The sequence below is a fragment of the Haliotis asinina genome, chromosome 9, assembly GCF_037392515.1.
Source record: "Haliotis asinina isolate JCU_RB_2024 chromosome 9, JCU_Hal_asi_v2, whole genome shotgun sequence".
Lineage (NCBI taxonomy): Eukaryota > Metazoa > Mollusca > Gastropoda > Lepetellida > Haliotidae > Haliotis > Haliotis asinina.
The window spans coordinates 36,272,030-36,416,208 of NC_090288.1; the positions used below are offsets into that span (position 1 = coordinate 36,272,030).

Consider the following 144,179-nt stretch of genomic DNA (forward strand, 5'->3'; position numbering starts at 1 on the left):
CTTTGCTGGTTACTTGGCGATGGGGTAGCCTAGTTTGCTGTTTGCTTGTCACACCGAAAATAAAATCACTCACTCACTCACTCACTCACTCACTCACTCACTCACTCACTCACTCACTCACCCACTCACCCACCCACCCAGGGTTTCTAAACCTGGATGTATATCATTTCAGAAGACATCTAAATGTCAATCAAAGACAAAATTCAATAACAAACATGGTATCGCTGCACATGTTTATTTAACAGTGGACGTTAACAGTAAACAAGTGATACACCATAACCAAAACAGTGTTATAATCGTGACAAGTTTAATAAAGTAAACATGACTTCATATCACATTTTCACTTTTCAACAATCAACAAACAGATTTTGTTACAAAATTAAAATCACACAAAAGAAAAGCTGTTTCATGGAAACTTTACCTTTTCTTATCACAGACAAATATAATGCCAAGAAATAAATATACAAAAAATAATGTTGATTTACAAAATACAGGAAAAAATCACAGGTTTTTCAGTTCAAACTATGAGTATTAAAATGACATTTTTAACATCTTTTCTATGAAATCCTGTTAGTCTTGAAACAAAAATGTTCAATTGTTAATGGGTTTATCAAACCATAATACTAAAAAAAAATTAAAGAACACAAGATTCTTTCACGTAACAATAATTAATCAGGTAAATAATTAAGCAGTTTTAATAACAATAAAGGGTAATATATTACCATAGTATCGTTAGTCTGACATCATCTGTTGTACAACAAATTGTCAGATTAACGAGGCGGTCAGACTATATAAATGAGACTAAATTACATTTATTCAATTTGTTATCTACAAAAGAGTCGGCTAAAGCCGATTGTCGGACAAACGGAGGTCAGATTAATGAGACTTGACAGGACAGTACTATGTTCACAAGATTCATTAATACAGAAATAAAATCAGACTGACAACTTCACAGTCTGGGTAAAGAGTGTTTTAGTATTAAGTAATATTTATTTCAGTAAAAGATCTACATCAGTATCCTGAAATGGAATACAAATGTGTGAGCATAAATGATAAAATGAAGTAAGTATATGTTTAATATTGCATTGTGAAATGAGCAGAAAATCAGCATTACACTAAAGTTATATATACATCATATCTGACAATTATTGGAAGTTGTGGATCATAAGTAATCCTCACCTCATGGAATATACACAGATTAAGAGGGATACATTGCATGTGGGAATGAAAAGTGTTAGAGCTCAGATCTTAGGGGATTGGACAATTTTACATCTAAAACAGTAGGTGTACTGATGTAATATTTTCATGGGCATGATGTAGGGTGGATGGAAAGTTGTCTTGGGTAGCATGATACCTCAAGTATTTATGAATATTATCTATTTGAGTTTTTATGATTTGGAAGCCCTCTGGGATTTGAAAATTTTGATACATAAATGTCATCAATAAAAACATATCTTCTATGGTATTGTGTTGACTGGCATACAAAGGGACTGTATATTACAACATCATGTGAAAAACATTCATTGTTGTCAGTGTCAAATATTTTAATATGTCTTTTAATATGTTATTTTTACAAGAGTTTGACACATGTCTCGCTGGTCAGCTTACAAACCAGAAAATTTTCTTTCTTGGGCCAAACATCCAATTATTTATTATTGACTTTTGTCCAGAAAACAAGTGATATTTACTACCATACTTTTGATATTACTATTTCTCACCCTGATACATAAAACTGACATTCTTAATTTTCTAGTGTATGTTTAAATAGAATAACACCAGATTTATTTATCCCTATCAAAACTTGTGTAGTATAGAGTATATCTGGCAGTTACTGGTTTTTGGATGCTTAAAAAGATCTGTTTTTTTCTCTCAAGTATCAACAGTTTCTAAATATGTCCCTGACTGACTGAAAACAATGTCATCTTAAACACAAGCTATCATCTGTGTACATACAAAAATGTGACTCATTATAGTAAGAGTAAACATTACTGTTCACACACTTATGGTGTCTTAAAATGTATAGTCTGATGATACATATATAAATATGTGAAATGAGTCCTTGTAAATATATGCTATCATTGATCTACATGATACATCTCGTAACTCTGCAACAACATCAGACACATTTTGTGTAGCGTGATGGCAGGAACAGGGACACCAGGATGTTCCTTCAAGAACAGACCTTGTCAGGATGTTCCTTCAAGAACAGACCTTGTCAGGATGTTCCTTCAAGAACAGACCATGTCAGGATGTCAGGATTTCTGTCAACAACAAGTCGTGTATGGATGTCCCTCAACAACGTTTGTCAAGATGTTCATTTAGGACAGAGCATGTCTTGATGTCCATCAAGAATAAGGTCTCCATCCAGAAAAGAGTTTGACTTTCACCATGACTTCTGATGCAGGGCTTGTGCCTTGTGTGATTATATAGTCATCTTGAATCATGTCATTAGTAAAGGTTAACATTAGAGCCACAGTAGAATCCTCCATTATTTTGTCAAGAAATGAAATGAGTTAAAGGACATTGACAGATATCAATCTGTACAGATTAAGATGTTTTTGTTTCATAAAACTTTACCTTATTCTGCTATTATGCAAAAGAGAGAAATCCTTTTGCTTAAGATTTCTTCAGTAACAGGTTTATAATCAAATACACTGTCTGTGTGACTTATAATGAAATCAGACAACAGCTGGAACTTCAACCTTGACAGAAAGCAAGGTAAAAATATTTCAACAATGATAAGAATGAAATCATACTGACTTTACTTCTTTTCCTGGTTAAACAGAGGGTGGGATGTAGTGAAGAACTCTTACAGTACAGTCAGTCACATCTTGATGAATGTACAAGGCAACACAAACATCACACATCACAGACCATGGACGGTATCACAGTAATGTTCTCCTTGACCATGAGGGAAAACAGAAATAGTCAGTTCAGCATCCTTCAAGAACAAGGAAGAAAAATGTTGCTCTTCAGAACATAAATTACGAAATAAATATCATAGTTCCTTTTGAAATGTTCACATCCAGAACATGCCTGGAAACCTTAATCGCATGAGAATACATTTGATCTTGTGAGTTTACATAATGGAACATGTTCTGGACTGTGGGGGCTTTCCTTCATTGCCTTTAGAATTGATCTGTTCCTCTGCCACCTTCAGTTTCGAGTTGGTCAGTGCAAGCTCCTTGTCCAGATAAGAAATTTTCTTATCTTTTTCTTCATTATCGTTTGCAAATGTGACAAGTTTTTTCTGAGTTTCCTTCAATTTCTCTCCATTATTCTGTCCCCACTCTTCATATACCTTCAGTGTTTCCACTTGAGTCTCCAGAAGTTTCTTCTCCTCTTGTTCCTTCTGCAGCTGTGCCTTAAGTTTCTCAATCTCCATTTCCTTCTCATCCATGGACTTTGTCAAAGTCTCCTGTGCCTCATTTGCAGAGCTAGCGTCTTGTTTTAGTTCAGCATTCTTGTCCACAAGTTCCTGGAATGCTTGTTTCTCAGCATCAGGGTTTGTCAGTGATGACTCTGTGGTTTGTTCTGTTTCTTCCTTACTGTCAGCCTCACCTGCAGATTCTGCTGGAGGTGCAGCTGCAGCATCTGCTGCAGTTTCAACTACAGCTGCTTCTACAGCTTCCTCTGCTGGCTTCTCTGCTGGCTTCTCTGTAATTTCAGTTTCAGCTGTAGCTGGTGTCTCTTCAGGTGTTTTTTCTGCAGTATCTCCTTGACTTTCAGTAGTTGTCTCACCTGATGACTCTTTTGTTTCTTCAGCTGTTGGTGTTTCCTCAGGTGCCTCTGTTGATGCTGGTGACTCTTCAGTAGCAGCAGGTGTTTCTTCTGTTGCAGTTGTTTTTTCCTCGGAAGCATCTTTTGTTTCTTCTGTAGCAGCTGGTGTTTCATCTGTAGCAGCTGGCGTTTCTTCTGATTTTTCTTCTGTTGCAGCTGGTGTTTCTTCTGTTGTAGCTGGTGCTTCCTCTGATTTTTCTTCTGTTGCAGCTGGTGTTTCTTCTGTTGTAGCTGGTGCTTCCTCTGATTTTTCTTCTGTTGCAGCTGGTGTTTCTTCTATAGCAGATGGTGTTTCCTCTGATTTTTCTTCTGTTGCAGCTGGTGTTTCTTCTGTAGCAGCTGTTGCCTCCTCTGATTTTTCTTCTGTAGCAGCTGGTGTTTCTTCTGATTTCTTTTCAGGTGCAGCTGGTGTTTCTTCTGTTTTCTCTCCATCAGTACAGTCAGGGGCTTCTTTTGTCTCCTCTTTTGTCTCTGGTGTACTGTCTGCTGGGCCAGAACTCTCCTCAGCTGGGGCAGGTGTTTCCTGAAAAATGAACAAAATCGCATACTATTAAGAAACAAACAGATATATAATTTTCTTTAAAAAATAATCATCATCGGTTAGACTTGGTTGATACATGTCATCATACTGCATTGCTAAGTACTCACAATAATATACCTGCGTCATTACTGCATTTAGCGTTAAACACCAAACAAACAATAGATTAATAATGAAGCAATTTCATCATGTGAACAGTTCAATATTCCCAACAATTAACATGGCTTACCTCAGCTTTTGTTTCTGTAGTTTCAGCAGGTGACTCTTCATCAGCTCCACCTGAATCAGCTGTCTTTTCTTCTTCTGCTGCTGTCTCATCTTTCTGAGCCTCTGCAGTTGTCTCCCCTGTGGCTGTGTCAGCAGCAGTTGTCTCCCCTGTGGCTGTGTCTTCAGTAGGTTTCTCTTCAGTCACAGGATCTGCTGTCTTGATGTCTTCACCCTCGGGGGCTGCAGCAACTTGCTCAACGACAGTTTCTTCACCTTCCTTGGTCATTTTGCCTGTCTTGTGTTTGTTTTAGAGGACAAATGCAACTTCTGAAAATAAAGAATATGCATATGTAGAATCTCAAAACACTTCAAGAAAAGCAGGAAGAATTTACATGGAACCATTAATATCAAAAAGAGTCAGTTAAATAGGTAAATTGGAAAACAAACTTTTACTGCCTCAATTTCTAAGACTAAATTGGAATCAGGAGACAGTCAGAACTCTTCTCTGACTTTGACGTTTCATATTTACACCACTGTCAGCAATGTAAGTCTCTTGAAGTCAAACCGTGGTTGATAATGTGAGCAATCTAGTGTCTTGGGTACGGAGAGACACAATATTACACAGGATAATTCCTTAAAGTCAGACCTTCCCTATTGCTGATCTTTGAGAAATAATGCACACTCAACACCCATTGTGACTGCAATTCACTATTTAAGAACGCTTTTGCATGCACCATGCATGTGGAGACATACACTCAGACATATTTTAGTTCTATAAGAACCATATTCTCTCCTGTATTTTTATTCCAAAAAGAAGTAGATGTGATCACTTGAAGGACAGTCAATTTTTAGTCTATTAGGAAAGAAAAATGATCCAATTCAAATTCCAGTTGATCCAATTCAATAATCTTTCCATCAAGTCCACAATTTAATCTATTTACGGAAATTCCTTGTACAGGAGTTATGGAAGACAATTAATGAAGTTTATAATGACCACACATTTTCTGAAATTGCCCATTATTAGTCTTAAACCTTGATGTTCCTGTTGTTCTTATGTGTCATGAAGAAAGTTTAACTGTATTCTAAGAGTGATCATTAACCGCAGACTGAATCACATCATACAACTGATCAAGTTTATACACCAACTGGTCCATAGAAACTTCAAACAAATTGCCATGGGCCTAGATGTTTTAAGCTGTCTTGGTGCGCTAAGATAGTTGTAAGTGCCATACATTAACTTACAACTATCTTAGCGCTAAGAGAGCTTAGAACATCTGGGTCCTGTTTAACATGAGGAGTAACTATGGTAATAGCATAGACACGATCTTAAAAGCACAAATTTCATAATTAGGACATGATTGTTAGCAGATACCTAAGAGACAATGACCTCAATAGATCATTAATTCCTTCATTTGTTCCCAGACCACTTATACGCCAATTTACTCAACTTCTGACCTTAGTAACAACAATGTTGCCATGGTAACATCCTCACTTATCCCAAACAGAAGTAATTTGTCATGGTTACCATCATGAAGCAAGAAGCTTTAAACCTGTATGATATCATCTCATCTATGCAATATCACAGTCATATAACTATGCATGTCCTAAAAAGGGATTAGGCCATTACAAATTAATCATTCAAATTCTAACCCTATGCTAAAAGTTTCTGTTAACCTATATATGTTAATAAAAAATAATTTAAATTTAAATTATATGGCCCTGTCAGTTTAAACTGACCATATATTTAGATTTCATTAGTTTAGATTAAACATAGTATATTCACAATGTGAATTTCAACTTATAAAAACCCTCATTCTATATTCGCTTCTCCCATTCCATAGAGTTTTTAGTTTATATTGTGTTTTGAGCTATATCGTAAAGGTATAATATTACATTTAACTTTGTCTACATCATGTAAAGACACTGATAATAATAAAACAATATTACGCATTACATGTAAGATGTGAAACATTATTTACATGAGTCAGGAAATATGTTGTACTGAGCCCGGCACACTAACATGTAAACATTATCTTGATACAAGCTTATCATTAAACCCATACAATACTTAATAACTACAGCATGGGTCCTCAGCTGATAGTGACATGGTATGTGTTTATTGATTAAATGTCCCTCAGACTGTGTAATTAACTTTCACTGGGGGACTTTCACTCTACACTGCAGGTTCCAGGTTTTACAGGACACACCTAAACATATAATTTCCCATGATCATGTTAAACAGGACATCATAGTGAGTGAGTGGTTTTATCCCACCTTTACCATCAATCCAGCAATATCAGGGGATAACAGAAATGGGTTTCAATGGGAATCAAACTGGGTCATTAGCATGACAAACAAGCACTTTAACCACTAAGCTAATCTGATGCACACAAGACATCAAAGAAAATGATATCAACAAGTGTTTAGAAAACAACTGTTACATATCAAAAACTAACCAAATCAATATGTTACATGTGTAAAAGCTGTCACCACAAACACTACAATCAACGTACTACAATACACGACCTACAAACTTACAAATTACCAAAATATATCAAAAATATGAAAAACAAAACTCCATACAAGCACAAAAAATGTACCTAAACCGCAAGGCAAAAGAAGGAATTCACAAGAAAATTTGAAGTGACCAAAATATTCAATATCATAACAAAACGTAGGCTAAACACACTGAAAAACTGCAAGTCTATGATCCCAAACAAAAGTATGATATCCATATTATACACCATTGAACAACATGGACTTGTTTAGTTTAATATTTAGCCACCCACAAACAGGGCCAGTAGGGTGGCCTAGTTGTTAAAACGTTCAATTTGTCACTCTGAAGACCTAGGTTCAATTCCCAACATGTGTACAATGCCTGAAACCCATTTCTGGTGTCATCTGCTGTAGCACTGCTGGAATATTGCTAAAAGTCTGGTAAAACCACACTCACTCACCAACAAACATGGGTGTATATTCCTTGGCCGGGGAGTTTCGTAAGATATAGCTTTTACCAGTGTATCTATTACATCAAACATACCGTACTCCAGAGAAACACACTGCTTAACCCAACTAGGCAAATGATAGCCTTGAAATCAATGCGTTCTTATTACATATAGCCTATACAGATTACACCCCAACAGACTTAGAGCCCAATCCCTGTAGGGCCATGGCTACAACCAACACCATAGCCTATGCTCAGGGATGGTTAATCACCATGGTTACTAATCCATTCCAGTGGTTTATGACTAACTTATACCTCATGGCTACAGATTGTTGATATTTTATGCTGGAACTAGAAGTATAATGGTCAGTAATGAGTTTATCATCCATGTGGAAATATAGAATGATTCACTTGGCTTCTTTCTTGAAATGGAGTAGAACTAATTATGTTTAAGTGTTGGTATGATATGATTTTCAGCAAATCTGTTGAAGATGAGGTACACTTTCTTTTGTCACCGAGTCAGACTTTTATTGAGATATCAGATATAACAGGGACGAATATCTCGATACATAGGTCTATAAATATTAATCCTCCATTTTTAGAAATGTCTTCCAAAAGCTCAGTCTGTGTTTACTGCAGTCATAACACAAAAGCATGATAGATGAAATTGTGCTTTTGTCCTGAAAAAAAGTTATCAGTATGTATATCAGCATTTTAGTCTTGTAATACCCAGTAATAAGTTCAACATTTTTTTATGTGGGCCAAATGGTCTATATTTTTCATTGTGAATTTTATGAGATTTTAACATCTCAGTCAGCCGCAGGACATGTTAATAAACTATTTTCTTCTTCTTTTTCTTCATGTTGTTGACATTTAGGAGTTTTATTATTTTATTAAGAAATATGCTGACAAGAACTTTATATATGTATAATAATGATTTGATTGCCATTTTTTTCATTCCTGAGATGTGAGCTAAAATGATGACATATTTTTCACATAATTAAATATTTAAAAAAGAAATAATATGCATGTAGATGAAAGGAGAATTTTTAAGGAGATAGTTATTTGTATTTCAACCAGTGACCAGAGATATACATGGGGAAAAGTCTGTCACCCTCCCATTACAAACACATGACATGGCAAGTCAATTGTTCACCTGAAGTTAAATGAGATTGACTGACTGAGGATAATTTTACACTGCTTTTCGTAATATTCCAGCAATATCATATCATGGAACACCAGAAATGGGCTTCACATAATGTACAAATGTGGAGAGCTGAACCTGGGTCTTTGACCTGATGAGCAAGTGCTTCAACCGCTAGGCTAAGCTATCGCCCCAGTTCAATGAGAATGTATGGCATGTGTAAAAACTGGGATTTACATCTAACATCATATTTTGTCACTGATGCATGAAATGAAGAAATGTCTTCCACTTGTAAACACAGCTCAATTCAACCTTCATCAAGTTTACAAGTGACTTACAAATACATCTGTTTTTGACAGATACTAACTACCTTCAGCTGTTTATATTTGATCAGTCATATGTATCAAAGTTTCCAAGATTGATATGTCATTATATCTACACAGATCATGATTTCTGTTTTGTTCAATCATACTACTTAATGAAAAATATTAATGGATGTGGTTATGTTTTCTCATGTGTACATTTAGGAATATGTGAATGTTCAAAATCTACATTAAATAATAAACTGTTTTCCCATTGATTGATTTTGGGCAATTATACAAGACCTATAAACATAAACAAACAACAATCTGTCAAAACCTTTATTGTCAACATTACTGAGATATGCTGCTCAAAAGATGAAGAAAAAGTGATTTGTTTATATGGCTATATTTAGTCAGTCATGACATTTACACGATTAATATTTTTCGCAGAATCAATGAGATATTTAAATAAACATATGGTGATTTAAATATGAAATAAACCCATTAGCTTTAGATTTTAAAAAATCAGGTGCATCTTAACTTCCTGTAAGTAGTATATTTACATTTTTACCTACCAGAAATTAGCAACTAAACAATAGGGTCAAACATAAAAGATCTATTTTTTTCTGAGGCTTTAAACAAATTAGGTATTATGCTGAATGTAAATATGTTGTGAGAAATATTTCAACCTGCATCGCCAAAACAAAGAAACCCATACCTTCCTCCAGAATAATAAAAAAAAATTTACCTTAAGGGTCAAGGTTTCGCATTGAGAAAACCAACTTAATTTGCATCGTTTCACGGAAATTGCGTATTCCAATATCACATTAGCTTTCTAATAATTGGTAAATGTCCTTCGTTGCTTGGCTATGATGAAAAGTCTCACTGAATTGGCACCTTGTACAATAAAGAGGGTTTTTATGTCTGTTTCCATGCCTTGGTTTTGAGAAGGCTATGTTGTGTTATTGTTGAGGGACTGAAAATTGATGTGACATTCAGACAGATGTAAGTTGTGTTTTGTTGAACCTTTCAAAGGGAAACCCCAACGAGAATGGGTAATATACTTACTTTGATGCTTCTGTTTTTCCTTATCAGAATGACTGTATGTTTACAAACAGCCATCTGTTTAAATATTATTGAACTTTTAAAATGCTTTGATCATGAGACATTTGTAGCAAATGAGCAACAACCTTTAGCTGTTCACTTCATCAGGGATTTTAAAAAAAAATAGAATAGCTAAGGGTTTCCGTGCAGTTCAAATATCTGTGCTTGAATTATGGTGCATTGTGCTCGAAACATTCTGCATGGCTAATGTCTGTGATATGGAACCTGTGTAGGTGTTCATGAACTTGTTACGGAGTATTGATACATTTTGTAAAACTACAGCTGTCTATCTCCCCTATTGTATTGCTATAGGGATCTGTCAGTGTATAAAATATAGCCCATCACACTGTCCTTTACAGTCTATTTTTTGTAAGTATTGTTGATTGAATAAGTAAGGCCATCCTTTGGTCTGAGGAAATATTTGACGGATATTTGACAGCAATCAACTTAATATGTGGATTTAATATTGTCTTAGGTTTTGGGGATGTGTTTGTTCAGGGATGGTCATTTTTTGGGGACAGCCAGTCTGTGGACAGGCCACATTTCAAAACTATTTGATACACTGTATCAATGTGGGAATCATTCATTATGTGGATTTGAGTATGATGTAAATAACATCAAAACAAAGTTCAATTACATTACACAATGTATTAAAGAAAGCATCACACAAAACATACATTCTAAATCGTAGGTAAAATGTTTAAAACAATAAACTGTGTTGAATAACATGAAAATGAAAAAATTATCTCCATGACAACTGATAAATTCTTGAACAGAGTTGATGTTTTTTCAAGCACCCATTGAGGTATTGAACTATAAATTTGAAACAGAGTATAAGCGTTGCAATAAGTCTTTAACTCATTATGTTGGCTTTCACAAACCATATCAGGCAGTTACAAATGATATCAGTGACCAAATTAATACCAGAGCTCTCAGCCATGTTGAAAGGATTATTTGACAAATCCTATAACTATCAAACTAATCTCCTTTATTCACAAGTGTTTGAGAATGCCAAGCGCACTTAATGATTGTGTAACGCTTTTAACACAGTATAGACACCTATTTAGTCTTTAGGGAAGTAGTGGTAGTGATTTACGGTAAAAATCTAATCTTCTTAAGACTGCAAATAAGCCATGGAAACATGAAACCAGAAATTAAACATTACTCTCAAGCTGAAATGGTTTACAAGATTTTAATATACATTCTACAATGTAGGGAACTCTAAAGAAACCTCTAAACTCCTTTTATGGAAAGTTTAATGATGTTTCACTTGTCAAAAAATGGACTCTTATACACTTCCCTAATGTGAAAATGAAATACACATAATATTTTAATGTTGAATATATTTTAAGTGGGACTGCGCTTATATTTTTTGTCTCCTTTATTCAATCTGCATAAGGTGAACTTTCCAATTTGTTGATTGAAAGGAAAGTATATTCTCTTAAATTTTTTTGAGAAATACTTATGAAAAATGCTTTTGATGGTTTCAAATGTTCTCATCTAGTTGTAAAAATAAGTCAATTATTTATATAACCATCCATTCTCATATCGGTGATGGACATGTTTTGCAACTCATCTGCTCCAGAAACGACAAACCCAGAGAACCCACTGTGAATCTGTTGTTTGACTGATGATTATACTGTTGTCATGACAGCTAATTATGTTCAAATTAAGGGAGGGAGGACATGTTTACAGATCATGGTCAAACAGATTATCATACCAAATTGAAGGAAGCATTGGTAATTATCCTCTATGATGGTAACCTGTGTCATTTTGAAATCAAAGAACATCTTACAACTTCACCAGGTAACCATGTAATTTTCAAACATACCTGTATGTAACAGGTGATGTCTACCTCTCAATATACTCAACTATTTTTATAGGATTTTGTTTTTGAGATTATTTTCTTTTTCGCATTGTAAAGTCAGTAAAATAGTATCTTATAATACAAAAGCAGCATCGCTTTTAATTTGTTTCGACTGAAGAATTCTTTGATTTGATGAACATGTCATTGTATCTTTATAGTCAGGAAAACTTTTACACATCACTGTATTTAGAAACATGGTTTGCTGAAAAACTGAAAAGAAATCAAAGCCAGAGATTGATCAGTCATTGTGACCTGCTGAAACCTATTCCAAAAGGTAAAATAGCGGTGACAATGGTTTGAAATGATTACTCAAAATCAGTGGTGACACCTGGTGTTCACAAGTAAGACAAAGGCTAGTAAGGTGTTATGGTGTAATACATTTTGTAGGAAGTATATGTAAAAGTTTAAGCATCTTATACAACAAAAAGGAAAGTTACTATTGTGCTAATACACACATTTTAATTTGGAAACTGAGAACAAAATTATATACAATTATATCCACAGGAAACATATTACCCAGTTTTACCTTCAAGAAATGTAAGTGAAAGAAAAAGATTACTTCTCTCAAATGAACCTGGTCTTAAAGTATTACTGAAACAATCCAACAAAAGAGATAAAATCATAAAAGACCTTATGTAGAATGGAAAAATTTGATATGGGGAACAGTACCTGTAGAATGGCAGTATTAATCCTTTCTGACCGAGACAAAACAACAACAGATGCACCAACTGCCTTGTACCGGACACATACAACCGCTTGGCTTGGCTGACAGACTTGTGTGTTGAGAACAGTCGTCTCCCACAACTTATATCCTCAAACACATTACCGACTGCCCAACCAACCAATCAGATCTTGTTAGGCTCACAGAATCCAGGGTGATATGCTGTTGATTGTACGTCATGAAAGAAACAAAATGTGATTACTAATTATTACTTAATACACTTCATTGACAACCGTAATGAACAGCCAAAAACCCAGTAGCCTTGATGACAAGGGCTTGTGATACAAAGAGGTTTATTGGGGCTTAAGGGAATGGCTACATGCTTAGTTATGCATGGTTAAGTAACAACATGAGGCAACATTGATACATTTTACTGCCTCACTATTGAATCTGACATCAATTTAGAAAGGGTATGAACATGAAACAGCCATGGCAATTTTGTGTCATTCTGTCATTTTTTGATGAGATGCAAGTGTTAAACCTCACTATTATTTCCACCATGGTTTTGCAAGTTGGAAACAAATGTCCACTCAGGTATGGGAAGAACATCTATTGTGTTAGCTGTTAATGAAGATATTTTACCTTCTTACTAGCAAAGGTTTTGTAAATCAGAACATACAGAAATGCTTGATTATACAAAGCTGTGTTACACTTTTGTTTCGGACATGCTTTATTTGTTGCAATTATTCATAACAAGGGTTGTATTACCTGAACTACAATAAACATGGAACAAGATGAAACAGTTTATAAACTAACGTATCAAGAACAGTTAATTCAGTTGACATGACTATAAATAATTAGTTACGATATTATAAAAGATTACTGTCATATTAACTCTAACACAATTTTTGTTAAAAATGACATGTCTTCTTTGTGCTATTGTAAAACAAGAAAATACATAAACATTATTATGAAAGAGGATGGAACCTGTCGTCTGAGGATCATACTTTCTTTGAATCGGACGCATGAGAAAGACATGTTTGAAACCATTTTGAACTAATTTTGTTACTTTTACGAAACATTTCCTATTTTCAAGAGAAATTTTCAGAGCTGGATTAATTTGGTCCTGCCTCCATTGAAATGAAAACTTCAAAAGTCCATTTGTTCAGTTTGTCTATCTTCAGTCTATTTCTCATGCCGAATCAAACCAAATATTACAGTACACTGAACCAGGTATTTCACTACCTCAACATTTAGGAGCTACATTGACATGTATTAGAGATTCTTGTGTCCTTTACTTCACCTATCCTTAATCCAGTAAACTCTTAATCTATACAGAGGATGTTAGAGATTCTTGTGTATTTTACTTCACCTATCCTTAATCCAGTAAACTGGTAACCTATATAAAGGATGTTAGCGATTCTTGTGTCCTTTACTTCACCTATCCTTAATCCAGTAGCCTGCTAACCTATATAAGTGATGTTAGCGATTCTTGTGTCCTTTACTTCACCTGTCCTTAATCCAGTAACCTGCTAACCTATATAAAGGATGTTAGCGATTCTTGTGTCCTTTACTTCACCTATCCGTAATCCAGTAAACTGGTAACCTACATAAAGGGTGTTAGCGATTCTTGTGTCCTTTACTTCACCTATCCTTAATCCAGTAAACTCTTAATCTATATAAAGGATGTTAAAGATTCTTGTGTATTTTACTTCACCAATCATTCATCCAGTAGCCTGCTAACCTATATAAAGGATGTTAGCAATTCTTGTGTCCTTTACTTCACCTATCCTTAATCCAGTAGCCTGCTAACATATATAAAGGATGTTAGCGATTCTTGTGTCCTTTACTTCACCTATCCTTAATCCAGTAAACTGGTAACCTACATAAAGGGTGTTAGTGATTCTTGTGTCCTTTACTTCACCTATCCTTAATCCAGTAAACTGGTAACCTATATAAAGGATGTTAGTGATTCTTGTGTCCTTTACTTCACCTATCCTTAATCCAGTAACCTGCTAACCTATATAAAGGATGTTAGCGATTCTTGTGTCCTTTACTACACCTATCCTTCATCCAGTAACCTGTTAATCTATATAAAGGATGTTAGCGATTCTTGTGTCTTTTCTTCACCTATCCTTAATACAGTAACCTGGTAACGCAATCAATGCTTATCATCAGTGAGTGAGTCTGTTTTACGCACTTGCAGCAATATTCCGTATCATCACCAGATGAAGTTTTGATAAGAGAAAGTTAACAAACTTTTCGATGGCATCATACAGAAATATAAGAACATCCCAAGCAAGATATTACATACACAAGTATGAATGAATGAATGCATGGAAATTTTGTACATAATGTAAAAGTGCAAGAAAAGTGTCACGTCTCCAGTTTACATGCCACATGACCTTGGCTAGATTTAGATGTACTTGTAATGTTGACAGTAATTGCCTGGACCAATCACCAAGGTGAGCTATGTTGGTTTGATAATGTTTACCCTGCAACTAAGGATTGCTAATTTCATGGTTATTTACATCAGGTTGTTGATGTGATCTGAACTTGCCTACCCTGCCAGTGACACCATCATCTGTGTAAGTGTGCAGGGGTTATTCACTTGCTTTCAGTGAATAAATTTAATGCATGGTTATTCAAGTATAAATATTAATTAAGCAAACTTATGTTAGACTTAACACTTTGAAAATGCACTAATGATTAAAGACTCAACATTGAATCAAAGAGCCTCAGTGTTATACAAATTAAGTGAGTGAGTAAGTTGCAAGGTGAGTAAGTGTGTTGCAGGGTGAGTGAGGTGCAGGGTGAGTGAGTGAGTTGTAGGGCGGGTGAGTGAGTTGCAGGGTGATTGAGTGAGTGAGTTGTAGGGTGAGTGAGGTGCAGGGTGAGTGAGTTGTAGGGTGAGTGAGTGAGTTGCAGGATGATTGAGTAAGTGTGTTGCAGGGTGTGTGAGTGAGTTGCAGGGTGAGTGAGTTGCAGGGTGATTGAGTGTGTTGCAGGGTGAGTGAGTGTGTGAGTGAGTTTCAGAGTGAGTGAGTGAGTGAGTGAGTGAGTGAGGGAGGGGGGTAGGGACAGTGAGTTTAGTTTATGGCACTTTCAATACTCTAGCAAATGGTATACACCAAAAACTTATGAACATCTGGCGAATCACCCTGGATGTTCATCGTGACCTTAACTGCTAAGCTGCATTACCATATTAAGCAAAGAGTGGAACCATTTACAAACTGACCAGAAACACCCTGACCCAATCTCCTAGTTTCCTTCTGGAGGTTCTAGTTACCACGGCAACTGTTGTTTGTTGTCAGGTGCAATCTAACTGGATCGGACTGGATATATACTGTTGTTTGTGTGATCTGGTTGTTTTTCGTAATGGGTTGTTTAGCATTTCCTAACAACATGGGTACCCTTTAACAACATATAGACTGAAGACAAAGAGAAACTTCATCACCTTGAAAATGAAATTCCAAAAACTCAAAAACACACCAGACACAACAATTTAAATGCAGAAAGTCCAAATCCTGAAAATGTGATACAGTTGAAATATGGATGGGTAAAATGTTAAACAACATCAAAAACTCTTTTTCAAAATTAACTCCCAGATCCAAGTTAGTTAAAAAGGGTTCTACTTGTTTGTAATTCCCATTGCAGCAACAGGTGAGATGAGCCAAAGGACACACAATGAAAACTCCTATCTTATATTGTCAAGTCGTAGCATGCATCATCTTATCTTATTCATTTTATGACAAACAAAAGCTCTAAATGAACAGGGACTCTGAAAAGGTATACCAATAAAAATATGTAAATGAAATTCTGAATGACTAAATGCATGATTATAATATTCTAGACTTTCAAATTTAATGCTCTGTAAAACACAATGGCTCAAAAATATATTTGTCTATGGTTGAGAGAATCTCAGCTGGTAGTCACTGTCCTACAGCATCATCTTATTATGTTCAGGATGCTACATCCAGACAGATCTAGTCACAACTGGTTTCAACTCACTTCAGATAAGTTTGTGATTTTGCAGACGTACATCTATTATTGTTGTTTTTATTGTTGTTGTCCTTCCATTTTATTCTTCTTATTTTCATTTACAAACTAAAGTATACTAGTGCTCAAAACAATGTATACAGTGTGTTTGACCTTACTTTGAAAGAAAAGAAAGACACATATAAATGAACATCTGTTTACTTTCAATATAATATTCTACAGCAAATGTACAGAATATCATTTCAAGCTAAGTTATTTGAATTTTTTTGTGATTTTTGGCAATTCATTAACCTGTTTAACGCTTGTTCCCAGAAAGAATGCATCTGTATGTGTGTCACATGACTCAATATGGTTTTATCCCTATATTTGTATTTATGTGAATTTTTATGTGATATTTTGCAGTGTATACTTTGTTTTCAGCACTAGTCCTTAATGGAGTGAATAAGGTTCAAGTGATCCTAACACAGTCAGACTGGTTAATCTTCTCCCTCCCTTTACACAAAGCCATGCCAGCTGATGGTTACTTATCCAGGTAGTGCTATTTGGTCAAACCCATCAAAAACTTTTTAGGGAATTTGTAGATTCTCTAAATCTGCACTTTTCTCACCAAGCGATACCAAAACAAGGGCCAAAGGTACAATGGGCAGCCTGATGACAGTGTTCTTGGGGTGCAAGACATTTCAAATGCAAGGTTCGCATATATGCCATGTTTTTCTGAATCGTGGCAATCATTCAATCTCACTGACATCAAAAGTGACAAAGAATTCAATGATAAATAAATACAGTCGCTGGATTTACAAGAAAGGTGTACCAGCCATTCCACAGAATTTTGTAATTGTCCTTTTTTCATGATGCCCCCTGTTTACTCTGCCAGTTGTACCATGGATGGAACTTTAAGTCCCTGCCACAAGCATGGTGAAAATGGTGGCAAAAGGACTAAGCAATGCCTTAATATCATTTAAGATATCCTTCTGGGCATCCACTCTCAAAGTAAAGACCAAAGGACATGCCAAAGTCATTGAAGAAGGTGGTTTGGTTGGTAGATGAATGCCACACTGTGAATAATTGAGTCTGGACCAGACAATTCAGTGATCAACAGCATGAGCATTTAGCTGTGCAACTGGGATATGATGACATGTGTCAACCAAGTCAGCAAGCCTGGCCACCTGATCCTATTAGTTGCCTCTTATGACAATCATGACCTGGTGTAGACCAATTCTAACCTGGATCCTCATGGGTCGACAGACAGATGGGAGGATAAAGGATGACATCTCATACTAACATTCAAATGAACCTAGTAAGCTGTTCACTTGATATTTCACACTTCAATGAAAAAACTTTCACAGAACTGTACAACGCTGTTCATGATGAGTCTCCAGATACAATAGGTCCACATTCCCACACTTCCACATCTTCCTTAGAAACACAGTAAATATTGACAGTGTTAATGGTTGCCCTGGCTTGGTAATCTGGACAAGAATGAGGCTCACTGACACTTTACTGGCTGAAAATACACATCATTAGATAAATATTGCAATGATTTTTACATTTCTTTCTAGCAATAGTTATTCACTAAACTACGGATATAACAAACAGCGTTTGGGTCCCAGACATATTTCAGTTAATAATATAACAATCTTTCTAAAATGTTTGCTAACTGGTAAAAAGGTGCACATCGCAGTGTCCTTATCAGGCGATGAAGTACACTTTTTGCATGTCACACTGTTTTGACGTCACTAAGCCATTCTGGTCTGCCCCCTTGTTATCAAACGTACCCTTGGTAACCGACATCACGATGCATGTCAGTTGTCATTGTCTTGTACAATCCCCTACAGTAAACTACTCGTTACTAAGCATCCCATTTCTTGGCTTCACTCATCTAAAATATTCCTGGAAAAATCACATTTAACCCTTTTCAACAGATAAATGTATCAGGAGGAATCACAATTTAACAGCTACATGACAACGTTCACAATGTTTACATGCCCACAATGCATCCATGGCAAATTTGCTGCATCTGGATGTGCTGACCTTAAATTTGGTAGTAGAAATATGATGTACATATTTCCCTATATGGTTTACGATAATCACAGTATACTAAGAATAATCAAGAGATGTTTAACCCAAATGTAAGGCATCATCAAACTGTTTATCAATTGTTCTTCTCGTAACGTGCATCAGTTAGCCCTGAATGAGGTTCGTTAATTTAGGTCAGCGACAAAGGTTTTTTTCTGACTTAGATTATTTCCTATGTGTATTTCTTAAAATTGCTAAAATAAACTAAATTTACTGGTCCCATTGTGTATAGCGACTAACAGGATCAAGTGGTCAGACTGCCTGTCTTGGTTGACACATGTCATCATATTCCAGTTGCACAAATTGATGCCCAAGCTATTGATCACTGGATTGTCAGGTCCAGACTCGATTATTTACAGACCACCACCATACAGCTGGAACACTGTTGAGTATGGTCTAAAATTAAACTCACTCACTCACTCATTCATCCTATAAAGTACATCATTCATAAAACAACCTCCCTTCATGTGTGGCACCAAAATTGTGTGTTCTAGACAATCATGTATTAGTTTAATAGGGTGGAACTAATGGTTGCATCATCACAAGATCCTCCATCTCGGGTTATCTAGTACTTGTGTACATGTGCACTGTTACAGGGATCTTTGCACTGACATGACTTCACGTGTATGGTTGTTAAGTTCACAAATATTTGTCATTCTATGTCTATAAGCTATATATTACTGATAAGACATGTAAAGTTCCCTATAAGGGGTACAGATTTAAAAAAAAGGGGAGCAGATTTATGTACCCAAGAGGTTTACAGGTCTGACTACAAAGTGTACAGACTTAAATAGTATAAGGTGTACAGATTTACCTAGTATAAGGTGTACAGACTTACCTATAAGGTGTACTTACCTAGTATAAGGTGTACAGATTTACCTGTAAGGTATACAGAGTTACCCATAAGGTGTACAGATTTACCTAGTATAAGGTGTACATATTTACCTAGGATAAGGTGTACAGATTTATCTATAAGGTGTACAGATTCACTTATAAGGCATACAGATATATCTATATGGTTACAGATTTATCCACAAGGTGTGCAGATTTACCTATATGGTGTACCGATTTACAGATAAGGTGTACAGATTCACCCTAAGGTGTACAGATTTACTTATAACATGTACAGAGTCACCTATAAGGTGTACAGATTTTCTTATAAGGTCCAGGTGGTGCCCCTTGCCATGATATTGCTGGGATGTTGCTAAAAGCGGTGTAAAACTAAAACTCAGTCACCCCTATAAGGTGTACAGATTTACCTATCAAGTGTCATGACATGTCAGACTAAATACCTTGTATTAATTACCTGCCCAAATGGCTTGGTGTGTAAACAGTTAGTTGTAATACGAAACATGACATACAGGGTTGTGCAAATATATGCATTATAAACAATCATATTAATTTGATAGGAGGAAAGAAAGGTTGCATCATTAACAGACCCTCCCATCTCTATCATGTCATCTGACCCGTGAAGGTCACGGGGTGGAATATGCCTTCAGCAACCCATGCTTGTCGTAAGAGGCAAGTAACAGGATCGATTGGTCAGGCTTGCTGACTTGGTTGACACATGTCATCGGTTCCCAATTGTGCAGATCGATGCTCATGTTGTTCATCACCAGATTGTCTGGTCCAGACTCGATTAATTACAGACCGCCGCCATATAGCTGGAATATTGCTGAGTGTGGCGTAACACTAAACTCACTCACTCACTCACTATCAGGTCATCTAGTACCACCCACATACACATGCACTTTTCTCTGCACAATAGAGAACACATCCACGACATGACTACACATCTGTTGCTAAACATTTGTCATTCTAAGTGTGTAGGGGTAATTTAAGTTTTCTATCAGGTACTAACTTACCTTTAAGGTACACAGATTTACCCATCAAGTGCACATATAGATGTACCTTTAAGGTGCATATCTATTAAATGTGCAGAGATTTATACATGAAGAGTGAAGATTTACCTGTAAGGTGAACAAACTGATATGTATGGAGTGAAGATTTACCTGTAAGGTGCAGAGATTTATATATAAGGAGTGAAGATTTACCTGTAAGGTGCACAAATTTATATATAAGGGGGTAAAGATTTACATATAGGGTGCACAGAATGGTCAGTTGAGTATTAGATGACACTTGTCAAAGAATTTGCACTGATAAGGTTCACCAAAAAGGACATGTCATGTTGACAGGATAAGCCGAAATTAAATGCTGATTGGTAATTACAATCAAACAGAACAATGGATGTCAGAAACAAAACATAAACCAACAATCATATTTCCTATTCTGTTAAATAACTAGTCTAACTATCCTTGATGATCTGGGTTTGAATCAGTCATCAGCAAGCCATGCTTGTTTTATGAGGCAACTAACACAATCTGATGGTCAGGCTTGCTGACTTGGTTGACACATGTCATCGTATCCCAACTGCTCATGATATTAATCACTGGACTGATTATTTACAGACTTGATTATTTACAGACCTCTCTCACACAGCTAGGATATTCCTAGGTATGTGGCTAAATAAGAATCAAACAAATCCCAAACTTCATGTGAATATACATCACCTGATGAATAAAAACGTAAAATTTCAGAATAGAGAAGGCTGGACATTAAGGTTGGGTATTGCCAAAACATTAGTAAATTGCGATATATTGTGATGCATGTTAGTGTGTTACAGTATATTGTGAAAGTTTAAGACTATTAAATTGCTATTTCCTTTCTTTTGAATGATCCCCACTGGCCACAGTCAAAACTCAGATGTGATTGAGTAAGAGAGCAATTGAAAATGTTTACAATTTGAAGACTTTACTCTAAAGTTTGGAGCTCGACTAAAAGTGTCTGCAGCGGTGTCTGCCATTTTGGTTTATTTATCCCGACGAGTGCCGGTACCAATATACTTTTTTGAATTCCTATGGTTTAAATATATGACCAATAACCAGTCTCCAAACTATTAATGCATAATAATATAAGGAAATACCGGCGGAAAGTGTGAAGTTCAAATTGCAATAAACCTGGCAAGGGTGGACATAATGATTTTCCATTTCATCTGTACAAGTGCACTGTAAAAACGAATGGTAGTTTAACTGATCAATTAGTAGTTGTAAAGAAAAGTGTTTCAGGTATGGTTGTGTGATTTTCACTTTAGATGCATTCTTCTTTCTGATCCACTACCAAAATGGGAATTAAGTGGGGATTCCAGCCAATCGACCAGTCAGTACCAGTGTGCTGTTTACCAGTTACTGCTTATATTTATATCTACTGTAAGCTTCACAGGCACATGGTGGTCATAAGTCGCTGCTCACAATATCAACCACTAGTTTGTATCGTCAACACGTGACTATCTACATGGCACGGACACATAAATGGAAAAATCACTATGAGCAACATCAAACAACAAGCACACACCCACACAGTATACCATAATGAATATAATAATACAGTAAATATATTGCTTACATTTGTTATCAGAAAAACACACTGTCTTTCAACGTGTCACATTGTCTTTCGGTACATACTAGTACAAGCAAATACCGTAACAATGATGAAAAGCTGAGAAAAGCTGGCATAACTTCACGAAGCTATCATTCCAAGACAATGCAAATTATCCAGCCATCACACCTGACTGCTATTATCTTGAAAAAAAAAACAGTAGCAGCGTCATGACAACTACTTCAGCATGGCCACATTCAAAACACTACAAAGATGTTATTACATTCACAGACAGCCATATTTACCTAATTAAATGAACTTGTACTTGGCAACCAGGAGTCTAAACTTCTATACATACCATGAGAGTATGTTTACCTATGAGACAAATACAAATTTGTTTAAATATGTTTAGTGTTTCTTGTTTAACACTTAGACTGCTTGTTGTGGTTATTGTTGCGAGGAAGAAGTGGGGTGGCCTAGTAGGTGAAGTGTTCACCTGTCATGTTGAAGGACTGGGTTTTATTCCTCACATGGTTCAATGTGTACGGCACACTTCTTATTAAACATAGAATCAAACTTCAGTCAGTACTGTTGTGGAAAACAGTTAAAAGTCACATTTTAGTGAAAGCAATGGTTGTTGTTTTTAACAAAAATAAAACTTTATGTAGAACTCCTCATGGGTTATATTTCAACCCCAAATCCCCATCGAGTGGCAATGAACATTTCGTGCACAGAAGAAAGAACTTCACTGGCCATCTAACCTGATGTCATGACTTCACATGGGCTACTTTAGGTCTTAAACAAACGGTTATATTTTTATTTTACATCACTGAAAGGAGTAATGAAATGCCCTTAAAATTGAAAAAAAAGAGAATTTTTTAAAAAAAGTTATTTCATTGATGCTTATACACTGTTACTATTACTGTTTCTCTGTTACTTTACACAGAAGCGGTTGTTGTGTATATTCAATCTTGTACAGATTTGTACATGCTTTGGACACCACCAGTGAATTAAGTACACTATGTTTACTGACTAAATGCATGTGGAACTAGCTTGTGTTTACACTCAACAAGCAGGTTCCAATCCTATTGTCATAACCTCCTACTTCATACAATTGTCATAGGACTAGGATGTCATAGGACGTGATAGGATGTCCTAGTCGTAGTGCTAAGGTCGCTTTGTGAAACTGTTCTGAGAGAAAACACTGCAACTTCTAGGATCTGTTTCCATAATGTATTCTTAATAACTATCGTCAACTACGTCAAAGTACAGGGTAAACGGTCACTTCCAGAATCTTAGCACAATGAGTCTCTTGTGACAAGGAAAAGTAACAACTAAGGTTACTTGTGGAACAGACTTCAGCACTAATTTGTTGGTTAAGACAGGCATGGGGTACTAAGGGCCTATCTTCGCTCCCATTCCTCATGAGGGCTTTGTTTGATGTGCAGACATTATAACAATCAAGTGCACATGGTATATGAAAGGGTGGATCGCTAGCGTGAGATTTGTATCACCTGATCCAAATGTTTTCAATGTCAGGTGGCAGAGATAGAATCACAGAAGGCAGGCAGCAGGTTATTGAGTAGTTGATGGTATCAGTATCTATTGTTTGGAACAATAGAGCAATTATGTTATTAAGACTGACAACTTTTAGAATATGTAACATGCATGAGCTATTGATACCATGTCTGATTGTGAGGAACAGAGGGAAACAATTCCTACAAATAGTGAGTGAGTGAGTGAGTGACTGACTGAGTGAGTGCAATATTCCATAAATAGCAAGGAAGTTTAGTTTTACCACACTTGAAAATAGTCTATGTGGCTGCAGTCTGTAAATAATGAAGTTTGGACCAGACAGTCCAGTGATCAACAGCATGAGCATTGATTTACACAATTGAGATACGATGACATGTGTTCACAAAGTCTGCATGCCTGACCCCCTGATCCTATTGGTCACCTATTACGACATGCATGAGTAGTTGAAAATCAATTCTAACCAAAATCTTCACGAGTAGAGGACACCAGATATGGACTTCCCACATTGTACTACCCCACCCCACCACTCCTTTCTGTGTTCACGAGTTCAAAGCATAGTTTAAACATTGTATTCTCAGTCAAGAACATCCTTGATGATGATGATGATGATGATGATGATGATGATGATGATGATGATGATGATGCCCATTTAACCTGCACCTTTCCAAGCGCAAAGAATATGTACAGGATGCAATCAAATGAGATTCTCAGCAAAAAAAGTTAAATATAGTTTTTATGTGGATTTGATCAGATCCAACCAAGACACAATTGAGATTAAAGAGATTAAAAGAAGTGATGAAGAATTGTTTCAAAATTATAATGTTATTAATAATCACAATGATAATAATGAACTTACATGTATATTATGAAGAGTGATGATATTGTGTTAGACTACACACACAAACTTAGTTGTCACATTATTGGCTGTCAAAGAATCAATTTGAAGTCCCAGCTCCCTTGGGAACATACAATCCAAGGTGCAGATACATTGTATATTGTTTAATAATCCCTCAAGCCTTGACACCACGTGGAAAAAAACAAAACATTGATGGATGAGACAACAATATGACACCTGCTAGTCATCATCTGCTAGTACAAACATTTCAAAATATTTATCAAGGCATTTTAAAATGGTGATGAATTTGGACAGAGTGATTTAAACAAACCCTCATTCATCCAGTCCAGGCAGAAAACTCAGCAAGGGAGATAACTCTTAACTAAAGTAAGTCTAGGTGCAAGTATAAAGACCAATTCTTCCCAAAGCTATGTGACATGTTCAGTTACTTTGCCAAAGTATTAATCTAATACTCCAATAACTTAACTTTGGATCTGGGTGTTACCAATATATATCTGAAACATATCTCTGTTCTCACAAACTTCAGAAACAAACGCCTCCTTTCTTCAAATATTCCAAATGCATATGTACAACACTGGTATTCATCAAAGTTACTTCATGGAAACACCTCTGAACAACACAACTCACCTGTGCACTTTAATGTTTGTCCATATATTAACACTGCTGGCATTGCGAATCACAAACTGATTGAAGAGCTGTCCAGAATCACAACGAAAGTAAATCGTTGTCTCTCTACGAATTAATAATGCATGAGAATCGATGGCAAATTCGTAAACGTACTCACTTTGTATCCGGCGTTCTACAAGTCGGGCCGGCTGGCTCTAGCGGGCCGGCGTTACAATCAACAGGTAGATTACCTCGCGTGACATATGTCTCAATTACCATAAAGTGCAGAGTTGACGATGCCACGGCACGCCACATTCTCCGCAGTACTAACTATATGTATCTTGGGCGTCAGTTGTATTGGTTTAGGATCGAAGTTACGTGTAAATATATTTGAGTTGATTTTATACTGATAGTCGGATGACTAATATGTATGTATTTGGCGGATTGGGGTGATAAATTGTACGAAAATACTGATAGGGAAAGTGTTTAAGGGATTAAGACTAAAGGTCGGTTTTAGTGTTCGTTAAGGGTTAAATTTGATTATTGTTCATGAACGAGTCGAGGTGGGGTGTAATGGTGTTTAATGGGGGTTTGAGGTTACACATATGTGCGTACGTGCGTACTACCTCGCATTGATATTACTCTCTCACTGAGATTATATGCCGCATTTATAAATGAATACGTCACCTTTTATATACCAAGCAGCATGGTAATAAAAAATGCTACTGTTTAAAGGTACATGGTGCGATATGGTTAGGTAATGTTTGGGGTTTTTTTATGTTTAACGCCACCCTCAGCAATATTCCCGCTACATGGAGGCGGTTTGGATACAATCGAGTCTGAACCAGACAATCCAGTAACCAACATCATGAGCATTGATCTACGCAATAGGAATACGGAAACACCCCTAAACACAGATCTTTCACTATCCAGACAGACGATCAACAAAGTTCATGAACGACAAATCTGCTGCGTTATAGTTTAACAATATATTCATGCACACTGAAAGTGCAATTTCACACTTCACAACTTGACATTATCTTTACGAAGCCTGAAGACTAGACTGAGTACTGGTGTGCTGTCTCATCGAAGTTTCATAGCGCAGTTAAACGTGAATGAAGACAGACACAGCCGGAAAAAATGCAAGCAGAACAGATCTTGGTTTATTCCAAAGTAGGCCAGTCAGGGTAACAACATGTAGCTGCTTTTAACGCCATATGGTACACTACGACCAGGGATCGACATCGACTCACAGTCCTTTCTCTCTGAGCAGATGGTATATACTATCCTCCATATGAAGTCAATTCATTTAATAGAGCGTAAGTTTAGTTTCGCGCCGCCTTTAGCAATATTCCTGCAATATCACGACAGGGGCACCAGAAATGGGCTTCACGCATTGTACTCATGTGGGGAATCGAACACCGGTCTTCGTGACAGTTTCGCTTTAACTACAGTGGAAGTTGTCTAAACCGGCACTCATCGGGACTGAAGAAATAGTCCGGTTAAGACAGCGTGCTGGATTGTAAAGCTGATGATAAATGTACAAGATCAATGTACAAGGTAGGCCTGAGACGTTATGCTGGTGTTGACAACTTGCCCGACTGGACAGATGCCGGTTATGGCAGCTTGCACTATCCCACCGCCCTCATGAATGACAACCCGAATGACAATTTACGATTAATCCATAAACATTCATAAACATTTGGCAGTTGACAAGGCTACATGAGCTTAATAACTTAGACTGTATGATATATGTATATAGTAAACAGTGCCTTTGAAACTTTTTAGCCAAGAAATAACTACGATTATATTTGATTTGCTCATATATGTACCAGGGTCTCGCCGTAGAGTGCCATCTTCGAACTACAGTCAGTCTAACTCCCACACCTTAACACAGACTTAATATAGTGTTAACGCCAAGGTTGTTTTGTACAACACAACTCAAGCTTATTTATTATACACAATGATATTTAAATATTCGACATTTTCCATCATTAATATGTTCCACTTTTTAGGGAAATATAAACGAAAAGAAATTACTTAATTAAAAGGCTATACATGAAATGAAGTAGAAACAGAATTAAGACAGCAATAAGAGACAGATAAAACAATGAATTAAGCTTCAATAGGACTTGCGCTTTAGAATCGGCAAAGAATCCGTTAAATAATCTAGAAGATCGTGGCATGAAACAATTAATACATCTATTACTCTTATAGTAGAATAACAGAAATATTAAATCTTATCTGGGGTGCACAAACGTTCATTTTCCCGAAGCATATTGACAGTAGAAAATGTTTTCAATATTTCAAATTACTGGCAATATTAAAAGCGCCGAGAGTTTCCATGCCATTTGGTATATTTTACGGGCGTTTCAATGAGTAGTGCTCCCTCGATGCAATTAAATAGATGCTGCGACTTTTAATCATGTTAAATCATGACAGGAAGATCGATAGCTTTAGAAATAATGTGCAAGAGCTTACAGAGTATTGTCCATAAACATGACTACAACCAGCATTTATCTGACATCTAGGTTAGATGTTGACAATCATTTGGTACGTCCCGTCTTCCAACAACAATCGTTTTCCTTCTCAAAGATGTTATGGACGCTAACATGAGTCTGTTTGGAATTTATTCAAAGGCGTGTGACGCAGACCGAAGGGTGTATTTATGTAGTACACATCTTCATCTCTTCATATTCACGTTTTTATTGATTTGTACAAACTCAGGATGTAGTATTACATGCGTTTCATTTTAGTTGCAACACGCCCACACACATCTACATCAAACTGTAGGATTTATTCTTATGTCTCAATCAATAAACAGACGCGATGTCTTATACATCTTAAACGTAGCTTACACAAGGAGTGGCGTATAAGTCACGATTAGTATGTCACATGATCATAATCAGTTTGTTTGTCTTGACTGCAGAGCTGATGTGTTTCAAAGTTTTTTTCCATCTTGACGAAAGATCAAGCCCACACACCTTGTCAGAGCGTTAAATTCAGACAAGGTTAATATTCTGTCTAGACAAATTTAAAGACATTTGGGACTCGTTACTGAAAACATTATCAACACGTTGACTTGTAAAGACGCCATTAAGAGTGTGTGTTATCATTGTGGTCTGATCCAGAGATCGGCTTGGTGAACGAGGAGTCGGACTTTTAGTTATAATGGGTAACGAAGGGACATTTTCCAATGAATCTGAAGAACATTACGCGAATTGCTATCCACAACTAAACTTGAAAAGGAAAAGAAATGTTTCTTAATATCACCATCAGACACAATGGTATAGGTAAAGTGTAAATATTTGTACAAATAACAGGTTTAGCAGCAGCAGTGGTATCAGTGGAAATATGATAAGTTGCACAACTTGTAGTTGCAGCAGTTGTATCAGTGTAGGTATGATTAGTCGTACAACTTGTAGTAGCAACAGCAGTGGTATCAGTATCAGTGGAACTATAATTAGTACAACAAACAACAGGAACGTATGATTAACTGTACAACTTGTTGCAGCAAAAGGAGCACCGACAGTAATGGAGGCAGCAAAAACAGCACCACAACAGCACTTATGGCAGTAGCTGGGAAGTATGGTTAGTCGTACAACATGTTGTAGCAGCAACAGTGGTGTCAGTAGAAGTATAAATTTGTCGCACAACACGTAGCAACTTGTAGTAGCTGTGAAAATTGTGGACGTGGTGATTTTAGCACTAGCAATTGTGGTGGCAGAGGTAAAACATGTTTTAGAAGCTGAAGCAATGGGAGTAGACATTTGACAGTGCTACCTGTGAGGACCGTGGCTTTGGAATACGCAGTAGCGTATATGACAATGCTACACGTGACAGTCCTATTGAGACAGCCATTGTAACAATGCCACATGTGACGACTCTTTGCAGTAGCCAAAGTACCAGTGCTAATGTTACGACCCTGTGTAGTAACCAAAGTAACAATGCTACATGTGACGACCCTTTGCAGTAGCCAATGTCACAATGCTACATGTGACGACTCTTTTCAGTAGCCAAAGTACCAGTGCTAATGTGACAACCCTTTGCAGCAGCCAAAGTAACAATGCTAATTGTGACGAACCTTTGCAGTAGCCAAAGTAACAATGCTAAATGTCACGACCCTTTGCAGTAGCCAAAGTAACAATGCTAAATGTCACGACCCTTTGCAGCAGCCAAAATAACAATGCTAAATCCTAACCCGTTAAAACTTTAGCCGCCAGTTTGGTGGATGTAGCAACGAAACTGTAGTAGCTCTTTTCGGAGTAGACAAGGTGTCAATGCCAACGGCGAGACTAGAGGCCGTAGGAACAATGATAAATGAGACGACCCTTACGTGGCCAAAGCATACGTGCTACACGTCTCAGGTCTTTGGTAGCCCAAACAACAACATTTGGAGAAGCCAAGGTAAACGTGACAACACGCCTTGTTAGCTACGTCTATTCTGCAGTGGACCAGTGAACATCCGGGTTAGAACTAGTCTTCAGCAATCCGTTCTTGTCGTAAGAGGCGACTAACGGGATGGGGTGGTCACGTCCGCTGACTTGATGAACAAATGTCATAGCATCCCACTTGGGTAGATCGATGCTCATGCTTTTGATCACAGGACTGTCTGGTCCAGACTCATTTACATGTATTTACAAATATTATATTTTTATAGCTGGAAAAGTGCTGTGTGTGGCGTTAAACAGTATACCAACCAACCGATTGTGTAGTGAAACTTATAACTGTAGTATATATGGAAGACTTTAGGTAGGAAGAAATTTGTTACAAAACAGAAATTCTATAGCGCTAGTGTACATAAAATTCCAAGGACGCAGTCAACGCAAGTAATGATATGAAGATAGAACAATAATGAAACCTTGACATGAATTATACAGCTGCACGCATATGGTGAGACCAAATAGACTGTATGTCGAGTGATGCCAGGTTTTGCATAAAAATGATAGTCTTGTCTCTGAAAGTGATCTGTAAAGTAATTAAGGTGATACTGACTGCGTGTCTACATCTTCCATTACATACTGCGTCGATAGCATCGGCAACGTAGGCCACAGAAGTAACAAGGGCTTCATCGGTGATAGAGGTAGTTGTTGGTGCAATAGAAGAAGTAGTGCTAGATGTTGAAGAGGCGACTAACGGGATCGGGTGGACAGGCACGCTGACTTGAATGGCACGTGTCACCGTATCCCAGTTGAGAAGATCGATCGTTATAATGTTCATCACTGAATTGTCTGGTCCAGACTCGATCATTTACTGACAGTCGAGTTTCACAAACGAACAAAACATTAGTCGAACTAGAAGATACGACGACAAGATTTACAGCATCGTCAGTGTCGAAGTAGCTCTAAGACGAACAGCTGTGGTACTGGGACTAGAAACAATAACAGTAACAGGAGAGTAGCATCATCACTTCAAGCGGTGGCACCATCACTGTACAGGTAGCACTAATGCAAACAGCTGTGGAACTGTTGGCATTGGTATAGGAATTACTGGGACTATAGTCTGGCAGAAACTGTTTCAGGACGGTGTTTGGTAACTTTACTTTAAAACTATATGTGCTATCCGTTTCCAATTTGGTATGAGGCTTTATAATTCTTCTGCCATTGAAAACCCCTCTGCCCTACACCGGTACTGACACCGTTAACATATGCAAAATGTACGTGCTTTAAGTCACGCGACATGACCTGCCGAGCATAATGCAAGAATGCTAGAACTAACGCAAACACCCGTGGAACTGTTGGCATCGGTTTAGGAATTACTGGGACTAGAAACAACAACATTAACAGTAGAGTAGCGTCATCACTTGTAGCCATAGCATCATCACTTTATAGGTAGCACTAACTGAAATACTTGTGGAAGTGTTGGCACCGTACATGAATCCAGGGACTGGAAAGAACAGCAGTAATGGAGAGTAGCGTCATCACTTGTAGCGTTAATATCATCATCTTAGAGGTAGCGCTAACGCAAACACTTCTTGTAGTCTCCGAACAAGCTGAAAGCAACGAAAACAGATAACAGATAACAGATGAGACAACTTTATCGGAACAACATCAATGACAACATCACCGGCTTAATAACATCATTAACGGAGCCTTGGCTTCAAATGACCTGTCCAACTGTGAAAAACGAAAATAATAACAAGACGGTTTGTATTTGAATTTCTATTCAAAACCCTTCCATACAGATTGAAGGGCCGTGGGTGTAGCTGGTCTTGAGCGGAAATTGAGATGAGTCACATATTGTGTTAAGTCAAGACGGCTGACAATTGCAGAAATTCTGCATACCAGTTTGGGGATTTGTCCGTGAGCCAAGATGATCTTAACTTCGACACCTTAACACTGACTTACGACTTACGTTGAGCTAAGAGCTTATAAACCAGTGGCAGTCTCCAGCTAGCCAAACACAAAACATAAGTCTGTCAAATAGATCGTGCTCAACGTGTAATGTACATGTATTCAGTTTCGATGCGAGGTAATACTTCAAGAAACATTATGCACAAACGAAACACTAAGACCCTAAGGATGTCGTTTTACATTTTCACAGCAACACTTGTACTTTCAAAACGATGCAATATTTATACACCATGATGATTTATCCATTTATATGTAGCAGGGGGTCTTTCATAAATTGCATGGTTACCAAGGAAACGCCCCTAAAAGGCCCTGTTCTCAAGTCATGCAACCTTGGATAGCTACAGGTTTCAAGATTTCCAACGTTGCCAAATTCACCGTGCTATCACGGTTGACGTGTTTGAGAGGTTGGCGTCAGCAGTCGCTGTTCTATCTATGCTACTCACCCAGCCGTAACCATGAGTCACTTCCCTTGTTGCACGGTGACCACAAACTGAATGTGACAGGATGAAATATTTGTCAATATTCTGCGTTTTATTCTTTAGTTTTAACTGAATTAAATATTCAGTTTAGCATATTTTTAAACACTGTATACTTCACTCTCCAGTTTCTCTAACCCCTTTCTCTCAGCTTACAATCACCCTGAGCAATGCCACACAATAGCCAGCCCAAGCGCGCCACTTAGCGGCCCTTTGTCATAAACTTTGTCAGCTTACTAGCTGTCCCCTGTTTAAAGTTTGCTGTCTATTAGCAGTTGAGTTTTTAACATTTCTACTGGTCACAAAGCACATTTGGATGATTTGATTTGGACATTTAGTTTATTGGAGCTGTCGGGATCATTTCCAGAGATGTAGCTGTATTGCTCGTGCAGCTGTAGTGTCTTTAAGTCAGCAGACCCAGGTCCACATACTTGGTTTTTTTCTACATGAGTATAAATAAAGGCCATATTGCGAACACCATTTCATATATTGAGACAGTTCCGGTTTCATGAACATCCTAGTCATGTGACATCGTTATTATTATGCAGCATAGTTAACAGATAGTGAGTGAGTATGGTTTTACGCCGCTTTAGCAACATTCCAGCAATATCACGGCGGGGGACACCAGAAATGGGCTTCATACTCTACCCACGTGGGGAATCCAACCCATGTCTTGGGCGTGAATGGCGGGCGCTTTAACAGTGAGGCTACCTCACCGCCCCTCACAGTTAACACTGATTCTTACAAAATTATATACATGTACATTAAACTTAAATGCAGCACAGAGGGCTTTGCGTAGATCAAGCTTATGGAATATAGCTGGATTGCGGCGTTGAACAACAATCAACAAAAACATGTATTATTCGACCGCAGTGATTGTGCCGTGAAGAGCACACACTTAAAGCCTGCCTTTTTCGCTCGTTTATATTTGGAACAGAATTCTCAAATCCATACCAAAATAGTCTGTCCCTGTCCCGTATTGCACAATCCGAGAGCTCAGTCGAGGATCTGGGATACTTTTCACAAAGCGGGCATAACTCTCCGAGGATCTTCAGTCTTTGGAAAAGTATAGACCGGTTGTAGCGTCTGAAAAAAGGGGCTCTATATAGGCTTGGATTGCTAAATAAGCGATTTCGTCCGCCTGTCTTTCAAAAACCCACTGGTTTCATTTTCCTAACGACTAGCCTGATTGTGCCAGCTAAAATGCATAACAGTCCCTTTGAAGCGTTACAGTACGACAGTAAAAGGTAAAACAACATTGACTTTAGTTTGTGTCAGGCATGTTTGGGTTTGTTTTGTTTGTTTATTATTTAAGGTCGCACTTTGCAATATTTCAGCTATGTGATGGTGGTCTGTAAATAATCGAGTCGGCGAGTCTGACCACCCGGTCCCGTTAGTCGTCTATTACGACAAACATGGGTTATTCAATACCATTTCTAACCTGCATCATCACGGACTTTGTTCCATGTCGTGGAAAAATCAGAGCTGGTGTGTTGCACACTTCATTTCTACCCGCTCTCTTTGGACTCGTGAGTGTCAATGGCCATTTGACTCGCTCTGCATATGTTACATCAGGGATACTCTATAACTCTATATAGGCTCCCTGGTTACATGTGTTATCCATGGAATATTTTCATCCTTCTTGTTCAGACTGTTTTCTAGTGGTGGTTTCCTTTTTCAAGATTTCAAAATTATCTTCGCGCTGTGATCTTAACTCCCATGCCTATAAACATGACTGCGGACTGCGATAACGATAAGGGTACTTTGTACAAAAGGATACTTTGTACAAAAGGGTACTTTGCCTCAAAACAGAAATTAAATAAAACAGATCCTTAATATTTCAGTTGATGTCGATACACCGATGGCAGTCGGTCACCTTGCTAAGTTGCGTCCCTTATGCGTACTAGGATGCTGTCACCCAGACTGAAATCGCAGATTCGACCTGTTATGATGTTTTGTCATCAATAGATCTACCAAAATGGGAGTGAACAATAAATGATATCTTACAGTGGCATCATGATCTGCACAAATAGCATACGTTGGCATGTGTTAACCAATTCGGCGGACCTGACCAAACGATCCCTTTAGTAGCCTCTTTCCAAAAGCGTGGGTTGCTGAAGACCAATAAGTCTAACTCCTATCTTCACGTGTCCGCAACAACCTATTGTGTTCACAAGAGGCAAGCAAATAGACGGTGTAGTGCGACTTGTTTGGATCAGGGAGACTCTAACAGAGTTGTAGATTATCCCTGTTTGGATCGATGTCCATGTTAGTCACCAGATTGTCTGACCGAACACATGGAATACATTAAGGATTCCATGAGAAAGCTGAAGATTATGCACCATGTGTTTTAAACACGAACCATTTCATCCGTTTACCATGTAATGGCACCGTTGGTTAAGTCATAGCCTCTACATTAACCATGGTTTCGAAAGCAAAATGACAAATGTAAACACGTCTACTGGACTGAGTCGGCAGGAGAGAGTTACACATAAATGTCGAAACTTCCTACAATTCTTTCTTTAACCTGGTGATGTTATGCATGGGAAACATACATGTGAACCCGTCGGTTCAATACTACTGCATAACTCTGCACTAAAATCGGATAGGTCGTATCCTTCCTATCCTCTTATAGTTTTCTCAACTATGATTCAATGCCACACCCCATTTGCCATAGACATTCCGTTCTTTATACAAAGGCTGGAACAAGATGCCCGAACCCCCTTAACTCAAAATCCATAAGCTGCCTTGAAACAGCTGTCTATCCACATTAGGAAGAGACCCAGCGTCGTCGTTTTCCCTTTGTTGAAATCGAATCTTCCGTAATTATTATTAAGAAGAAGTAGCAGATTTAAAAGAGTTGTCTACGGCGTTTGAGTCTTGAAATTCTAAATCAGAGAAGCAGAGTTGAGAATCAATCCTAAGCACTCAGTCGGTCGTCATTTGTGGTTAGGAAAGTAGTGCGGCTGTCAACGAATCGATATGTCTGTATCTACCGATGGCTAAGCGTCGGCTGCTAGCCTCAGTGTATCAAACCATCCCCATCCTGCGTTGGTTGGGGTAGTGGAATGGGATGCCGCCCAAGTAAGCATGCCTCAAGTAAAATCCGAGCGGCAGAGGCGATGGGAGGTGGATTTGGAGGCCATTTCGGATCGGGGAAGTTTTCTAGGAGAGTGAGACCAGGCGGTTTCCCGACACAGGTGAAAAATTCTACATCGCTGGCTGCTTGTCAACCGTCGACGGAGTTCAGTGACTTTTCAACGACAACTGCGACTTATAACTCCCCTGGGTACAAGACATCTAAAATAACTGTGAGACTGTCAAGCGATGGATCAACTTTGGAAATTGAAAAGTGTGAAATCGAGCCGAAGGTTGTCATACAGCGTTCGGAAAGTGCTCCGGTATTACCATGCGTGGACGCTTCTGGAGAGCAGACGACACCAAGCTTCCAACAGATTGTATGCGCGGATGTGTCGCCCGTACCTTATCAGTTTAGATCGGAGAAAAGTGAATTTAATGAGAGTGTGTCCTTACCGTGTTCGGAATTTCACGCCAGAATTGTCTCTTCAGGACAATTTGACAATCAGACGACACAAATACGTGCACCGAAAGCCACCATAGACGAACTGGATGATTTCACAATTACACTTCCGAAAGCAACTTTAGCAGTTCAAGAGGAGACATACTTATTTTCACCAAATACTTCGTTTGGAAAAGGGAGTTCCGAAAGCCATTCTTCACCAGGTTCTATACGTCATGATGAAATAGATAAGTCTTCATCACAGAAACAAGATGTTCAGTTAAGGAATAGAGTTGGTAATGCAGACTTATTGGCCAAAGTGGTGAAAAATCGGTCTGATTGTATTGCCCCTCCTTTAAATTGCATTGCAAGGGCAGAAAGTGCTGATGTGTTATGTATAGAAATGGATTGCAAATCTACTTCATGTTCATGTAATGAAGTTTACTTCAAAGATTCTCAGTCACCCTCAGCTGGAGCAAGTGCAATTTCAGACAGATCTCATATTGAAAGTGTTCAACGAAAGCTTGCCTTTTGTTCCTATTCTCACACAACAGATGAGTCTTGGGATCAGAGGATCTCTGGACTGGGTGACTTCACTGAAACTCATGCACATACCAGACAAGATTCAAGAGATGGGAGCGAGATTGACTTTTATGGAGACGATTTATCATCCTCCATTGACAAGGCAGGCCAGCTACCACAAATCAGCCATCAACCATACGCCGTCCGTGCCAGCAGTCTTGCGATAGTTGAACCTGGTGATAGCATCAAAGCCAAGCATAATCACACTGTCAGTGATAAAACCAGAAACATGTCCCAGTCTTGTTCCTCTTGTAAGACTCAAAGATGGATCCCTGATATCACTGGTGCCAATTTTAACCCACATAAGAGATTGGGAGAAGGAAGGAACTTGATTAAATCTGTGACAAACGAGATTACCCTTTCTGTTCCACGTGTAAGCCAGTGCTCACTTGGTTGTAATGAAAATGTAAATATGGTGACCTCTGAGACATCAGTTGGGGAGAACCAAAGTACTTCTGAGGCTGCTGACGAAACTGGAAACTGTATTCGTAGGCTGGAGGTGCCCCATGCACCTATGATGACCGCAAGTGATTGTTCTCTGACATGCAAGGAAGGCATTCCTGTTGTCATGGAAACTGAATTGAAAGCTGAAGAAGTTGAGAAGACAGATGATGTTGTTTCGGAGTGCGACATTGCATACGTGCACAGGGATTTTATCAATGGTAAGAATTGTCTGTGAAACTGTCATAAAAATAGTTCCTTACATCCTTTCATGATGTTCAAAGGAGCCATTAGTCACATCTGGGACACACTTGTAATGGTAATATGAGACTGGCTTAAGTAGTAGGTTATCCTGTGAACAGATAATATAGATCAGAGAACGTGAAAAAACATTGCTTATCCCCTCTCAAATCCCCAACCCCCTATAGGAATCATTTCCCCACAGAGTGATTACCAGACAAGTACAAATCTACACAGGGTTTTGGTTTTTTTTGTAGATATTTGCAGATAAATGTCTCCAGGCAGACCTGTGCTGGTATTTATGTAAAATTAGGGGCCTTTAACAAATGGTGTGTGGTGACTCTTCATGTTTAGGTGAACGAGTGCCGATCTCGATGGATGCTTTGTGTCATCCATAGTCTGTTCCTGTGACTATTTATTGGTTACAGGTGTAGATAGAGTTAACTTTCTGTCATTATTATGTTGGAAGTGATAGTCTCTTTAATTTTCCATTTATTTCACTGTCTGGACTTGGAAATTGTGTTGATGATCAGTTGTGTTAGTAGGAAGTGACTAATGAATATTTTGATAACTTTGCAAACAAGTGTTGGTTATTTCTCTGGTGGCTATTATTATTGGTGGTGTGAGCTGGTTAATTGTTTTTTGGCTTTATGGTTGAAAGTGTTTGTTGGTTAATTTTCTGTTTTCTCTTGGGGATGGAAGCTTAATAAGAATATATAATGTGGGTCAGAAGATATGTCTGATTAATTATGTTGACAATAGGTGGGAAGTGTAAGTGTAGAGAATCTTTTTTTTGATATTTTGTTTGAAAGCATGAAAAAAAGTTTTTTCATTATCTTGCTAATATGGTTTTAATAAAGTCATTTTTAATGGCAACAAAATTCCTAGTGAGACATAAACAATTTTCATTTCATTGAATCAAAATGAGTTTAGAAGGTTAAAGTGGTTAAAGTGTTAGCTCATCATGAAGAAGAGGCAGTTTAGATTCTCCAGATGGATGTTTGAAACCCATTTCTAGTGTCCCAATTCTAATACTGGTCAAATGGGGATAAAACATATTTCCCTCACTCACTCTTGTTTTGAATTGTGAGTGTTATTTTTCTTTTGATGATTTATTTGACTTGACGTTTCAGCCTGGTAAATGTTTCTTGGGCAGTTGTACCTTGTTGGTCTATTTGTCTGATGAGGGAATTGAAATGAATTTCTTTTAGTTGCTTATGAAGGTAAAATTGTTCTGTTACAGACTGTAAGAAAAGACAAGATTTTGGTTATAGTTTCATGACTGTGACATACATTTAATCAGTCTTAAGAAAAAAGATTAAAACGTATCAAATCTAATTGCAGTATGTATGTTTTTTAAAATATTTTAAAAAATTATTGATTGAAATGAATACATATAAATGTCATCACCAGCATACCATCAACAACATGCAGTCTTCTTGAACTGGTTCTGTAAAAAGTTAAGGTCACTGCTTCATGATGAAGTCCTTTTCAAGACGGATCAATAATCATGAGACGGTTATGATTAAAAGTTTTAAAGTCAGAAATGAAAATGGCCAATATGAGACATAATCTACTCAATGTACAGCCACCCAACGTGACAGCATTTCGATATGTTTGTGTTAAGAGAAAGCTAAGAGTATTTCTCTCTATGAAAAGTGTCCTATATTTAAGACATGTTGTACTGGCTTGAGTTGTGATTGGACTTATAGTTTTTCATTGGTATTTCTTTTAGTGAGAGATATGCCATCATTAAGACCTGTTCTATTGACAAGAGTTGCAATTGGACTTGTAGATTTCAGTAGTACTTCTTTTTATAGGAGTTGTGCTATATTTAAGACCTGTTGTTGCAACTGAAGTTGTAACTGAAATCATAGCTTTTATGTACTTCTCTTTTTTGTGTGAGGTGTGCAATATTTGATATCATATCGGGTTGCAATTGGACTTTTAGGTTTTCTGTGATTTAGTAAAATTTATATGATGGCTAAAAGTGATGATATCAAATGTGCTGCCCTGCATTTGTGAAAGTAACAAGTTTTCTGTTAGAGCAGATCATTGACATCATTTCATGTTTAAACACAATTTATGACTATTGGAATTTCATGGAACTGTATACATTTAAACCGATAAGGACATGTGATTGATGTTTGATGTCTGTTGATTTTCAAGCTGTTAGTTTTTTTTTATTGCTTTTCAAACTTTTATAAGATGTGCACCTACATGAAATGTGAATGATAAATTTTTAAAAGAAGTTTTTAAAGTAGTATATTTAGCAATACACTTTGTATTCAAGTATGTCAAAGGGCACTTGCAATGCATTTCATGTGTGCCATTCAAATCAGAATTTGCCAAGTAGGTGAATCATGACCAATCATCCTGCTTGGTGAGTGGTATTTCAGAGAGTCTGGATAGCAGTTTGTGGATCCCATCCATTGAGCTTGACAATACTTTCATGGAGTTTAAGGGTAGCTATGCCTTGTTGACCAAACGAGGGACTTTGATGGGATTTTGACATTACATGCTCATTTATTTATATGAACATCATAAATATATGTAGTTTATAAATACATGCACACACTCACTTAATATGCATACAGAGACTTCTCAGGAAGTGATCAAGGTGAACAAGAATGTTTAATTGACAATGATGATGATGATGATGATGATGATGATGATGAAAGATTGATAAATCAACCATTTTGGGGATTTACATTTGCAAGAATGTTTTTTCAAACCTTAGGCTGTACAAACTGGATGAGAATCACCTATCCATTGATTCTTGAGGCTAACCAGCAGGCATGTGTTGTCTGTTGTTTTAACCCATTAGCTGTATGTAATTAGGCACTGCCTAGGCATATTAAATAAAGAGGTAAATAGGAGGTGTAGACACTGTTATTTCAGGTTAATGTAGATTGATTGTTGAGGTTATGTCGTGTTTACGTTGGTACTTAGATGCCACAAAGTTTGTCTTAGATTGTATGGTATTTAGATCAAACGTTGCTTGGAAAGAGAATTTTTTTTAACAAAGTACATATTGTTTAGTACTTTGGTGATTTAGAATATTGTAATGAAAGCCTTAATGTATTAAAAGTGTGTGTTTTGAATAAACCATGAAATGTTATTATTTTGAGGATTATTGCAAATTTAGGTTCCCATTTAATGCCTATGATGAAACATTTTTCTATATCTGAATATTCAAATATATATTTTTGAAATCATTTGTGCATTAAAGTTTTTTTCATGTTCAAAATTGTTTGTGTGTTTGTGACTTTTGTATGTAAGGAATATTTTCAAAAAGTATTTTTGTAAAACAGGCAGTGGGGAATAATTTTTCTTTTCTGTCACTCTCATTCACTAGCTCACCCACCCACCCACCCAATCATTTACTTACTCACACACTCATACACCCACCCACCCACCCACTCAGTCACTCGTCCACACACCCACCTACTCACTCACTCACTCACCTACCCATTCTCTCACCCCCGCATCAAGCCAAAGACCTTAAGATGTGGTACTTGTTGGTCCCTGCTTGGCATTAATGGGTACAAGGACAGGTTGACTTGGAGTCGGCATAATGTGTTTGAGGGGGAAGTCATGCTTAACTGCATCATTGTCTCTCAGTCAGCTAGCACTGTGAAAACAGCTCTTAGTCTGGGCTAATACAAGCAGCCACACATGCACACACATGCATGTTGTCATCTGAGTGAAATTTTCTAAACTATGATGTTTAAACTTCATCTCACCTCACCTCATTCATTCATTACAGAACTCACTCATGAACTCATTTCATGAAAACATATGCAACAAACACCTTTTCAATCTAATATGCCTTCATTCAAGCCAAACCATCGCGACATTAAAAAAAAAATGTTCAATATCGATGTGTCATAATGTTTCTGTTCACACCAAGATGACAGGAGTTGCCGATCTATCGGGTCAATAATTCCATGAAGTGTACAATCATTTCCTCACAATCACACACTCATGCGTGCCGATCAATCATTATCGATCATCAACAATTAAACGTTAGGCTTTCAACAAGACAGACTTCTTTTTGCAAATTACAGCACAACATAATCATTACGTGAAATAACTGTAACATGTAATTATTCCGTTCTTCATCCAAAGACCTGCTTGCTTCTGCACGAGAGAATTAGTTTGAATTGACAACTTATTAATTTCAAAAATAATTTGTTGATTTGTCAGTGTTTAACATGGTTCAAGCCATTCATGTGTTTTGTACAAGAAATCATTACTTCTGAGTCGTTGTGTTTGTTTGCACCAGAGAAATGATTGTAGGTCATTGACTGTTTGGATATATTTGTTTTGGTCATCATTATGTTGCCATGACTCGTATTGAAGTATACATCATTTCAAATACTGTTTTCAGGAATGATTTAACATTGAATAACAAAGATGGCTGTTTGGTGAAGGGGCCTTTGCTCTGAGTTATGAGCTGTTTATTGATAAAAATCGGTGAGGTTTGTGGAATGAGTGAGTAATGGGTTCATAATGCCATAGAATAATTTTCGTAATCCAAAGTGTTTCCGATGCTGTCAGGTGTTTAAAGATTACTGAATGTGATACATGTACAGTGTTTCAATGCTGCAGAAAGAGAACTTGGGTATGCATTATTTCAGATTGGTATGTTTTCTGGGATAGTGATGGTAGGATAAGGACAAACTTTATGGATGAACTTCTTTATTCAGTGATGCAGCAGTTTGATACAGATTCTTGTATCATTGCTAAGCAGGTATGTTAGATAAGGACAAATTTTATGAATCAACTCCTCCAGGAGATGTTAGGTTTTGATACAGATTCTTGTATCATTGCTAAGCAGGTATGTTAGATAAGGACAAACGTTATGAATCAACTCCTCCAGGCAATGTTAGGTTTTGATACAGATTTTTGTATCATTGCTAAGCAGGTATGTTAGATAAGGACAAACGTTATGAATCAACTCCTCCAGGCAATGTTACGTTTTGATACAGATTCTTGTATCATTGCTAAGCAGGTATGTTAGATAAGGACAAACGTTATGAATCAACTCCTCCAGGCGATGTTAGGTTTTGATACAGATTCTTGTATCATTGCTAAGCAGGTATGTTAGATAAGGACAAACGTTATGAATCAACTCCTCCAGGCGATGTTAGGTTTTGATACAGATTCTTGTATCATTGCTAAGCAGGTATGTTAGATAAGGACAAACGTTATGAATCAACTCCTCCAGGCGATGTTAGGTTTTGATACAGATTCTTGTATCATTGCTAAGCAGGTATGTTAGATAAGGACAAACGTTATGAATCAACTCCTCCAGGCGATGTTAGGTTTTGATACTGATTCTTGTATCATTGCTAAGCAGGTATGTTAGATAAGGACAAACGTTATGAATCAACTCCTCCAGGCGATGTTAGGTTTTGATACAGATTCTTGTATCATTGCTAAGCAGATATGTTAGATAAGGACAAACTTTATGAATCAACTCCTCCAGGCGATGTTAGGTTTTGATACAGATTCTTGTATCATTGCTAAGCAGGTATGTTAGATAAGGACAAACGTTATGAATCAACTCCTCCAGGAGATGTTAGGTTTTGATACAGATTCTTGTATCATTGCTAAGCAGATATGTTAGATAAGGACAAACTTTATGAATCAACTCCTCCAGGCGATGTTAGGTTTTGATACAGATTCTTGTATCATTGCTAAGCAGGTATGTTAGATAAGGACAAATTTTATGAATCAACTCCTCCAGGAGATGTTAGGTTTTGGTACAGATTCTTGTATCATTGCTAAGCAGGTATGTTAGATAAGGACAAATTTTATGAATCAACTCCTCCAGGAGATGTTAGGTTTTGATACAGATTCTTGTATCATTGCTAAGCAGGTATGTTAGATAAGGACAAATTTTATGAATCAACTCCTCCAGGCGATGTTAGGTTTTGATACAGATTCTTGTATCATTAATCAAGCAGGTATGAATCTGTATATACATGTCACATCACTTGGATTGAGAAGTTGTTCATCCATAAATTTTGTCCTCGTGTGACTCTCCAGCTTCTGAAAATGCTACTCAAAGAAAATAGTGATAATTGTACAAAATATCCGAATGATACTTTTCAAATGAGGTAATGATACAAAAGAATATCATATTGAAAATGTGTGGCCCCAGCACCCCAAGAATCATTAATGGTTAGCAGTTTTAAAACAAGACAGTGCCTTCAGTGAAACTGCGAGAGCTGCCATGAGTCTTTTGTGTATTTTGTAAATCGAGTTATATCCATTCATGAATTCAGTTTTGTATTCCATTTATTGTCATCATCCATTCATGAATGTTTTAAAAAGGGGATTTTTTTTCTTGAATTTGGGTTTAATTTCTTAAGTGAGATTTGTAAAATGGAATATATCTAAGCTAAGCAAGATAACAGTCAACAGTGTTGAATATTTGATTTGACACTAATGTGGCCACTTGTCATTGTCCTGAAAAATTAAGGCTGTCAACATGGTCAAAACATCTCAAAGAAATTATCTCATTATTGTTTCATTGAATATAAGGAATAGCATGAATATTTCATCAACTGCTGATATGTTATTGTATCTATTATTCATGTTCAATACCCAATATTCATGACATGCAAATTTGCCGCATAGTAAATTTGTTGCAGCCCAAGAAATTACTACCATGTAAAATCTGTGTTTAAATTGTCAGGAGTTGCAGTCAACATGTTTTTACAAAAGGTTTTACAAAAATAGCTTCAGACACCTAGAAATACACTGCAGACCCTGTAGTGAAGCTTTGCAGATATTCCTAAACCTTCCACTGGTTACACAAGACGGCAGATAAACAATGTATAGATGAGGGGGATGTTGTAACGACTGCTTATTTCAGCAAGCTGGTAATGATTGTACTTGAAGTCAGTTAGTAAATGTTATCGAGATCGGTCTGAACCTGATCAGAGGTCAGTGTCCGGCCCCAAGTCTGTGTCAAATGTCATTCTGAAAATGGAACTGATTTTCCTAATTTATGTCAATATATACAACAAACAGCTAATTTAATGGCTTTGTGAAAATTATCTCAATTTCATTGACAAATCAAAGGGAGAGGTTGTAATTGTTAGTTATGTGTATATATTTTACCCATGAAGATCCATTGAGAATTGGTCTTCAGCAACCCATGCTTGTCGTAAGAGGTGACAAATGTGATCAGGTGGTCATCCTTGCTGACTTGGTTTACGCTTGTCATCGTATCCAAACTGCGTAGATCAATGTTCATGCTGTTGGTCACAGGATTGTGTGGACTCCATTATGTACAGACCAGCACGAAATAGGTGGAATATTGCTGAGTGCTGTGTTCAACAAGGAACAGATCATAAAGTTAGATATCATTGCACATGTTATTGCTTTGAGTGCAGTCTTATAATGAAATATATAGAGTAGTGCCTTTTGATTTCAGAAAGTAAGAGCTTCAGAAATGAAACATTAAAGTTTCCAACAATTTTCACAGCCACTCATTTTAGAATCATGGATAATTCTCTGATTATCCTTTAAGTTGGCTTTCATCAGTGTCATTTTAACACTGTGCCATTGTGTGATCATATATTTGGAACATTGTTGTAAACACGAACAGATGCCATTGATATACTTATATATAAAGACAATCCAAATTTGTTACATTGTACAACATTATAATTTACTGTTTGCCATATTTTAGCTAAGTCAGATTGAGTTAAAAACAAAACAAAACCACCTACATGTACTCTGACAAGCTTTCCTAGGGACGTTTTGTCTTGAAACTCACACTGACGATACATTTGTGTTGTCACAGAACAATACTGTGACTGGAAGGACAAAAGCATTTTGCCAAAATAATATCCATATATAGTTTAAGTTGCACACATGTATACAGTTATGAATTGTAATATTTTACCAGATCATGTCATTACTATGTGCATCTTTGCACATATCCACAGATATACGTTCTGAACAAATCAAAATCTAATATGTACTTAATCTGGTTATAATGTGTTCATTGTATATCTTGACTGATGTTTTTACCTATCTTAATAGTTGATTCCTAATTTAGTTCAATATTACATTAAATTCAGTGAAATCATGTGTAAAGTAATCAGCCATGTAACAACTCTCCTTGATTTACAGCAAGCATGTGAAGATCCAATTTAGAATCGGTCTTCAGCATGCCATGCTTGTTCTAAGGGGACAATAATGGGGTCAGGTGGTCAGACTTGCTCACTTGGTTGGCACCATATCCCAGGGGTTAGATTGATGCTAATACTGCTGATCACTGGATTGTCTGGTCCAGTCTCCATTACAGATCTTGGAAATATTGCTGGAATCTTGCTGAGTGTGATGTTAAACAAACAAACATAATTATACAGCAACCATGATCAGATGACCCTCGTTTAGTCTAATTTCATCATATCCTGCCATCTGGTGTAGTCTGTATCTGTCGATTGTACTTGGAACAACATTCCATGTTTTCATATCTCCATGTGCAACTGAAGGAAACATGTTTTTCCATTAAGAAGGGTTGATTATTTTTACTTTTTTTTGGCAAGTTTTGCAAAAGGAAATAATATTCAGGTCTTTGATATCAAACATGTTTTTAGAAGGAATGTTTAAAATTGAAAATTCCATTAGCAGACCCAGCATGCAGTCACCATCCTACGTTGATGTTTTATTACATGTTCTCTAAGTGAAAACTCCTTCCTCCGTAAGAGGAAGATATTAGTCCTGTCAATGTGGTCCATTCCATGCTTTTGCTTCCACATTACAAATTGTCAAAGGAGAAGTGATCAAAAGGTTAGATAATCGATGGCTGTAATTTAAGGACACATAAACACTAGACATCCTCCTAAAAGTGGTTATGTTATCAAGGTTTGGAGATGTGTGACATCTCTGCAGAGTTACTTTGCACAGGCTTAAAGCACAAGAAATGGGACTCAAATGACAACAATAGCTCTTGTCTGCTGAAACACTTCAAAGCTGCTTTGTGAAAGTCAAATCAGCAGATGATGTCAGCCAACTTGATGTAGATATTCTAGTGATTTGAATAAGATTCACAACTCTTCGTCTTTTTCTGTATTCTGCTAACTTTTAAGTCCTAAGTGGTTGCAGACTCTTATTTCAAAGAGTCTTCCATTACATTTGCATTCCCTTTTAGCCATGGTCTGGTTCGTTTTAGCAGAGGAGAAGGTTGTGGCCCAATCACCCTCGTCCGTCAAACCAAAGACGTTCAAGGATGGTCCGTGTTGTTTATCCTGCTCTCGGCTTTGACGGGACAAAATAAGACATATTTACACATAGTTTCATCGACTCTATAGACTCATAGTTTACTGTGTCTGATTAGGGTGTCCTCGTTAAACAGTGTTTTAGCACTACAAAACAAGCATTACTTTAGACTAGTGCAAACAGCAACATACACATATGAAGGCACAATTCATATAGTGCAATAGTACTGAACGCGACATTAAATTCTATGATATTGTTTAGTCTCATTATTGCGTTTATGTCCGCGTACTTGTATTACACCAACAAAGGTTTGCAGGATATATGTTGATCATTTAGACAGTCAATATACTTTTATCTGAATTAGCTTGTATTTCAATTTAAAAAAATGTCATGTAGCTCGGTTTAATCGTAATCAATGCAGCTGTCATTATAGTGCAAACAGTACATTCATTTCTTTGGCTGTGAACAGCACACATGTACCATGTTGTTCTATATTGAGAGTTGTTTGCTTTTATTAATGCTGTGTCAACGTTAGTGGAAGTATATCAACCTTAATTTACAAATAGATGATAATGGTGTTTTTCTTCTTGATCATTACTGATTTAAAAGGTGGGAATGGGAGCAAAGCATTCACTTAGTATGTACATTCATGCACGTACATATATAGCCAAATTCCAGGTATATGACCGTGTTGACTGTGACTGGACCAGACAATCCAGTGAATGACATCAAGAGCATCAATTCCCCTCCTCCCCAAGTATGGTCATCAGATAAATAGAGCTCAGCATTATTTCATGCCTGATTCTGCAAAATGAAAAGCAATGATGGTACAGTCCGTAGTAGGCGGGAATGGAATATGTTTGGTCAGTCACCCGCCTGTATTTTCCATGAACGTTTTCCCTTGTGTAATCAACAAATTGATTCTCAATCTTGACTAGGCAGCAGGAACACACTGTCCTCCTTTTAAACCAAGATTGGACCATTTGGCTCCAGTGGCATAGACACTGATGGTAGAAGGCAATTGTTTCCAGGATAATATGATTGTTTTACCGAAATTGCTCCGAAAATTGTTTGAATATCTTCTTATTATAAATTATTACATGATGCACTTGAGGTTGTATAAACAATGGGATATAAAAGTCTATTGGAGACAAGCTGCTTAACCTCCTGGCTGCCACATAGAAATAACCCCTGAGGACTGCTTGTGGGTTTTGGCGAGTCTTTTTGTGTTTTCAGGATCTGCATTTCAACTTTTCACCAAATTCATATTTGTTACGGCTTGTAAGTAGGAGTTGACTCAGTGGGGTTTGGGTTAGGTTGCCATGGAGCTGGTCTGTGATGGCAGTTTAGTGGTCAGTTATATGTTGCCATGGAAATGCTTTTTGACATACTTAGGTTAGTAATCGGTTGCTTGGAAATGATTGTGTTAGGAAGCAGTTCAAAGGACGGTATTAGATGGCATGGAGATTACCTATGATAGTAGTAGTAGCAAATAGAACGTTACAAAGCATTGCCATGGACATGGCCTGTGCTTGAATAGCAACATAGTTGTATTGTTTAGGAACCAATTGTTGGTATACCAAACTTCTGTCATGTAATGCAGATATGACTCCAGGGACATACCCCTGACTATTTTGCCACCAAAGTATCTTTGTAAAGAACTGTAGATACAAAAACATTTATATAAACTTCTGAACAAAGCTTACAAGACTTCCTGATTGGGAACTGGTGCTTATCTCTTTCAGAATCTACCAAATGCAATTATTAGCCTCAATACAAGTCACTACTAAATGTTGAAAAATATCTGCTTTTACCTGAAATATTGTTCTATATAATAGCCACTGAAGATTCAGATGCAACAAAATTAGACAAGCCATAGAAAGTGGATGACACTCCAATGCCCCACATGAAGAAAGATTGTGCACCTATTGTTACTTCAATAATATTCCTCTCACTTATGATGTTTTGTGACAAGTACAGGCAAGAACGACAACTCTGCCAGCCAAGAATGACAACTCTGCCAGTCAAGAACAACAACTCTGCTTCCCTTTAACGTCTGCTATCCACCCACACTGAATAAGTTCATAAACCTGATGTCTACTGAAAATAGAAATAATATCAAAGAAATCAGAAAATATCTGACAAGGTCCAACAAAAGGCATGTACGTGGTCAAAATGCACTGTTCTTTCACAGTCGATAACCTGTGCTAGAATTTGTCCTCAGCTACCCATGCTTTGAATCAAGCAGTGATATTGCTTGTATTCGACATGACTTTTCTTGTGCCACCTCATGTGCAAACATCTTAGCACTCGTGTGGATCTAAGTGGGGATGCATACATGAAGTATTGCCCTTCAGCAGCCCATGCTTGTAAGCGACAGCTAACATGATGGGAAGTCAGGCTTGCTGACTTGGTTGATGCATGTCATCATATCCCAGTTTCATTGATGCTCATAATGTCAATCACTGAACTGTCTGGTCACAACTTGATTATTTACAGACTGACAGCTGTATAGCTGGATATACCTGGACAATTGCTGAGTGAAGCATTCCCCAACAAACAAACAAACAAAATAAACTTTCTGCTTCACCCCAAAATCTTAAACCTTGAGAAGTTGTGATTAATGTAATGTCATTGACATACACGTTGGCTGAACAAATGAGCCCTCATTTCTGGATATAGTTAAAGGGCAAATGTTACTGTACTGTAACAGTAGCTTGTGAAATGGACATCAGAAAACTATTTTTAGTTTAGTCTGGGGATTAGTCTGGGACAAACTTAAATTACCACATTCTTTTAAGATGGAAAATGTCAATGATGATGGTATTGATTGTTGTTAGACAAGAGATTACTGAGTGTGATATTGTAGCTGGTCATCAACAAAGGCTAGATTGTCTAGATTGTTCTATGTGCTTGTGTTACTTAAATCCTTATTGTGCCGTTGAGCATCATAGAGTTGAAGCGACCACTTGTCATGTGTCCCCTACGCAACCCACTCACTCCCTCATTCACTTCATACTAGTCATCATATTCCAGTTGTGTACATTACTCTGCATGTTGACATGTTGAGAGATTGTGCATCTACTCACCATCTGTCTGTTAAAAGAAAAAAAGTGACTGAGTGAGTTTAGTTTTACGCTTTTAGCGTTGAAATACATATTTCAGCAATATCACTGCAGACACCAGAAATGAGCTTTGTACCAATGTTGGGATTTGAACCCGGACATTTGGTGTGTTGAGCGAATGCTATGACCATAAAACTACCCCACTTCCACTTAAGAAGCAGAAATGTGCTTCTCACATTGCTCCCAGGAGGGGAATTGAACCCAGTCTTCCCTGTGACAAGCAAACACTATAATCACTAGACTAACCCCCGCCCCTTTAAAACCATATATGGACTTCCTCCAGTGGTGTCAGCACAATGTTGTGATGAATTTAACAGTATGTTGTAATCTTAATGTGAATTACATTTTACAGTTTATGTTCATATTTGAAAAATAACATCAGTATCACAGTATGTGTCTTGAACTGCTGGCCCAAAAGTTGTGTCAAGTAAAAATCTATTCAGTCAAGTCAGCTGAGCTAATAATTCTGAGTTCATATAATGACAAATTTAATGATGTTATCCTCAGAATAGTTGACATGAATGCGTTTGCACAGGCCGATATTGAAATCGGAGCTAAAAACATCATTTTTTAGTTAACTGGACTTTTAAATATTTTTTCTTCATAATTTACTGGTTGAAGGAATTTGAAACACATGCAATTTTTTTTCCAGTGTAGCATGTAGCCAAAGGGAAACAGATTAAATTGTATACTGTCAAAAAGAAATGTAAAAATCAATTCTTCATTTTCACTTCAGAGCTTGTTTGCAGTCAGTTGGGTTTTTCTCTACAGGGTGTCAAACTGATTTGCAAAGTTTTGCCAAGGAAGAAACCAAGAAGTCGTCGCTGGATAATAGTTTTCAAATGCGCATGTCACTTCTTGATATTTCGGGTGAAGTTTGTAAAGAAAGTCATGTACGTAATTTGAAACTGACTGAGAGAAATTTCCTCAACTTGACTTTTCAGTTTGAATGTGAATACGGAAAAAACCTTGTCTACATAATCCCATTTAAACTTCAAACTTTTGAAAGAAATATTACATGTATGTATTTTTTGGCTGTTATATTGGCACAGAGGTTTCAGAAGGAAGCAAGTAAGAAGTCATTTCAGTAAATATGTAACAAAGTCACCTCACATGGAAATAAGTTTTATTAATGTATCTCTGGGAGGCTGGTCTGCAATTTGAAAAATCTGATCCTAGTTAGAAATGAAATTTCAGACTTCTTGCGAAATGAAATAGATATTGGTTATATTGTGGCTGATTTACTGTCATGGGAATGGTAACAAAGCAATCAGTTTTGCAATACGTGACATAAGCTGACATAAGCACAGATGTGTGATAAAATCAAGCGCCACTAAACTTTATACGTCTCTTACATTAAAAGTATCTTTCAGTGATTTAATGACCATTTTGCAAAACATTACTGATATATATTGAGCTTTCCACATGTTTTTGTGCAGGCTAATATAGGATTGCACTGAATCCACTGTGAGATGAATATGATATGTAACATGAATATTGTGTAGCAATGATGAGTAAGTAACGAATGCAATAAGAAGCAGTTGAGGTATTATTCATTGTTAGTGTGTTCTGTAAAATGAAAACAAACTGAGTGAGTGAGTTACTTTTATGTTGCTTTTAGCAATATTCCAGCAATGTCAAAGTGGGGAAACACCAGAAATGGGTGTCACAGATTGTAACCATGTGGGGATTGGAACCCGAGTCATCGGTGTGATGAGTGAATGCTTTAACCTCTAGGCTACCACACTGCCCAATAACTGAATCCTTTGACATGTTTTGACCTTGTTGACTTTGTTTATTTATCATGAAAATGATCAGTGACAACCACAATGCTGTCAAATTAAAGAGATAGCAGTGTTGATTATTATCCTACTGGCTGGGATGTATTAAATTTTTCCATTTATGACTTTGAAAAATGCAACCAAATTCAAGTTGAAGCACACTTTTTAAAAAAAAGTCATGGATATTTTGTTTTAGTGATTCATGAATTGACGTTGTTTAAAGCATGTGTGAATTCTAACAGCCCTGGTCTAAATGGATGGCAACACAGGACTGATAAGCAATGGCAAATAGGAGGTGTATACTGTTTTCAGTGCTGTGCAAGCCTAATACTCAGTTGGTTGTTGTCATTTGAAACCACTGATCATTCAGAATCAAGTTGGTTTTTTTTAAGTTCATGGATTTAGCTGTGAACTGGAATTCATTTTATTGTATTCGTTAAAGCATAAAGCTGGCAGCATATTTGAAATTATCTGTTAGAGTAATCTGACAGCTGTGGCATCAGCTTGTGATAATTGTACCTTGATAATTCTGTGTATCACACTCTAGTTTATATCACCTACGGCGGGGAACCACTATCAAGTTTATACCACATGATCAAGGAATGCTATTGTCTTGGTGTAACAATACAAAGGATGGTAGGGTATCCTAGCAGTTAAGGCATTTGCTCATCACGCCAAAGACCCAAGTTTTGTACTCCACATGAGTACAATATGTGAAGCCCTTTTCTGGTATCCCCTGATGTGGTATTGCTGAAATATTGTTAAAAGCAGGGTGAAAACATACTCCCTCAATTACACACTGATACTACAATACTGCGAACCAAGGCCCACTTCCATATTCTTAATTGATGTATTTGACCTAGGAATGTTGCATGTGTAAGGATTACTTCTGTGTATAAGAATGTCACAAGTAACAAGTGATGCTAGTGGTATAAATTGTAATATTCGCCCACATTCTTAACAAGACCATCTTTAATCCTTTATCAGATGGACTTAATGCGAAAAATGATTATCCCATCACATAACTCACTGGAGTTAGTGAAAGTTCAGTGATGTTTTGTTGATAATTTCATGTCAAACAAACTTCAGATAAATTTCAAGAAGTATAAGACAGCCTGGATGAAAGAGAGTGCTCAAGGTATTTCATATCCCTATGTCAAACGTACCAATTTGCTATTTGGAAATCATCCTTCTTGGCATTTCACTAATAAAGAAGCTTAATGCTTGTCAGGATTTGGCAAAGTATAACTAATGTAAATACTTTAACTGCCTCCAATGGTGATCATGTTTGCCAAAACAGTTATATTTAAAGATAAATTCTTGTAGGAGTTTGCCAAGGAATAACATTCAGTCCTTTACCTTTCATGTTTAAGCAACAGGTTTTATTGATTGCTACTTGAGAAAATAGTAATTACCATATTTATTGATGAGTTTCTTAAGCTTTCTGCAAGATTCATTATATTCATTAAGTAAGTTTATTATCTGAAATGTGTAAGAACAAAGTCGAAAATGACTTTTTTGCCCAGAGAGATATTAAGGTTGAAGGTTAATCACTAGTTATTAAAAACAGCATCATCTCGTTGGATATGAAAAACAATATTCTGTGTTATTGACGATTTCCTGTCTTAGACTTGTAATTTCTTAAGAGATGGAGAGTGGTGAAATTGATCTTCTCATCAATCATAAAGATTGATCCTGCCAATACTGACATTGGAACAGAAATGTTGCTGAGGGGAGATTGGCAGGAGAGCGATGTGGGTCCCGTGGATGAATTTTAGATCAATTTTGAAAGGATTTTAAATTGACTGTTCTGAAAATGATAAATGGCTGGTTAAAAAGGGAGAGAGTGCCATCAAAGCTAGATGATGACTTTCACCTCATGGAGGCCTCTTGTCTTTTAAATCATTTTTTAGCCCATTGAATTATCTAGTGAGGGTTTGAGTGACAGAGTTTGATATTGTTTATCTGTATTAGCATTTAGAAGGTTTTCCCCAAAAAGGAGGATATTGGTTGGTTAACCTGGAGGTTAAACTGTTTTATCATCCCAAAATAGCCCCTACAAGAGATACTGCTTGGGAGAGTGAAGTCAAGTGATTGATCTTGGAGATATCTTGCTGTAAAATTACATCACAATGTGTTGCCGGCCATTGTGATGTCATCGGTTATCATGAAGTCACCATAAAATGACATCACTACTTTCTCAGGAAACCTGAAGCAGGATAGCACTATTTTTTACGGTGCTGTTTGCATAGAGTTTTTTGTTGAAAAACTATAGAGGAATGCTGTTCAAGGAGACACTCATATTGCATTTTGTATTTGCTTATAATGGTAAAAGTATGTGGAGTCTAGTGTGCAGATGGTAGAATTGTGTTAGCCTTTTGTTGATATATCTTAATGTCACACAGATAGTGTATCAAAAGCATCAGTTTTTCATTTAATGCTGATCTGTCTTTGTTTTGTTGCTTTCTTTGTTGGTTAATGCCATACTGTTGATATACCAGTTGTGACTTATCCAGATTCTGGACAAGACAATGATTGATATCATGAGCATCTTACAATCCGCCTAGTCAGACTATGATAACCTGCTACCATATTTACTAAGAGAAGCAGTGCCTAGATTAGTGTTAAAGTGCTCACTCATGCCGAAGACCCAGGTTCGATTCCCACATGGCTACAATGTGTGAAGCGCATTTCTGGTGTCCCCTGCCGTGACATTTCAGGAGTATTGTTAAAAGTGACTTAAACCTAACTCACCAAGTCATACATCTTGGTAAATTCCTTATGAACAACATTTGTTTTGTTTGTGTGTTTAAGGTTAACAACACTTGCAGCAATACTAGTGTGGTCTGTAAATCGAATCTGGGCTCGCAATCCAGTGATTGAACATTTGTGCAAATGGGAATACGATGATATGTGCCAACCAAGGCAACAAGCCTGACCACGTGATCTCCTTCCATCAAGGAGGACCAATTAGAATCATGATCTTCATCAGTAGGACCAGCAACAGCTGATGGGGACCTCTAAAACCTGATACACAATGAGAGTTGAGCTGTCTTAGAACCACATATATATTAAAAAGAGTTAAAAAGACACCAGGAATATCTAGGTCAGACAAGCAGGCACATTGCTGGTGCCATTTGTCTATGATTTCAACAGTTAGGAGGAAATTGGACAAAAAATATTCTTTCATTATTAGTGATTGTTAGGCTTCTTGCAAGATACTGTTTTTGTTCATTTTTGTACAGTGATCAAATTGAAATTTTCATCAGTTTCAACTTTGACATATCAAAAGCAAGTTCTTTCTGAATTGTCAGGATGTCTTTTATTGTAATGACATAAACAGTTTGATGAAATTGTTTACAAGCATTTTGACATAGTAATGTTACCTTGATTGGGTGCACATACACAATACGATCTTAAATCGACTTGGGCCACTTTATCGACAAGATAATGAGGATACAAAATGACCTTCTGTGTAATACCATTTATATTAAACGAGTTTCGCTCGTTTGATACAAAATCTTTCACAAGTTTAATGAAAATGGTATTTCAAGGAAGCGAGTTTAGTATTCTGTTTATTACTTTCCATCAAAAATTGATAGAAACTGCGGTGAAATTGCCTACATTGTGAGGACTCAAGCAAGGTCTAGTACCATTGGTACAGCGGCATAAGCATTGTGACGTCATAAATGTGAAGCATTGTGACATCATGCATCTAGCGGTATCACACTAGTGTAATATTGCTATACAAATATTACACTTCAGTATCTTCCGCGGGCGAGTAATAAATATCTTTACAAAGATCACTTTCAAACAGTCAACATGCACACACAAATATTGCCTCCAAGGGACCACGAAACAGCCTTACAATTAGACCATAAACAAATTTATTATGAGACTGTTGTCAATCCCCTACTTTTTAACATAGACTACTGGTGAGATTATTCTTGTACAGCAGCCACTTGGCACAAGTTAGCCAAGCACTGTTCAAATAAAACCTCATGGCATTTGTATCATTCTATGTTTTACGGCATGAAAAGTTTTTTATTGAAATTTTATGATTCCATGTAAGAAGATTAAAAATTCTATCACAGAATTTGTGAAGCAACTATTATCATATATATTAAATGATAACATAACTATTGCACATTCATGTTTGAGCAATAATGTGTTATCACATTACGAGCATCTGCAAACACATCTGAGCTGTTTCCTGCTCCAGTCAGTCAAGTTCCATCAACATTCTGCATTCAACAGATAAAGTGCGTTTTGTACAGCTTGTGTTTATTTTATGTTCCAATAATGGGTATTCCTAGGAGCCTGTATGTAATAACACTCTGTCTCTTTGAACGTATCAACATTCATTAGCGATACATGGCATAGGCAGGGGATAAGGATTGTTTGGAATTATTGAATATATATTTCCACTGACAAGTCTCCGGTAATGTTAGTGTGTTTTTACAAGCTGGAGGGAAAACAAACACATGCAATGTCTTCTCTGTAGCTCAATATCATCACTTTTTTGTGCATGCAGTTGCAGTGGTGGAGTTAATGGAGGAAGCATATGCAAACATTTTTGTTACTATAGAAACATAAAAATCTTGATCCTGATTATAAATGCCATTTAGGTCTAGGGGTGGTGAGGTGGTCTAGTAGTTAATGTGTCTGCTCATCACCCCAACAGTCTAAGAAAACTTAGTCTCACTTCACCACCGAGTCTAACAAAACCTAGTAGAGGGTCGCGTCAGGTAACCTTTGAGTGACCAATGACCATCCAATCAAACGCGAGATGGTTATTTAGATTTAACCAATCAGACAACGGCTAATATTTAGGGATCAGAGGGACTTTCAAAATATTCAGGTCACTGACACAGATCTCTCCACAAACAATATATGACACAGTTATTTTACCTGCAGTATATATGCTTTGGGGTTTCTGTTGACATGGTTATCATTAGCTAATTTTTCAGCAAGAAAACATCCTTGAATATTGCCAAAACTGTTTACTCACCGTTGTCATGGTTGTACGCTTGTGCATCCCCCGGAAGCGAGCGTATGCTAAATTGCATTCGGAATCATTAGGGTACGAACCTTTTCGAGATAAAAAGTTCAAAAGGTATGTGCGAATGTCCACTTTCGCGATTTGGTAAGCTGTGTTCTGAAAGGTCAATCTCAAAGGTTACCTGACGCGACCTCCCATAAGGTTTTGTTAGACTCAGTAGTGGAGTGTAACGAAAAGTACTGAGGATAAGTTTACTTAGACTGGTCACCCAAAAGACCTAGATACTGGTGTCCTTCAGCCATGATGTTGATGGAATATTCCTAAAAGTTGCTTAAACTAAACTCACTCACTTAATTTCCATCTTACCTCATCTCACATTTCTTCATCTTCCCTTTCCTTCCCTTCCCCCTCCTCTCCCCTCTTCACCTCACTCTCACATCACTTCTCCCCACCTCACCTCACCTCACCTCACCTCACCTCACCTCACCTCACCTCACCTCACCTCACCTCACCTCACCTCACATTTCTTCAGGGACTATGCTCACAGAAGCAGTGCGAACACTGCATGTGTAGTCAGTATGGTTTTACACCACTTTTAGCAACATTTTAGCAATATCAGAAATTGGGGACCCCAGTCTAAGTAAACTTATCCTCAGTACTTTTCGTTACACTCCACTACTGAGTCTAACAAAACCATATGGGAGGTCGCGTCAGGTAAACTTTGAGACTGACCTATTAGAACACAGCTTACCAAATTGCGAAAGTGCACATTCGCACATACCTTTTGAACTTTTTATCTCGAAAAGGTTTGTATTTGAATAATTCCGAATGCTATATAGCGTACGCTTGCTTCCGGGTGATGCACTCAGTGTACGTACAACAATGACAACAGTGAGTAAACACTCACTGAAAATGATGTTTTTGGCAATATTCAAGGATGTCATCTTGCGGAAATATTAGCTAATAGTAACCATGTCAACAGAAACCCCAAAGCGTATATACTGCAGGTAAAATAATTGTGTTATATATAGATTTTTGTTTGTGGAGAGATCTGTGTCAGTGACCTGAATATTTTGAAAGTCCCTCCGGTCCCTAAATAGTAGCCGTTGTCTGATTGGTTAAATCTATTTAACCATCTCGCATTTGATTGGATGGTCATTGGTCGCTGAAAGGTTATCTGACGCGACCTTCAGCAAGGTTTTGTTAGACTCAGTGGTGGAGTAAAACAAAATACACTGAGTGAGTGAGTGATGTTTTACCCCGCACTCAGCAATATTCCAGCTATGTGGCGGCGGTCTGTCAATAATCAAGTCTGGACCAGACAATCCAGTGATGAACAACATGAGCATCGATCTGCGCAATTGGGAACCAATGACATGTATCAACCAAGTCAGCGAGCCTGACCACCCGATACTGTTAGTCGCCTCTTACGGCATGCATAGTCGGCTTTTATGGCAAGCATGGGTTGCTGAAGGCCTATTCTACCCCGGGAACTTCACGGGTCTGAAATACACTGAGACTAAGTTTACTTAGACTGTTGGGGACACTGGAACTGGGCTTCACATATGGTACCCATGTAGAGAATCGAACCTAAGTCTTTGGCATGATGAGGCAATGCTTTATGCACTTGGCTACCCCATCACGCTGACCAAATATAGAGCCTGTGTGGGCATGTACAATCATAGGCAATCAGAATGCACAGGCAATCACTGAATTTTCAGTTGAATTTTAGTAAACTATGCATTATGACCATGTTTTCCCAGGGTACATACATCAGGTTGAAGGACAATGAAGAAACTTTTGAAAATGACCTGTTTTGAAAAATGTGAAATACTTTACATTCATGACAACACGCATCCTTTAGGCAATGAATTATTCATATAGACATCTGGTAATATATGCTTTTTCCTCCAGTCTCAGTTTAGATGAATTCATTTTCACAAGAACGAAAAAATATAATGTTGTATGCAAAACATATCAAGTTTTCTGTAATGTGCAGCGCCGAAACAAAACCTGAATTGGAAACCAGTGTTAAGGACTGTTAATGACAGATAATGGCTTCATGTGAAGATTCCTACGGTTGGTTTTCTGTGTCCAGAGGTACCGTCCATTGCCGCCACCAGATACCATTATGGTCAATGATCTGTAGTGGTCATGTGACGGTTACTAATTTGTCATATTGACTGTCTTAAAACAGAATTAAGGTATCGGTCCAATAGTGTTATTCTTTCTGACAATTCCCTTGATCCAAAGTCTTAATTCTCCTCAGCACTTCTGCCAGTCAGTGTTTGCTATCACAAGTGAAAGCTTTGTCCAAACAAGAATTTACCGGTTTAGACTCCTCTTTGTTTGGCTGAGATGTCGAGTCAATATCTAGAAGAATGAGATGGGGGACTCTGTAGCTAAGATATAGAGATGCTGGAACTTCCTGGTGTATTTAATCCGTACTGCTTTCAGCTAATAGGGTTCAGATTTAACATGTTAGGAGAGACATGCAAATATGAAAGGATCGGTGACTCAAGATGCACGTCTCATGCTTTCACAAGATGTTCCTTATTTTCAGTGTCATTAGCCTAGGATGGACATTTCCTGAGCTTGGCTCTGAAATTGAGAGGTCATCTTGACTTCATCTCCGGATGACATTTTGAACATTAAATATACAACCTCTGCAAAGGAAGACATATTTTCCTGATGTATGGATTAGCTGACACAATCAGGAATACAAATATTAACTAGACATTACCATTTTTTTATCGTTTGTTGATAAATGATTAAGTTTAGTTAATTTTTAATCATTTCTTTTATAAAGAGCCAGTTGTTTCGGTTATAAGTTATATTGATCAAATGAAGGTAAAGAGACTTAAGTTTCTACAAACTTGGGCTAAAAAATTCATTTTGTATGTAATGAAAGACTGCTCTAATGCCTTTTAGAAAATGTAACAGATGCTATATTTTTGGATTCCACTTTCTTATTAAGTGCAGTTGATTAGGTGCCATATTCTGAAAGTGCATCTACAGGCAGTTCTTCTTTGGAACTTACTTTTAAAATATTTAAAAATATATGTGAATTTCTTTAAAATGTTTAAAAATATATGTGAATATGAACATACTGCATCATGACATATGTGTTAGGATACTTCTTCAGGGTTTTATGCGATGTTGCAAATTTACGTCCAGTATGCACAAATGTTCAAGATGTTCAAGAGTTCAGATGGACACGCAATATTAAACTTTGTACCCACAACACATCTATGACTAAGCTTATTGTTTGGTTGTTTCTTTTAGAGCAATTATATGCATAATTTCATCCATCAGTCCACATGATCAATGATTCATTCCAGGCTCCGAAGAAATCATCACGACATACACATTTTTGCATTGTAACTTTACAGGAGCCTTGTTAAATGACGTCAACTGCTAGGACCGTTGAAATTAATAACTTTGGGTCCAGGGGAGCCCTAAGTTTGTGAGTTGAGGTAAAACCCTACATATTGTATCGTGACATTATTGTATCATTTCAACCGTAAGACGTGCTTACCATTTTCATTAGCACCTGGTGTCATCACAGATTTTGAGTAATCCATGACTATAATTTTCACCTGTATTTTTCTGTACATACCTAAAGGAATTTGATTCATCAGATAATCACCACTAGTCATTCTCTGTTGTCAACATTTTTACATCTTTTGTAAGATCAAAATGATCAATGAAAGAAATCGTGAAAAAGCATATCTGGTTAACATCAGCCATAAACAACATGCTAGTGTTGCGTGATGATTATATTCTTTCATTTACCATCTAAATGGACATTTACAGAAGATCAGCATGGTATTTGATTCCCTGATATTACAGGAATCATATCCACTGAGGACAAAGGCTTCTGATGGTTTCTCTTTGCTTGTGAGATGCATCATTTGTCAGCTGATGCTGCTTGTGTGAAAACTGATTGTGTTTGCTGTGGACGTCATCACTCACAAGGATTGATTCCATTGTTGTGTAACAAATTGTGTCATGTAATCTGTCAAGATCCATCACTTTCATCCAAGTGTGTAGCCTCATCGGAAAGGAAGAACGTTAGTGCGCTCGTGATTTTGTCATTATAAATCAGTTTAGGATCTGTGCTGCATAACTGAATATTGCTAATGAGAAAATGGCTTTCAAACTGTCCTTATAGGCGGACGAGGCTAAATCAATCTGTCTGGACTATCGAAATGTTGACAAATATTGAGGATGGAAATTGTGAATAGATCGTCTAACTCACCAGTATGTTTAATAGGCATGGTATGGTTGAATGCATGTGTGGAATATTGAAAAACATCACATTCAAATCTATAATCATTATATCCGATATGTATCCAATATCTCAGTGTTGTACACGTTTGAAATCTAGTTATAAGGCAAAACGTGTTTTTGTTATGTCATCAAATTTATGTTCAGTAAACGAAATGTTTCCCATTATCTTTTGTATATCATTATCTTTCATTTATGTAGTAGTTGTTGAAATTACAGGTACAGTTTTTTTCAAAGAAATTTGATGCTAACAATTTATACTAAAAAGAGAATTTAATGTGAAGATTATAGGAAGGATAATGATAAACACTGAGTCAGTGCTGACTGAAATTAAAATATTGATATGTATACCATTTCCCAATCATTGTACATGCCCTTTGAAGCAGATACCACTTCTCATTGCAAGTTAACTTTACTGTTGTATTCCATCAAATATATCTTTGTAGTGCCAGCAGTTTTGCTCATTCAATCCTTTTATCTTACATTTGTTATTTGATATTCAGCAACAGTCAGCATCCATTTTTTAAGATTAAAAAAGTTGTTTTAACATTTCAGACATTTTTTTAAATGTTTTAATCTATTCCTCTAAGCTCATGTTACATGTCACGAATGTTGTAACCTTCTGTTATAACTTTATGTGCCTACCTAGAATCAATTATGTAAGTTTCCAGCAAAATCCTTGCAGTATGACCGTAAGTCATATACCATATATTATTGCTTTATGTGCCTACCTAGAATCAATTATGTAAGACGACAGTCTCAAACAAAATTCTTGCAGTAATGACAGTAAGTCTAATAAATGGATTTCCATTCTTGATTATTGGTAAATTAAGTACCAGAGCCCCTTTCCACAAAGCAGTCATAGCATTATATAAAGTATATCAGTTACAATCACCTCAGCTCTAAGATCACTTTGTATTATGAGACCCATGCAGGACCCAGTCCAACAATGCAGTTACGGAAATATGACAGTCATAAGTCTATGGTGAGCTTAGTCGATGATACACGCTATCATATTCCATTGCCATCATGTCCCATCAATGCTCATACTGTTGATCACTGGATGTCTGATCTTCAGCAGAGTATTTACAGACCACTGATGTAAAAGGGAATATTGCTGAATGCAGCGTTAAGCAACAGATCAACCAACCAGCCAAGAAATTGTTTTGAAAATTATGCAGACAGGTAATTGATTTAAGAAAGATAGATGACAGAATAACAAATGGATAGTGCAAAGTTTTACCAAATTACTGTCTTGGTTAGACTGGCAAAGATTAATACTATCTGGTCTTGCTAGCCCTGTCAGCGAGGTATAAAATCTGCTCTGTATTAGGACCCTCTCCTGGAGTCTAGACAATGCATTAGTCAGATGAAAGGTTATCAGATCAGGAATCCAACTGACGTTTAATGATCCTCGCTCTGTCATGTGCGCTTCGATAACTTATTCGTTAACGCTAGACTCTCCCTGAGTTGGTGTGATTTTAGGGTAAAGGTGATGGTCTTACAGAAAGATGTCCTAAGTCACAAAATCGCAATTGTAAAAATACTGTTTAATTTTAATCTCAAAATCCACAAGGCACATGGATTCTAGTAAATGGTATAAGAATTTTCAAGCTATTCAAGGACCACTCCTGTCATTCAGCTTCAACATGAGACTGTTGGAAAAAACACCCCGATACCCTGGTGTCCTATGTTTTAGTGGTGGGGTAACATAGAGGTTAAGTGTTCAAGGACCTGGGTTTGATTCCCAACATGTGTGAAGCACTGATGTGCCCTGCCATGATATTCCTTGAATATTGCTGAAAAAGTGTGAAACTAAACTCACTCACTCACCCTTTTCATTTGCACAATTTTCATAAATTGTTATTAATTTTTTGTCAACATTAATAGGTTGAAAGAGAAGCTGTTTTTCAATAATTTTCGTGAGTTTTCTGCCCCTGTATTTTAGTGTGTTGTGAAATGAACCATACATATATTAATATGCATATTAAAATCATAAACATGACATGTTTGTATTCATCAGTATCAGTGTCAGATATAAGGATGGTCCATGAGGTGCCGAGCTTCAGGAACTTAACGAGACCGATTTTTATATCTTTGTCCCTCAATTACATAGGACCCACTAACTTGTTCTGAAGATATATTATCACATTTCCAAGTATAGTATGAAACAGCAATGCCGAAGAACAGTTTTAATGGTGTTGGCATACACAATGAAACATTGGATATATGCTGTCAGAAAGAAACTGTCAGTAAATATAACTTGTTCCCCATCATAGCAGCATTTAAATGCCATTTGAAGAGGATACAGATTCCGTGAGACATCAAAGGCAAAGTGGTAGTGAAAATGTTCAGATTGCATTACTGAAAAGGGTAATCCTTTGTAGCCCCCTCTGTAGCAAACTAAACCTCTAAAATATTATACATATGTTGCAATTTATAAAACGTATTACGAAGCATCATTTGCCTTGAAAAACTATGGTATAGTATTATAATTATGCATTGTCCCCAGTAAGTTGAGATTGAAAATCCAATGTGCCATTGTGATGGACATCCAATGATTGAGGGAAAAAGAAAGCACCTTTGAGCAGTTGAACTCGGTATCTGTGTTATATGAGTGCTATTATAATAAAAATGATGATAAATAATGACAATAATATGTCTTTAGAATATGTTTGTCTGACTCAAATAGCATGTTTTTAGATGATGTCCATGAAAAAGGTTTTAGTGATAATTATGACCTCTGTCTAAACAAATTACAAGGTGAAAGCAGATTAATCAGACATTTCTGTGTATTTAGTGCAACAAATCTTGCCATATTGTGATCACAAGGCACTAAGGTATCCTGTGTGCAGTGTTAAAGAATGGGAGTTAAGTTAACCATTGTGAAGGTTGCTTTGTGAAAGGAGCACCAGGGCTTCAGACGTGACAATAAAAATCTTTTAACCACTAGGCTGCCTCAATAGAGAAACAACCCATTTACCATCCTTGGACTGGGCGCTGTTGATAATAGTGCACAAAGTTAATGCATCATTTACAATCTCAAACATAACAGATCAAAGATCCAACAACCAGAGTATGTCTGCCTCTCATATTAAACACACACCTTCTGCTTCAAATATAATATCTTCTGACATAGTCCTCCATTATCCCCCTACGATACAGATAATGGATCTTATAATCTCCAAATTGTGGTGTTTTCATAAAAGAACTGGAACTACTTTGATGTAGGTTTGTCCTGCAAGGCTACCAATGTCAGCTCAGTCGGAATTACAGTCGTATCATGGAATTCAGTCTGTATTAACAGTCCATTTTCAGGGTATTAGCTGATCAAGGCCCATTATCCCTTGGTGCCATATGTTCCCTAGGGCAATGTAGATGGTCAGGTTTGACAGCTCCGATTGCACTGTCAATAAATACAGAGAGAGAATATAACCTTGTTTGATCCCTATAGCACATCACTGTGTATTTAATATTCTAATGTTGACCTTCAGAGTGTTGATTGAGAGCTGCATAGTGTGAGATATTTATAACAGTTTCTGTGTCAGGGGACATCATGTAATGTTATTTTTCTGTATACCTCCATCAGGTCAGGCTTTTCATTATTGTGCTTCTATCATGTGTATTTTGAGTTTGATTCAATGTTCATCCTGGCAACCGTATGGCGTGATGGCATTTATGGCTCTGACTTTGGGACCATGGATACCTGATCATTATTGTCCAGAAATTCCTGACATTGCATGTTTGATCTCAATTACAGTTCTGACATGTTACTTGTTAAATCATTCAGATCTCTATGAAACATTTGAATGGTTGCACTAGTCTGATCTCCAAGAAACTACTGATATTGTACATGTGAAACTTTTGAAATCGTGTATGTGAAAGTTAAACAGAAATATCATGTGAAACTATTGACTTTGTATGTTGCATTTACTTAGACACAGATCATGTGAAGTTATTGACATTGCACATGTGAAACAGACTGATCATCGATTCATGTGAAACTTTTGAAATTGTAAATGTGAAACAGACAGACCATGTGAAGCTATTGACCTTACTCTTACAGCATAGACTCCCTAATCCATAATCCCATACTGGACTAAACTCCCAAAAGTACTAGAATCTGTCGTCTACTGAGAAAGTGTAATCTGAAATTTGAAATGTGATACTTTTACTGTATAGGTAATATTCATGATATGTTCTGCCTCAAAGTGGATTTGTAATAGCTGTTCTATTGCAAACAGTCAACTTGTTTTTGAATATTGAAATAAGTTGCAATAAACAGACCCTTACACCATCCATCTTTGGAGACAAACGTAGGTGTGGATTTTCATATATCCTGAAAAAGTTCACATGATCTCCATGTCATGTATTTTCTGAGCCTGATTTTATCCGGTTTGTATATCATGCTACTTATCGAAATGTCAAAATACAACACATGTTACATTAATTATTTTCTAAAAAGTGTTTTTGATCTTCATGTCCTCCATCATGACATCCCTTCCTAAACCCCCCACCCCACCACATATTTTCTATGATTATATTTACTTTTATTCTTTTTATTGTCTTTTAAGGCTGTTGATATAGAGTGTTCTAATGATTCTTCACCTTGGAATTTATATATACCCATGGCACCATTCACAGTTGTGATCCATTGACAATTCAATCACTCTTTATTCACTGTGACTGTTGATTTAATACCTGATATCTAGCATTCATTTAGGGTGCGACAAATGTGATGTACATCATTACCTGTTAGCTGTGAGACTATCCACACGTGTAAACAGGTGGTGTAAACATTGTTAGTGTGTTGTGTTTGAAGAATCCCAGAAACACCTGAATAGCTCCTGTGTCATGTGGTGTAAAACAATGAAGGCATGGTGTTATTACAAGATATCATCATGTTTTGCTGTAACTTTGCCACTTTATGTCTGGTTGCCATGGAGAAGTATAAGTCTCTCCCTTGAGTGTATTTATGGTACCATCTTGGCTCTCAAGATATCAAGATACAAGACAAGTGTCAGTGTTCTTTTTCAACAGAATAGCAGAAGTTTTTGTTTGAAGTTTGTTCTCTTATGGATGCATGGATCGACAAAAAGTCTCTTGTGGAAGTAGTTCAAAGGCTCTTGATTTCTTTGGAGATGAATGTGAATAGTTTTTGTGTAATAACACAGGAGTTGATGCTTTGTAAAGAAAACATGTTTTTGACCAACTAGATCTTCATAATTCAAGAAACTGGAAGAAGTAATTTCATCTATGTGAAAATTTCAAAAAGTGAATAAGAATTAGACTTTTCCTATTATTCTTTAATATAAATTTGAGATATTTCTTATCTTAGATGTGATCATTAGATTGTATTTGTAGATACTGGTGAATTTTTAACATTTTGAAATTCAAAGGCTTGTTCATAGTTTAAGGTTTTGTTGAGCTGTTTTCACTCATTTGTCTGAAATTTCTTTAGATTGAATAACACCAGTAAATGTGCTGTTGTGGCATATTAAATTCTGGTCCATTGATCACTTGATTGTCTGGTCACATACAAGAGACTTTCACATGACTGGATACTCTTTTACATTGTCAAGTACAGAACAAATTTTTATGCAAATTAGGGCATGTGTTACAAATATGTAGACAGAACATACAAACCCATTTGTCATCTTTGCCCAGTGGAATCCCGTCAAAGCAGTCTGGCTCTGAAGTCATATATTCAGTGGAGTCAAAGACTTGCAGGTGGCAGGGGAAAAATATGCCGGTTGATAATCTGTGTGTCTGATAACATTTCAGTTTCAGTGTGCTGTAATTTGACATTTGAGCAATGGAAAACTGGTACCATACATATCCTGTTTTTGTGAGTCAGGGAAAGGTTTCATTTTCTTATGAATAAGTATGTTAAGTGTTTTCTTCTATTAATATATACACTAGCTCCTGTGACAATCATAAAGTGTTTTTTTCTGGTTAGGTTTCCATACTTCCTGGAATATAATGCAAGTTGTGTTCCCCAGAGTTGGTGAATATCATATACAGAAAATGATTCTGTTTTTCGTATTTTTCTCCAAGAAAACCGCACCACTGGCATGAAAGACTGAAAATAGCTTGACAATAGACAAGTGATGAAGTAGGCTACATAGTCCTGTTGTCTCCATGTCTTGTGTTAAAAAACGTTCAGGTGATTTCTTGCTTTGAAACAAGCAAGATTTCACTTAAATGTGATTTATGGGGTGAAATGGAATGCTGCAGTAGTTGTAGAATCGCAGTATTTTGCCTTCGATTTGGTATACCGTAATACAATCCAAAAATTGGGGGGGGATTTTCTTTTCATTATGTTATTAACCATTTGAAACGACAGTTTTGTAACCAGTTATGGTTATTTTGCCTTGTTAATAAACAACATAAGGTTTGACTCTTGTCAGTTTTCTGCATTATGATCATATACGGACTGAACCAAAGGAAGTGCACTGCAATTTGTACCATACCGTGGTAAGAGGGTACCATTTCACCCAAATAATAAAGCAAACTTTTGACATCCTATGCTTTCGCAAATACCTGAAATGGGGTATGAATATTTAACAAAATAAGAAAGGTATGATGCTTAATGGATGACAGCTTCTTTATTATATTATGATTCAGGGTTTCTGTATAGATTGTGATAGTGATCCAGTAATCAATGATGATTTACTTGGTTTACTTATATATCTGTCATATTGAAATTAAAATTCATTTGATTGAAAGGTTAATGTTAAGGCTGTAAGGCTGTTCTGAGTTGTAACAGAACCAAGCTGGGTAGCAAAAGCTACAAAATGGGGTTCGAAATGACTTAAAACCACATTGAAGATTTTTTTCTTGTGTTGGCGGAGACCCGTTCAAGATTCTTGGATCCACCTATGAGATACTTGTAAATAATAGCTGTCGCTGGACTCCTTGATCCAGACTAGATTTACTCAGGGTGTTATTTTTAAAATTCTATTGAATAATGGATGGCAAAAGTATGATTCTTTATGATAGAAATACATTCTGAGTGATTTCTTAAAATCATTGTCAGTAACATAAAGAAAAATTGTGATTAAGGTTTAGTCATAGACTTAATCTATTCTTGTAGCATCTGTTCTGTTTGGGTCACATGGTAGCCTCTGTATGAGGTCTGTATCTTCATCTACCAATGTGTACTGCTGTTGTCTTTTTGATTCAACTTGAAAACTTGCCAAGCCTCTGGAAATTCTTTTAGCTCAAGGCACTGTAAGTTGGATTTAAATGTTCAAAACTTCTGTTAACACATAAAATGTGGACAATTTTTGCCCATTTAGTCCATATCTAAAACTACAATTTGTTTGTGTCTTCACAGCAATGTTCTTTTCTTGTCACAGAATATGCTTGTGTCTTCACAGCAATGTTCTTTTCTTGTCACAGAATATGCTTGTTTCTCACAGCAATGTGCATTTTTCTTCAAAATAACATGTTTGTTCTCTTCACAGCAATGTGCTAGCCTTGTCACAGACAATGGTGAAATCTGCTCTTTGATTCTAATCGTTGTTCAACTTGCAACAGTATTTATTGACTTGCTACTCACAATAGCTGGTAAGAGTGAAAGCTGACGTAAATCTGGTAGCTCGCTGAATGCCAGTTATATTTTCATCATAATAGTGTTTATAAAATGTGTGTTTACTTGATCTTTTTGTTCAGTGGGGTTTTTTGGTCTCTGAGACCACTGACATGGCCTGTTTGGTCATTGTATGCTCACATTCCAATGTACAGTAGTAAATCTCTTCGGCCATGTGTATTGATTATTCCTTTACTCTGGTCCTACTGACACTGTAACAATTTCCAGCTGCTGTCATTACGTATGTAGACTCAAATTAATTCTTTTCATTGACAATTACTTACCATTATGTTTTACTGGTAGAATTTTTATTGTGTTTGATTAGGCTGAAGTGACTATAGGGCGCTGAATGAAACATCAGGTTGAATTTCCATGGAAACCATGCTTGGAACACTTTTGACTGTTACAATTGGTAAGAAGACTATCAACTGACACTGGCATACCATTGGATCACCAAGGTGGAGGAACCTTGCATTGCTAGACATCATGAGATATTATCATGGACACTATCCATCAACAGGTGTGAAGCCCATTTTCTGGTGTCCCCTTCTGTAATATTGCTAAAAGCAGTGTAAAATCACACTCACCTACTTACTCCATCAACAGGATTCAGGGAGCATGTATTACCACAACAATTGTGTTAATATTAATTGTCATTCAGTTCATAATGATACAGGCATGAAGATCTGGGTTAGAATTGGTCTTCAGGAACCCATGCTTGTCATAAAAGATGAGTAACAGGATTCCCATGATGATGATCACTGGATTGTCTGGCATTTAAAACCTGGTAAGATGAAGAACCGGTTTTGATTGTTTTGATTCCTTACAGACCACCACCAACAAACTAAACAATCAATGAAACTTGTGCCTTATCACACCAGCCTAAAGCTGATACAGATGTCGTTGGGCATCAAAGGCAAAACAGTTGTGAAAATGTTCAGAATGCATGAATGTAAAGAATAATCCTCTGCAGCCTTCTCAGAAGTAATGAAATGTTATATTAGGGTTAAACAATCAACCCTGCTTGCCTCTTTTAGGGACACTTTAGAAGTTCTATATGTGAAGGAAAACCAAGTTCTATGGATATATATGTCAACTTCTTTATTACAATGAGTGCAACATTTTGGTGTTGAACTTGCTTTTCCTTCAACCCAGCTTGGCCTGAACCAGCCCAGAACCAGCTTCAGATAACACCTTCAGCATCACCCTCATTCAAGGAACTCACATGTATTGTATTTGCTTTTCTCAGGTACAGAAAGACATTTTTTACATCAAACATTCTATAGAATGAAGCATGTAAGGAAGAAAGTTCCCAAAAGATTCTGTTGCAATTTTGTGCTTCTTGCCAAATTACTGATGTTTGAATGGTTTCAATTCCATACATTGATTTACAGAGGCGTGTTCTCATTGGGTTGATGTCATTTCCTGTTTTTGTGGGACATGTTCAAGGAACTGCTCAAATCATCCTAATTGAGTTACAACCAAAGCCCAGATCGAGCTAGGGAACCATTAGAATATCACTGTTGCTTACTTTCAGATTTGATGAAAATCAATCATGAAACTGTTTCAGAAAAAATCAAGAAATGTCTAAAAATTACTGGCCCATTTTAAAGACATGTCATAGAGAGGTTGCCGCAGTTCTTTTACTTCGATGCCCAAGCCAGGTCAGGCTAAATCCTCAAAGTGAAAGATTGATATTTCGATTATTTTTTACGCGGAAAAGATTCGATGTGGTATTGAGTGACTACTAAATTTGCCAATTTTGCTGGAATTGTGCAGCGCATGATTCACAGAAATACATTTGGCTGGCTGGTAGGGATGGTAATCTCTTGACAAGTGGCTTCACTATTAAGCATGCTTCTAAAAATATAGAATGACCCCTGAATATCCAGGTTAGAATTTGTCTTTAGCAATCCATGTTTGTCATAAGATGTGACTAAGGTGATCGGGTGGTCAGGCTTTCTGAATCTGACTAATGGTTGACTCATGTAATCATATCCCAACTGCATAAATTTGATGCACATAATGTTGATCATTTGATCATTTCGTCAAAACTCGATTATTTACAGACAACTGCCATATTGCTCGATTAATGCTGAGTGTGGTTAAACAACCAACCAACCAATCTTAATAGAACTGTACTTGTGACCCAAGGAATCAGACTGTGGTTGGGTAATTGATAGTGTCAGGTTATCCGAACAGTAGTAACGCAGAGTTTCCGAGCCACGTGTCATGTACTTCCTGGGAGCTTAGTGGAAAAAGATATTGCTTGTAAAGCTGCATGAATTTCATGTGGGTGTGACTTGAATGAAAACATGGTCCTTGGTGTTGGAATTTATAGCATGAAAGAACATGGTGCTTTCATGTTGAGGGATTTGCTGGTGGCTGGCTCTTATTGTCTTGGTAATTAAGGCAATAAGAACACTGACATTTCCGGGTTGGAATTGGTTTTCAGGAACTGGTGCTTGTCATGACTAATGGGACTGGGTGGTCAGGATGACTCGGTTGATGCATGTCGCCATGTCCCTGTTGATCGATGTAATGATGGCCACGATGGGGTCGTCTGGTCCAGACTTTTCCTCATACATCTGGAAAATTGAATTTTTTTTTTTTAAAAAAAAAATGGCCTCTATATAACAAACAAATATATAACAAATATGTGAACATAATAAGTGGGCAAGTGAGTAGATTATCAAAGTTGAATTTACACTGATTACTTGACAGACTGCGAACAAAGCAGATGTATAATGGCAGCTCAACAACATACCATGCTCACTGCTGATTGGCTGGTTTGTTGGTTAGCGTCATGCTCAGCAACACACTATACTACACTAGCATGGAGGTTTTGTCCTCAGGAAACCAATATTCTAATGTGTGTTGTCTTACAGGCTATTGTTTGAATATCTACCGAGGAGAATTTAACCTTTGCTCAAGTTCATCGTGCTAGTACATCCATTACTTTAGCATGGCATTGATAATGAAAACTGACTCACAGATAGACACATTGTGGGGTAGCCTTGTTTAGTTAATTTATACAATGACATTTGCACTAGACTTTGATGAAGCCCATCTGTGATAGAAAACATATAACCATTGATGATTAATGACACAGCAGTACGGCCTAGTAGTTAAAGCATTCACTCTTCATGCCAAAGGCATGGGTTTGATTCCCTTCCCTAGTTACAATGTGTAAACGGCTTTCTGGTGTCCATGCCATGATAGTGCAGGAATATGGCTGACAGTGGTGAAAAATATGCTTGGACTCTGAGATAATAAGCAATGAAAACTGCTGATGTGGAAACTGAATAATGGTTATCAGGATTATGCCTGTCTAATTCCTCATAGCTATAAACGTTTGAGACCTCCATCACTTTGTGATTTTTGCCATATCAAGTTGACACACCATCATGTAATCTATCTCTCTCACTCACTCACTCACTCACTCACTCACTCACTCACTCACTCACACTCCTATAGTGGTTATCAGTGGTGTACACTGACAGACTATGTACATTCAGAATATAACAGATGAAAGCACAGTTGAAACACAATCTCTCTAGTTGTGAACAAGCCATGTAGACAAAGCTGCCTGTTTACATTGCTCCATTGTTGTGAACAAGCCGTGTAGACAAAGCTGCCTCTTTACGTTGCTCCACTGTTGTGAACAAGCCGTGTAGACAAGCCATGTAGACAAAGCTGCCTCTTTACATTGCTCCACTGTTGTGAACAAGCCATGTAGACATAGCTACCTCTTTACGTTGCTCCACTGTTGTGAACAAGCCATGTAGACAAAACTGCCTGTTTATGTTGCTCCTCTGTTGTGAAGAAGCCATGTAGACAAAGCTACCTCTTTATGTTGCTCCACTGTTGTGAACAAGCCATGTAGACATAGCTACCTCTTTACGTTGCTCCACTGTTGTGAACAAGCCATGTAGACATAGCTACCTCTTTACGTTGCTCCACTGTTGTGAACAAGCCATGTAGACAAAGCTGCCTGTTATTGATGCTGCTGTCCTGTTGTGAACAAGCCATGTAAACAAAGCTGCCTGTTTACGTTGCTCCACTGTTGTCAACAAGCCGTGTAGACAAAACTGCATCTTTATGTTGCTCCACTGTTGTGAACAAGCCTTGTAGACAAAGCTGCCTGTTTCTGCTGCTGCCCAGTTGTGAACAAGCCATGTAGACATAGGTGCCTCTTTATGCTAATCCACTGTTGTGAGCAAGCCATGTAGACAAAACTGCCTGTTTATGCTGCTCCCCAGTTGTGAACAAGCTGTGCAGACAAAGTCATCCTCTTTATGCTGCGATGCAGCATGTAGGTCATGTCGACAGGCCCTCAGAGAAGAATTAGTGAATACAAATACAAACTCAAAATCTGTATTAGTGCTTCGGCCTCTTCACGCTGTCACCTGTGTCTGTGTAATACACAAAACATGATCTTTTCATTTCCATAATAGTGCATTCCTTTCATGTACTATAAAGCATATAGTTTTCAATGAAATACTTCTTCCCTGATGACTGATAATGATTATAACAAAGTAATAACATTGATAACTTCATGAATAATAGCGTACAGCAATAACCATACTGCACGAGTCAGAAATTCTCCCAGGGTGCAATTTCATGTTGTTGTCTCAGAACGATTCTGCACATTTGTGATGCCAAACGGCAAATTAGCTGTATATCCCCAAACAGTTGTATTGTTCCCCTGTTCATGAATGCTCAATAACACATGAATATTGCATGCTATGGGAGTCAAACTATCAGTCTAGGGTTATTGTGGAATAAGTTCAGCTTGAATGGGTGCACTGTCAAGCATGTGCGTGAGCTTAGTGCAGTGTGTCTTCCACATGGGATTGCTATCATTTGTGAAGTGGTGTGTATATACCCTAGTTGTTTAGATATTCATTGGAAATGGACAAGAAGCACTTCAACATACATAGTGCTGGTCTTGGAGTTGAACCAGCAATTGACTGCATTCTGAAGGTCGTTTTATTATGTGCATGGAAAATGCAAGTTGGTAGGGGCGATTTAGTGAGTTGGATTTTGGTAGGAACCTCGTTACATGTATTATGGTGTGTTGGTTAATGTAAGAAAAAATCTTGAATTCATGAAATGATGCAAGTTTCAGTTGTTACCACTTTTGTGCAAACATGAACAACGTTATGGGACGGACAATCTTATGAACATAATGGTAGTAGTAACAGGCCGCTTATATGTTGCGCATATCCAGGGACATTGCCTGCTCATGGTACTATGTATATTACTATTCCGGGTCATAGGACACTATGATAGTTTTCGATACATTTTCAACTCCCTGAGGAGTATGTAGTCATTCTACCTGTTAGGAGCAGTGAACTAAACAATCAGCACATCATGATGGGTACCCATTTTACAGCTGGTAGAACTGAGACAATGTGGATCTATGTATCTTGTCAAAGGGTGCTGCAGATGATAGAGCGAATGAGTCTTCGAACACATGATCACAGGTTTGTGTACGCCTGATATGCAATGAATTACTGTGCCTTAGGTAGCTGAGCCACTGGTACCTAGAAAGTTGATGTTGAACAGTATCTTGGATTTTATATAAAAATGGTACTGAAGCTGTGGAGGATTTAGAAGGAAGAGGAAGTTTGATGTGACATGACAACTGAAAGTTGATTCAGATGATGTGCCTAAAAATTAACAAATCCTAGATCTAAAGCAATATTTTCATGAAAATTGAAATTTGGTACAGATGATGTACATAATAGTTAAAAATATATGTCTTGATATGAAGTAATATTTTCCTCAAAACTGAAAATTGATGCCGACAGTGTAGCTAAACAGTTCCAAATATATTTCTTGATCTGACGCAGTGTTTAGTGAAACTGTAGAATTATCTTCAGAATGGTTAGGAATAATAGGTGTCTGTATCATCAGATATTCCATTACTGTCAAGGCATAATGCCATAACTCAATGGAGATGGCTGTCTAGCATGTCTGGTCTCAATGCATGTCAACTCGATGCGCGAGAGTTGTATACTCCCCAGGGAGTTGAGACTGAAATACGATGTGCTGTTGAGATTGACATCCAGTGATCGAGGGAAAAATACCAGCACCTTAAGCATGCACTAGTGTGTGGATATGTGCGCTTTATAAATATCCTATATATATCTGGGCTGTTTATGTCAGGTTGCTAAAAGCCAGGATACACAGTCTTATGTCGCTGACAGTGCACAAGTCACTAGCTGTAAGTCTCTAGTTGCTTGGCATAAAGTATTGACAAGAGAGCTGATAATTAGTACCTGCTTGCTTTAATGAACTCAGTATGAATCGTTGAATGAAATATTTAGTTTTTTTAAGTGGGAGATTAATGTGTGTGACAGTTTGAAACAGATTTGTTTTCCAGTTTCATGGAGAATCATGACATAATTGTGATCAAGGATGATGTATTGAGCAAACTTGTTTAAAACAAATGACGTCTACAAGAATATTTAAATTTACCATGTCTGCTTGCAGTATATTTAAATCAAAATACATATATACCTTTGAAAAACAGTTGGAGATACTCCAGTTTTCAAACATACCACCAGCCTTTGACAATGCATATGAGAAATATATATATATATATATATATAATTTATATCCATACAGATGAAACATGTCCATAGGAATGGAATAAATTTTCACATTTTCCCTGAATTACATTCTCCCTTTATTTATCTTCAACATCTGTTTCCTCCTTAGCTTCAGCATTTGCATTTTATCAGTCTTGTAAATCCAATATTCCATACAGTTGTTGAACGCTGTATGACACACTGAAAGAGTCTTTGTACTTGAGCATGTCTCTTGTTTAACCAAAGTGAGTTATGCAAAAGGATATATAAACAAGTCGTACAATAACATGACTTGTGTCAATTGCCAAGACCCTTATGGTGCTGTCAACAAGAATGTAGGACAGTGAGCATCATTGTAGTAATGTGTTTCCTGCTTACTTTTCAAACAATATCACTGAAATGTTTTAACATGGTAGTTTGATTCCTTAATGTTAAACAGTATTCATTACCTAGTTAATGCCTTGCCTTGTATGGATGATGATCGAGACAGTAACTTAGCACGCCTAGTGGCTGCAAGAGTTGTATGCTCCCTGGGGAGTTGAGATTGACATACAGTTATCGAGGGGAAAAAATTACCAGCATCTCAGGCATGTACTAGTTACATGGATATGTGCTCTTTATAAATATCCTGTAATGAAAAATAATAATTTTTGTGATGTTGTGTATCATGCACTCACTCATTTTTGTTTCCCTGCCACTTGGAAGAGTATCATTGTGACAAAGAGTTACGTAACCAGATGACCAGTCGACCTCATGACCTTTGTGTATTGTATTAATGCTCAACTTTTTCACAAGCATAGTATGCACCAGTTTGCAGAAATGTGAGATTAATCAGTTATGAAGGAAATATGATACAAATCATGAATACTTGATATTTGATATGAATATTAGAGTAATCCAGGTAGTAGGTGAATTCTTACGCCTGAACTCTCCGATAACAGAATGATATTACGAGACATGGTTTATTGTACAGAACTGTACTGCAGGCAGAAAAATTTCTTTGCAAACATCAAACATTTTAACCAGATCAGTTGGCAGCAGTGTGCAAAACAGCCACTGGCCCTCTAGCCTGTGGCTAATAAAAATCCAGTTGGGTCAGTAAATCTCTACAGTCACTGGCATGACTGGCTAGTCAATTTTCATGGGGTCATTTTTTTTAATATATTGCTCTCTCCTACTTGCTAGGTTATAGGACACGTATAGATCATGCAAGATTATTGCCTAATATAAACTTTTAACATTAGCAGCTTATTGAGGAAACACGCGTCTATATTCAAATTTTGGACTAGTGAATAGTTTTGTGGGCTAGTATCTAGCCCAATTAGCTAGCAAAATCTGGAAACTATTTCACACAGTGTTTGGAAGATAAAGTCAGCCTTTCAAAACTGATCTCAAGTATCATACACATTATATCGTGTGGTATCTGTGCGTGTGGCAATCAATATCAATGGTCCAATGTATTCATAAATCTTGACATTTTAAATCTGTGATGGAATGAATTGTGCTGCAAATCTTGTGTTTTCCACGTAAATATTGAATTCCCTTTTTGCACTTGGATGAGCAGGCAAAGGTCTTTGAAGTCTCCTGATAACAAAAGAAAAGAGCTTTGTCAGGTTTCTCACTGTGATTTCTTCACTCCATTTCCAGGTCAATTGTCTCAATGATTATTGAAAGATTCTCCTCAGAATCCTTAAAAAAACCTTTTGATTTTTAAAATTGAATGAAAAACACTCCCCAATGCTGTAGATACTACTGTGGAAGGAACAGATCAAACAGCTTGGATAATTCACAATTCCCGAGATGATCGTTTCAAAGAAGCCAAAATTCTCACTGCTGATGGTGACAATGGAATCTAAGGCTCTTGATGAACAACTCAACATTTCTCCATTGCTTGTCCTTTTTCTCAAAGGCTCAATGAAGAGCAATGAATATGCAAGCGGCAGTGTCCTGTGAGTGAGATTATGTTAAATGAAGGTGGTGTGTTGATGAAGAAACATCTCCATTAGAACCCATCACTTAAGTGCAAGCCCATAGGGCGGTGATGAATAGTCGTAAGATTGTCACATTCATCCTCCAGTTGAACATTTCATTAAGATGGTATTTCTCGAGGAAATTTGCTGGAAGACATTTTCCTCCATCATCAGTAAGTACTTTTATTGCCAACTGTTATTGCGCGGCACATGTTGGTCGAACACACAATAAAGACGAATCCCTGGGCTATTGCATTTATCTGAACGATAGTGGTCAGCTTTGTAACTGGGGAGGAATATTTATGACCATCTTGACCCACAGATGGCAATAAAATGGCATTGTGGGTAAATATGTCCTGCGAGGATGGTCTGGAGTGATGTGATGATGACTGGATTCATTGATATAAAGAAATATATACATGGACTCTCAGACTAACAACAGGTGTATTTAAGGAAAATGGATGTTCAGTGATTTGTGTGTATTTTGCTTAAGGAGTGTGCCATTATGTCTTGTGAAAATAGATTGGAATCTGTCTGAAGCGTGTGTTGTGTGGATGGGGGGTAGAAAATAGTGGCAAAAGATGGGATTGGTTGATCAGACTTCTGAGTAATCAAGAAATATATATTCTGCCAATCATTTAAGGGTTTATATTAAGACTACAAGACTGATTAAATCTACACAGACTTGTTCCGTTGATAACAAATAAAGCTGATTATTAGCAGATGACATCACCATTTTGAAAATTGTTACCAAAATGATCTTTAGGTGTGAATATCTTGTTCACTATTGTAAGCTTACTGCTGTGTCGGGGAAGACCTTTATAAACAGACTGGTTATGGGTAGAATTTGTGTGGTGTTACCTTTGTCGTGATTGTTATGAAGAAGTTATCAGTCACATCAAAAAACTCGGTTGTGGAATTTTCCCCAGGTATCCATTTTATCACTAGGTGAGGAGATGATTATAAGCATGGTGTCTATGTTTAAAATGAGACTGCAGAGGTAAACAATAAGTCATCAGTGCCTATGGCATTCCCTAAAGTGATACATTTTCAATGTCTCTTTTACTCATCACACTCCGTCCAACTCGCTCACTTTTTCTCTCAGTCAGGATCACGATTCATCCAACTCACTCACTCACTCACTCAGGATCACTCCCCATCCCACTCTGGAGACAATTACACAGGAGATGTAGATGACAGCATGTCCCTACTGAACACTAAATGTGGTGAAGTCTTGCCAGTATCAGTCCTATATTCATAAAAGGAAAAGGTCACAAAACCATCTGCAGTATCAAATGTTGATAAATCTTCTTTGTCTGACAAAAAAAGAACATGGCAACTCTGCTAAACTGAAATGAAAACTGACTAATGGAAGGATTGATTTCAGGTTCAGCTTGTGTATTATGCAAATGTCTGTCACTGTGAGTTGTTATCAGGCAAATATCATGGTTGCTTGACATTCAACATTTCTTTGTTTGACGGATACATGTTTGTTAATATGACTTCTACTCTTGACAAAATGACTGTTTGCTCGACTGACACAACCTACATTATGACGGTGATTTTCTTAGAGTAATGTCAGCAGAATGAAGGGTGCAATGACACATCTGAAACTTTTTTAATCATGGTTTCTTGTATGAACTGGTATTGTATTATCTCCATGATCGATGAGCTTAAAAACTATCAATATCACTGAGATAAAATAAATTTCTTTGCTACAGGTTCATTTTGACAATTTGTTTCAGAAAAACAGCCTAGTCGGCAATATTTTATCATTAAATACCCAAACTGGAACTTTCATTAAATCACGTAGTGACGTTATTTTAGTGGTTTGTCATCAAGACGAATTCATAAGATCTTCTTGAAGACTTTAATACATTATCTCTTCTAGATATTGGACAGTGCCTCATGAAATATATTTCTTTTAGACTGTGAGAAGATCCTTGAAGGTTTCTGTAAAATCAATATTAACTTTTTTTCTTGTTGCTAATTTTTATACGCGAGTGGAATAAAACGGTGATAAATTTTGATGTGGATGTGTGTTAATGTATTGCGATGACATGCATAGCGATTTTAACCTGTCCCACACGCGTTGCTGGTCATTAATGTCACACATCCTGTTTACCTCTGCATTGTAATGAATGCCCCTTTGATTCTATAGTCTGTCTCAGGCAGAGTGATTAGTGGCTGAGAATGTGTGTTTGAATTTCCTGGCAGAGAATTCTAATTTTGAAACTGACAGCAAGCCACAGCTGGTAAAGGATGATGGGAGAGAATTTATTTGTCAGCCTCTTGACTTTTGGCAGGTGACGTCTAGAGGATATGCTCTTGTCAGCCAAACACCTATCTTATATCCTGGTAGGGAATTCATCTGTCTGATCAACGGCCTGACAGACATACATTGGAGACATTGGTCTTTGTAGAAGGAACAAAATAGCTGCTGTGAAATAATAGAGTAATTTCTTTGATATGGAAATTCATGGAAGGATCTGTAAAGATGATTGGTAATGGCTTACAAGGTTGTTACTTTTGAGGAAATAAATTTTAGTTGGACTTGATGTAATGATGGGTTCTAAATGTTACATTTAAAATGGAGAGGTTTATAGAGATATATGAACCCTGATATCAAGAGGGATTAAATGTCTCGTCTGCAACGCCTTTTAGCTTGCAGAATTTAAATTGAATTGATAAAGAGAATTCAATTGTTGAACATCTCCATACAGATGTGTTTGCTACCAAGGGCTTGGAATAAATTGAATTGGCAGATTAGCATGTGTCGGACATATTCATTGCGTGTGGATATGAATTATAACATGTTCTGGACACATGGTTCAAGCAAGTTGATAAATTGGGCTGTAAGTTATTGCCTTGTCTTGAGAGACAAAGAGTGAAAACAATCAATCCATCATTCCTGGAAGACAAACTTTCCATGTCTACTCATGCTCCTTCATGGAGTAAATCGTGCAAATTGTGAAGTGCTCTCCAGAGATATATGGGCCTAAGAGTAGTACAACCATCTAAGGTGATATCAATTGCTGAGTTTTACTCCTATGGAACACCAAAAACAGTAGCCATTCATTCGATCTCAGGGTTTGATACTGTTTATAGGCATGGCAAGTGTTGAAATTCGAAGACACCTGTGTGTGTGTGTGTGTGTGTGTGTGTGTGTGTGTGTGTGTGTGTGTGTGTGTGTGTGTGTGTGTGTGTGTGTGTGTGTGTGTGTGTGTGTGTGTCTGTGTCTGTGTCTGTGTCTGTGTCTGTGTGTGTGTGTGTCGGGGTGTCGGTGTGTCTCTGTCTCTGTGTTTGTGGATGCATATGCTTGCACTTATCTAGCCCCAACTGGTTATATGTCAGTAATCTGAGCTCAGTGAACTAAAGTACCAATTCACTTTAGCATGAATATTCCCTAAAAGACACTATAACTGACACACAACCTTGTTTTATCACCTTAAACACCAAGCTTTTGTCAGGATAAGAAAAATAAATCTTCTAGCATCGTTAGGCATGACACAGGTAGAAATTGCTGCACTGATCTTTGTTCTTCAATAACATGGCTAATCTTCATAAAGAATATTAATATACAACTGATGAATTAATCTCTCAATAGAGAAAATGACATCAAATCCTTTCAGAACCGTCAGTAATTCATCCTTAGACTGCCAAGGGAATGATTATGAACAAAATCTGTCTATTTCCTTCATTATTTGTCCAAATTCCATCATTAAGCAAGATATATGATCTGTGTTATTTTCTTGGATTAAAATGACTGCCATAATCACGTATTTAGATACCAAAAGCAATTCCCAAAGCTATTACAGCCCTTGATGGTCCGAAACCAATATCTTTGTAGTGTGTTCAATACCAAGCAATAGAAGAAATTGTCATGGAAGGGATATCACCAGGATTAAATTGTCTATTTCCCAAGATTACTTCAGATATATATGTACATATGTAATAATGGTGCCCTTCATCTACATGTGGGACATCAGTATTATCTGGAGACCACGGCTGTTCTGATTTACTGACATATTCAGTGAATTGAATCGTATCCATTCATAAATTCAGTTAGTAAATTTAGTAGTATTATTCGACATGACTAGAATCAAATATTCATGAATTTAAACAAAAAACAAGTATTTTTACTTACATTTATCAGAATGAATGTGTGATATGCAAAATGGAATATATCCTGCGAGGCAGGATAAAAATAAGAATAAAACACTCTTATATATTTATTTTGACATTAATATAGTCACCGGTCATTGTCATAATAAGACAAGACAATAATAAGGGAGACAAATGGCAGTGTTTGTCTTTGATTCTGTCTTTTGCATTTGCAAAATCTTGAACACAGTAGAAATATCCCAGATTCTATTTTTATAAGTTTGATAAATTGACCAGTTATCAATGTCAGCATGGTCAAAATATCACCCAAATATATGTTGTTAATTTTTCAACAAGTATAATAAATAAAACATCAACTGTTAGTGGTTCCAATTTATGTACCAGACTTTGATCAGTACAAAGTCAAAATGTCCAGTAATTTCAAAGACTGTTGGTCATCGTGTTCTGCAAATTTTAAAATCAATTTTCTAATTGCCTCTGCTATGCTAGAATCTATACTTACTTTCCTGAGAAAGTGTAATCCCAAATATAACGAAGTATATGCTACTGTTATTTGGAGGCGTGGGTCCTGTGCTTAGAGCTCAGGTCATGAATCAAGTTCAGCAACATCAGGCATGTATATTCCTTGGATAGGTGACTGGCAGCTTGACTCATAGGACTTTAGTCCTGTCTTACAATGAACCATAGGCAAGTTTATGTTTGTTCAAAATTGCCTCTGTTCACCCTGCAGAAAATGGGTACCTGGTAGGATAAGTGGCATCTTGGGTTATCCGGGGTAATGATAATCGGTACTTTGAGCATTCTTTGTGTACTTTTAGCTGGATATGAAGCCTGGAAAGGCCTGTTATAAATATTCTTAATCAATTATTACAGTCAAACGCTGTTGTCTCGATATTTATGGGACCAGGAAAAAATATCAACTTATCCGAATATTGGCACATCGAAGTTGAGCATATCATCACATACCAACATGAAAAGAAGTGGAAGAAAACAAAGGAAAACAGTTATCAGAAACTATTGTTTATTTATCCTCACAGAGATCACAAATACACATGGTAATCTTGTCATAGTGTTTATTTTGATATACACTGAAAGTTTACTCCATAAACAAAATGAAGAAATCAGAAAGTTTTTACTGAGGGGCATTTAGTGCTGGCATGAATGCAATACTGGCCAACAACTTGATACAAGACAAGTCCTTGTGTCATTTGTCCTCCATTTCAAGATTCCACAAATTGAGTCAGGTCATAATGTTCAAGGCGTCAGTTGCTTGTGCAAGTGAGGGCGGGGTTGGGCCAGTTCCTTACTGTAAGTCTCACTGTTGCAATAATCACTGATGTCGGCTTGCTGTCTCGAGGCGAGGACTTCGTCCATTATGTCCTCATCAGTGGCTGGAGAACAGGTGAAGAGTTTGTCATCAGCAGATGCATACTCTTTTAGAGACAGTCGTAGAGAGAAGGTGTAGGAGTGGCATATCATCCTCGGGGTCAGACTTGTCAAACTCATTGGGAGCAGCGGTACTGGTACTGGTACTGGTACTGGTACTTGTGAACACGGCCCTTCAGTTACTGATTGTTGTTCATGGTACTGTATCTCATTACATGTTTACAAATCTCCAGGCATCCAAAACAGAACACATTCATTTCGTTTTTTGATTCCAGGGAAGGTCAAATGCTTCAGTGTTACATGTTTCCTGTCATGGACTTTTGGATTTTGTATTATTATTCCATCCGAAATATGGAGGCATCCATATCAAGTTAAAGGGTTCAAATAATGATAAATAATGAATGATTTTATTGAGGCCAAGAAATTATTGACACAACTGAGATATCGACTTATCATAGTGTGACACAAGGGTGTTGGACTGTAATTACTGGATTGATAATATTTGTGATGTTTGTGCCTCATAGTATAGTAGTCAAAGCCATTCTGGAGATACTTAACCTTTTTTGAATATTTAAATAAATCATGCTAAACAGACCTTTATGCCATCTATCATGAGAGACGAAGAAAGGTATGGATTTAAGTATCACTAACAATTTCATGTGATCTCCATGGCATGTATTATCTGAACCTGATCTTATCAACATCATATACCATACTACTTATTGAAATGTCAAAATGTACAGGTTGTGCTAGTGCGGTGATCATTTATCAAGGGAATGAGAGCATGCGTCCCATTCATTATTGTGGCTCAAAATTCACAGCCAGCGGAATCTGACAGTTTTCCAATGAGTTTTAGATTTTCTTCTAATTTAGGCTTAAAATATTCACCGAAATGGAGGACAGAATTGGCTTCATATTGCTTTAGAATCGATCATATTGGAAATAAAATGGGTTCACCTTAATGACAATGAAATCCATAAATTATCGTGTATGTTTATTAGTTCATTTTACCCACAGGGTCATGCAAGCCAGAAGGGCAGGCAATAATGTCTGTTTTTATGGATGATGTTACAGAAACGTAGTATTGTTGACATTTTCATCAAAAGTGTAGGAGCTGCAAAGTTGAAACTTCTAACAAGTTGTTCAAATTTTTCAACTCCAAAATTGAGTTTGGTTTCCTTGGCAACCATTTTGAAAACAAAGTTACACAGATAATTTTATGGATTTTGGCCACTGGCTTGTCTAAGAGATCACTTCCTTGTGTTTGTCGTACTTTAATTTTATCAAGACCGACTTTTGACCAGATGGGAGTTTTGTGTAGTGATTGTTTTCATTACCGATAACCCATGAAGATCTTGGCTAAAATATGTCTTCAGCAATCCATGTTTGTGGTAAGAATTCACTCATGGCTATGGTTATATTTGCTGACTTGGTTCATACAAGTCATTGTAACCTAATTTCCTAGTTTGATGCTCATGATGTTGATCACTGGATTCTCTGGTCCAGACTCGATTATTTACATGTCACCACCATATTGCTGGAACATTTCAGAGTATGGCTTTAAACAGCAAACAAACAAACATTATCCGAAGTTGAAACCTTTTTATACGGCAAGCTTTATGTTTTCAAGTTTGAAAGAAAGACATTGGGCTTGTCAGTAATAATATGTATCTTATGACCTTCTCTTTTATCCAACTCCTTGGGGGCTGTAATATGTGTTGTGCCTCGCAAGGCATTTGAGGGGAGGGAGCAATTAAAATGACTCTGTGTTTCCATCCGTCTGTGCACATTCATTTTAAGCAGAACTTTATAACTGTTCAAAATTTCTTCACCAAATTGGACACATAGAAAGATCTAGTGGCGTACTGTGCCTTTGGGTGCCTGGTGGTAGTTTTGTATATCTGAATAAAATATGTTTGGCATTCCATGGCAACAATTTTGCTCTTTTCTGTAGCAGAACTTAAAAGCCGTTCACTGTTTCTTCAGAAACTTGGCACACGGATTGGTCTGGTGTTGAACTGGTACCTTTTAGTACATCATTGATTACATTATCTGATATTCCGTAGTAACACATTAAGATATGCAGAAAATATACAAAAAATGTGGTCGTGATAACAGAAATTAATTTAATGGTTGGGTTCAATCTGTGTTAGTAGATGCCAACTTTTTACAGGAATGCAATGAAATTTGAACATTTCTGCAGCTCAACATTTGATATGTTGAATTTCTGAGAGAAGAAACGTGTGAGGTACAAATAAACATTTTCAGTATCCCCCGATTTAATTGAAATGTTTTTTGCCATCATATCTCTGGATATTTTTTGGACAGAATCACCAGGAGAAGCTCAATCTATGGGTTAGTAATCAGGCAGCCCTTGTCCTGAGAGACGTCTCCAGTTAGATATGACCTAAAGCTTCCATTTGCTTGATTGGTACAAGGTTTTCTTCATGAAAGAGACAGTAACTGGCCAAAAAGGTACCATTGCTGCGGAGCCTGATGCGACTCATCCTGTCGTCTTGGACATCAGTAGGAGTTGCAAAGTCAAATATTGATTCAAGATCAACTTGACTTTGAAAATTGTCTTTGAAATCAACTTTCCGATACCAAAATACCACTTTGTCATTCAGTGAAGTCCAGTGAGAATAGCCAGAGACATGCTGTGATTGGGCATGCTGTTTAAAGGACTAATTAGTGCTCGGAATGTTCACACATAAAGTATCTTACGTTTGTTTGATTGATTGCAGATGGGAAAAATACCCTTGATGAAGGATGGGATGATAATTAAGAGTAAGTGGTTGTCACATTCACAAACTTCTACTTTCAACCTGGTTGTAATCTTGTGATTAATTATCTTGGTGAGTTCATCACCATATTGCCAGTTTTCTTTGTTTTATAAAGCTGCGCTCAGCAATATTCCAGCTATTCCGGCGGTCTATAAGTAATTGAGTCTGGACCAGACAATCCATTGATCAACACTATGTCCATAGCTGGGAACACAATTGGGAACCGATAACATGTCAACCAAATCGGCGAGTCTGACCACCTGATCCCGTTAGTCGTCTTTTATGACATGCATGGGTTGCTGAAGGGTTACAGTGTCTTTGTGAGTTGAGATTGTTAACTGAAGGACACCATATATGGCTGAAGAACACCATATATGATTGAAGAACACCATATATGATTGAGGCACACAATATATGACTGAAGAACACCATATATGGCTGTTCAGATATTATTTTAGACTATACATACCACTTTTATAATATATCTTAAAGATGTATTCTATGCTGGTGATGGCTACAAACATTTCCAAATGTTACAAAGCATTGTAGAACTTAAATTAAGCAATATACTTTTATAATCTGACAATTTTCATGATTGGCCTATTTCAACATTCAAACATGTATATGATTGCAAAAATGTTCATTTCATTGATATGGTTACAGTGCCTCTGCTGTTACTGTTATCCTAAAACCAGTAATTATCATGTTTATTAGATGTTTACTTATGCCTGCAGCACACTGCAAACCATCAAGTCCAGACTTATAACTGACTTATTGCACAGCCATTAATAATCTCCCCTTCATTTGCACAGTGGTATGTGTCTGCTTCATATTTTTCTCTGTTACTGTACCTCTCCATGATGTGGAATTCAGCACATTACAAGTACCCATATTATCATTACTGAGATGACTTACTAGGTCACATGGTTACGGATATTCATTGTTGCACTCAGATATTTGGTGGCGAGTTGGGTGAGCTGGCTAAGGGCGCCAGGCTAGTAATCCAGCAAGGTTGAGGTGTTGGGATCTGTGACTGTGTGTCCCAGTCCACCCTTGTTAGGATGAGGGAGCCTCAATAAACTTGGTGCGCCAAGTGGCAGCAAGATTTGTGTACTCCCCAGGGAGTTTAGATTGAAATATGATGTGCTGTTGCAATTGACATCCAGTGATCAATGGAAAAATACCAGCACCCTGAGCGTGCACTAGTGCGTGGTTATGTGTGCTATATAAATATCCTATATTCTATTTGATGGCAGTCATATGATTGACCAGACAATCCAGTGATTGATGTTGTGAAGTGATCCATGTTGCAAGGGTATGGTGACATTTAGTCAAGACACATGACCACCTCTATCCAGCCTCGTTTGCTTGTTGCTTATTCTAAGCCAGAATCCAAAATGGTACCACCATATGTTTCATACCTGAGAGTTTCCTGAGTTTGGCCCTCCATTATACTGGAGCATGTGTCTCCCTAAGCACATCTATGATTAGCCAGCAGTGAATGGGTACCTGGAAGGATGAGATTATTAATGAGACTGTATGTCCACACAGGGAACTTGGATGTATATTCCCAATTTTGCCCGCTGGTCCACTGACCGATAACAATAGTATTAGCTCTTTGAGCGTACATCAATGGATGACCTACAGTGCATTGCAAATACCCATTTATTATTTATCATTACTATTGTCTGACCTTGTAAAGACTGCATGTGTCCAGGAGATGTATGGTCATTTCATTAGGAGAGCGTAATGAACCTCATCAATGAAGCCTGTCATTGCTTCAATCAGGCAGAGAAATTGAGTGGACATCAGTCGGGGCAGATGACCAATGGTCATGATATTGCTTGATTGAATGAATTGTGTACAGTCATTCCAACCTGAGATGTACCTTCTGGCATAATACTAGTATCCATATTGCAATATATATGTGGGACATTTTGATGACGTCATGTTAACTGAGATGTACCTTCTGTCATCATATTGAAATATGTTTATTGCATATCATTTTCATGCGTAAGTGATTGAGTGAGTGAGTTTACCAGTATTTCAGAAATTCACACATTGTACCCATGTGGGGAATCAAACCTGGTGTGACAAGCGACCACTTTAACCACTAGGCTACCCCATCACCTTCATTTTAATGGTGTCTTGTTAATTGTATTGGAATACATATAACATACATCATTTTGATTTCATCATGTTAAATGAGATGTCATGTTATTTGTATTGAGATATATATATCTTTCATCATTTTGATTATGTCATGTATGTCTTTGGCGTGATGAGCAGATGGTTTAACCTTCAGCTACTCCACTACCCACGCTTATCGAAAATAAGGATTGAAATGAAACATGATTGTCTGACATGAATCATAATCCACTCACTCATTCATCACAAAGGAAAGGATCAAAACATTTACACGATGTCCAAGAACCACCTGGGATGTCATTCCCCTTTGTTCTGACAAATCCAGGATGATCCTCACCAGATCCTGCCACAAAGAACTGGCACTAGCATTACTCCAGCACAAGGCCCTCCTGGTCTGGTTGCGCTCTACACCGACATGCAGCTATAATCCAACTAAAGCAGTATTCTTGTGACAATTAGCTGTTCTGCTGCATTAGACTGTCCACTCTAATCTTCTCTGTGGCCGAGTATGATTAATCATATTGAAAATGGTAAAGAAGGAAACCTCATTATGGCAGAACCATGGTCTGCCCCGAGGAAGACCACCAAGGTCCATGATGAAGTCATGCTATCTGGATGCATTGGTACGACATGGTTGTGTTTGGACAGGATGTGGCTTGCAGTACATTGATTAGGGGCTCTTATAAGAAATGGGGAAATGATTGAATGTTTGTGTCAGTTTTTATGCCCTTTAATGGTTTTTGACATGTGTTCTTTTTCCACTGTCAAGAGCTCTGTGTTTGGAATCAGTTCCGGAATCGGTTCCCAGAAACACAAGTTGGTTGTGATTACTGATGGAACTTGGTGGTTGTTATGGACTGTTAAATTCTTTGGTTTGTCTAGCTTGATTATTCCTTGTAATATTCTGATGTAGGTTGAACATTGTTTCCTGCAGTGTAAAGTGAATTTCCCTCATTCACTGGCTCACTGGTTCACTAGTTCAAGAATATATTATTTGCTAATACATTGTGATGTATGTTGAATATAGAAAACAACACTGACTCTCTCACTGGGTCATGCATAGGGTCACTCACTCATTCAAAATCTGTTACCGGTATGAATACAGGTTTTATACACTTTTGGTAAGAGGTGACCAAAAGGATCAAGTGGGCATATTTGATAACTTTTTAAATTGCTGTCATTAGTAAAATTCCAAATGTATGCATTGATGCTGGTGTTGTGAATCACTGGATTATCTAGTCTAATGTTGAATACCAGGGAGGATAGCAAGGAATACCATCTTTTAACATCATTTTGTTCTACCAGTCTGCCAGTCTCTGGTCAAAAGCATTATCGGCTAGACTACAAGACAACTGTAAAAACATATAGATGCCTGACTGTAAAATGCTCATTTCCTCTGCTTTAATTTCTGCCGCATAGATAAACACATCAGGTCAGTATTTTGTGTTTTATTCCATCGAATTTTCATTGGAAACAAGAAAAATCAATACCTGGAGGAAAGAAATTTGTAGGTCATATCCTGTGACGATATTGTGTGAGATTTTGGTGGAAGTGATACAGAAGAGGCCGCTTCTGGCGTGAAGGTCAAAAGATGTTGACTTCCATTTAGTTGCCTAACACCTGATGCAGTTGCTAAGCTTGCTGCTCTCTGAAACCTTCATCAAATTGACCTTTTGAAGCAATTCCTTTATACTAGAATGTGAGTGATGTCATGATTAAAGAAACTGCTTCCTAAATGTTGTAATTTAGGTTGTGTCAGAAACTCTTCATGATATATAGGGATGGCCTGGGCTGTCTGGAGTGATTGCAGTGATGTTTTTCTACAGGCAGTGCCTTACAGTCCTCACGGTTGTTGTACAACCTTCAAACACCCATGTTTATTTGTTTGATATAAAAAAGTAAAAGAGTTTTTTCCCTGGTTTGAAATGTTTAAGTTGTGGCTATTTCATGCTGTTTGAACCTCAGTGGATTCAGAGAATGTTGTGTGTCAGGTAATACTTAATCAGAACAGAATCTGTTCCAGAATCACATCATGTCTGTTAGGGAAGATGACACAATCTTGTAGCATGCTGTTCAACAACATGTTTGTGATCTGCTCTTAATTACTGGTTATCAGTTCCCAGATTCCATGTGAATGAAGAACAAATCATTTGATCTTCGAAGGGGAGTTTAAATCACTATCAGACAAGATCATAAATCAATGCATCCCGTAATTTTCTACTATGCACTTGCACAGTTGCAGGGTATGTAGTTGAATGATACAATATGGATGCTCATGATATCAACCACCTCTTTGTTTAGTCCACTACAGTGGTTATCAGGATGGGCTAATAGAGCCTGCAATATAACATACATGAAGCAGTTGAGTGAGTGCCTCTTATGACAAGCATAGACACCTTATATGGAGAGCATGGATTGCTGAAGGTCTATTCAACCCTGGGACCGCCACAGGTCGGTAGTTGAATGATGCATCATGGATGAATGCTGTCGTGCATCCATTAGCTCAGTGCCAGTATTAACCAGATGAAATGATAAGGCTATAATATATGTTTCAGGTTATTAGCTGTAGATGATTACAAGGGCTGGTCAGAGTGTTCTAAGAGTGTCAGAGTGTTCTAAGAGTGTTCCAAGAGGGCTGGTCAGAGTGTTCTAGACCGACTAATCTTAGGAGTGTTGTTTGACAGTGTTCTCAGCATTTCCAGTTATTTTACTCAAATAGATCAATCGTTTGAAAGCAACAGGTCCTTGAAGCATGCTAGGGTATACATACGAGTACAGCAGATTTGAGGTCGTCATTACCAGCATAGCATTTTCCACGGACACATTTTCAGTTTTGAAAATAGATGAAAGTCGCTTGGGGCCAGGTCAGGTGAATACGGAGGATGAAGAAGTTCTTCGAAGCCACATTGATGTGCAGACTTTGCCAATCGAGAGAGGTGAGACGAAGCATTGTCATGGAAAATCCTAACTCCAGCCCTCAACTTCTCTCTCTGGGGTATTCGTATATATACCCTAGTATGCTTCAAGGACCTGTTGCTTTGGAACTAGTTGATCTATTTGAGTCAAATAAACAGAACACTGTCCAACAACACTCCCAAGATCAGTTGGTGTCACCAGTCTAGAGGTTGTGTAGGCTTAGAACCTTTCGACTAGCCCTCGTAATCAGGTCCTAGATTTTCAAAGCTCTTTTTGTCGCTGTGATGGTCTTAAGTTATGACACTTACGATTTTCTCTTACGACCAAGAGAGCTTCCAAAATGTAGGCCCTGATAACTGTATTGCTGAAATACTGGGTCGAGGCTAACTGTCCTCTAAACAACTGCCCTTGGACAACTGCCCCCTGGTTATCTGCCCTGTATCAGTTGTGCCAGGGGCCATTAGCCTGATACCGTTAATACTGCTGAGTTGACTAGAAATCTTAACTCACTCACTCTGTATCCTGACCTTGACCCCAAGAACGTTAATGGTATTCATGACTTTTATCCCGAATACTAACATCTGATGTCATCGCTTCAGCTTTAGAGAAGACTCTTGATCATGCTGCTTGTATTTAGTGGGGACTCAATCTTTACCCCTGACAGGGACTCAATGAATATGAATGCCTCAGAGGCATTGACTGTCCAGATTATCTTGACAGTACCACCATCTAATTTATCAAGTCTCGGCCGTGTCATGATGTTACGCCCATCTCAATTTACTGTTTCTGGACTGTAAAGACAGCTTCATGGAAGTTTGCCCTCACACTACAAAATGTTGATTCAAGTGTGTTCTTATTGTTTACTTCCTTTTTGTGTATATAAATGCTGATGCCATAAGAAGTAGATGTAAGAAAGGCCAGACCAATTATATTTCTTGTTTTACAGATGTTTGTCAACAGAAAACCTAAAGGTAGAAAAAAAAAATATTACCAGTCATAGCAAAAAGTCGCATTATTGTTTCGTTTAAATTTCTGAGAACAGATGCCGGTGCTTTAGTGTCCAACAAACTGCCTTTTGTGGTCAAAGTCTAAGAATGCTTCCATATATCTTAAAAAAAGGATTTTATTTTTCAAGTAGGGGAAATTTATTTATATATTTTTGTTCTTATTCTTGAAAAAATACGACCAACAGATCCGTAAAACAAGAAAAAGTTGGTCTGGCCTAATTTGTATTTTTTCATTCCTTACCCATTCCTCATGCTGGAGCACGGAAGAAATTAATAACCTTCTTTTCATCATGAATAGCAGACTCAAGGTAATAGTTTGATCCCATCTCAGGTTGGTTACTTTCCAACAGGAAAAACCAAATTTGTTTGTAACATAGTACCTAAAGAAATTACAAGCCAGACAGGCAAACAGAAAGTCTGCACCCTACGCAGTATCATTGTCACATCGTCAACACTCATGCCACTGATACATACAGAAATCAATACAATGATGGAAGAAACTGTAAAACTTTATGTAGGCCTCAGCCTGTGGTAGCAACTATCAGTGATGCTAGTGAAATCATCAGGAAATAAAAGCAACAGAAATGGCTCGAGTCGATTGTACAAATCTCACACTATCATTAGCATGCGAGTCGATCTATCATGAGCACTATCATTAGCATCTAATTAGTGACCTATAAAGTCCTCGGGTAGAATAGGCTTTCAGCAACCCATGCTTGCCACAAAAAGTGACTTTGCTTGTCGTAAGAGACGACTAATGGATTGGGTGGTCAGACTCACTGACTTGGTTGCCACATGTCATCAGTTCCCAGTTGCGCAGACCGATGCTCATGCTGTTGATCACTGGATTGTCTGGTCCAGTCTCGATTATTTACAGACTGCCGCCATACAGCTGGAATACTGCTGAGAGTGGTGTTCAACTAAAATAACTTACTCACTATCTAATTAGTGAAGATAAACTGTGTTTGCAAAATGTGAATGTACCCTTCCAAGGGTTGTACCTATTATAAACACATGCAGTGGCTAGTCAGTTGGTCACCCTATTAAAATCAGTGAATGTGTACTCCAAATAAGGAATCAGATATATTTTTTCTCACTGATTTATTAAATGCTGAGTTGACTATACAATTCTGTCTCTATTGTTAGCCTGTGGTTTTGAATTTTTATCATATCATAATAACAAGTGTTGGCAGAAATGCGAGTGTATCCTGCCCCATCAGTGCCACCAATCATAAACATATGCAAAGACTAGTCAATTGTTCAAGACCAAGTAATCAGGGAGGGTATGATCAAAATATGGAAATGTATCTGACATCATTTTTCTCACTGATACTGTAGATTTGGGAATGTCCTGGAGGCTGGGAGAAACTGATTTTTACATATCAAGATGACAAACATCCACCACTCTTAGGTTTGTTGTTGTGTGAGACCAGCATTTGGGCAGTGAGGCAGCCTAGTCGTTAAAATGTTTTTGCCATCCCCAAAACATGGGTTTAATTCCTCACATTGGTACAGTGTGTAAAGCTCATTTCCTGGTGTCCCTGATGCAATATTGCTGCAAAATTGTTAGAAGCAGGATAAAATGATATTCACTTACTCAGACCAGCATCAAACAGACAAGTTTGAAGCCACTGTTTGTCAGATGTCATGACAGCGTCACTGACAAATTACGGAAATTCTACTGTCAAAACAGCTTCATTGGAACGTTCTGCGCACTTCCTATATCCACAGACCCAATCAACGACTGCATGTACTGACAGAATGAACCATTAAGAAATTTTCTTATATCTTGCATCAAACCAATAAGTTTAGGGTTACATACCGCATCATTCATCTTTCTTAGAAAAAGGGCTGTCTGGGATGAGTTATATGAAAAACAAATATGTACTCTGGAAAAATTGGCAGGAACCATCCATATCCCATCTACAAGTTTACAATGATTTTGGTTTGTTCCTCTACTTCTCAGCGCAGACAAACAGATTCTTTCCATCAAACCCATATGGTACATTTTAATGGCCAGGAACTGTACTGCTCGGTAAACAAGGGGGCTTGGTCTAGGAGTCAGAATGTTGGCAGTTCCAATAGCAAGAGAGTGGTGGTAAGTGGAGAGTGATGGCGGATGTCAGCATCTCCTTCGCTAAATTGATTGACCAGACTGATGGGCAATTTCCCTTTGGCTACCAAGGAGAGATATGTTCGGCTTCGTTTGACACACTGTCAAAAACAAGCATGGTGGAACATATTTCCTGGGGGCCAGGGTATAAATGTGTAGCTATTCATCATGGAGTAGTAGTTTTTATTGCCAAGTTCTACAAAGAGCTCTTTGAAATTTGGGTAAGAGTTGATGCATTCTTGTCTGAGGCAGTGTGTTTCTTAGCTAGCTTCTACAGGAGGTATTGCTTGGGAGAGATGAAGCGATCTTGCTTTGAGATTTCTCAACAATGAAGTTCCACCGATGCTTTGTAGACCTTTGTGAGGTCATTGATTGCCATGACATCACAATCAAATGACATCAACAATAACCCTAATTCTGAATGTGGGTAGGGACACTTTTAAAATTCAGTCAGTTATTACTGTCTACAAAATGGAAAGTTGGCAGAACATTTTTAGTTTGTTTTTGTTTGTTTGTTATTAGAAGATCACTTCTAGCCCAGTTCTTCACAGGTGTAAGAATGAGGTTTGGTTTTAAATAGAGTCTTACCTTTAGGTTATTCAATAAATTTATGTCAACACAAGTCAATAAGGGTGGATTGGATTTGACTTGATTGTCTATTAAGTCTTTGAATTTGAAGTTTGAGTGCTTGAACTATTACATTTACACACCCTCCTTCACTCAGGTCCAGGTAAGATTTAGCTCATGTGGGTACTGTACCCATTCACTCACTCAGCCACTCAACAAGGACTCAACAACTCACTTCAACTCTGGCCCAGCACCATTCCATGTCTCCAGTATTAACACCTCTGAGATGATTGCCTGTCATTTCCTTATATGAATAACACATTCACCAAGGCTGCTAAACACCCTATCAGATACCCATAATGATGTTCAATGGAGCCACCATCACATACCAATCCTCCCACTGATACAGAGTCACATAGAACCATTATTTCTCCCCCTGGAGGCTGGCACCATGTCATCAAGCCACCAGTAGGGGAGGAAATGACCAATTTGGCGCCAATGTCTAGGGAGAGGTCATCTAGTGATAAAGCTAAAGTCATTTGTACATATTATTTCTATGATGATTTATTGTTGGTCAGTGTTGCTAGGCTGCAGAAGCTGAAGAGTGGTCATACCGATAGAGAGTTGATATTGAGCTATATATAACCTATAAATTAAGAATGGAGGGCTTCCAAGCTGATGTTTGATTCCCAAATTGATCAGAACATGTCATCATGTAGTGACTGGAATATTTGCTGCATGAAAGTCAGACACATTCTCATTCTAAATGTTAAGAAATATGTAATCTCTTCAATAATCTTAAAGAAAAAGACTAGTTGTAATGTACAGAGGTTCTGATCTGACATTTCACCTTAAACAAAATCCTCTGTGATTTGGATGAAGATTTGGTCGCTTTTGTAAACTATACTTGTCATAAGAGCTGAAGTTAAATGGGGGAAAGGCTTAGGGAGTATTTCAGTGTTATTAGGACCCTAGACATGGAGCAAACATGATGTGTCCAGGTTAGTGCTGACGCATTCACTTACTTTTTCACTTATGTACTCTCCTACACACCCAATCATCAGCTCATCTTCCTGCTTAGATATTCACCCATACACTCACTGACTCACACATACACTCACTCACTGACTCACACATACATGCATGCACTCACTAACACACCCATACACTCACTCACTCACTCATTCACTCACTCACTCACGCACTCACTCACTCACCCAGACACTGACTGACTGACTGACTGACTGACTGACGGACCCATACACTCATTCACTGATTCACACATACAAAGACTGACTGTCTGACTGACCCAGACACTCTCACATCACCAACCAAACATCCCTTCAACCACTCCTTCAAACATCCACTCTCACACCAGCAGGCCCAACCAACCACTCACTCACTCGATCACCTACACATCCAAATACACGTTCATTTCTGCACTCACCCAACCAACCTACTCCACAGTTCTATTTGGAGTTAAGAATTAATTCAACATATGGCTAACTAATCACCTGTACAGCTGACCTTGGTGTAAGAAACAGACTCCATTCCCACTCTTCTGCTACAAACCTTTGATTACTTCTCTGTGACCTTGGTTGAAGCCTCCATACACACCAAATTACTGCCAGTGCTCTGAGACATCAGTAATTGGTGCTATGTAAGCAGTCATGCAGTAGAATTGCTTCTCAACCATCATGAAAGCTACATAGTATGTTGGATACACTCATTTAACATATCGCCCTTTTCATGTATTCACCATCATGTTGTGCAGTTCACCAGTATCATTGATTCACTACTGTATTCATAGTAGTATGTAAAGGCTTGCCGACTGTACGTTGTTCAGGCTGCCATACTGTTTTATTCTGATGATATCATACAGTGACAATAAATGAGTGTGTGAGTAAGTTCACTTTTACGCTACTTTTTAATAGCAATATTTCAGCAATGGACACCAGAAATGGACTTGGCACATTGTCCCAATGTTCGGATTGAACATGGGTCTTCAGTATGACGGGCAAACACTTAATCCACTATGCTACCCCACCATTCTCAGACAGCGCAAAACAAATTTCCAAATTCTGAAAATTTGAGGTATTAACCTAGAACAACCCCTCTTTGATCTGAATGACGATCTGCATTATGAGATGGCTTCTGCTCAAAGTCCAGTTAATGGTCAGTATGTCCTGCCAACCAGTACTACAGGAAATGACCAATTGGTCCAGGAGTGGACACCTTGTTAAATGGGTATCAACCAATTTTCTACATTTGTGGTCCACTCCCTGCATAATAGCTACTGGCATGGAAACAAAATGTCCTGTGTTTTGTAGACTTAGGTTGTTTTTTTATTGATGGAAATAGCCAATTCCTGGTTGTATTCTTGCAGACACTAAGATCTGAGTTGGGGGTGTTATAATATAGATAGCCAGTATATGGGATCTATATCTGCCACTGGGCAGTCTCAGAATGTAAATCACTCAGACAGTACATCATCTAGAAGGTTAGACTGATCTATTTCTACTATACAACTTCAGCAAAATCTCAAGTTACCATTTACAAGCAAACAGACCGATTACAAAATGAAATAAAATGGATATTTATATTTTGAAATAACAAACGTTACAAAGCATTTGAAACACTCCAGAAAAAAAAAGAAAAATCTCTATATGGAAATATGAATTATTAAGTCACCAGACTGATATGCAAATGAGCTTATGACAAGGCATGCTTGTCTCTGATGTAAACATCCACTTGTCTCTGATGTAAACATCCAAAACATGGCAGCCATATGTAAAGTGTACACTTATTCTTTAAGTTTGGTGTGTCAAACAAAGTAGACACATCACATATATCCTTTGAATGTTGATCATTGTTCATTGTTTGACCTGTCATCGACATATCAGTTGAAATGCATGTTTTTCGTTGATCAGGTGGTATTTAGCAGTGAAACAGACCCTTTAAATACCTGACATTTTGTTCAAGGGTATACAGAATACAATATCATCACTACAACTATTTTGCTGCTCAAAACTTTTCATGGCTGTAGTTCCGTCTGTTTTTTCCAAGTGTTCTAAATCTCATATTCAAATATTTTGAAAATACTCTTAGATTTGCGCAAAATTAATTGGCTCTATAACCTGCTTTCAAATTATTTTTGTCCACAGTAGTTATGCCGAAAACATTTCCATTTCGATGCATCTGCAACTTTTCTTGAAGGACTGTGTTTCCTTACATGTATCTGATGACTACTTATACAGGTGAGCTACAGTACTTATTCTACAGAGACAGAATCAACCTCCAAAAATATTGCCTTTTGACATTTTTAGTTTTTGAGTGGACACTAAAACAAAATAGCAGTTATACAATGCACATGGAAAACATGATTTTACTTAGCATTTGTACCATGTTATGTACAGTGGACGGGTCATCCATGGACCCCATGACCCACAGTATGGTGATGGATGATTGTATGTGCCACTCAAAAATGCAATTTGAAGCAAACAGTAAAAATCCCTTCTCCTTTATATCCCATCCTAGGTGCAATTTCAGCACCTTGTCTATCGAGCACTAGCTTGGAATCAATTTATAGACATCCCCCCTGATCTCTGCTATTGGAGACAGGGGAACAGTGTGATCAGTTCCCTTATAATTGCCTGTCATTTGATCCTGTGTGAAGACAGGCTAGGATATGACCAATTTCTCTACCACAGGTTTAGCTCCATAGTACTAATGTTTTGGACTTAGTGTTATTACTGAGCACTGCACTGCAATTTGTTGTTGGCACAGATGGGGATTCTAATAGCCAAAGCCTGTCTCAGACTGGCTGAATTCATTTGTGGTCAGTTTAGTAACTCTATTGGCTATTGGGAAAAATATAACAATGGTATAAGACTATCTCAGACATTCTGAATAAGTTTGTGGTTGCTTTAGTTAGCTCACTTTTCCATGTTGAAAAAAGAAAGTAAGGAACTGGATATACGTGTTTGATTAGTCTGGAAACTAGGTCAGAATTTTTGAAATGATTAGCAACTTTGGTTGAAGGTGCTGTTTGGATGCTGGCAAAATGATCACGTGACCTACTGACACTCAGATATGTGTTATGTTGTTTCAGGAGAGCATAAACTGCTTGATAGGCTTTTCTTAGTTTCTTTGGAAGGGATAGTGGAACAGCCTTTTGGTTCAAGTGAAGACCTGGTTTGATTCCTCATATGGGTACATTGTGTGAAGGTGATTTCTGGTGTCATCCCCTGTTACATTGCTGGAATGTTGCTAAATGCAACTCACTTGATCACTCACTCACATGCTTGTTTGTTCACTCACTCACTCACTCACTCACTCACTCACTCCTATACTATATAACATAATTGCAACCGATGTCTTTTTCATGACATAAGCAATTTTTATAAGTTTATTCCATGCGTTTTGCACTTTTACGTTTAAACACGTAATTGGTTTGCTACAATTTTTCAGTGCATAATTGAAAATTTTCTATGCATATTTTACATGGATACACAGCTTATCTGAGCCTCTGCTTGCTTGCTCACTCACTCACTCACTCACTCACTCACTCACTCACTCACTCACTCAATCCTTGTTCAAGGGCAGGATAATGTCATCCAATATGTCCAGATAACATGCTTCTCTCTATTCATTTAAGTATTTGAAAGTGCAAGTCATATATATGCTTTGAAAAGAAATATGAAACATCAACATAGGAGACCAGTCTAAGTCAAGTCTAGTGCAGATTCCATTTAGTCTGCACAAAAGATGAAACAGCAGTGAAAACAGTGTGGACAGATGATTGAAACTCAGCGATACTGGTGAGAATGATGACACTAAATGAAAGTGAAAAGGGTCATCATGTCCTCAGTAACCACTACCACCTGCACGTAAGCAATTTGCTTAAAAATGAGAAAATTGTAGTCCAGCACTACTTGCATTCTGACAATTTGCACAAAAATACAATGCCCCATGCTACACAGCAGTATCGCAGACCCATGGCTGGCCATGTTGCTTGAACCCTGGAATCTTTGCTTCATGCTGAGGATACACACCTCATGGACTTATCCTGATTAAGCTTATCCCGAAGGTCCCAAAACATGCCGTGGATTAGATTAGATAAATTCACTGTCAATGTAAGTGGACTAGATAATTTTTAAAATTCAGGGTTTAAGATGTATTTTGCAATTTATTGTTAAAAATGTCGATAAAACTGTTACATAAGACACCTAAATGCATGGAAATCCACCTCCAGTGCCTAGCTCCAGACAGATATGTTTTGGCAATACTGTCTTAAGTCCACATAAAACATTACAACTGCAATTATGTCAGCATTGTGATTGAGTTGTTGATAATCTTGGAACACTAACTGAACAGACTGATCATATGGAGATACATATGGTGAATTTTAAAATCTAATTTAGAATTTGGGGTTGTTTTTTACATTTTCTTCAAAATCTAGGGCAAATATCCACCTTTTAGCATGTCTGTATAAGTCCCTGATTATCGCATATTCTTAAAACTATACAGTTGAGTGTTCTATGAGCCTCTTCCAATATTCATCATTAATGGTATTGAGTTTCAGCATTATCAGTCATGCCAAAAACCCCTATGGATTTTCTGAATACCAAATGGAAGAATTTCTGAATACCAAATTAAGATTAAATCAAATGAGCCTGGGCATTCTTACCGTTTGGAATACTTATAAAATTGAAATACCTTCACAGTCTAATATAGAATTGAAAAATGCATGACCCTAACAATGAAGTTCTTGAAGGTGGAAGTTGTTAATCTTGAAACCTTATGTTCCAGTTGTTTTTTGTTTAGCAGTTTTCAGGAATACTCCAGCTGTATGACAGCAGAATGTAAGTAAAAGAATATGGAACCTGACAATCTAGTGATTGATGTTAAGAATAGCAATCCAACTATATCATGGCAGAATGTAAGTAATAGAATATTGACCAGTGTTTGAAGTAAAGAACAGTGATCTATGCCATTGTGCTCAATCTGACCACCTAGTTTTGGTGACCTTATGACCTTCGCAGATGTCAACAACCTCTAGAGAATGCATCTGGGATTGTTTATGTCTAAACAAAGAGATATTTCTTTGTAGGTGTTGACCTGTCTAAAATAACAAGGCTTTTCTGTATTTAGGGTAATTCTTGATGATATCCTTATTCAAAACACATAGTCAAGTCAGTCATTGGTTGCCAGGCACCTGTTCTGCCCTGAATTCTTGCCAGAGTCATGGAGTAGAAAAGGTGACCTTCACAGTTAACATCACTGACAATTAGTTGACGTTTCCTTAAACCACAAGAGAGACTATAGTAGAGAGGTCCATGAAGGTCAGGGTTAAAATTGGTCTTTAGTAATTCATGCTTTAGTCATAAGAGGCGACTAACAGGACTTGGCCGACACATGTCATCGTATCCCAATCAATTACATAGACTGATGCTCATTCTGTTGATCATGTCATCAGACTCGATTATTTACAGACAGCCCCTATATAGCTGGCATATTGCTGAGTGCGGCATTCAACAACCAACCAACACTAATGGAGCGGTCCAAGCTTTACTTTTGGTTGCCAGGCACCAGTTCGTGAAAGGGGGTCAAGGTCATGGAGTGGGAAGAAGATGACATTCACTGTTCACATCACTGACAATTGACTGACTTCTCCTTCAGCCACAAGAGAGAGTCTCTGATGGAGAGGTCCATGCATGAGTTCGCTGTTAACACTTCATTGTACAAATCATGTGCCCAGTGTGTATCAGGACATGTATGTTTGATGGACTGGGCAGTGTAACCCGCAACTCCTCATAGTTGTAACTAATCACATTGCTCACTTGCTTTGGCTCACAAATGCTTTGAACAGTGTTTTAGTTATATCGCAGCATCATGGCTTAATGTGGGAGGAATGCCCAGAGGGAATCCGTGTGCCCTATTCTATCTGCAAGTCAGTGAGTGAGTCAGTTTAGTTTTATATGCCACACTCAACAATTTTCCAGCTACATGGTGGCAGTCTGTAAATAATTGAGCATGGTCCAGACAATCCAGTTATCAACAGCATGAGCATCAATCTGCGCAATTGGGAACCGATGTCAACCAAGTGACAGAACCTGACGACCCGATCCTGTTAGTTGTCTCTTACAACAAACACAGTTGCTTTTTATGGCAAGCATGGGTTGCTGAAGACCTGCTCTACCCTTGACCTTCATGGGTTGTAAGTCAGTGTCAAAGGATGGGAGGTGTGAGGTTCTAATGTGAAGATCAATTTGTGGAATAGGCCATTCTAGGTTTAAACTGTGAAGATCTGGGTTAGAATTGATCCTCAGTAACCCATGCTTGACGTAAGAGGTAACTAATCACGTGATCAGCCTCGCTTACTTGCTTGTTAAATCATCATATCCCAGTTGCATAGATTTATGATCCTACTGTTGATCACTGGAGTATCTGGAGCAGACTCGAATATGTACAGACTGCCACATAGCTGGAATATTTGCTGAGTGAGGCATAAGACACATACACACTCTCTCTCTCTCTCTCTCTCTCTCTCTCTCTCTCTCTCTCTTTCTTTATGTTTGCCATTGGTGATGATGCAGGTGTATGAATGGCACTGCGAAATCCAGAATCACCATCGGACCAATTGGTAACAGGACTCTGGTCTGTGTGATGGCTTTGATCACCACTCTTGCTACAAGACTGGTATAGGGACACAGTAGCAGAGAATGACACCAGCTACAAGACAGGGCTGTCTATGCTGCAACAAACTGCACGCAATGCAATCACAATAACAGAGAACTACACCAGCTCCAAGAGCGTTCAATACTGCCTATCTATTTTCAAGTCCACATCTCACTTGCTGTAACAAGAGCACATTTTGAAACACACTTAATGTGAAATCATTATGACTGCATGCAAATCTGTTCAGGAAGGCATGGAAACCTGACATTAACAGAAACTGTGAAAATAAGTAAGGCTCCCTACCTTTTAGGTTCAGGGTAGTGGTGTAGAGTAAGTGTTGGTTATGCTGAAGACCCGGGTTCAATTCCTCACATGGGTACAATGTATGAAGTCCATTGCTGGTATCCCCTGCTGCAATATTGCTGGAATATTGCTGAAATGTAAAACCCACTCACTTTTGGGGTCGTGGTATTCAGGGGTCTAGGAGGTCAATCGGGACTCAACAGTATGACATGTTGGATGACGTTACTGACAATACTGGGTACTCAGTTTCAAGCTTTCACATAAATATGGTGTTTGTTAATGGTTCATACAATACATTCATTTATCCTTTTAACTGTTTTTAGATTTGTGATCATTTGTTTTGGGGAATCGGGGAAGGTTATTGAGACTTGGGGAGAATAACTGGAGATTCGAGGGAAGAAAGGATAGAGAGCCTCTTTACACATTTTGTCTCTATATTGTTAAGTTAAACATCAAAATCCATTATCCTCTCATAGAATAATAATTTCTACAAAAATTCATAAATCCACTCCAATTAAATTAGGCAAGTGCTTGGCTATGAAACAGTAGTCTATAAGTGGCATGTAATTAAAGCTGTGTATTCAGATTGTGCTATATATTACCTAAACAAAACTTATACAGAATTACATTTATAATGTCAAGTGAAATATCACTGCCCACAGTGTATGGTAACTATGAGTTTTCAGCTTGTGCAATCAACACATGTAAGTCATCTTACCCTGGTTACTGAAATAAACAATGAAACAGTATATGCTAGTTCCATCATCAAACAGATTGGAATTAATTAAATGCTTTTGTGTGTCAGTGTGTGCAGGTGCGAATGCACTATTATGAATCATGAAGTCACTTTACTATAAATCATGCTGAAAACCATTGTCCTCGCACATAAGGAAAGGTTAGGAACCTTGGTTGCAGAGCACAGATGGAGTGTATGTTAGACAACTTCATGAGAGAATTTCTATGGCTTTGGTGCTTCCCTACCATGTTCATGGAGATACCACTTCTACAGCACTGATCACTCATCAGTGAAAGGGTACCTGGTAGGATGGGATGTCTGTTCGACAACTTGATTCACGTCTTTAGGTATTGCCCTTCCTGAAGCATGTGTTAACATATGTGATGTCTGCCTGAACAAGTGAATATTCTAAGGAAGAATGTGAATCAGTGACAGGGTACCTGATAGGATGGGATGGCATTTTGACTGCTAGGCATATTCTGTCCAGTGAATATAGAGTCTGCCCAGAGTAACTGTTTAATACTCTGGCACCCTATTGATCTCATGAGCAATACTTATAGGATCTCTCTCTCATATCCTGTTACACGTCATTATATGTTCAACTTTTTTGTGCCCTCATTCTTACACGTATGATCACCACTGATGCATCGTCAGAACATTCATGCATCTATTGAACAGAATGCCTGGATCTGTCAAATGGAATGCCAAAATCTGTGTAAAGGATCACCACAGTTCCTCTGACATGAGATGAGCTGAAAAAATTAACCAAAATGTTGCAGACTACTGTTGTAGAAATAACCAGATTTGTTCCTAAGAGGAAATATGCCAATAAACCATGACAAGGAAATTGCTTCAGCACCATCTGAAGGGTGCTACTGACCGAGAAATCTTTTTTCTGTCACCTGCCTATCAGGCTGTCACGTAGTCTTTGCTCAGCTTCGGATCTTCTTTGAAAGTCCAATGATTCTGTCATCTTGTTGCTAATGCTTGAAAACGTAACAATTCGTTTGTGCTTAATTGGACATGAGAAGTACAACATCTCCTTCATTCACTTCAGTGGCAGAATCTACTGCTTCACTGATTCAGGTCGGGGACAGAAATATGCATGGTTTTTAGTCAGTCAAAATGGCTTTATTAAATCTGTCATCAGGGAAATTGAATATTATGTGTTTTATCAAGAGTTTGATTTCACCAAAATCAATATATGGTTTATGACCATGAACATAAATTCAATTTTCGGGTGGAATTTGATAGAGAAATATCCACTTCAACCAAAGAATGAAATAGAATTATATAAATCTGGTTTGCCTTTGTAGAAGGTAACTCAACTTGTGGGTCTCTGATGTTCTCCAGCATAACGTACACAGTACAAGGTGTCAACTGGAACAAGTTATTTTTGCATAAAATAATATTTATTCAGGGGATTTGCCCAAGTAGTTTAAGTGATGGCAATGATTTCGGCCAGTTGGACCTAGTTTATATGGCTGTCAGTTGTTATTGAGGTATACATGTTCTTAGTCTGTCTGTGAAGTTGATGTGATAACTGTAAGATTATTCAAGGAATCAGTTAACTACTGAATGAACCCTGCTACAAAGAACGATCTTATGACAGATGACAGTAATAACTCCCATCTTTTCGATACAGGTGGAATAACTAAGGAAATATAACTACAAAAAATATTACTCACTTGTTAGTCTACAGACACATCTTAATAGAAATTATTCAGTATCTGTTATTCTATATTCAGTACTTTTATAGAAAGATATTGCTAATGTTTTAGTCTATACTCAATACCTAACAAAAATTACTACCTATCTCTTAATGTATAGGCAATACTGTTATGAAACATATTACCAATCTGTGAGTCCACATGCAATACCTTTATGAAAATTTTATGAATCTGTTAGAATGATAAATTTGGCCTACTTTTCATTGTTACTGCAATTTTCACAATTGTCCTGAACAAGGTGACATATATTCTGTTGATCCTTGATCACCCCACTCATGCCTGATTGGTATATTTGAAAGTGTAATTAGACTTTTGTTCTCAGGGTTTGATAGAACCTCCAGCTAGGAAATCCTCACCCATGCTAATGACTATATTGTAACTTATTTTGACTCTGGAGAGTCACTTCCATGCCCTAAACCAATCTGAAGAACATACAACTCAAGTGGCAGGTTAATTAATAATTTGTTTTAATAATAATATACATTGCTGTTTACCCTGCAGTGAATGGTTACCTATAGGATAGTCATTGTATTGTGAATGTTAGCCTAAAACTACTGACAGGTTACTTGGATTGTATACTCCCCAGGAAGTTGAGAATGAAATTGTGTGAACACTCACAGGAATGAGTGAGATAGTGAGTTGGGTTTTATGCAGCACTTAGCAACGTTCCAGCAAAACACAGCAGAGGACACCAGAAATGGGCTTCACACATTATACTCATATGGGAAATCAAACCCAGGTCTTTGGTGTGATGAGTGAATGTTTTAACCGCTATACTACCACCCCTGTGTAATGTGGACGGAAAATTGAAGTAACGCGTGTCTCTAACGTTGATGATTGTATGAAACCTCACAACCATCCAAAAAGAGCTCACAGATCTAGAAACATGATCCAGGCAAACTGGTATTTGAGCCCACAATTGTGCTCACAGATCTAGAAACATAATCCAGGCGAACTGGTATTTGAGCCCACAATGATGTTTTTTTCTGGAACGTTCAAAGGATGCATTGCTGTGAACCGCTTAGACAACTACCAACTTGTGTCTCCGCAATGACAGTAAAGAGTGCTTGTGCATCCTTCATTCACAAGTTTAGATATCCCTCAGCCCACTCAATCTCATTATCGGCTTTTAATTAGCAGATATATATGTCTAGTGAAGCAATGCTGGATCGCCATGTAATATAACAGCACCTGCGTCCATCTTAAGGACAGCGGTCAGTCTGGGGCTAATCTTCAGGTCAATAGACCATAGCTTGGAGGGGTGCGAAAGACTGAAATGATGAAGTCGTCTTAGTGGAAATGCTCAGAGGACATGCTTTAAGGATTGTCGTAAAATTAATTGAGGTTTATGGTGTTAGGAAAGGAAACGAGGCTGTATCGAAAGGATTTGGGTTAAGTTTTAGACACTTACAGGATAAATTCAGACATTAGACTCTGTTAGCGGAGAACAGAAAATGTCAAAGTGTATCTGGACTGGTCATGAAGCTTTTTCTGTTTTGTATGTGTAGATGAATTGTTTTCAAGGAAAAGTTTTTATTGGTTGACACATGGAATATTGCTGAGTGTGGCATAAAACTCACTATAATGTTTGTGTTTCTTTTTTAATTTTAGTATATAATCAAATGTTGTTTATGACACAATGCTATCTCCTTGTCAGGTCAGTTATGCATTACTTCCCATATCTCTGTAGTTGTAGAATTTAATATACACAGGGGCAGTGACGTATCCGACTTGTTAAAGTGTTTGTGTGTCACACCAAAGACCCAGGTTGGATTCCCCACATGGATACAATGTCTATGTAGTTGCAGAACTTGTTAATATACACAGGGGCAGTGACAGATCCTACTTGTTAAAGTGTTTGTGTGTCACACCAAAGACCCAGGTTGGATTCCCCACATGGATACAGTGTCTATGTAGTTGCAGAACTTGCTAATATACACAGGGGCAGTGACAGATCCTACTTGTTAAAGTGTTTGTGTGTCACACCAAAGACCCAGGTTGGATTCCCCACATGGATACAATGTCTATGTAGTTGCAGAACTTGTTAATATACACAGGGGCAGTGACAGATCCTACTTGTTAAAGTGTTTGTGTGTCACACCAAAGACCCAGGTTGGATTCCCCACATGGATACAGTGTCTATGTAGTTGCAGAACTTGCTAATATACACAGGGGCAGTGACAGATCCTACTTGTTAAAGTGTTTGTGTGTCACACCAAGGACCCAGGTTGGATTCCCCACATGGATACAATGTCTATGTAGTTGCAGAACTTGCTAATATACACAGGGGCAGTGACAGATCCTACTTGTTAAAGTGTTTGTGTGTCACACCAAAGACCCAGGTTGGATTCCCCACATGGATACAATGTCTATGTAGTTGCAGAACTTGTTAATATACACAGGGGCAGTGACAGATCCTACTTGTTAAAGTGTTTGTGTGTCACACCAAAGACCCAGGTTGGATTCCCCACATGGATACAATGTCTATGTAGTTGCAGAACTTGCTAATATACACAGGGGCAGTGACAGATCCTACTTGTTAAAGTGTTTGTGTGTCACATCGAAGACCCAGGCACGATTCCTCACATGGATACAATGTGTGAAGCCCAGTTTCCAGTATTGCAGGAATATTGCTAAAAGCGTCATACAGCTAAACTCACTCACTCACTCACTAATATACACAGCCTTGTGAGGTATTATAATCAGATCATTATTAACATTAGATCTATACATTTGGTCCGTGACTTGGCTGAGGGAAAGATATTAGATCCCTCTGCTAATGCTGCTACAATCTGCCAGAACTGACACAAGTGTGGCTATCAGTTTGTATGACAAGCTGCTGTAGGATTAGAATCATTCAACCTGTTATTTGGTGTGGAATGTGCAGAAAGGGATTTGTATATTTTTTTCAGTCAAGTTAAGATGCGCTTTGGGACTTTTGTAATTAAGTTGTTTTTTTGCGTTCTTTAATTTTGCAGCTGCTTTTCACTGATTAATGAAAATTGATTTCTTGTTTTTATAAATCTTTATTAGCAAAAGATATCCTGTATACCATTCAGTGTTGCTAAAGATGGTGGATGAAGAAGAAAGAATTCCAAGTAAGATGTATTGATTTCATGACAGGATCATAATCAAGGTTCTTGCAGGAAAAAGAACTCTGATTAGTGGACATCAGATTGTAGTGTAGCATTTCAGAGGCCCAAGTGGTGGCCCAGTCATTTAACCAGGTGTGCAGAATGCTGTCATCATGAGTTTGAATCCCAGAACTGCTTGTGTAATTATTCTTGTTTTATTAGCTCTGTACTATGTGAACTGGTTTCGCCAAAACTGTTGATTTGTTTTGTTCATTCCTCCAGTTTAAGCCAACATGTCTCCTGTGATGTGACTGGAATTGTGCTGAGATTTCACTCACTCACTCACTCACTCACTCACTCACTCACTCAGTAGTTTATTTACTCAATCACCAAGATCCATGTCTGAAACAAAAAGGGTTCCCAAAATATCCAGCTAATAGTTCCTGTTGGCTCAAATTGAGTTAACGCATGAAGATCCAGATTAGAATTGGTCTTCAGCAACCCAGATTGTCACAAGAGGCATCGGGTGGTCAGGTTCGCTGACTTTGTTGACACTAATTGACACATGTCAGCATATCTCAGTAACATAGATCAATGCTCATGCTGTTGATGATTGGACTGCTGCCATATAGCTGGAAACAAAAAAATAAAATCGTTCCGTTTTATTGGTATGTAAAGAGGAAGTGGGTGGGAAAAAAGAATAACAAAAAAAACCCATTCATATATGTCCTAAGAAATCGATGTAAATTCAATTTTTGAACTGCTTAAAACAAATGGCATGAGGATAATATAGACATGTTAATGACTCCTCAGTTTTGTAAAAATATATACAGATCATTATAAGAAGATTCAAAAAGACATTTATAGTATGGAACATCAGTTCCCTTGAACAATAATATGACCCCAGAGACAGCCTTAATCAAAAACATACTTGCAAAAACAGATAACTGAATTATCTGGTGTTTCTAGAATAAATTATCTATAGTGAGTGCATTCAGATTTTAAGAAAGCTGTATACGCTTTTGACAAGGATATTTTTTTAGGTAGCATCAAGTTAATTTATTTAGGATATTTTTTATCATGTTCATTATACTTATCGTTCATCAGATCCACTATTCAGTTTCTTATTTCACTCAGTGTTTTTCAGATTTTGAGGATATCTTTGATGATGACTGTGACGATGTCCACCCACCTAAAGTAGCATCCTTAAGCCCCGACAAGTGATCAGCTCTACAAGATGAGACAGTTACCCCCAGAATAAGCCAGAGTGGACACTTGATGAAGAACATGACACATGAAGGGATGCAAGATGGCTGCTGAGAGATGTTTACATGCAGAGATAGCGAAGACCTTCCTGTGTTGGATGTTTGTTGTGGAAGAGTAACCTGATTGGGTGAAGTAGAAACGGATCTTTGTCAGTGTGAGTGGGAAAGTATTCTGTTTGGACTGGAAAGTTGACTGATGGGGATATTTGTAGAGGGTTGGTTAGGGTGAAGAAAGTGGTTTAAATGATGTGGTGGAAATAATGTTCAGCTGAATATACGGAACAGAAGAACTGGCTGATGTTTGTTGAAGATGTGTCATGGGATGTTGAGGATAGATGAGTTGACTGATGATAAGTACAGATGTGTCACGTGATGTTAGATACAGATAAGTCATATGAAGTTGTCATGACAGACAGGTCTCATGATGTTGGATACAGAAGAATCATGTGATACTGAATATAGATGGGTCACATGATGATGGATATGGATGAGGCCCGATGTTGGTGACATATGAGCTACATGATGTTGGATACAGATGACAGACGGGTCTCTTGATATTGGATACAGAAGAATCATGTGATATTGAATATAGATGGGTCACATGATAATTGATATGAATGAGACGCAATGATGGTAACATATGAGTCACGTGATGTTGGATACAGATGAGCCACATGATGTTGAATACAGATGGGTCAAGAGCTGTTGAATACAGATGAGCCACGTCATGTTGGATACAGATGAGCCACATGACGTTGAATACAGATGGGTCAAGAGCTGTTGAATACAGAATAGTCACAAGATGTTGGATACAGATGAGTCACGTGATTTTGAATACAGAGGGGTCATGTGATGTTGACTGCGGATGAGTCACATGATACAGATGAGTCACAAGATGTTGGATACAGATGAGTCACGTGATTTTGAATACAGAGGGGTCATGTGATGTTGACTGCGGATGAGTCACATGATACAGATGAGTCACATGATGTTGGATACAGATGGGTCATGTGATGCTGGATACTGATGGGTCATGTGATGAGTGATGTAGATGAGACATGATGTTGGCGACATATGAGCACGTGATGTTTGATACAGATGAGTCATGTGATGATGGATACAGAAGGGTCAGGTGATGTTGCATACGGATGGGTAGCATTATGATGGTGACAGATCAGTCACCTGATGTTCATATTACATGAATGAGATACGGATTCATCCATTCTTCATCAAATGTAACAACTAGTTGCTCGGGCAGTGACATAACAGAAAAACCTAAAACAAAATATAGAAGTCACCAAAGTGCTCATTACCTGAAGACCTACTGGATGAAGCACAATGCATAACTCGACCTTATGTTGAACTTACAATTCTATTAAATGAGAAACACATTTAACTAATGGGATAACTGGAGAAAGGTTGAGTTAGAACCAGAATGTAGATGAACTGAATGTCAAGCTTTAGTCTTTAACTTGGATGTATGAGATGAATGAGACATTCAAGACAACCAACATTGTTGTCTTCCTATGTTGTGATATATACGGTACACTCTGCATTGGATGTTTACAAACCTATTTGACTGCATTTGGATTGGCATGGAGTATGTTTACCTGGAGACAGAAAAGGATTGATGTATGGTTGCACTGACAAATATACATTGTATCTTAACAAATGAAATGGAAAGTTCTAAGGAGGGATCAGTCTTTTCGATAAGTTTGATAAATATTTAATCCTTCTCACAAGAAAAAATACAGATATGTGTTGTGGTGATATAATGTCCTTTTATATGTATCTTGCTTTTGTTTACTAAGTCAGATTCAAATGCAAGGAAACAGGGTATTATTAGCTACACTTCTCTTTGGCAGGTAGTATTTGGGATGGTGCATCTTGACTGATTCTGTATTTCAGGGAATATGGGATATGTTTGGGTTGGACAATCCCATAACCTTAAGAATCTTAGGTGCTCTTTTTTGTTTTCGGTTTTTACCTGTTTCTCTTCTATTTCTGAATTGGTAAGGATGTAAAACATAGTTGTTACAACAAATATTATCCAAAAGGACATAGCTCCTGTACAACTAGAATTTATGTATTGAAGCAATATATATTGGGAATAGTACTACCATTTAGGTCCAGTCTATTTGCATTTCATTGATAAATAGTGCAATCTAAAATAAATGATAAAAAGATGTTTTTATGATAAGGATGAAATCGCCAAGTGAGTTATTTTTAAATGTCAAAGTTCAACACACTAAATTTAAAGCTCCAACCTATTCATGGGAACAAGATACACTGATTCAAACTACCCATGAAACTTTTGAGTCTGGTTTCATGTACACTGACACTTAAACACTCAAAAGTCATCTAATTTAACTAAAGGGTAATAAGCATAGATATATTTGATTTGAGTGTCTTGACAAATTTGTATTTATAGTTGTTTTTCTCAGGTCATTGAGGATTCATTGTCTTAATGGCAGCACTGTTTATACCTTATAGAATAAGGGCTGGTGTGGCAAGATCTGTCCTGGGTTGTTTGAAGAGCAAATATTTTGGGTAGCCTCAAACTCCTATGTTGCACTATAAGGTCTTGGATTTGGAAAAGGACAAATCATGTAGGTAGCCCTCTACTTTTACTACAGACAAAACATTCATGTGTGCAAGATGAGTTCTTGGATTTGGAAGATACATTTTTGTGGTGACGGTCTTTTTACACTTCAGACAAAACATCCTAGTGTGGCAAGATAAGTTCTTAGATGTGGAAGACAAATCTCTATTCACTACACTAAAAAAAATCTGGTGTGTCAAGATGTATTCTTGGATTTGGAGGACAGACTGTAATCATAGCTCTCCTTATACACTTCAGACAAAAGTTCCTAATGTGGGCAGATTCGTTATTGAATTCGGAAGACAGATTTTGTAGCCCTCCTCATACACTACATTGGTTCCTGGTGTGACTAGATCTGATCTTGTTTTTCTACAAAGGAAAGTTCCAGGTGTGGAAAAATCGCTTCTTGGACTTGGAAAAGTGCAAATTCTTGTATAGTCCTTGTTCTTGTATACTACACAATGAAAAGTTCCTCATGTGTTATGGGCTGTTCTTGGAGGACACATTTTAATAGTAACCCTCCACTACCAACACAAGTTCCAGGTGAGGCAAGATCAGTTTGGGGATTTGGAATAGAACAATGTTCTGGTAGTCCTCATTATACAGAGAAAAAATCTTTGATTGGTAAGATGTGTACATGGATGTTGAATTTAAAGGACAAATGCTGAAAAGGTGTCATGCTCCAGGCACCAATCTGCTGTTTCCCCTGAACGACTGCTGTGAAACCAAGGTTCTGTTGATATTGGGGCTATGCCACTGACCTTCTGATATTGAAGGGCATGACCTTATTGCCTTATTCATACCATTTGTTGGAATCTTCCTGTGTTTATTCATGTATCTCCTGGAAACATACCTTGATAACCATGTGACATCTATTCCGTTTTGAATGGTCGATCACTATATGTTTGATCAGCATTATTGAACTTAATCAGTTGATAATGAACCATACATCTTTATCTATAACAATTTCTTGTTTCCGTTTAGGACAATGTAGGTGCAGATTCTTACATGGTTATCAAAATGCTTTACAAAAATATTCCATAATGAAATAAACAAGAAGCCATAAATATTGCCTTGTAAGGATGAGAAAGCTGCAAAAACTTGGTGTGCCTAGTGGCTGCAAGACTGTGTGATCCCTGTGGAGTTGAGAATGATAACATGATGTGCTGTTGACATCAACATTCAACAATCAAGGGAAAAAAATAACAGCTATTTGAGTATGTACAAGTTGTGAGGATATGTGCACGACATAAATATCCTCTCATAATATGAAGTTGTTATCCGTAAATGAGAAGTTGTTATTACTGAAGTTGTATGCTTCATTATTGCTGATCACCAGCAAGTTTTATCTGTATCTTTTGTTTTATAATGCGCTTCTTTTTTTTTTCAGGCTCATCTGTTTTGATTGGGATTTCATTTTTAGTTGTCTGTTGTAAGTTTAATTCAACTATTTTTGAAAAGCAATCAGCAATTTAAATTTCTAATGAAAGTTCTTTCATTAGTTTTTTTTATTATTTGGCAACCTTTTGTCGATGGTAACCAATTTGAATGTCTCAATACTTCCCTAATGCTTTGAGATGAAACAAAATGCTTTCCATGTAACTATTCATGGCTGAAACTGAGCTGTTGTTGCATGGCTGTCATTTCCCGGATCATATTTCTTACCCGATAAGCAGTTCCAGCAGTTCTTACCCCATAACCAGACCAGCACATGGAACAAAAGAGCTGATATCTGCTTATAACTATATTTTGAGCTTTGACATTACTGAACTATTCAAATAGGTCATATTGAATTATTCAAAAGAATAATCGTTGAAAAAGTATCTGTAGATAAAATAAAATGCCTTCAACTTCATATTATATTCATTTCTATAAGATCATAATTACTAAAACTTGAAAATGGTTCACATGAATACAGTCATATTCCTTCAGCTTCATATTATACTTAGGATTCGAAATGTAACAAACAATTTATTGTGACCTTTGGAGTTGTGATATTCTTTTAAACATTTGTGCCTAATTCAGTTTGTGGTGTGTTTGGAAAATATTACTGCTTTTTCCCTTTATAGAAATATTTGTCATACTGAAATTCTTGATATAAGCTGTGTTACTGTGTTCTGAATAACTTGCATATGTTGAAAAGGACCTGGTTTGTTTGGTTGAAGCATTCGCTTGTTACACTGTAGGTCTTGGTGTGGTTCTCCTCATGGGTACAATGTATGAAGGCCATTTCTGTTGTACCCCGCCATGATGTCGCTGAAAGCAGCTTAGAACCTAACTGACTTTACGGTTGTGTCACCGTGACCAATAGAAATAAGGACAACTATTTGTAACATGATTGTAAATACCCACAAACAGCTGAAACACACACTGAACACACCCAAACATCTCATTCATACAGTGTCCGGCTTGTCATTTTATTAATAGTGTTGGAGACTCCATGTTACCAAAAAAAAATTGAAAAATATCTTTTGTAGTTGCAATAAGAATGGTTGACTACAGGATTTATGAGAAAGGTTTCCTTTATTTAACCTTGCAGTATGTAATGTGTTTAGCTCTGGAATCACAAAATATTTTTTTTACAGTTTCAGGATACAGAGTATTCTTGCAGCATAAGTACATTAATTGTTACATTTTCAGTATATTATGAAATGAAAAATACGGAATGCACAAGATAAAATATTGAATATTACTTTGGTTCATTTAGTAAGTCATAATCATAACATGTCGTAATCCTAAATATGATGTCACATAATCATCATAAGTCATAATCACATATATAAGATGTGTTACATAATTGTAACAAGTCAAACTCACATATATAACATATATTGCGTAATCACAAGAAGTCATAAGATCAGATATACGATATGTTACATAATCATAACAAGTCCAAGTCACAAGTATAACTTATGTTACATAATCATGACAGAATGATAATGGCATCTCATGTATATATTATAAAAAAATCGGCAACAATCATATTACCTTTCAACATAGTGCCTACCACAAAGACTGTAAAGTCACAGATTTGTTGTCTGGGAAGTTTGTTAATCTTAGCAGACTGGATTAAGAATCTTGGATGGATATTTATTCATTTGGTAAAGTTGTTACTTATATAATCTATATTTCAACAATGTATTCTTTATGTACCCAAATATGTTTTTCTGAGAAATTCTTGTACTAATTAACTGACCAAAGATTTGCTCAAGGATGTGTACATGTGTTGTAATCAAAGAGTACAGATATTACATTTAGATTAGGTGCTGTATGATGGTTTTTGGAGTTTGTCAGTGCACTACAGATAATATAGTTTAAAAAATCACCACCAGCAGACACACATATCTGTGTTGAAGATTTAAAAACCTACATTAGTAAGCATTGGTAGCAAGCATACAATGTCATCATGATATTTCACTAGTATTTAACCCTTGATGCCAGCTGATGGCCACAGTTGACACACACACACATGCCCTCTATATACCTATAGACCAAGCAGCTGGTTTTTCATGGAGCTCCCTGTTCTGTCTGAACACCACCCTTGTCTAGTGGACGGAGCTTCAGGTAGAAGAATATGGGTCACCTGTTTGATCACTTGCTGTGGGTTCATAACAGGTGTTGATGAAAGGGAATTGTTGTGTTGATAAAACTATTACTTGTCAGCTCAGTCAGTAAAATGTGCCTGAGTTGGACGTCGTGTGAAAGTGTGGCATGGTACAGTTTGCAGACACATGTACAGACACCCCACATGCACACTGTCATACACATGCACATATTGACACAGACAAACACTCTCTGTCGCTCTACCTCTTAGAAACAACATCACATCTTTTCATAAGTGAAAGTGTCTTCAACAAACTGTCAAACCACCCTTTTTTTCTGTCTTCTGTTTTGTTTCTGCCTTGTGTTTGCCCATATTGTTATAGATCACAGAAGATTTTACAAGAATAATGACCAATGCTGCGTGCAGATCCCAAACCAGTATGTGTCAATAATTTTTGCATAACAGAACTTCAGTCAAACGAACTCACATTGTATGACTTCAACAGAAATGACAAAATGCTTTAAGCATGTTAAGAAATTTCTGCTAAGAGCAAAATCTATTGCATTGCACAGATTTATTTTACAACAGTTTTCCTTTTTCAGTTTTCCAGAACAAGATCTGAATACAAAACGTTTGTTTTGTCAGCTAATAGAAAATGAATCTGTTACCCTCTCTCACATTTAAAATAAACTATATGTAGGATGGTCGACCATATACATTGATGTCAATTTCAGTAACATAGAATCGTACTTGGTGTTACTTTTTAAAAATATTTAATCACAGTAACCGTCATTGTATTTTTTAATATCCATCAAAGTTGGTTTACAGTAGGTTAATAATGTGGTTAATGTTTTGGTGATTCCCCTTTATTGTGTAGCCATGTACAGGCTACAGGCTTCTCTGAGAGGCATTTGGAAGTGGGGGCAGTAAGGAAGGATGACAGTATATAGATGAACAACATCTCTTACTATGAGAGCGAGAAATGTCTGTCTCATAGCAATTAAGAAGTCGTTCATCCCTATATTGTTATCCACAAGATGCTTCCATACTTCAGTGTCCGCCCAATTGTTCCATGCTTCTTTAAGAGCAGGTAGATGGTAAAGAAATTCTTGAAAGAAATGATTCCCTTTGTGTAAACTAATTTTGCTGATTTCTTTTGTTGCAGCCTTCAAATGGTAAAGAGATTCTTTAAGTTTTTTTCTATTTTTTGAAACTAAATTTGCTTCTGTTTAAATTTCAGCCTTCAAATGTGGCGAACAGAATAAAGGACATTGATAACAGCGCTTGACAATGGATTTTGTGCTTGTTGAGGTGTCTGATGACAATTTAAGTTGTAAGAAGGTGTGTTAGTTGAGTGTTTGTTTGAAGGCCAAATACTTGATGACTTTTGTGTACATGTGTTTTTGTAAGAGAACTTGTAAATTGTCATCATTAAGAACAACTGCCTTGTAAATACCAATCCAGTTGTCATTAAATATTCATGTAACCTTTAAAGTCTTTGTTTTCTTTCTGACACAAATGAACGTGTTTTATTAGATTAGTCTTGATTGAATTAGGTTGTTGTGTTTTGTGATGATTCAGAGGTAGAATAGGTTCCCAGCATCCCTAACACTTGGTGTAAGAGTTGACTGATGATGACTGTTTGTTTTGTTTGTTTGTTTGTTTGTTTGATGTGGCACTCAGCAGTATTACAGCTATGTAGCAGCGTTATGTAAATATTCATATCTGGACCTGGCAATCCAATGATCAACATCATGAACATCACTCTATGCAATGGGACACTATGACATGCATGAACCAAGTCAGTGAGCCTGACCATCTGATCATGTTTGTCACCTCCTACAACAATCACGGGTTACTGAAGACCAGTTCAAGCCTGGATCTTGACGTTTCTTGCATAGTCCCAATATGGTGGTAGTTTTGCTCATGTTATCAACCACTGGTTCACCAGACTAAAACGTAGCAATTCACCCCATTGTGTGGAATCTGGAATTATGACTTAACTATGTTCAAGTACAAACGTCAATTACTATTAATTCAATTATTATTATTATTTAATACGAATATTTTCACATTTCGTGGGTGAGAGTGGGGCAATATTCCAGCCATATCATGATGAGGAAAGATTTATGAAGATTAAGTATATAACCTAAAACCTGGCATGAAGGGACAGAGAAATAATTGGAGTATCACAGATAGATTTACAACTAGCATTTAATGTTTAATAATAAAACAAAAATATAAAATACACAATACAAATACATCGATCTCAAGGAAGTGAGGGGAGATCATCAAACAAGGGACCATGGGGACTTTTGGTACCTGCATGCGCCCTATCTGGATCTACATGGTCCCTTCATATGCTAGCGACAGGAGGATATCTAGTCATAAATTAAAATAGCACAAATTCTTGATCTTGTACCTACACTCTTTGGGGGACATTTATGCTACTTCAAATCCTTCCAAGGATACAACCGTCATATACTGAACAGCAAAAGAAATGCAACTCTGTCATTTGTCAAGTTTTTAAATAGGGGACCTGAACACAATAAAAACCAAATGCTTACTTTTATGACGAACGTATTAATCTCCGGTATGTCAGCACAGATTAAGGCCTTACTGTTTATCATATTGTGTGTGTATTGTTGCAAAAATTTAGCAACGCAAAGAGACTGGTGAGTGCTTTGACAAAATAGAAGTAGCCCTTCATGTTGCCCTTAATACAAGCAATCCACACTGAGATGATTTTACGTTCAACTTGACCACTTGTCCCCCTTTTGCCTATTTCCGAGCTGAAAACTAAAAACTATTGACCTGAGGTCCAAGCATTTCATGACTACATAATATTGAAAAACTTATTTACTTGTTTAACACAGAAAAAAATTCACATTCTTCCACATCAACTTTACAGTTATTACATAATGTGAAATTTGACTCACTTTTAATGATACTTGTAAATATCTGCAACAAAAGAAATCACACCAGATGAGCTACAGATCAACCAATTCAATCCTACAGTGTAAACAAAACCAACATGATATTCCAGATACATGACCGCGGAGCATGCTCCAGTCAAACTAGTGATTGATATTATGAGCAGTTATCTGGGAAGGTGAATTAGCCTAACGGCTAAGGCATTCGCTCGTCACGCAGAAGACCCAGGTTTCTGGAATGCGTGTCTGGGCTAAATCGCAATGATATTACTTGAATATTGCTAAAAGCTCCGTAAAATCATACTCAGACCCATGCTAGTGGGTACAGTGACCAAAAATCAAACATATTGCTAACTTTCACTAACCAAACCATTTTGTTGCTTCGTTGGGTGCAAATATATTGTTGTTGGATCTAAATATGATGCTGTCGGATCCAAATATAATTGCACCAGGCAATTGTTTGAAATTATGGTACAAAACGCCCCCCAAAAGTTCAGTTTGCAAAAATTAAATTTGGACAAGTTCAGGAACAAATACCCATGAGCAGAGACGTGACGACTGGAGAGAAGCAAGTGATACATTCCATATGTCCTCAGAGACTGACCATTTACCATTATGAGGAGCTGGTTCTGTGTTTGAGACAGGTTGTTGTTGGCACCACTGAAGAGGTAACCATTTTCCCACATACCTGGAGTTATTCTACATATTCTATGATCCATTCGTATAATGCTATTTTACCATTTAAAGAATCTGTGTCGTGGAATAATGGAGATTGATTGTTCTTTGGCTTAGGTTTTATATTGCACGAAAAGAGAAACTGACAATTCTTTGGGGACCCACAATGGATGCACTTTTCAGAACATACATCATGTCGAACAAACAAGTTGAATCTTTGTGTGAAACATTAGCCAAAATTACTTTTTTTCCTATTTTTAAAACTGGAGTTATATTTTTCAGATTCCAGATCTTCCCAGAATATTTAACGGTGGGCTTAGCACTACATTTCAACTCTCAATACGATGAATTAGATTTACAGTAGTTTGGACACAAAGACGACATTGTGAGGGTTTAACCGTGTCTGTGAGAACATAAAGTTGAATTATAGTGAGTAAAATTGAAGGAGGTGTCCCTGGGGGGCACACAAAGATGGTCCACCTGGAAATATATTGATGTGGATCACTTACAGTAGGACATTCATCACTGTACGTAGTGTCATCAGTGTTCGGACACATTTCACACCGTAACAGGAATGAATGAGTCGGTTTTACTTTTTTCTGTTTGTAGTTCAACGCCAAAGTCAGCAAATTTCCAGTGGCAATATGTAAATCATCGAGTCTGGACCAATCCAGTGATGGAAGTCATGAGCATCGATCTACACAGACAATCCTGTACCTGACATTATCATCGATCTACTCAACTGGGATACGAGGTCATGCGTCTACAAAGGCAGAGAGCCTGACTTTCCAAAACCTACGGTCGCATCTTGCGTCAAAGTTGCTGAAGACCAATTCTTACCGGGATTTTAAGATGATTACATGTATTTGATATATAATCGCTATTATTGCCATGCACAGTGGAAAATATGTGCTGAACAGAAGGGCATGGCTGTCTGCTAAAGCTAAATTAATAATCTGTTTATTAAACGTTGCATGTTGATTAGGGAGGAGAATAACGATGATTTATAATATTTTCGCTCTGCAACAGCATCCTCAAACACACTGCGTCGTAATAGCTTCCCAAATGGAATTTTCAGTGCCACACTCAGCAATTTTCCTGTGTTGAGTTTGGACCAGACAATTCGGTGATGAAAGGCATGAGCATCGTTCTACACAGACAATCCTGCGATTGACATTATCATCGAGCTCCTCATCTGGGGTACGATGGCATGTGTCTACAATGCGAATCTGATCTTCCGATTCCCATCGACGTATATTATGACAAGCATAGGTTGCCGAACACCATTTCTATGTTGGATCTTCACAGCTGTGTCATTTTCTCAATATAGAAATTCTTATAACAGCATCTGCTCCAGGTGTGTGTGACCTGGCCGCTCTGTGACCTCATTATGGCTCCGCTGGCACAAGACTTGATTATATATGACCACATTCCACTTTCTTCTCGTCTTCACATCGGAAAAGGCATATCAGTTTGAAAATGTGATGTCATATTAATTAGTCTTCTTACGTATTATGATGGTATTAGTGTTTATACCCCACATCCGATATTGATTTGTAGAAATCAAGAAGGTCTTTGACGTATCCCTCTGTAATCTAAATCAAGACAGTCTTCATACTTCTAAGATAACCGCTGATTAAGTAACAATAACCAAAGACGTCAAAGACGTTAAGATAATTGCATGTCGAGATGAACATTCTTAGAAGGTTTTGGGTTTGTTCATTCCTGATTGCCATTTGAAGTGAGTACAAAGGACGTATCTTGTAGATAACAACGTGTAGTTAAGCCTGATAAGATTTCTGTTGACATTTGCGATGGTTGTAAATAATATGGCTATATTTCAAGTTTCAGTGCAGCCATTTCAGATCATTATCAAACGAATGTCAGACATTATTACTTACTGAATCTGATTAGATATTTCCTTACACACACAAAAAAAATGAAATATAATGACAAGATCAGGGATGCTATTCATTATTTGACATGGTGAAAAATATGAAATGGCATTAGTTGTTGCCTGTCATCTTTGAGATATCAGGTATCAGATATTAAACAAACGGGAACTGACATTTCTAAGTTTGTTCAATATGTAAAATTTAGTTAGGTAAATGATTAACTTGTGATTCATTAAAAACAGAACATCTAACGGCTGGACATTCCGTTAAGCTGTTACAGTGCAGTGTGTCCGACGGTTCTGATGTAGATCGAAATTATTAACAACGATCTTTATTCATCAACATGCAACATAGATTATTAATTTGGTTTTAGCAGACAACCATGCTCTTATGTTTAATGCAGTGTGCATAGCAATGATGGCGACAGAACCTTATCCGTAATCATGAGACATGGGCATTGTACGATTCCGACTAACGAACCGTTAAACAAAACAAGTAGTCATATTAACATCCCGGTAAGAGTTGGTCGTCAGCAACTGATGCTTATAACAGACGACCAACGGGATGACACGTGTCATCGTATGACATGTGGCTAGATCATGATCATAATGTCAGTCACAGGACTGTCTGATCCGGACTTGCCTATTTTCAGATTAACCGTGACCGGCATAAGTTTTATGCATTGTCTAACACATTAAGAGTCATGATTTAATGAATTCAAGTGAACGTGTCTGTTACACGAGATTGGTTGATCCAAAAACGTTAAAACTTTGCATTTTTACACACTAATTGTTAGCAATTATCAAGAGGCATGAAGTAGCACTAGATTTGTGTAGCAACGAATAGAGGGAGCAGTTCACCAGTTTGAGGAATGTCACAAATGAGACTTCTGATGTTGTTATGCAACATATCATCAACCGTTTTCTACACGAAACATCTCTTCGGGGAAGATTCTAAAAGGATATCTGTTATAAAGATGTCTGTCTATAATCAATACCATCCTGCTCTCTGTTAGCCGTATATTTAAAAATCCGTTTCACGATTGTAACGCTTATTAGTTAATGATCAATATTTCTTAGAAGCACTGCGTCTCCATTTTTCCGAGCATGTTATCAAATGGTATAGTGCATTTGGAAGATGAAGACATCTGGCACCATACACATTTCTTTTGCTGGAATTTTTAAGCAGGTGGTTTAGTAATATAATCAAGGGCACACTTCACTGTTATTTGAGCAATGCATGTTAAATTTAGCATTACTCATTACTTGGCATCATGAGTTAAGGAATGTCACATAAAACCTTAAATGATAAACTAACAAACATATCAATAAACACGTTAACTTTAATCGAGTTTATGGACATAGCATCGGAGTAGTTAATATAAACACACCGCCCCCAAGCTGCCTAGCCATACCTCAAAACAGTCTCATTTTCTACATAGAATTTACAGGAGACATTTCAGCATTTTTAATTTCCTCCCAACAACGAATATCTGCTAGATATACTGTGAGTTTCTTGGAGTTTCTTCCACTGTTCATTAGAAGTGGCCCAGTGCTTCGTGAATACAATCTCTGCATTGCTACCCGACTAAATTGTCCTCCGCTGGTACTTCATTCCAGCAAAATCTATTCTCTATGATCTATGCAGTGATGTTCTTGCTCTAACCCTGTCCTTTGCTGATGGTTAGAGTTAGCGATAAGGAGGCACATTGTTAATTTGTGCGAATTGGTTCAAGGGGATATGTTTTAAAAAATAGAAAATTTATGTCTAGTACATACACTTTTCCAGCAGGTTGTATTTACACTCATCCCACACAAAGTATTCACTTACACGACCTTTGGGGGCATACATACCATATCAATATGCGACCTTCTTAGGAGGTTTAGTATGGCTTGTAGCAGACGAAAGAGTGCAGGTTCTGCTCTCCTATTGGAATATGTCCATCAGGAAGTCGAAACATCCGCCAACACAAATACCATGCAGTAACACTGGCACAAATACCATACATAGCACACGGTGTTCAACAAACGTTTACTAACCCGTCATCAAAAATAACAGATGTATTATGAAAAAGTCGAAACATAAAAATGCCATGCTGATAGTCTACCCTGGTCTGTTTTAGAGGGAGAGATTCGTTTCATAAGCAGAGAGAGTCACCGTGCCGCGTGGCCAGACACTGAGCCGTTTAAAAGATCTCATTTCAAGTCTAATCACTTTATTCAGTAGAACGTTCCCCTTGTAATCCATTGTATTTATTATTCTGTGACAGAGTTTCCGCCACAGGATAGAAACATTCATGGAAACAGAATAAAGTCTGATAACATCATCATTTTTGCAGCTCGTAGAACCAATCTTAAATACGAGTTCCGTTCTAAATGTCGTTTGCTGTGCTCCATGCATGATTGTATAGTTGTAAGTCATAAGTTTACAATAGTTACAATTCACATGTTACAGTAGACCTAACGTTACAGCAGTTGTAAGACTCTGTCTAAAGTGTAGAAGTTACTGCCGTCGTATGTAGTTTATGGTGTGGACATTTGACAACTTCATATTGGCTAATATCACAGATTATCTGTCAAAGTGATACTTTCAGCGGTTATCCACAAAGATGTCAAAATATATTCTTATTAGATCACTTGGGGATTCCAGGAATATTTTTCCAAAAGAGAGGATGCTGGGTATGAGAAATGACACAGTGGGTCGATTTTGCCTACAAACAAGTATTAAAGGATAAAGAATAGAGTAAAACAGCCAGTCGTACTTGTTAAAGTCTTTTTTCGTCATAATTCATCTTTTTTGTGTTTGCTTCGTCATGTTTTAGATTTCACATGAAAATCTGTTTTATTTCATACGTTGATCTTGAAAGAAATAACGACGTCAAGAGCCCCACCTCCGCCATATCAACGTTCTTACCAATTTTTTCATGGCAAGTTTGGAAAGTGTGGCTTTCCGAACTCGAGAAGCAGATCAAAATGATTCCTATAATGAAATCTGTGACCATTTGTTTAGGTATTATCGACAGATAATTCTGGATGATGCTATGGATATTTAACTTGTTTGTATGAACCATGGTCTTCGTTGTGGTTTTGCAATACATGGATTTTCCATTACGCTACCAAGCACAGGTGTTTATTGGACATGAGTAAGGCTTAATGGAATCTTTGTTTCCCTAATAGGAACAATTTTAACCTCGAAAATAGAGAGTAAGCCATTTAAATATATTTCTTTTCTTGTGATCCATTTAAGGAAAGCTGGGATGGCGATCCCCAATTCTCAACGGAATATGAACTTCTTCACAAAAATAGAGAAAGAAATCATTTAATTATATTTCTTTTCTTGTCAGACATTCATGGAAAACTAGGATGGCGAACCCCAATTCTCAACGGAACATGACTGATATGATTTCACTCTTAAAGGTTTGTGTCTTGAAGATGTATGTTGTGTCTGTGGCAAGGTAATCCTTTGTGTCAAAGATGTGGGTTGTGAGTTGAAGGATATGGAATAAAGAATGTATCCTAAGGAACCTCTGCCTGTTGTGGGAGGCGAGTACATGTATCGACTGGACCGGACACGTATTTATCACATATCACTTTTTCACAAATGACTCTTTGCTCATATTGTCAATCACTGGACAACTGGATAAGACAGATATGTTACACGCGGGAAGCTTCTGTTTTGGACTTCAAACAAACAATCACAAACGCTTCTAACCATTTTTAACAATTGACAGCTCATGAAAAATCATTGTAACACATTGCTACATCTTCCTTCATAATCCTGACACATCCTGAAACTTATTTACAGGATACTGTCACATTGTCACGCCAACTCTTCACCAAGCACACATGATTTCATTTCATGTACCATGTTTCCGGGATCCTTACCATACAAAGCAGAAGCAGAGCACCCTGGAAGGCACATTAATCTACACCACAAACGTCAAGAACAATGTAGATTCATATAAACTGACGAGCAAAAGAAAGGCCACAGGTGTAATAGTTGCCGCAATTCCAAATTTGCGTAATAACTAGTAAAATTATTAAAGAACACAGATTGTATAGAACGCAACCATTATGTTTTACTAGTCAAAATGCTGCCAAAAACATTTGTATGTGTTTTGCATGAACCTTTGCAAAGTTGATACATGTATTAGTATTTCGGAGGTCAGCAGAAGACTGCAGTGGAGTGGGACACAATGCTTGAATTGAGGGAGATGATGAATTTGCAAATGTGCTTCATAATTCAACATTTCACAAAAAACTGAATATGGATATGTGATATTCAAGTACTACTTTTATAGTGTATTACCTGGAAGAAGTACGTGACTCTGATGATTCCAGGGGTAGAATCAACACCCTGGACTTGTTTCTACGACTTAAATCATGTTTGTTGTTGATCTATAATATTTGTGACATTTGGAAATTTAATATCTAGTTGGTCAGTTTTTTAATTAAAACGCACGTTCCGAATGACCAATAAATGTCTGGATCATAGTCAACTTTCAATAGTTTATTTATTTCAATACTGAAAGGCCTCAGGCCTATAGTATAAAACACACATCATACTACTCATGATATAAAGTAGTATAATATCATGGAGTCATATCATACCATATAATGCTGTATCACGTCATATTAGATCATATGATATCAGATGGTACCATGTCATGTCATGTCGTATCATATATGTTCTCACATCGGAAATAGTATCATACCATATCATAATACATCATATCATCGTCTCACGTCATATCCTATATATCATATGTCAAAGATCAGCTTGTACATCATATATAATGGCATATCAAATCATATACATGACATTTTAGCAAATGTAATATAGTATCATGCTAAATCACTCACTTCTCGATATCACACATATCTTTATATCATTTGTAGGGCGCACTCCATATACATATCATTTATAGAAGAATTGTCTGGATAGCATAGCTTTGTGAATAAAAATTGCAATATTTTGGATTACCTTTTCATTTGAACACGTCAACAGTGAAGAGAATTTGGCAATCGATGGATGTACAAAATAGTATTCTTTCATATATTTTCTACGTAGTGTATCAAATGCTGGACAGACAAGAAGGAAATGATATTCGTCTTCTATTGCATTGTTAGTGCAACATTTACATAGTCTATCTTCTCTTTTTATATTCATAAATCTCCCCTTTTCAATCAATAAATCATGGGATGAGCAACGAAAACGTGATAATGCTGTTCTGAATTTCTTAACATTTACACATGATAGATAACCTTCAGTATAAATGTGGGTTTTTAGTGTTGAGTAATACTTACACTTTGTTGATAATGAAACAATTCCCAACCACTTTTGTTGATATATGTCTTTTAATCTTTGTGTGAATGTGTTTAAAAACAGTGATGGGGCGAACACTTTTTGATCATACCATAGGTTATGGAATCCAGTTGAGAAGAGTAGGTTTTTTACTTCTGATACCCAGTTCTGCTTACCGTTTTCATGCAACAATAACATCATTTCATAACATTTTTTGGGTAAACGGTGTGATGACATGTTTAATAACTTTATCCAATATTTGATCACTCTAGTTTGCTGGAATATGTGGAGGGGAAACCTGCCACATTCTCCATATACCATAACGTCTGGTGTGCTCATCTTTACTCCGAGAAAAGTTTTACAAGCAAATAGGTGAACTTTTTCTATACAATCAAAGTATTTCAAGCCCCAAATTTCGGCACCATAAAGTAAAATCGGACTGATTTTGGTGTCAAATATTCTAAAAAAGGATGCTAGATTTATATCTCCTAATACTCTCAGGTTTCTTAATATACCGATTAGAGCCTTACGTGCTTGCACAGATGCGTATTTTGTGTGTGTCGACCATGACAGAATGTTTGTAAAATATACTCCAAGGTATTTGTATGATGTAGTTCTTTCTACGACATTACCCTTATAATACCATATTTCCTTTTTCGATAGTTTACCTCCTTTCTTGAATGCAATTATTTTTGTTTTATTCATGTTTACACTTAGACAATAATTTTGGCAATAGGTTTCTAATTCGTTTATCTGCTTCTGTAGGCCGTTTATAGTGCTAGAAATGAGAACAATGTCATCTGCAAATAATAAGAGGAAAAGATAGAACATAGTCAACTGCATCGACTATAGCGTGACATCATCAGCATGGTTTAAAACTAGAACATGATGCAGTAGCGAACACACAGTCTACTACCCACAGGTCAAATTTCCAACCCTGCTGTTGGTATCGACAGGACTGATTATGGCGATACGAGAGCTCTGCTGACTCTGTGTGATTGTTTTTGATTGTTGTTAGCACCACTTCGGCACATTGGCAACTCCAAGATTGCGTCAGGAAATTACAAAGAATACTCTTTTTCATTCAGTAGCTCCCCATAAACACATGTATTCTGATACGGTCTGTGACAACAACATCTTATGAAGGTGAGTGTATGAGTACGTGTATTGTTGAACGGGCATGGATGAACGGGCATGCATGAACGGACATGGATGAACGAGCATGCATCAACGAGCATGCATGAACGGCCATGCATGAACGGCCATGCATTCATGCATTACATATCATCCGTATTTCATCTTCCGTGTATATTTCAAGTTGTTTTCCAAAACCAATCAGCAAAAAGAAATACATATTGATGTCACCATGTGCATGTATGCATTGAAACGAAATGATAATTGATTGAATATGACGACAAAAACTGTCAAACAAAATTCAGAAAGCAAACCTGGAATTGAAACGTTGCATGACTCATAAGAAAGCATATTGAAATTAAAGTTCCTGATGTTAATGGAAAAACCTAATTACTTTTACAAGATTACGTTAAGTCTTTGAAGAAATCTACATGTTTCAAATGTTGAATATTCAGAAATACTTATGTTTCATTTATATGTGTCAGTAAACATTATTGAGCCAGAGATACACAAATTCACACAGATAATGAACACGGTTGGTTACAAAATTCAGAAATGGCATGACACTACTATACGTTGTTAAAGACAACTACAATGAGAAAGGTAAGAAATAACAGTATCATGTGTAGCGCTTCGGAAGCAACTAATATGCCCACCAGACACCAGATTATCTCCGGTAAGGAAACATTAAAGTAAAATAACTGACCTTACTTGTTCTGCTGATTTTCCAATACGTACACCATAACCACAGCGAAACACATTTCTAACGATTAGAAGAGGACAATGGAAGCCATTTTGAGGATTTACAAGGATATTGTCTCCCCTTACTACAACAAAATGGCTACCATCATAGAAGCTTATACTGATAACATCCATGCTGAAAGCACTAGTTTAGATAAAATATAGGACGTCAGTGTCTCTGTGCAAGGAAAAATGTAAACGTCTCTATTAATCATGCCTTGTGAATATCGATGAAATTTGAATAACTTTGGTGCAGTTGATGCACCCTGAAAGTATAACAAAGGATATCGGACCAAAGGTTCTAGGCACTGGCTGAATGTAGAGACTTTGTATTTGGATTAGTCTTTTACTGATGTGCGGACGTATGATTGATAGTCAGTAGGCTGTTTGGCACCAGAGTTAGATTCTCTCATCTGTTACAAAGGACTTGGCGAACAAACACTTGACGTTTCTGGCTGTTGAGACAAGGCGACCTTTACGGAGATGTCAGAAGATGACTTGTGATAATGTAACATGTCTCAATGGAAAATGGGAAGGACTTTGTTAGATGCTTGATGATGACTTGATGATGATGATATATATAAAATACTCTCCGTGAGGATTGGCTTGTAAGAACAGAAATACAGATCAGATAATATAAGTTTTGCCAACGCTACTATTCCGTAGAGACCTAACAATAATGTGCGTTCATAAACATATCATTGTCAATTTGGCTATTGTCTAACGATGTAACAATCCTGAATAATACGTGTAACATAAAATATTAATGAGGACAATATGGCTTCCGACAGATTACTGTTATTCTTTAATGTTTCTTTTATGTCAAAAGAGTATTAATCTAGTTTTGATTTACTTCAGACCACGATCTGATGTGACTGAGACCTGGAACTGTGCAATAAAAATTTCCACCATGTGGGCAATAAAGTATTGTATCATTGGCTGGAGTAGCGGAGTAGGAAATCTTATACTGAACAATAAACAGTTGCAGCACTACTATTTATACGTTAAGGCAAGGACGTCGACCAGTAAGTAGGTAAATAAATGCTTTCAGCTTATGTTAATTAATAATTTGCTTTTTTTCAATAATACCTTAACTTTGTTTCTTCATTTATACCTTAACCTATGCGGATTTCAGATATATAAACGATTTTTTAAATGCGTTAGCACCGGTATTGTTCTGTGTTAATATAGGGATCACAACTGGGACGAATCTGGGATTCAAACCAAAGATCATAAGATCATGCAATGATTACGGGACGCAACTGTTGACGATAAATTGCAAAATCCCGGGGAACTGGTCTAGGGCCTGTAGAATTATCATAAAATGTAGTAAAAATCTTGGGGAATGTACAAGGCCGCTTAAACAATATGTCAAGATATATGTGTGAACAGCACTACAGAAGTTTTGCAAGATAAAACCAGATAAAACCTACACTATTTTGTGGCAGTTATTGGTATATTTTTCAAAGCCCATACAACCACACATTAATTGTTTACAATTTCCGATCATCACACAAGTCATATCACTCATATAGATTTTCGATTTGAGAATCCAATCACTCCGTGGAAATGAAATAGCTGAATAACAGTTCCTCCGAACAACATCCACAATATTTCAATGTCTTTCATATTTATTCAGCTTTTTTTCGGGTATCCCAAAACGTGATACTGTTTCGATATTACCCAAACGCTGTAAACCATCTCACTCACTCACTCATTAAATTTTGTCATCTCGAAAACGACATATCATTTGTCAGATATATTTCCACTTTATTTGCATGAACGTATTCATAACACAAAATTATCCGCCTCTTAACATTTTGTTCTCGTTTAAGTTTTATTCAGTTTGCTTATATCATATTCCAATTTTTCCAGTATTATGTGAGTTCTCAAGGATAAACCTTTCTATACCTAGTAAACTTTGAAACTTAAGATCACGTTTGGCATATTAGGTATGAAAATATATTTTATGCTATCTGCTTCAAAATGTTATCTGCTTCAAGGAAATATGTCAGTTCTTTGTATACATTCAAATGCCAATGTATTGCCACCTGCAAGTGATGATTTATAGATTACTACCTAGAATTTATTTATTCAGATCAGATTTTAGTGACAAATAAACTGATGAGCAAAAGAAACTACACAGGTTGTGTTTCTTTCAATAAAACAAAAATAATACAAACGTTTGATGAAATGGAAAATATATATTGAAGCACACTGCAATACACGTGTTTTATCAGCAAAATGGCATTGTAACAATATACAACGTTGTCGTGATGACCACTGCAGACGGTTCGCTCTTTGCTGGAAGGTCAAGGCCGATCTGTAAGTCCATACGCCAGCAGCACGAAGTCGTCTTGTCACTGTCAATCGGCTTACGTGATGATGGCTGCTGATCACGTCACCGTCAACATTTGGTTGCGTAGGTAAATAACGCACAGATAAAGATCCTCTTGGACTCTTGGGCGTCAATTTCTGGGTCGAACACATGTCTGGCCTGTCATATTGAAACGGTTAAACGGCCGACTTATGCTTTGTCTTGTGCAACCCATTGTCCTAGCAATATGACTGTTGGAAGCACCCATTTGTAGCATTCCTGTGGCTCGTTCTCGTGAATTTGTCAAGTGATTGTTCAGTCTTCGTGACAAACAGGTTCGGAACCCTCTGTACAAAAATTGCTCGTGCACAGGACAATAATGTCAATTTCGCAAAACTTCGTGAAAAACATGTACAGATGTTTTTGGCTGCATTTCTACAAATGACACATGATGGTTGCGTTTTACTAATTATTACGCAAATTTAGGATTGTAGCAACAATTACACCTGTGCCCTTTCTTTTGTTCGTCAGTTTAAATGAATCTACATTGTTCTTAAAGTTTGTGGTGTAGATGAGTGTGAATAACAGGGTGCTCTGCTTCTGCGTCGTGTGGTAAGGAGCCCGGAAACAGGGTGCATGAAATGATATAGCTGGTGATGAGTCGGTGTTATAATCTGACACTATCTTGTATACAAGTTGTCTTGCAATGTGTCAGGATTACACAATGGGGCAGGATTATGTTTTAATGTGTCACAAGTATTTCTCATAAGCCGTGAATTGTTAAACATTGTTATATGAGTTTGTGATTGTTTGTTTGAAGTCCCAAACAGAAGCTTCCCACATATAGCATATCTGTCTTATCCATACAGTCCAGTGATTAACAATATGAGCAAAGAGTCATTTGCGAAAATGGGATACGCGATAAATACGTGTCCGGTCCAGTCGGTACATTTACTCGCCTCCCACAACAGGCAGAGGTTCCTTAGGATATATTCTTTATTCCGTATTCTTCAACTCACAACTCACTTTTTTGACACAAAGGATTACCTTGCCACAGACACAACATACATCTTCAAGACACGAACATTTAAGAATGAAATGATATCAGTCATATTTCGCTGAGAATTGCGGTTCGCCATCCTAGTTTGCCATGAATGGATGACGAATATAATTAAATGATGTCTTTCTCTATGTTTGTTGTCTTGAGCTTAAAACTGTTCCTACTGGGGAAACAAAGATTCCATTAAGCCTAACTCAAGTCAAAGTAACATTTGCAAAATTGAACTTTGTGGAAATCGCCTTCCGTTCCCTTCATGATGAACCCAGGACAATTTACAAAACAGGTGTCCGCTGCTGCACAAACCTTCGGTCATACGAACAAATTAAATATCCATAGCATCACCCAGCCCCTTTTTGTATCTTGTTCTAATCTTGTTCGGTGCTTATGAACGCTTCTTCTTGATCGGTACAACATGGCTTGTTGGGGCAGGAATTGAAAAAAAGTGTAACGATCGATGATGAATTACCTGTCGATAATGCCTAAATAGATGGTCACATACTTCATTAACGGAGTCATTTGATTTAATTTCCGAGTTGATTTGGCGGAGGTGAGACTCTTGACGTCGTTATTTCTTTTACTATGAACGAATTAGATAAAACCGATTTTTATGCGATTGTGTCTTATCTAAATATGACGACGAAACAAACACAAGAGAAATGAAATATAACGAAAAAAGACTTTAAAATATGCGACTCGCAGTATGATTGTATTCTTTATTGTTTGTAGGCAAGATCGACAAGACCCAGTGTGTCATTTCTCATACCCAGCATCCTCTCTTTTGGAAAAATATTCCTGGAATCCCCAAGTGATCTAATAAGAATATATTTTGACATCTTTGTGGATAACCCCGAAATTATCACTTTTACAGTGATATTAGCCAGTATGAAGGTGTGAAGTGTCCATGCCGTAAACTACATACGACGACAGTAACTTCTATACTTTAAACATCAACTCATGCCTGCTGTAATGCTAGGTTTATTGTACCTTCCAACGGAGACTTACAACAAATGAAGCACAGCAAACGACATTTGGAACGGAACCCGTATTTAAGATGGGTTCTAAGACTGATCAATATTACACCATTAACTGATTGTACTAGTTGATGAGCTGAAATTGTACGACTGGCAATGCATGACTGAGCAAACATTACGTTCACTTAATAATTCAAAACAATGTCCTTTACGAGCTGCAAAAATGATGATGTTATCAGACTTTATTCTGTTTCAATGAATGATACTATCCTGTTGCGGAAACTCTGTCACAGAATAATAAATACAATGGATTACAAGGGGAACGTTTTACTGAATCAAGTGATTATGGCGTGAAATGAGATCTTTTAAATTGCTCAGTGTCTGGCCATGGTAAGGTGACTCTCTGCTTATGAAACGAATCTTTCTCTCTAAAACAGACCAGGGTCGAGACCATCATCATGCTATTCTGATATATCGACTTTTTCAGAAAGGAAGCTCCCAGGGATCTTTAGGACTGATGATGACTTCATGGGCTCTGAAGTGCCAAAATGACTGTACAGAGTTGAATCATCTAGGCAAGCAATGGTCTTACGATCAAGACTTCGAATGTTGATTCGTGATCCCTCATTTGTTAGAACAATATTCTACGTAGGTTTCACAAAAGTGGTTCATGTCTCAGACCTGCATCACATCTAGTTTCCAGATATAATTGAAATACATTCAAGATTCGTTAAAACAATTAATAAACCCGCAGGAATCCCGAATCATGTTTGTCAAGTGCAGATGTAAACAATGGGTCATCGATAAGAACAATTATATCACGCCAATTACAGATTACTGTTTAAAGTGCCTCGATCCAACAATCTCTGTGTGACCAAATGTGACATTACTGTTCGGAGAAAGTGATGCAGTTCTTAAGGAGCTTTTAATAATTTCTGAGGGACCCATGAATTCACTAATACAACAACAGGATTGAATTTGTTTATAAGTAAACCCGTTTCTTGAGCCTTGTGCATTGCCAGATGATTGCTGGATGCAAGGTCTAACTCTGCAACCCTGCAGGAAACAGATAAAGTAGACAGACCGGCAATGCGTTCAACAAGAGACAACCATGAACAAAGAACAGGAACTGTTTAATGTCGGAAATAATTTACCTATATGATTGACAAGGACATCAAGTGCTGCTGGAACACCTAAAGTGAGTTCACTCTGGTAGCCTTGTGGTTACAAAATCATACCAGCGTGTAACGACAGATAGCACAAAAGAAGGTGGTTCTGAACAGTAGGCTGAAGAATGATCAGGAGATTTTTGCGAACCTTTGCTCTTATAATGGAAAGGAAGTTCTACAGAAGTGTTCTAATTTTCCTTTCTTATCAGACACCTAGCAATATTACAGTTGTAGGATTACGGAGTCTGCTCCAGACAAATCAGCGGCGAATATAATGAGAATTACCCACTATCAGGGAAGTCAAATGTCTGAAGCGTACGCCCGTCACGCCGAAGACCCAGTTCGATTCCCCACAATGGCACAATGTACAAAGTCCAAGTTGACGTTCTGCGTTTCAGGATATAAAAGCGGTTTAAAACTAAACTCGCTCTCATACTGACAGGTACAATGATCCAAAAGTAACAGCATTCACCCTGTTCAAGACCAAAACCATTTTGTTGCTCCTCAGACTAACTTACGTTGACTAATACCAACTCTAACTCAGAATCGTTCTTGACATTTGTTTAACATTATGGTGCAAATTCAGTTTCAACCGCAAATGTAACCTATGTGTAACATATTGCAAAAGTTAAATGTTGACAACTTCGGCAGCAAATGCCCATGAGCCTCTTCAGACCAAGAGGCACGAAGACTGGAGAGAAGCAAGTAATACATTTCATGTATCCTCAGAGGATTTACCATTCTGAGGCTCTGGTTCTTATGTTTGAGGCAGATTTTTGTTATTGGAACCAGTGAAGTGTTCACCATTTTCTCCAACATCTGGCGTCATTCTACACATTATATGATCCACAATATAATGCTATTTTACCATTTAAAGAAGCTGTGTCATGGAATAATCGAGACTGATTGTTGGTTGGCTCGATTTTTATATTCTATGAAAGGAGAAGCTGGCAATTCTTCCGAGGCCCACAAATGGATGCATTTTTTGAGAACATACATCATGTCTAACGAAGAAGTTGACCTGCGTGAAACATTAATGAAAATTAGTTTTTCTCTATTTTTAAAACTGGAATTATATTTTTCAGATTTCAGCTCTCAATACGATGAATTAGATTTACAGTAGTTTGGACACAAAGACGACATTGTGAGGGTTTAACCGTGTCTGTGGGATCGCAAAGTTGAATTATGGCCAGTAATATTGAGGGTGTTGTCCCGTGAGGCACACAAAGATGGTCCTCTTGGCAATATACTGATGTGAACTGATACTTACAGTAGGACATTCATCACTGTTTCGCCGTGCGCAGTTTCATCAGTGTTTGGACAATGACTGAGTCGGGTGTTCGTTTGTAGTTCAACGCCACAGTCAGCAACTTCCAGTGGCAATCTGTAAATCAGTGAATCTGGACCAGACAATTCAGTGATGGACGTCATCACCATGGATCTACGCAATCGCGACACGATGACATGTGTCAATCAAGTCGGCGAGTCAATCAAGACAAGCACAGGTTGCCGAAAGAAAATCCTAGCTCGCATTTTCATGGATTTTACACTACATGTGTATCAAACATTCTTAAAATTTCTTATAGCAATATTGGCTTCAAGTTTGTGTGACCTGGTCGATCTGTGACCTCCATGTGGCCCAGTTGATAAGAGACTTCATTACATATGACCAAATTCCACTTTCATCTCACTGAAGAGGCATATCAGATTGAAAATGAGATGGCATGTGAATAAGTCTTATTACTTATCTTAACAGAATTTATTATTTTGTTCACTCCACATCCGGTATTGATTTGTAGAAATCAAGAAGGTCTCCCTCTGTAATCTAAATGAAGATAGTCCTCATACGTCTAAGATAACAGCTGACAAAGTACCATTGACCTATTTGTCAAAGACTTTAAGATTATTGCATATCGAGATGAACATTCTTTTGCATTTGCTCATTTCTGACTGCCATTTGAAGTAAGTACAAAGGACGTATCTTTTAGATAAGAACGTGCAGTTAAGCCTGACAAGATTTTTTTTCATTTTATATGGTTGTAATATAATATGGCTAAACTTCAAGTTTCTGTACAGCCATGTGAGATCATTATCACACGAATGTTAGACATCACTGCTTACTGAATCTGATTAGATATTTCCTTTCACAAAAAAATAAATAAATAATAAATAAAAAACCCACAAACTTGAAATATAATAACAAAGGACCTGAGATACTATTCATTATTTGATATTGAAAAAGATATGATTTGGCATTTGGTGTCATTTTTCAACTTGGAAATATCAGGTGTCAGGTATTAAATAAACGGGGAGAGGCGGTTTCAAAGATTGTTGCATATATAACGTTTAGTTGGGTAAATGATTCAAGTATGATTAATCTGAAAAACTAAAACGCCCAAAGAAGCAGGTAAAAATTCCATCTGTGAAGCTTTTACAGCGCAGTGCGTTCGAGGGTTATGGTGTAGAGCAAAAATACTGAAATCATCTTTATTCTCCTGCCTCATCGACATGCGACTTTAAATAAATAGATTATAAATCTGGTTTAAGCAGACAGATATGCCATTCTGTTGAATGGTACATTTTTTTCATTGTGCATGTCAATAAGCATCCATAATCCTGACACATGGGCATTGCGCTATTCCGACTAATGAACATAATAAATACATAATTGTATAGTCACGTTAAGATCGCGGGTAGATTTGGTTCTCGCTCTTGTCGTAAGAGGTCGGTAGGTCAGGCTCCCTCACTTGGCTGACAGATGCTGTCATATCTCAGCTGAATAGATAGATGATCATACTGTCAGTCACAAGGATAAGCGACAAACTAGATGGCGATGTTTTCCACTTTAACTGTGACCAGCATCAAAAGTTTCTGAGGAAGGTTTATGCATTGTATAATTTGGAAACATCATTAGAATCACAATATCAGGAATTTAAAAAAAACCCTGAGCTTATTTGTTCCACCACATTCATTCATCCATACGTTTGTATTTTCACACACTGATTCTTGCAGTTATCGACAATAATCAAGGTGATCGTAACAAATGATGGAGGGAACAGTTCATCAGTTTGAGGGATGTCACAAATGAGACCTCTGATGTTGTCAAACATTTGCTTCATAAAACATCTCTTGAAACATTTAACTGAGGTGCCTAGATCTGTTATGAATATGCCTGTATATAATCAATACCATCCTGCTCTCAATCCTGATAGATGATAAAAATTTCCATTTCATGATTGTAACACTTCTTCAAGAAATAATCAATATTTCTTAGAAGCATTACGTCTCCCTTCCAAATTTCATAGTGTATTGGGAAGATGAAGACATTTGGCACCATACAAGTCTCTTTTTTAACAATTGGTTTATTGTCATACTGAAGGGTCCAATTCACTTTTCAGAACTGACTGATATTAAAAAATAAAAAAACCTCCAGAAACTTTATATCATTCCTGACATAAAGAGCAATGCAAACTGCCATAAAAGATTACATTATAAGCTAACAAATGCATTAATAAACAATTCAATTTTCATCAAGGTTATGCATTGTAGTACTTAGTATTAACAAACCATCTCCAACGAAAGCTTCCTTGTCCAAGACATTCTGATGTAGAAAAATATTTATTCAAATCCAAAACCGTGATTATCAAGACCGCTTCCATTTTTTCCTTGAACGCTCTCATTAACTGCATAGATTTTCAAGAAGGCATTTCAGTATTATCAATTTCCTCTCCAAAATGAAAGTCGTCTGGTAGATATCCTGTGAGTTTCTTCCAGATGCTTCCAGTTTTCATTAAATGCGGTCCTGTGTTTCCTGAATACAATCCCTGCATTACTACCTGACTAAACTCTGAATTTGGCTCCGTTGGTACTTCCTTCACCAAAAGCTATTCTTATGCAATGATGTTCCTGATGCCAACTTTATCATAAAATCCCGCTTCTCAAACTGTTTTCTGAGTAAACTGTAGACGCCATTTGCTTTCATTTTTCATGACTTTCAGCAGTCATGCAACTTTTGTAAGCAGAAATCAGCACAGTAGCTTAATCAGTGATCACCACGTTCAGTAAAGACTCGCCATGTCTTAAATTTCAGAAGGGTAAGACTTCACCCACTTCATCCACTTCACCCAAGTTCCGCTTTAGTTACGAATGAGGTGCCCAGGCCTTTGTTCCAAAAAGAGGTCCTTTACCTACTGGACTGGATTAGCACCGTTATGTTGACCACCTGTCTACTTCCGGACAAACGTTTGAAGAACAAGAAGTACTTTGGAGCCAGTAAAAGACTGAACTGGAATGACACACAATTGCATTTAGAACCGAGGGTAAAGGTGCATTCGCCAATGTGCAACATGGACTGAGCCCATGCTCCCAACATCTCCACATTCATGATTGAACTTTTCTGCAAAAGTAGAATTGGTCTTGACGTAGGAGGCGACTTTCGTGATCTGGTGGTAAGACTCGCGGATATGATTCACACGTGTCAAAGTATCCCCTATGAAATTAATACCTGGATTGCCGGGTCCTGACGGGATTTTTTTTACTGACTGTGGTCAAATAACTGGAACAATCCCGAAAGCGATGTTACATAGCCAACACAGAAAACCTGTTAACACGCGCGTTTGTGGACCATAGTCAGCTGCGAGACATCATGAAAATGGTTTAAAACTTAAACCTGGTAGATAGCGAACACACATGTTACTAGTCCACAACTCTCCAGCCCTGCTGATATTATCGACTGTACTGACTATGGCAATACGCAAGTATAGTTGCCACAGTGTGGTGTTTTTAGGTGGCTTAATGTTAAATACCACCACTGCACATTGTCACTATCCAAGAATACAAAAGGAATACACTTATTGAATGAAAACTAATGGTACATCATAAGCACTTGTATTCTGATAAGTCAGTCAAAACGGCAGTTTCAGAAGCCATTTCACTTAGGTATTTTGCTGTCAAATTGGGCTTGAATTTACTTGTCATCTTCCTGTCATTTCCTTTGTTGTCATTTAAATTTGAGAACTTGAGTGAGAGAGTGAGTTAAAATGTAACGTAAAATCGGCAATATTTGAGCCAATTCGTGTATAAATCAAGTTGTGGATACTGTAAACTTTAATGTGAATTATAAACACTTCTTAACAAAAGCACAGCAAAACAACACTATAAGAGATACAAATGTAAAACTAATAAGTACTTGTAAAACATTTTAACTACAGAAGGCGATACAGTATACTGATACTACAAGATGAAATAAACGTTGATGTCTGTCACCATATGTGAATTCAGGTACGTCCACATAACCTGAGACAAGAGAATTCAAACAATATCACTGAAATGAAACAGTAAACGTTTAAGACAGCTTTTACCATTGACAGTACGGAGCTCATTCAACCTCGTCCACAATCTTAGCGCGTGCACTTTAAACCATTCATCATCTTTATTTGTAAAGATGAACTTTTAGTCTTCTAATTAGGAGTATGATCTTACTACATTTTACACCATACATGGTCACTATCGGACTCGTCATTTCCATATTGCAAACAGTTACAGAATATAAGTTCTAAAGTTCTGAAATTGAAAAATAATGGAATGGAGATAGCTTTGACTCTTTGAGGGCGTCAAGGTGCTTCAAATGCTGAATATTTGAGAAATAATCGCTAGAATTGTTTTACTTAAATGTCAATAAACATTAGCGACATTTGAAACGTTATTGAGCCAAATACACAAATTTACATAGATATTGTACACGATTCGCAATCATATAGGAAAACAACCCAATTTCATAGATTACTTTAATGAGATACCTTGGAATGAATGTGAACATATAAAGGGCTCGGAAAGCAGTACAAAACTAATATGCCCACCAGGCATCAGATTATCATCTCCGGTAAGGAAACATTCAAGGGAAACAATGTATCTTAATTGTTCTGTGGATTTCCCAATACACGCACGATACCCACAGCTAAACGCATTTACAACGATCAGAGGGATACAATGAAAGGAGAATGCCAATGTGAAGATTTACAAGGATATTGTCTCTCCTTACTCCATCGAAATAGCCATCATTCTAAAAGCATAAAATGATAATATCCAATCAAAAGTTTAGATAACTTTAGGACGTCGGTGTCTCGGTGCAAGAAAATTGTTTCCCCCGTTATTTATGTGTATCTTGTGAACGTCAGTTAAATGTTAGTGACTTTAGTGCATGCTGAAAGGATAACGTGAACAGGACCAAAGTTTATATGGCTTTTGACTGCAGACTCTTTGTATTTGCTTTAGGTTTTTACTGACGATGTGGCTTATGATTGATGGTTAGTGGGCTATTTGGAACCAGTAAGACTCTCTCATTTGTTACAAAGGACTTCATGAGCACACAACTTGACGTTTCTGGCAGCTGAGACAAGGCGACCTTTACGGAGAGTCAGAAGATGATTGTGATAATGTAACATGGTCTCGATGGAGAATGGGAAGAATTGATGAAGAATAGGAAGGATTGATGAAGAATGGGAAGATCGATGAAGAATGGGAAGGATTGATGAAGAATGGGAGGATTGATGAGGCTTTGTAAAATCTTTGGTTACTACCTTCACCACACGTGATATTTAAAAAAAGAAGAAAGGTCATTTGTGCAGGAAGCAATAACAATAAATTCATTTTTCTATCATTAAATACTCTCCTTGAAGACTGGCTTGTCAGAACAAGAAATGACTAAATACAGTCTGGTCAGTCTTGCCAAGTCTACCATTCCACTTAGACCTAAAGATACCATGTGTTCACAAACATTGCGTTGTCAATTAATCTACTTACTAGTGATAGAATCATCATATTTATTATATTTATAGTAAAATGTCATTAATAAGACAATAAGGTTCCCTACAGATTACTATTATTTCATAATGTTTCTCTTTTATGTGTAAAGAGTAGTAGTGTCTAGTTTTAATGAAATTCAGACCGCGATCAATGGCTGGAGAATAGCTGTGTGCAAATACACAAACGTGTGTGCGTATATGGACGCGTTAGCATCCTTGACATCCAAAGGTTTGGTGTCCCTATTCCATGAATACTCTTTGGGTTAAAAACCTTTGCGATAAATCCTCTTTGAGATATGCAATCTACCTCTCGGGCGTTCCTTTGTGTATTTGAGGGGGTAGGCATCAAAGTGAGTCGACTACTGATGATAATGTTGATTACTGTAATCATCAAAGAGTCGCTGAATTCAATTTTGACAAGTTTAAGCTTGATCCTAATGACGTTTTGTTGAGAATTTGTCCAGGGACACGTAGATTGTAGCGTCAGGGTGTTCTAACTCATTTATTCTAATATGGACTTACACCTGTTGTAGTTCTGGGCCTATCAATAGGACAATCACGATTAGTAGGATACGTATAATCCCTACAGGCTGTGCTTGGTAATGACTTGTTGTTTCATCTGAGTCAGAACCTCGACAGATATGCGAACCATTTTTCTGAAAGGCTTTTCATCCGCGTCAACCGAATGAATCACAACATCAGGACGAGGTGAGTTGAGGCGAAATGGGGTGTAACGGCGTAACTTAAGAACATGTCGCTCTGATGACGACGTGCATGGGTGTGCATGCGTGGCTGTTTGTACTGACCCAGAATTAAACTGTTTTTATAGCGCTAGGTTTCTGAGATACCATGCCGCAGTTAAGTTTGAATACCTTGCACAAGCACACTCAACTCACTCCGATCTGACCAGTCCTGTTTTACACATTAATGCCGAGAACCAGGTAGGTACCAACAAGTGCAAGGAATATGTTAATGTTTCTATTGTATAACGCGGCCGGGGATCGAACCTGTGACCTTCCTCTCTCTTGGCGGACGCTGTAACCACTACACCATGGAAACGGTTACATTCAGGGCGAATCCGGGACTGGAACAAATGATATTGCCATACACTGATTAAGAGACGCATGTTGAGCACTTAAATCCCGAAAGGTCTTAAGTCCAAATAAATCACAAATATACATGAGTGGGCCATTGCGACATGCATTCTATCGGAAACTATTGTTGCTCATATGTGACGTAGCACATAAGCCCCGCCCACTAATGATTATTCATGTTCATTGTGGACTTAAGACCTTTCGGGGTTTAAGGGCCGCACAGACGCAACTGTACGAGTGAAATGACAGCACTTTCGACGACTGAGACACCAGGACGTCTGAAAACATCACAAATCAAAATCACGAGTCCACTTAATCAAAATTACAAGATATAAATAAAATAGTACAGTGATTTTACAAGTTTAAACCTGAACCGATCATCATATTGTAACATATGTTCCTGTCTTCTCCAGCCAACATGATATTTGCATCTGAACGTCAATCTGTGAAATACCATTTTTGATCTGCGAACTCATTAATTTAAGGAAAATATAAAATCTGCCAAGGCTTCTTTAATAATTACTCCCCATGTTCTTGGCAGCCATTACGGCGAACACACAACGCCGTCTTCCGCCCAGACAGCATCTAGATTGACTGTGTTAATACGGCGGCTGATCCTACGTGATGACCACTTACACCAGCAGCGTGTTGTCGTAGAACAAGGTTTTTTCTTGTACAGGTAATGGATTATATAATGAAGCGCATAAATAACATTTACCCAAACCAAACCAATTACCTTATGGATAGGTAAAGGGACAATCAAAGAAATGACGGTTTGAAAGCAGTCAGGCGAACCTGGTACATTTAACGGTGAACACTAAAAGGGTTTTTTTTAATGCTTCATGGTTCCCTCGAAGTTCTCTACTCTTCTCTACTACAACGAAGTCGAATGTAATTTACAAACCAAGTCAAAGTGTTCTTTAATCTGACTTGCATTCGATTCTCGGAAATTGCAAGACTATTCGCTACGTATTGTTACGTTAAGTCGGAATGACGTCACAAATAAGCAGTTACAGATGCTAGCATGGGAACCGTTTGAAACGACCAGCTGATAACACTTCACTGCTGTACCCGATGTCAGTGAGTGCAGACAATAAAACCCATTAGGGCCTTTGGTTACTTTTGTGTTTACAGTGTCGATGTACACTGCATTGGCCAATTTTCGGCTAACGCAATCGGTTTCAAATGTTATATTTCCCGTGCTTCAACTACTCCATAACACCCGATATATTTCCTATATCGACATGTGGACTGCATGTATCTACATATAGTTTCATTATCACAGTCATCTTACCAAGATTCGTTTATTGAATATCAAATAACAAACATTAAATATCTGGAACTTTAAATACCGTCTATTACAAACCACCCTAGCAAGTTCAAATCAGTATTAAAAAATTGATGATTCCTATCATAGCTGTTAATGCTCCGGTCAGTACTAACAGAAGATCATTCTGTCTTAATCGTTTGTATAGCCTAGGCCTAGAATGTAAATAGCTCACCTAACACAACCCGTTCTGAAATTTTGCTATACTTGGCGTTGATGTAAACGTGGGCAAGGATGTTAATAACGCATAAAGGAATTTCGATGTTCACAAGCTTCAATAAATCCTGTTAGACTGAAGGTTATCAGGGGCAAAAGAAACGTTAAACAGAGTAGGATTTAACTTAAAATCGTTTAGGTCGCTTGTTGTGCAAATAGTTGGTTTTCCATGTTTCCAGTCGCACATTTCATATTCCAAACAAAGAGAATAAATTAGTTGCTGACTGATACCTAGATGTACATTACATACTCCACACAATAAGAATAAATCAGTTGCTGATATAACTTGGGATCAAATTAAAGACTTTGATATTTGAAGTATTCCAGGCCGATAATATCGCAGTGGAGGTTCTAAACATATCAGCAATAGGGCAGAGCCAGGTGTAGTAGCAATGGCACAGTACATATGGCAGGAGCTTTAGTTTGTACACAGTGAAGTTTAACCAAACGACATTTTGAAGCATTGGTGAAAAGTGGAAAAAGTTTTTTTTAAAAAAAAAAATACGTCGATTCACGGTCAAAAGACAAAGAGCTTCATTCCTTATGATCGAATGTATCTGATTTGAACATACCTCTATATGCAGCTCATCTTGCGAAATTGTGTGGAAGGGAACAAGAACAGTAGATACGGACATCTATACACTAGAGATGAATTGTCCTCTGCTGCTTTTGATATCTTCTGATTCGTCATTCTAAACTGGAACTGACAAATGGCAGACACAATACAATGGCGTTGAACTGTGAAAACAAAAGCCTTAATAATCGAAACTAATTTGATTCTACATCTCAGTTCTGAATGACCACATGCTCACGAAGCGTGCAGCAAAAAACCTAATGAAGAAAAAATATAAACGCTTTTATTGCGTTTCAAACCTCTTGACAGGTTCTGATCTGTCATAGACCTGTCTGCTTTTTCTCGCATAACTGTTTCAGGAAATGGATCGATTTATTATTTTGAAAGTGGCATTAATTTCAATTAGATTTCCGTTGTTTGGAGGAACTAGTGACACGACAAACTCACTTACCCTGAAAGGAATCAGTAATTACTACTGACTGAAAGCTTCCTTTTTCTCTTTGAGTTGAGGTGCGGTGGGGCAGTCGTAGGGGTCGATTCTACACATGGGTACAAACTGTGAAGCCCAAGTCTGGAGTCCCCCGGCGTGATATTGCTGGAATCTTGTTAAAGGCGGCGCATTCACTCTTTTTGACGGACTCTACTCCCAGCAAGGGATTATATTATTATCTCATTGTCATCGTCCAAAAAAGAAACAAAAACATCTCAAGTGAATGAATGGAAGAGTCAAGGTAGAATCGGTCGGTGCATAACGAGATAAGTGGCACATACAACTATTTGCAAACAACAGGGAAGCGCATATCGATGCCAAATGCAGGTAAACGGTGCTAATATTTACAATTTGAGAGGATAAATCATGACATAATTCAGTAAAATGCAGTAGAGCAATGCATGCTTACAGTTAGAAAGAATTAGAGCAAGACTGGTCAAATTGACCATCCAACATGGCCCAAACTGAATCGATGTGATGTTCGAGATAGAAAGGTAAGTTTTGTGACATACATGTAGTTTATCGTTATTGTTTTAAAACATTTTGACTTGAAATGATGGTATCTTCATGTGATAACAAGGGCGAGGCGAACAAAGGTGAAAACTATGCATGGAGCCCATTGCAATAATCATTTAGCTTCCACGCCTGTGACTACTTACACCAACATTTCAACAAAGTAGGTGTAACATTCAAAAAGACATTTCACATTTATCGGGAAACCATGTTCGCGTTCATGTGCTCAGATGAGGGTAAAGAAGAAATAAAATAGTATTAAAATGAAAACCTTATCTTGATGCTCATGTTACTCCACATCTCGGACAAGATACATCGCTTTTAACACATATTTCCGCATACAAATCACTCTCTCCCATATGAAATATTCATAAATGTACAAGATAAAATGTTCCAAAGTTCGTTCCATGCATTAGACGAATAAATGAGCACTGACTAATGCAGCTTTAACTCTTTATGGCTTCCACCTTGCGAAGTATTCATCATCTAAACTTATCCACCTCACTACGTGTTCTTGCCGTTTCAGTTTCATTTTGCAAGTGTTTTTTATGATATTTCATGTTTTCCAATATTCTGTGAGTCGTCAAGCATGAAGTATATCCATAACTGAACATCTTTGAACCGCTAGGGTCAAGTACTGCAGATTAAATATGAAAATTCTCTTTTATCGCAAGAACCAAAATGTTATACTATATGTTATACTACTA

The 144,179-nt window shown here is 37.4% G+C and overlaps 2 protein-coding genes across 3 annotated transcripts; one reads left to right on the top strand and one right to left on the bottom strand.

Annotated features, from left to right (window-relative positions):
- Positions 1-224: 224 nt before the first annotated feature.
- On the bottom strand, positions 225-25,267 carry LOC137296883 (enolase-phosphatase E1-like). 2 transcript variants are annotated; one of them, XM_067828767.1, is made up of 3 exons: positions 12,556-12,669; positions 4,548-4,852; positions 225-4,303 (listed from the first exon to the last, which is right to left on the bottom strand). In XM_067828767.1, the coding sequence occupies exons 2-3, from the start codon at positions 4,809-4,811 to the stop codon at positions 3,080-3,082; spliced, it is 1,488 nt and encodes a 495-aa protein (XP_067684868.1). In that variant the 5' UTR covers positions 4,812-4,852; positions 12,556-12,669; the 3' UTR covers positions 225-3,079. The 2 variants fall into 2 exon arrangements, with proteins under 2 accessions (XP_067684868.1, XP_067684869.1); XM_067828768.1 differs by lacking the exon at positions 12,556-12,669 and adding an exon at positions 25,234-25,267 and having other exon boundaries at positions 3,027-4,303.
- A 9,685-nt stretch (positions 25,268-34,952) lies between these two features.
- LOC137295691 (uncharacterized) lies at positions 34,953-108,056 on the top strand. Its single transcript, XM_067827175.1, has 2 exons — positions 34,953-36,648; positions 107,983-108,056. Exons 1-2 carry the CDS (start codon positions 34,953-34,955, stop codon positions 107,997-107,999), a joined length of 1,713 nt encoding a protein of 570 aa, XP_067683276.1. The 3' UTR covers positions 108,000-108,056.
- Positions 108,057-144,179: the final 36,123 nt, after the last annotated feature.

Excerpts from the sequence above, each read along its gene's own strand:
- LOC137296883 (XM_067828767.1), bottom strand. The coding sequence starts at position 4,811 with ATGACCAAGGAAGGTGAAGAAACTGTCGTTGAGCAAGTTGCTGCAGCC. Across the intron at positions 4,304-4,547 it reads CTACAGAAACAAAAGCTGAG|GAAACACCTGCCCCAGCTGA; the intron begins GTAAGCCATGTT and ends TTCATTTTTCAG.
- LOC137295691 (XM_067827175.1), top strand. The coding sequence starts at position 34,953 with ATGGGATGCCGCCCAAGTAAGCATGCCTCAAGTAAAATCCGAGCGGCA.